Source organism: Mytilus californianus, unplaced genomic scaffold, assembly GCF_021869535.1.
Source record: "Mytilus californianus isolate M0D057914Y unplaced genomic scaffold, xbMytCali1.0.p SCAF_6, whole genome shotgun sequence".
Lineage (NCBI taxonomy): Eukaryota > Metazoa > Mollusca > Bivalvia > Mytilida > Mytilidae > Mytilus > Mytilus californianus.
The window spans coordinates 69,123,040-69,267,218 of NW_026262712.1; the positions used below are offsets into that span (position 1 = coordinate 69,123,040).

The window sequence follows — 144,179 nt, forward strand, 5'->3', positions numbered from 1 at the left end:
GTTCCAAGTAGTCAAGTAAAAACAGTCACTTTACAACTTAAATTCTGTGTCACTTGTCAAATTTATTTTGGCCATGGTGTTAGCAGTTTTTATTTGACTGATCAAATAAGATTACATCTTTGACATTTCCTATCTGTTTTTATGTAGAGTTGGGGCTATATAGAGGATGGTTTAAGAATCTTTTTTTTTTTAAATTTAACTTTATATGTGTTTTATATAGTTTCCGCGGTATGAGAAGCCTGTGAAAATTTTCAAACACTAGTGCATGTTTATGGTCACATGTGAAAGGGGGCGAAATATATCAAAGGGATATTCAAACTCTTAAGTTGAAACAAACTGACAATGGCATGACGAAATAATAACATGAGAAACGACGATAAGATGAATAACTATAAATTAATAACAACATAGAAAACTAAAGAGTGAGCAATATGAACCCCACCTCAAAACCAGTGGTGGTCACAGGCGCACCAGAAGGGTAAGCAGACCTTGCGCTATATATCGCATCCGTTGTGTTTATTATCTATGTACGAACTCTAGATCTAATTCAATAGGTCTTTTTCTGGAAAAACTGGACGGGGTTGTGGTTACAACAATTGGAACATATTCATCGTCATCTGTGAAACTGATATTCCATAATGGTCAACCAACACGTGATGACGTTCATACAATTTTCGACGGGATGCTTTCAACATCACTTATTGGAAGATTTGCAACAATACATGTAGCTTAATTGTAAGCAGCAACCTTTTATCAAGCAAGTAAATAATTATAGGAAATGAAAACTGTGATATATCGTATTAACTTGGAAATATATATTCTATATGCAGACGCTGCTGGAAAGTTAACAATATGGAAGCTACAATTATCTCTTTTTTTAGCTCACCTGGCCCATAGGGCCAAGTGAGCTATTCTCATCACTTGGCGCCCGTCGTCCGTCGTCGTCTGTCGTCGTCCGTCGTTAACTTTTACAAAAATATTCTCCTCTGAAACTACTTGGCCAAATTTAACTAAACTTGGCCAGAATCATTACTGAGGTATCTAGTTAAAAAAATGTGACCAACGACCCCGCCTACTAACCAAGATGGCCGTCATGGCTAAGAATAGAGCAAAGGGGTAAAATGCAGTTTTTGGCTTATATCTCTGAAAATAAAGCATAAAGATCAAATCTGACAAGACAAAAATGTTCATCAAGTTAAGATCTATCTGCTCTGACATTTGTAGACAAATCAGACAATCAGTTGTTGGGTTGCTGCCCCTGAATTGGTAATTTTAGTGAAATTTTGCAGTTTTTGGTTATTATCTAAAATATAGTTATAGATAGAGATAAATTGTAAACAGCAACAATATTCAGCAAAGTACGATCTACAAATAAGTCAACATGACAAAAATTGTCAATTGACCCCTTAAGGAGTTATTGCCCTTTATAGTCAATTTTTAACAATTTTTCTTAAATTTTTGTAATCTTTTACAAAATCTTCTCCACTAAATCTACTTGGCCAAATAGAATCAAACTTAGCCAAAACTTTCAATAGGGTATCTTAATTGAACAATAAATCCGATGACCCTGCCATCCAACCAACATGGCCGTCATGGCTAAAAATAGAAAATACGGGTTTAGTATAGAAGTCTATAGGGAAATTGTAAAAAAATAATTTCGAATGATTACAACTTGAAAATTATTTAAATAATGATAAGGGGTCTTCAGTAACTATTGTAAGACAACAATGGGATGACCAGCTTTTAATTCGACTACTTGGCCAAATTAAACCAAACTTAGTCTCAATCATTATTGGGGTATCTTATGCTATTTATTATGATTTTAACCTTTTTTTTACATGATTTCCAAAACCACAGTAGATACAGGTGAGCGACAGAGGCTCTTGAGAACATCTAGTTCGAAATGTGTTAATTTGTTATTTTAGACATACTGAGCTGTATTTGTTGTATCCTTAATTTCAGATTTTATGGGATATATGCGTTCAGTATAGTCACAAAACTTTGCCTTATTTAGTGAGAGGACATCTTCTATAGAACGGAACGTGAAGTTGGAGGATAATGATGGCTGTTTTTTATTATTCCTATGAAGATCCTTTATGTAGTAAACCTCATATAAATAAAAGAGTAGGTCGACAAGGAGAATATCACAGTTGGTACCCATGGCATGCCAAATATTTGTTGAAAACACGTCCTCCAAATTTTGTAAATATGTTTTCAATCGAGAAATCAGACATCTTAATAATATCAATTTTATGGAGTTTTTTTTTTAAATGAAAGTGATTTTGTAATGGTACGAGTTATCCCTCCCAGGAAATTCCTGTACCAAATCAGGAATATAACAGTTGTTTTCCATTCGTTTGATGTGTAAACGTTTGATCGTTTGATCTTTGCCATTTGAAGAGGAATTATCCGATTTGAACTTTCCTTGGAGTTCGGTATTTTTGTTATTTTACTTTTCCTAAGTCAAGATACTTGTATCCACGTTGACAATTCTTTTTTATGACACAAAGCAGGACAAATTCTTTCGATGTGTCTTATAGTTTGGAATGAGGATTTCTTGTGTAAATGGTATCAAAGTCAAATACTTAAAATAACTTCAAGTAGAAGGAGACTTTCATTGTCAGTACTCTTTGGAATTTTAAATTATCCCCATCTGATTCACGCCGCTCCAAGAGTAGGTAGTTTCACAATAAATTTGAACCCCGGCTTTGATTGGTAACATGTCGTTGAACTTTCAAATCTATTTTTCTTAAATATGGTTTTTGTGTTTGCATTGACGATAAGATTTTATGAAAACAATACTTTAATGAATCAAAACACTGATTTCAGCATAACAGATTTGTCAAAATGTTTAATACAAAATAAGAACGCTATTATGAAAACCCATTTTGGACTCCAAAAATTTAATTTGCCTTCGAGATCACGAATTAAAACAAAATTTAATCTGTTAACGATAATTGATTATGTGATTCCGAAACTGGGAAATTGGTTTCCATAGTTTTATATTATTGGAGATCACTGAAAAAAAATCCTTATTATAGATTGCTATTATTCGTGATGTCCTGAATGAAAGTTATGTTTTGTGAGAAACTAACGTTTGTATACGCTTTAACGTTAACCTACTTCTTGTACTTCATGTACTTTACAAAACTGTTCAAACAACTAAACTCTGTGTTGCTACAAACACATATATTACAAAAGAAACCTTACATGATTTTGTCGGTCTCTTTCTACTTATGAGTCTTCTCTCATTTTATATCGTTAGCCTCTTTTTTACTTTAAATCTTGCATCTTTCAGGTAACTGTTAGTAATTATAATCTTCTGACGGTCGCGGGGAAATTGAACTTACGGAACGTGTTATCAAATGAACATGATATACTCAAGCAGACATCACCTTTGACCTTGCCACAGTTGGCTCAACATTGACGTACCGGTATGTTTAAATGGCGGATCATGTGAAAATAAGAATGGTTCTATAGGGATTCACTTAACATCGATATACTTTTTACAAAAATATGTATGATTTTACAAAGTATCAGGATACCTCTTACAAACATCATTATATTATTTTCAACCATCAGTATACATTTTATAAGTATCCTGGTAGTTTTGCCAGCATTCATATACTTTTGAGAAATCTGCAAAAGTTTGAAACAAGTACCATTATATGTTTAATCAATATCATGATGCTTTTAAAATGTATCCCTATATATAACGAAAGCATCGGCATAATCCCAACAAGTGTTTGGATACAGATCAAATGAAGCGGTAGTTATAAGAAGTTTAAGTTTACTTACAAAAGCATAAGTATACTTTGAACAAGAATCATTATACTGTTTACTATCTGTTTACTAAAAACACGCATCAGTATTCTAAAATCATCGGTTTACTTTTAACAATATCAGTATACTAATAAAACAAACATCTGTCAGTGTACACTTTGGACAAATATCAGTATATTTTAAACACGAACTTTACTGAAACGAAACATCTGCATTAATTTAGTATGTATCGGTATACTTATAAAAAGCATCGGTATGCTTAGAAAATGTATCATTTTACTTATTAAAAGCATTGGCATACTTTAAACAGGAATCAGTATACCTATAAAAATCATCAGTATACTTTATGAAGTATTATGAAAAAAGAAAGTGTGATATGATTGCTAATGAGACAACAAGAGACCAAATGACACAGAAATTAACAACTATATGTCAACGTACGGCCTTCAACAATGAGCAATGCCCATACCGTATAGTCAGCTATAAAAGTCAGTATACCTATAAAACATATCGGTATACTTTTAACGAGTATCAGTATACTGGTAAAAGGCATCGGTATACTTAAAACAGGTATAAGTTTACATACAAAAAGCATGTGTATACTTTTAAAAAGTATCGATATACTTGAAAACTTCTAATAATCGTCCGCCAAATGGACAAGGAAAAACGGCAGGATTTCAGGGGTGGTTGATATGTTGAAAGTTGAAATCATTAAGAATTAATTCCCTTCAATATATGGTTTTTGTGTTTTCAGACGACAGTACATTTTGTGGTGACGCACAGTTCATAATTATAATATGGTGCACTGTATAGAATAACACCATTACAAATCATCTTCAATTTTATATTCTTGCACGTGTCTACAATAAAACAAATATATTCCATTTTTTTTTTTTTGAATTTACCTGTGATAATTATACATCACAAAATAACGTCACTTTTTTGCGTTGACACATTCGTGTGACATGTGTGACGCGCAGTCTATACTTCGTTTGTGGTGTTATATTGTACTGTCATATATTCATGGTAGATGTCCGTTGTTATTCTGTGGTTTACATGATGTAATGTACTATTATATTATCTATTTTTGAATTTCTCTGTCCTGAGTTTTCTTGCGTTTATTTGTACTTAATTCCTGTTACGTAATGTTGTCATTTTAGTGGTAATTTCAACATTGCCATATAAGCGGGAAATTTGGCTAGCCATTAAATCAGGTTCAACCCACCATTGGTTTCTTGCAATTTCCTGTACCAAGGAATATGGCAGTTGTTATCAAATAGTCCGTTTCTATGTAAGTTGGCGTTTTTTATTGTGGCAGTTCAGTGTTTCTGTTATTCCGTTGTTTTCTTCTTATATTTTTTTTTCACTTCGGTTTTGGTTTATGACCCGGATTTGTTTTCGCAAAACCGATTTATGACTATTGAACAGCGGTATGCTATAATTACCTTTATTTTACTCAGATCAAAATATAGGTTTCTCTGCATACAATGTAGTTGTATGTATTGTTTTCTCATAAAATAAACGCTTCAGTATCTAATTCATAATTTGTTTTCATTTTTCAGAAATAAAAGATAATTTACATGATTTATACCTTAAATTGTAAGTATTGTATAGCAAAATACTTCTATACCACTGATATTGAGACCGATAAATGACTAACCACCGCAGGTACCCTTTGAAGTCCAGATTAATTACAATGTTTGAAAAAAAAAGACTTATGAAAAAGAACTTACCAATAATATAGTAAACAAACTTAGCAACAACTTAGTAAGGAAATTCTTGTTCATCAATTTAGTAATTGTCAATTAGTATCATTATACTTGCAAAAAGCATAGTATACATACAAAAGTCATTTGTATAATTTTAACTAGTATCAGTTTCCATACGATAACCATCTAAATAAAAACCTACAAAGAATTTGTTTTGTTAACACAATAACTTGATTTGAACAAATGAATCCTATATCTGATTAAAGATCTTTAAGTTTACAAAAACGTCGTTGTAAAGAAGAAGTCTCAATGAGAACCTTGTAACCTCCCCCTCCCTGCCCTAAAAAAAATTACAATAAAAACATCAATGCAAATGCAACATTAAACCCTACAAAAACATTTTCTCATAAAATAAACGCTTCAGTATCTAATTCATAATTTGTTTTCATTTTTCAGAAATAAAAGATAATTTACATGATTTATACCTTAAATTGTAAGTATTGTATAGCAAAATACTTCTATACCACTGATATTGAGACCGATAAATGACTAACCACCGCAGGTACCCTTTGAAGTCCAGATTAATTACAGTGTTTGAAAAAAAAAGATTTATGAAAAAGAACTTACCAATAATATAGTAAACAAACTTAGCAACAACTTAGTAAGGAAATTCTTGTTCATCAATTTAGTAATTGTCAATTAGTATCATTATACTTGCAAAAAGCATAGTATACATACAAAAGTCATTTGTATAATTTTAACTAGTATCAGTTTCCATACGATAACCATCTAAATAAAAACCTACAAAGAATTTGTTTTGTTAACACAATAACTTGATTTGAACAAATGAATCCTATATCTGATTAAAGATCTTTAAGTTTACAAAAACGTCGTTGTAAAGAAGAAGTCTCAATGAGAACCTTGTAACCTCCCCCTCCCTGCCCTAAAAAAAATTACAATAAAAACATCAATGCAAATGCAACATTAAACCCCAAAATCAAAAGACGAATTTAATAATCAGATAATAAAAGTAAGGTTCGGTTGGTTAAGCTTGCAAAAGTATTTTTATACCAAATTTTAAAAAAAATTGTGTTCTGCTTTAATTATTTTTTTCTTTTCATTAATTTATTTATGATATCACTTTTTTTTTAAATTGAAGATCTATTATGTAAAAAGAATAAAAGGCATATATATATTCCAAATAGATATAAGAAGATGTGGTATGAGTGCCAATGAGACAAATCTCCATCCAAGTCACAATTTGTAAAAAGTAAACCATAATGGGTCAAAGTACGGCCTTCAACACGGAGCACTGGTTTACACCGAACAGCAATCTATAAAGGGTTCCAAAAAATTACTAGTGTAAAACCATTCAAACAGGAAAACCAACGATCTAATCTATATAATAAACGAGAAACGAGAAACAATTATGAACCACATCAACAAACGACAACCACTAAACAACAGGTTCCTGACTTGGGACAGGTGCAAAAAAATGCATGGGTTTAAACGTTTTAACAGGCGCCAAGTACAATTAATTTGAAAATTGACCAAAATGAACTATATTTTCCTCCGGCAGCCTGTTATAATTTCCTTCCATTTGGCACTAAAGGAGGAAGTTGTACAAATGATGTGCTATATAATATTTCTGTTAAAACTAGTCTTGATGAATTTGAAAAGATGAAATTGTGTTTTCCGGTTGGAGGAACGTATGTTGTTATCAAGAAATGCCACCCTATCATCAAGAAATAATGATCCTTTGTTTATACAGTGTAGTCTCCAAATCTTTATTCTGAGATGATTTCCACCCAGGCTAAATAAAATATAGTGTTGTTTCCCATCTCCAGTTTAAAAAAAAATATGAATAGGTAGTTGGCATATGTATATATATATATATATATTTTTAACAAATCTTCATTGAAAATATGGAAGAGGCACTGCGACTATAATGTTACTTGCTGCAAAAAAGCTAACAACTCTACGGGTCCTACAAATAGTATCAAGGGGATATGATATATGTTTTTGGCCATATCATAACAAAACTCGAAATTAGACCTTCGTAAGAAAAAGAGGTGTCGGGGTGGTTTTAGACATTTATTTTAACATTCGATGTCTATAACATAGCATTCTTATCTGTTCGATTACTTCGTACACTTGAAATTGATTTGATTTGATTTTGATTTTTGGTGTATTTACGCCACCTTTAAGCACCACTTTTGGGCTATTTCGTGGCGGTCAATGTTTTTTTGGTGGAGGAAGCCGGGGTGCCCGGAGATAAACCACCGACCTTCGATAGGAAAACTGACAATCCTAGTCAATTAAGATTGGAGTCGAGTGCACCCGCACGAGGGGGTTTCGAACTCACAACCTCAGTGTTGACTGGCTAGTGATTACAGTAGTAACTACTTAGACCACTCGGCCACCGTGGCCCCCTCATACACTTGAAATGTGTATTGTTTCACTACTAAACTTTCTATTCTACTTACTAGTACACTTGGTACTATCAAAAACCTGGTAATGAATTGTTCATATAAGGCTTTTGAAAATACTGGAATTAATTACTTTTGGAGTGTCAAAAAATCGTTGGAAGTACTTGATAAATTGCATGCTTATATTGGTGATTTCGAATCTGTTCAAAGTTTTGATTTTTCTACCCTATATACCACATTGCCTCATAATCTTATTACTGTGACTTGGCTATGTGTGTCGCTGTTTACCTTTACCTATTGTTCAACCAGATTGTACAATTGACAATACAATTGGGACATCTAAATTGACCAGTTGGTATTGTTCATATTAGGTCTACCTTGATTCTACCTGTACAGTTTTTTATTCACCCTACCCAACCTTACAGCATATTTTTTTCCTGAATTTTTTTTTCACCTTGGGTTATTTTATAATAAAATTTATAGGGAAGAATATTTATTGGTTTTCATTGTTTTAAGCCCCCAATATAGATTATTAATCTAATTTTGACCAAATAATCTAAAACAGACAAAGATTTTCGGAACTGCAATTTAATATGTATGCAATTTTAACAGTTTTTACATAATAAATGAATCTCTAAATTTTTAACCCTTATACATAGTATTGTCCAGTTGTCAGTGAAACATGTATAGCTATTCAGGTGTCTTCAGTTTCAGTTTTCAGATGGATATGTTATGTGTTTCTATAAAGTTTTTCTATGCAGTGTTTCTATATCCCTTCAAATTTTTCATTTTGGATTTTAATTCGCAGTGTTTGAAATCTGTTGGAATTGGTATTCAATTTGCATAAAATATTGCGATTTATTTCATTTGAATTCAATTCTTAGATGCATTAAATTTGGCTTCTTAAAATGTGACTTTGAATGGATTGTGATGAATGTATCAAGGAGGAAATAATTAATTCAAAATGTTTTGTTTGGCTTTCACATGATGATGTACATGTAAAAGCCAAAATATTTTTGGAGTATACTTGCAGTTTTTTTCTCTGAAATCTAATAGGATTTTTGTGCATAAAAAAAGTGTGTTCACTCACGGAAATTCACTTTTTTATAAGATGGGATCTAAAAGTTAAAAAAAAAATCAAAACTCAAATGCAAGTAGGAGAAATAAGTTCAACCAACATGTTTCTGTGTCTGTAAATGTTTAAATTATAAAATTCTGGATCTAAGATGAAGATAATTCACCTGTTTGAATGGGATATATATCATGGAAATGAAATGAAATGTGAATACAGTGGATATAGTCAAATCTTAAGAGATAAATTGAATAATAAAAATAAAACATTCCAAAAAAATTCATTTTGAATGTGATATTGGAAATAATCATTATAAAATTCTTGATCTTATATTGTAAAATTGGAACATATATCATGGGAAATGAAATAAAACGTGAATACTGTGGATTTAGTTAAATCAAGTGATATAGTGAAAATAGAAATAAAATATTCCAAAAAATTTGTAAAGTGAGGATAATTATTTTGAATGTGATATCGGAAATTTTCAAAAATTACAAAATTCTGGATCTAATATAAAGACTCTGCACCTGTTCGATTGGGATATATATCATTGGAAATTAAACAGAAAACAATGGATATAGTAATCAAATCTAGTGATATAGTGAAAATTGTAAGAAAATATTCCAAAAAGTTAATAGAATTAGGAATATAGTTTAAAATGACTTCAAATATTGAAAACTGGAATACTGGATGGGACATCGAATATCAGTGTCAATAAATAAATAAATTATCCAGTTTATTCATGACTATTATTTTCAATATTTCACTATGCATGAACCCTTTGTACAAGGCTCATGTCAATAAGTATTGAACAAATGTCTAACCGTAGGAATGGACTGATTTAGACGTTTTTGTAAAATTTAGATAAATCATAATTATATTGGAGATTGAAAACAATGAAAACCAAAAATATTTTCTTCCCTATCAATTTTTTAATAGAATAATCCTAGGTGAAGAAAACTTCAGGAAAAATGCATGCTGAAAGTTTGGGCTAGGTGAATAAAAAACTGTACAGGTAGAATCAAGGTAGATTTACATCTAACAATACTAACTGGTCAATTTAGATGTCCCAATTGTATTGTCAATTTTACAGGTTGAACAATAGGTAAAGGCAACAGCAACACCCATAGTCAAGTCACAGTTAGAAAAAATGCACACACCTGATTAAATAGGCATTTAAAATGTCGGAATGCGAATATATATGATCATACTTTTTTAGAACTATGTCAATTAGACCTGCTTTGATTCTATAAGTGCCCTTGAATTTTTACTAGATAACATTTTTATCGCTATAGAGATTCCGTTCACCAATTTCACGTCTGGTTATCGGAATTCCCATGGGCACTAACTGTGCAGCACTTATTGCGGGCCTGTTTCTGTATTGTTATGAGTTACAGTTTATGACTAAAATCAGCAAAGACCCATCGAAACAACATCTGATTCAAAACTTTAATAACACTTTTAGATATTCAGATGATATATTGGCTCTCAATAATGACGACTTCAGTATCTACATTAAAGAGATTTATCCTGCCGAACTGAATTTGAATAAAGCTAATACTAACAATGAACACTGCCCTTTCCTGGATCTTGATATCTACATCTTTAACGGGACGCTTAATACAAAAATTTATAATAAAAGAGATGATTTTCATTCCCTATTATTAATTATCCATTTTTAGATGATGACGTTCCCTTGTCACCATCTTATGGTGTTTATATATCTCAACTTGTTCGATTCGCTCGTGTTTGTAACAACGTATTTGATTTCAACGAAAGAAATCTCTGTATTACTAAAAAAAATATTACACTGGGGTTTTCGATATCACAAACTAGTCAAAACATTTACTAAATTTTATCATCAATACAAGTACATCATTCGTAATTATAAATCAACATGAAGACATTTTATACGTTAAAGTATTTCACATCCAATATTTTATGGTAATATTCTTTACAAAGCACAAAAATGTCGGCATTCACCTCAAAAGCTAACCAAACCTTTAAACAGACTTATTCGGAAATGATATAGTAACGATACTGTTGTCAGGTCATTAAGGATTGCATATTTTGGTATTATTATTGAATCACTTATAGGGTCTTTGCATCGGAAATAAACACTATTATTCTAAAACCAGTTGTTGGCATAATACGGGTTATGTTCTTCTCATATATTTTCTGATTGTATGATAATAAACCCCTAACGGGAGGGATTGTACTTGATTTTCATATGATGAAGACATAATCTTTCAATCAGTTGAATTGAGGTCTGCAGCTGGTATGTTAGTAACTGCTAGTAGTCCTTTGCTAATTTATGTATCATTGTCATTTTGCTTAGTTTCTTTTGTTACCTATTCTGACATCGGACTCGGACTTCTTTTAAACTGAGTTTTACTGTGCGTATTGCTATGTGTTTCTTTATTCTACGTTGGCTAGAGGTATAGGAGGGATGAGATCTCACAAAACATGTTTAACCCCGCCGCATTTTTGCGGCTGTCCCAAGTCAGGAGCCTCTGGCCTTTGTTCGTCTTGTATGTTTTTTAATTTTAGTTCATTTATATGTTTTGGAGTTAAGTGTGACGTCCATTTTCACTGAACTAGTACACAATTTTATATAGCTGAGGACCACCTCCGGGTGCGGGATTTTCTCGCTGCGTTGAAGACCCATTGGTGGCCTTCGGCTGTTGTCTGCTCTTTGGTCGGTTTGTTGTCTCTTTGCCATATTCCCCATTTCCATTCTCAATTTTATTGCAACACAATTAGTAAAAGAGTGATTAAGAATACATATAACTGTTTTGTATTCAACATTTTTTGGTGAAAACAATGAAGATAAGTTGGTTAAAAAAGACCCTCAGGGGGTGGGAGGTATTGAAAGTTACCGGTTTTTATAACATTTTTATCGCATTGAACAATTTCCTCACTTATAAATGCATTATGAAGTTTGTATTAGTAAACTCATAATAAGTAAAAGTATACATATGCATTTATCAAGTATCACTACGAAAGTCCAAAAGTCTGAAAAGACCAATTTTTGTCTTGATTTGCATGAACTATTACTCGACATTCTCAAAAAAGTATGACTTCTGTCATGATTTTTCTTGACAAATTCTGACTTATAACAGATGTGTATGGAATTTACTCAACAAATTCTCGACATTTGAATACTGTCTTGAAATTTTTCGACAGGTTCTCGACAATCTTTTTTTTTCTGAGTATAGCTTGACATATTCTAAACATTGTGAATTGTGTCTTGAATTTACTTGACAAATTTTAAGCTTTACAAATCATGACCAATATACATGATTGATATTTTGGTTTAATTCTTTTTATAGAATATACTGTTATTTCAAGTTACACTTATTACAACAAAAACCAAAATTGGGAATTTAAATATTTTTTATAATTAAAAATGTGTGTCTTTCTGTGTTGTGATGTTACATTATTGTTTCAGAAAAAGGGTGAAGGTTTTGTACCATTAAAACGTTTAAACCCGCTGCATTTGTTTTCACCTGTCCTAAGTCAGGAATCTGATGTTCAGTAGTTGTCGTTTGTTGATGTGGTTCATAAGTGTTTCTCGTTTCTCGTTTTTTATATAGATTAGACCGTTGGTTTTCCCGTTTGAATGGTTTTACACTAGTAATTTTTTGGGGCCCTTTATAGCTTACTGTTCGGTGTGAGCCAAGGCTCCGTGTTGAAGACCGTACTGTGACCTATAATGGTTTACTTTTATAAATTTTGACTTGGATGGAGAGTTGTCTCATTGGCACTCATACCACATCTTCTTATATCTATATAAATATTTTTATAAATACAAATATGAGTATGAAAATATAAACCAATACAAATGTGAGTATGAAAATATTAACCAATACAAATGTGAGTATTATAATATAATCCAATTTAAATGTAGGTTTGTAAAAAAATTCAAAAAGTTGATTTTATGAATATTATAAATACTTGCTTAATATTTGAAATAAATCATACTGTAGAAATATTTCATTTTTCATTCATAATATTCAATGTTAACATAGTAAATAAACAATTATTGTACCAAAATGTTTTTTTTTTATAATACGCGCTGTATTATTGTATCCTGATTCCTCCAAGTTTATTTCATCGGTAATAGAAATGAGTATAAAACAGCAAAAGAAAGTGTTTAAACTTTCAGGAATGTGTTGATGCACAATTTAGACGAAATTCATACTGTCGAGTTAGTGTCGAGACATATTAAGACATATTTAAGACTGTCAAGAATGTGTCGAGACATATTCAGACATCATAAAGAATGTCAAGAATATGTATAGACTTATCGAGACAAATTTAAGACAGTCGAGAATTGGTCGAGACTAATCAAGACACTTTTCAGACTGTCGAGAAAGCGTCGAGAAATTTTTAGACAATGTTTATACTGTCAAGACATATGTCAAGTAAAATAAAGTATGTCTACAGATAAACGAGACTTTGTCAATAATTTTTACAAACATTTCAGACAAAAAGAGAATGTAAATTAAAATCCACTCAAATTCTGACAAATATTGGTTTTTTCAGACTTTTGGACTTTTGTAGTGTATACTGATACCAGTTAAAATCATACATATGCTTTTTGTCAGCATACTGATACTTATTATAAGTATACCGATGCAGTTTATAAGTATACTTTTACTATTTCAAAGTAAACCAATGCTTTTTATGAATAAACTGATACTTTTTAAAAGTATATGAATGATTTCCAAAGCATCAAGATACTTCTACATGTTATAAAAAGTATACCAATGGTTGACGTTGATATCACGATGTTTGTTCGAAGTATCCTAAAACTTTTTGAAAGTATGTACATATTTGATGAAATTGTATCGATGTAAAGTTTATCCCTATAGAATTATCCTTATTAAGACATGATCCGTCATTTATTCGTATGTTAATGAAATGGAGAGAAGTCAACTTATATTTTTTTCAGGACAATCCAAAGTAGAGCTCAAATCGCAAAATATGCGTGCATTAAACATTTACATAACGGTTATAAGAATAAGATAAATGAGAGGCGAAAGATACCAAAAGGACATTGAACAATTGTTTGTTCTTTATCAACTGATTAATCATTAATTAACATCATCTTTATATTTTAATTTTGTTTGTGTTCTGGAAACAATGAGGATTGAAATTGTTCTTCAAGGACAAAAGGAGTACTGCATATTGTTTCATTGAATCGACTAAAAAATACAAAACTCTAACTATAACTATGAATTAAAAAAAAAACCAAAACATTCAAATGTAATTCATTAATTGAACAACTTTCGGTCATTGATGATGTCTCGTGCTTGACAACTTGAGAAATCATTTAAATAAACGAAAAAGACACTTAATATCTTTATTAAAAAAAAATCACAAAGTAAAAGCTTGCTCATGTTTTTATAGTTTATAATAAACATGCAACCCACAGCACACAAATACATATAAAAGGGTCACAACTTCTGTTTAAAATAAAATACTGTGGATTCATTTTTATTCGTTAGATACCACTTTTTGTTTATTTCATGGATATAGATGAACACCACATTTAAATATTCACCAAGTACACATTTTGTTAAGGATTGAATGCAAACTTTGGCAAAACCAATAATCACGTATCAACGAAAAAGTAATTTTTCTTCAATCCACGTAAATAGATACACTCTAAAATAGGCGAATCCACAGCATTTCAGCATAAGTAATTGACCCTACATATATCAAATCGAGCAATATCATTAATCACAATGTTGTTTACTTTCTGAACAAAACAAATATAAAATTAATTTCAACAACATTTTGTAACTTATATTTAAGATATTTTTGTAGTTAAAATAATTAAACATTGCATCTACATTAACCTGTATTAGTTATTTATAGTAATACACATTTAGCATAACCGTCATCAGGAAGACGACTGGGTATGAGAGTAATTATCAAAAGTTCGGTAGGTAATATAATGAAAAAAAATTAGCCAAAAATATTAAAATTAACAGCTAACACCGCATAGGGTTGATATTGCCTGCAGAAAATGATTAAATTGAGTACAAATAAGAAATCAAATAACTGGAAAAGTATAGAGCAAACAAACAAAAAAGGGCATCATACGTTTTGCCAAAATCGTCTAACTGTACCTTGCCTGAACGTAGAAACATGCAATTCTGCGTACTTTGGTTATTTAGGCACTGGAAATTTATAAAGTAATGTATTGCTTAAAAAACGTTATAACCAAATAATAACCAATCAGATTTACACCTGAGACACAGAGACTATACCAGCGGTACATTGTCAGCGTAACATGGAATATTTGATAAATTATTCTGATTTACCGGCCTAATACCAACACACCCGAAATCGAAAAAAAAATGATAGCTAGACATAGTGTATTATAGAAATGAATAAGAAAACGTGAACAAAACAACAAAAATCATCTTTCCCTAAAGTTGCTTGCATTCAACCTGTATTTAATATTTTAATCGATTAATCCATGTAATAGTTAACGGCATATTATGAGAACTTGTAGTTAACCAGTTGGTACAAAGTTGAAACCCTACTACATATTTCCTGTATTAGCTTACAATTGAAACAATTTAAAAAATTAATATTAAAAGCGAGTCAAGTTTCACTAATACCAACAATAGTGTTAGGTGTGTACTAAATTGATCCAAGCATACTAGATTTAGTGCATGCCATGTAGAAATCACCTTTTATCGATTTGACCGTCAACCGTCCATAACTGTAGGTGAACAAATCATAAATTTTCAAAATCAAACGGTAGTTCTGGTATGGTACTACCAAGGATTTTTTAAAAAGAAAAGAAGCTTTATTCTGTCAATCGTAATGCTGCTTTAAGTTTTTTAGGAACTGGTTGAAGTGAATCTGAGTTCATGAAGGAAGTATTCATGGACAAGCTATGGTTTTGATAATGTGTCCCATCTTTGACAAGATTTTAATACCACACGTATGCACAACAGAGATAGTTAACACTCATACTTAAAGAGCCACATTTTACCTAAACGTATGATGCAGGGAAGTTCTTTAAAGCTGTTAAGACTAACAAGTGTTCAACTATTTGTGATTTAAGATCAGTTTAGTTCGTTCTTTTCGTTTACAATCAGGTTTCATGAGGTGTTTTTTTTTTTTTTTTGTATTGTTTGTATTTTTCATGACGAAACATGTGAAATTACATACTACAGTATTAGACACAAATTATAAAATATTAGTCAACACTTCTAAGATCAATCAAGTCATAAAGATATAATAAGATTTAACTATTACAACTGATTTTGTTAATTAATTAAAAGCTGCTTCTGACGAATGCCACTTCTGATCCATTTTTGTACAGGGGTTAAGAAACATACAGAATATTTTTCTATATTAATCCAATATTTTAAATATTGCCTTCAATTAAATATTGTATATACAAATGTAGAAGTAAGAACATATCCCATATTATTTTGTGGGGGATATGTTCTTACTTCTACATTTGTATATATAATATTTAAATAACAACAAAATATTATTAACTGTTTACTGTTGACAAAATCCTCAGACACACCTAAAATGACTTCTTTTGCACTGAAGGCAAGAGAATGCCATAATTTTTAATCCAGTCTATAATGGATAGCCAGATGTAGCATTCCCAAAAATGTGAAAAATATTTTCTCTAATTTCTGAACAAAATGTACATAATTCAGTTTCTTTTAATTTACATTATAATAAAAATGAATTACATGGTAGAATTCTTTGAACAATCTTTAATTGAAAATTTTGTAAAAACGAATTTCTGGTTATAATGAAGGGCATTATGAGGTGTTTTCAAGAACAACAAACCGTGCCGTAATCTATGATGTAACAATTGCAAGATGTGATATAAATGCTTTTAAGAAAACTTTTCACAAAATAAGGGAAAAATTTGAAACAATATCTTAAAGCATGGCTCTCAACAATTAACAAAACTTAACCGCATAGCGAGCTATGAAAGGCTCAGACATAACAATGTAACATAATTCAAACACGAAAACTGTCAGTCTAGATCTTTATTTTACTACTATACATTAATATCAAGTAATAAAACTAAACAAGTCAAAGACCAGAACTTCTCAAAGTGATGCTCGATGATTTTCTTCTTCAATTATTATTTGTGCAAACTCAAGTTGTTTCGCCAACATTGTTGCAATATCACCTATAACAGACAGAATACAGACATAGTTATAAAGTTGCTTTTATAATCAGGATAATTCATTGCTTTTATCTTGCTTTAATTTCTTTCTTTTGTTTACTTTTGGTGATCATTTAATTCGCTTACTACGAGTAGTTATTATGTAAATGATGGGTTGGTAAACTAAATAATGAGTGAAAATGATGATCATACTGATTTTAATATGTGGTAATTGAGTGTTTTTTTTAAAGAATTTGAACCTGTTCATAAACCATATATAGAGGTATTGTAACATCCATAACATTATTTTAGTAATATGGGTAAATGTTGAAACTATGATTATTACGATGATACTGTACATTTTACATGCCATCTACATAATTATATAAATATACATTCTGTTTTTCAGTTATGTTCAAACGTTGACAATAATGAATTAATTGTATATGTGCATGCAAAATAAAAGCAAAATGAACGGCTAAGATGTATTTGGATCACTGAGACCTACACATGATCTCGATATGTCTTATTACTTTTGTTTGATTTCGTAAGTACGCTGTCTGATTCACTCGTCCAAGAAGCTTGAATGTAAATGCTATTAGTACATTGTATTACCATTTTCCAATTCTTAAGAACATCGATAGCATCGACATGAACAGCATGGACATGAACAGCATCGACAAGAACATTGTGTAGAATACTTGATCAAAGATAGAATTCTACATGGAAAATTGAGCGGTGAAGGTATTTTGTCTTCATAATCAATTATAACTGAATGTCGATTGAAACGCCATTTCTGCTTGGACTTTTGTTGAATTGCATTAAACCGTGCACTGCAATAGAAAATTCCAATTTGTAAACACAATGCATTTCCAATGCTTAAACCAGAAAGTTCTAATAAGACTGGAACTTAAATTGCTAAATATGAAGCTGGGTAAAGAAGATGTTTTTCTAAGGATAGTTGTCTACATTACTAGTGTGTTTTAATTGTTAAAAACATGAAAGTTATACCCATTGCGATAACTCATTCATAACTTTTATGTTTTCCTAAAAATTACAAAAACTAGTATTACCTTATGCATTATGGCTATTCGGTTGTATTACTCAAGTAAAGTTTATAATCTTTAAGTCCGTTCATATAAATTAAATCTGTCTACATGCATGAACATACCATATTACTAATACAATGAAATTAAAAAACCGAAAGATAATAAAAGTTTATCATTTTGTTACTGTAAAATACATTGTCATGTGTGACAAACGGATGATTGACGTTACATAAATATTCCTGGGTAGTTTGGCAGGACAAGCTGAGAGAATCATTTCATATATAAAGTATAACGTTTGTATACGTGATAACACTACGGTTGCAAATGATATACAATGACTCCCAGTGTATAAAAAGAAGATGTATTGGTGTATGAAATTGTTGTGTATCTTTAAATTAAACGTTTTGCTGGATTGTGTAGTTTACTTTTTTAGTAATCACACTTTAACTGTATGATACATAACACAAGTAATTCTAAGGGCACTGAATATCAATAGCCATCTATATCATTGTTCAATACTTGGTTATCGAATATAGTTAAAGATGTTAACATTTACCCAAACATTGCAATAACAATATTTAATAGCAACCAGTTTGTCAACATCATGTAAAAAGCAGCAATAACTGGCGTTATCCAATCTTCTGTTGGACATCTGTCAACTGATGCGTCAGCTTTCCATATTGTAGCGTTATCGGTGCAACTGGATGGATCAGACGCTTGAGATAAACATATTTATGAAATTTTAATGACAAATTAAAGCGTAATATTGACAAATAAAAAACCAAAAAGAGGCAAAAACTAATGTTTTGTTTCCTTTATATTAAACCAATTGTCAAACGCGGCTCTCATTCAAGAAAAGCTCGTTGCTAATATAATTTGCCTTTTTTGAATTTGTAATTTTTATGTTGAACAAAGAAGGAAAACGTTATTTATATTCAACCGTTTAAAAATATATATTCCTTAAAAAAAAATACTCATTAAGTCATCTTATTGGCAGACATATTGACAATGGGACTAAGTGTGTCATAGTCATGATAGTGACTGCTACATTCAGAGCGATTAAATATCATTTATATCATTTGATCAAGGTCAATGAATTATAAAACAAAAGTCGGACGCACTAAATTGATAAAAAAAGTCATTTCATTTTGTCACTTACATTGTCACTTCGATTTTTCTTTGTTTTTGTATTTTGTTAAGCCGAACTTCGAAAAGATATACATTTTATGTACTTGGGTCATGTCTTTCTACTTGTTGTAATGCTTTACTTTTTATTCGGAAGATTTAATGTTTTTGCAAGAATTCTCAATATAGCACTGATTCCGTAAAAATAATTTAAGTGTTTTATGCATATCTTTGGAAAATATACACACACTAGAAATATTTAACACATCTAATAAAAAATATATACGCGCTGATATATGCATGGAATGAACGGCGCTATACAGAAGGTATTTTATTAAATTATCTGAAACAATTTCACTTTTAACTTCTTAATTGAAAAAAGGCATACTTATGAAGTAAGTAAATAAATGAATAAAAACCTTCCAATGTGTCTAAATACAGTTCTCCATAAACCTGCCAGTATGGAATCTTAATGATTGTAAATATTCGCCAAAACTCTACTTGATGGTTTGGATAAACATTGGCATGGTAAGCGACACCCGCAGCAAATATAAGGATTGTAAGTATAACCAAATATTTGAGCAGATCTGCAAGCTAAAAAAGAAATAAACATTGATCTATTAATTTATCAATAAATCATTAAACAAAAATAAACTTTCACGTTTTGTCAATATCAAAATATACCCATTAACAGTGATTACTCTATCAAATGATATGGATTGGTCTCCCCTTCATATTGCAATAACGGAGTGTTTTGACTAAGATTTTGAACTAACAGCAAACTAGGCTGATACTTTTTATGAATGAAGTGTATGTCGCTAGTTTCCTGCTCTACTTATATGGTAGACAATACTTAATCACTTCCATAAAACATGCAAAAGGCTGTCTTTATAATTTAAAACATATTCACATCTTCGATTGACAATCAAGATTCATATTTTTCCATTGTTGTTTTAAACTAACTTGAACATGAGTTTAATTTCAAGTGGTAACTTGGATACAAAAAGGATGTTAGTTTTATGTAATCATGGTAAAGGCAATATTCAACCGATGAAATGATATAGTACTGCAATAGTTTTGGGAGGACAAAAACATTGTTAAAAGTGAAGTTTTTTATGCTTCAAGTAGAATTAATACTAATATGTGTTAAATGTCTTCATTTAAAAAATAAATAACAATAATAAATCAGCTTTTCGAAAGTGTTAATTTTCTGAATAATGTAAAAAAATTAATCATTCAATCATTTAAGATGCTTACTTTTGTATTAATAAATATGTCCTAACAATTAAAACATTTACTCCAAAGGTCTGGTAAAATAATACAATTACGTATTATTTATCCTACCCCTTTTCCCAATTTACGATTATGTTTTAAATATGTTATCATGATAATGTATTATCATATAACGTCAGAAATGTTAAAATCCATTATGTTGTCGTTAATTAAATTTCACTTAATCAATTAATTTACAACACTATGTCATCCATGCATGGAATTTTCTAGTTCGTGAAAAAAACATGTACTTTGACAATTAGAAGGATACTATTCTATTGGGCTTGTAAAGCGGAGCGTGATCTACATATTGACGAAATATTACTCTGACTTTGATACTTATAAAAAACATTCAAAGTGATCCCGCATTCTCCAAAAGAATACATGATTTATTTACTAATTTAAGCATATTCAGAGCTTGAAAGAAGTAGGTCCGGTAAGAGCGCAAAGTTCAGATTCATATGATGAAAAATTTTGGACACTTTTAAAACACTTAAGTGTCTACTTCAGTTGATTCAATTAGTATAAAATGCCACTTTTCGGATGGTTTTTGTCCAAAATGAAAGTGGCCGCATCCGTGTTCATTCTCATTTACATTTAAATATTAAGAATGAACAAATGCAGCCACTTCCATTTCAGACGGAAACCGTCTAAAAATTAAATAAAATGCTCAAATTTTGAAGATTTCAGTAATTTATCATGACTTAATGATGCTAGTATCCGATACATGTGCATCGTATTGTCAAAAACAGCCCATATTTATGTAACTGAAGTATTCTACTTTCTTATAAATAAGCTAAAAGTTTACATTTAAACAATTTTGTAAAACTGCTATATTTTTGGGCCAAAAAGGGGTCTTACTGGGCCTACTCCTTTGTAAGAGGATATTAAATATAAATCGAATATCGATCTATAACATGTATAAATTAGCAAAAACAGCGAAAGATGTATTTCAAGTTCACATAACTGGATTTTGAGTCCATGTAGTTTATTTATCTAACCAACGTTCGTCTTTCCATACCTTAATTTGCCTATATTTAAAAAAAAAATCAAAATATATTTTAATTGTCTTTATTGATTTGTTGATAGCCGTGAGATTAGGTCCACAAAATGTTACTCCACTCCACTGTCATGCATGTTTTGATCGACCAATTGCAATTATCAGAAGTGTTGATTTGTACTATTGATTTACTTCTCATAAATTAAATCATTATTATTATTAAAAATATTGTTTTTGTACAACCCATGACGGAATGAATAAATTATTATAGTGATGTTTTTCTTTGAGCGGTCACGAATCACCATGTCGTGTTTAAATACAAGAAAACCCTTAGAATATGCATTGTCTAGTTTCTGAATTTTATATTTTTAAGTAACTATTTGCGCAAAGAATCTTAAATTATATTTCATTAAATTAGTCAGATTTGGGAAGTATATTCTTTTCAAATGGGTTTGTGCATATGTATTATTGTAATCACGATGCAGTTACTTTTCAAATTTAAAATTTTTTATATACTTTGAATTCAAAATAAATCGTGATAACTTACTGTGGATTCATTTATTTTCGTGGGTACCAATTTTCGTGGATTGCGGAAACCTTGCATTATCGTGGGTATGTGATTTCGTGGTTCTTCAAAAGTCTGGATACAACTTTATAGAAATTTGTATTTCGTCGAATATTTAAATTCGTGGTTCACCTGTACCCATGAACATTGGTATCCAACGAATGATAATGAATCCACAGTATATGTTTGTTTGGTAAAAGACAATGTTGACAGTGCTTTCTACATTTGTTTTCAATTAAAAGTATCGTGACCACGAGTATTCATTTATTCAACGACAACAAAAATGCTGTCGTTATAGTTATTTAACAAAACGTGTATCGATTAATTACAGAAAATAGGTGAATCTGAGCAAAATATTTGCAGAAATAAATTTCTATTTCAGAAAATTGTTCATAAGACGGATTGCACATTTACAGCAAAATCTATGGAACTAATATCTGCAACGTTTGAAGTAAGGATAAGTTTATTGGTGGGAACTGGAATCAAACTGACTGTCAGTAACGGAGAGTACTCTGAGATCTGTACTTCGGTATATTTGCTTCATTTTTAAAGATGTATAAACATAGACTACTTTTCCAAGCAATGAGGTTGATTTGTGTCTTCAAACAAGTTTAACCACGCCACATATTAAATGTGCCTGTCCTAAGTTAGTAGATTGTTGTTCAGAAGTTGTCGTTGGTTTTCGTACATTTTTTTTTAATAAATTAGGTAGTTTTTTTCAATTAAATAGTTTCACTTGTTTATGGAACTTTTGACAGCCGACAGTAAGGGGTAAGTTTATCTCATGGTTGAATACCGTACGCTGCCTGTAATTGCTTTCATCTACTTCATTAGAACTTTGGTGGATTTTTGTCTCATTGGTAATCAATTGGTCTTGATGATAAATATAATGTTGAAGACTTATGATGACCTTTTATTTATCGTTGACTTGTTTGTTTCATTGTGCGGCTGAGTCATTGGAGACATTGCGGTGATAAAGCCTGTTTGTGCTATTGCGGCGTGAAACAATCACCAAACACTCACTGAATTTAAATTCTAGCTAGGACATATGATCCTTCAAATGCAACATGTATTTCCAATGCTCTGTCCTTCTATAAAACACGTTTGCTTTAATTTTCTTGTAAAACAAAATTCGTTATTTGATCAAATATTTAAAATTGAATTTCTATCAAATTCATTGCTTCCATACATTAGATGCAATTAAAAGACAGCTATATTGTATGCAGTAAACTGAAATGTGACAATGTCGATAGAACTTTGTAACCGTGCTAAAAAAAGAAAAACACACGTAGAAAAAATGTAGTAGAAACTGATTCGGACTAAAAATTAAAAGCTGGAAAGATTTTTATAAATATAACTTCAAAGTTTAATTGACAAATAAAAAGGCATGGACACTATACAAACACGAAACTTGACAACGTTCTTCAATTCTGTGTATAGGTTGCACTTTGTAAATACAGCTGTTTCGCAAACCACGCCTCTTTTGGGGAGATATATGATATTCATAGATATGTTAATTTGTTAATGTACTGGTTCCCATCTATGATCTCTGTGTTTCATCTCATAGAGACATCACTTGGGAATGTAACCAGTATAGAAAAACATGGTAGCGCCTAAATTTTAATTCTTAGGAGGTCCAAATATGAAGGTAAGGGTAATATAGAATTTTAGTGTAAGTTTAAACTCTTAGAAGTTCAGGGTATATAAATGTTGAAAATATGCCGCACAGCCCTATATTTTGACCTTTGAATAAAATAGTAGTGCATATAAACTTTCCGTTCTGGGATATTATTTTTCACGAAACTTCATAGTAAAAGTGTCACAGTTTTAGCCGCAAAGGGAGTTCCTATGGGAAATTGCATTGTCTATATTTACAGAATTGCAATCTATATAGGGTTAAAAAATAGAATAAACAGAATTTCACAAAATCTGGTTTATCTCAGAGATTTTAAAGAATTAAACTCAAATATGAAGTTTTACAAATATTTCATGAAGATTGAGAAAATCCTGAGCCTTAACTATGATGACTCAGCATAAATTCACAGTTTACAGTATGCATGGTTTACTTAAAGCCCTGAATTAAAAAATAAATTCATAATATATGCCTATTTGTGATTTAAATTGTTTAGAAGTGCTTATATTTACTCTTTGCAGTCATTGCAACTCGTTGATCCTTCCTAAATAATTTTGTTAGGTTATTTTTGTCCTGTCGATAACCCAAAAGTAAGTCGTAACACCTAAATGTGTTTTTTTTGTGACCGCGGCATTAAAAGTACAAGCTAGAATAACAAAAAGACCTCAATAAAACTTACAATAGTGTGTTCTATCCTAATTATATACTAAATACTCCACATTGCTAGAAACAAGGAAAATATTTAGAAAATGTGAGGCCCCAGGGGGCAAAAAACAGAAAAAATGCCTACCCTGGGTCATAAAACAGATAATTTAACTTGTAAATGCTATGATTTTATTATTTTCAAGGTCTTTTGTAAACAAAACAATAACTGTGCTGGAAAGTTATGCAAAAATAAGATGTAAGCAGTCATTTCTATCAAACTTTTAGTGAATTTATGCACCAGACTGATATCTTCTTAAATACTATTTTGCAAATATGGCTTTGTTTAGACACTTCTAGTTCATACATTAACTAACTTATGTTAGTTATATGGTTAGAGATGATATATTGACAAATAGGCATACAGTAAGATGTTGACTGGAGACACAGGCAGGATTGGATACTTTGTATAATCTTGAATGTTGGAATGATTAACTACTAAACAATACATTTATAGTATTCTAAAATGCTTTCAATTTGTTATCAGAATAGTTTCAAACATGTTTTAGACATTTCATGTCAGAAAACATGCACATAGGGTAAGCTGGCAATGATTAAAGTCTTGTTTTCAAATTCTTTAAAAAACAACTGAAATAGGGGTAGGGGTATAAAATGTACTGTAAAAGGAAACTTAGAGTATATGCAGTGATTTCCTTAAGGCTATAATTCTGATAAATAAGTATTGTTGTGAGAAAAAATGTTTTTAGAAGGTTTTCTATTTGAATAAATGTTTGTATAGGTTGCACTTTGTAAATACAGCTGTTTCGCAAACCACGCCTCTTTTGGGGAGATATATAATATTCATAGATATGTTAATTTGTTAATGTACTGGTTCCCATCTATGATCTCTGTGTTTCATCTCATAGAGACATCACTTGGGAATGTAACCAGTATAGAAAAACATGGTAGCGCCTAATTTTAATTCTTAGGAGGTCCAAATATGAAGGTTAGGGTAGTATAGAATTTTAGTGTAAGTTTAAACTCTTAGAAGTTCAGGGTATATAAATGTTGAAAATATGCCGCACAGCCCTATATTTTGACCTTTGAATAAAATAGTAGTGCATATAAACTTTCCGTTCTGGGATATTATTTTTCACGAAACTTCATAGTAAAAGTGTCACAGTTTTAGCCGCAAAGGGAGTTCCTATGGGAAATTGCATTGTCTATATTTACAGAATTGCAACCTTTAGTGTTTGTTAAAGGGTTACACCGATACCTTCATTAGGAAACCATGCAATTTAATAAGCATCGACAAATTCAACAATGACAATATTGAACATTGCATGTCGATTATACGTTATGAATTCGAATAGGCTATGAAAAAAACCGTGCACAGAGGACTTAGCTAGATATATTCATATACATATATATATATAAAAAAAAGAAGATGAGGTAAAATTGCCAATGAGACAACTCTCCACCACTTAAGAGTAAGCGTTTTTAAGATACCGCACGACCTTTAACAATAACCAAAACTCATATCGCATAGCAAACATTTCAAGGTCTCAAAATAACCGATGTAGAAAGATTTCAAAAGAGAAAAAAACAAAAAGCCTCATTTATTTACAAATAATTAACAAAAAAACCAAATGAATATGATATATAGCAGCAAACTACAACCACGAATTTAGAATCCTTACTTTGGACAGGCAAATAAAGAATGTGAAGGGGTTGAACATGTACGTACGTGTGCACAGAACCCTATCGTAGTAATTAAACATTGGTACCTTAGAACAAAACAAAAACAATATGTAAACAAATGAGCGAAGAACAAACTATAAAATCAGTAGTGGATGTGTAACTTTTGTTTCAATAATTTTCCTAACAATATGAATATCAGAAACAATATATCGTTTCATATGACTTCAAATAGGATCGAACAATGTAAACTAATGACAAATCGATATTCGATGGTCTCCAATAGATTTCTTATATAGTTAGATAACACAAAAATATTGTTAGCAAACTCACCATTTCTTTCACCATAATTATTATTATACCAAAAGTTTTAGACAGCAAAAGCAAGTTAAGCAACCGAAGGAACATGATAATCAAAGCAATACTGTAGATTCGTCTAGTATGTACAATTGAAATTGAGTCAAAATTATGCACGCAAAATCCCACTATATACAAGATTGAGCACAACACATCCAAACAGTTCCAAAGGTTCCATAGATGGAGAATAATTCTCTGATGCGACCAGATGCAATCTTTTTCCGGTCGAAACTGTAAAAGAATGTAACATGGTATATATCATAATATATGTCTTCCCAACAATTCTTTATGATGTTGAAGAGCTTTAAAACTATAAGTGAACATAATTAATCACAGAATAAGTCACGAAATAAAAATGTTGTACAACTTTTACTAGTTTGAATACTGTTGCAATTGTTTGTTTAAAAACAAACACCCGTTTAAACACGAAACTCAATTTTGTCTTTTTTTTTTCGATTGTCTGATAAATGAATAAAATCAGTCAGAGCAACACATTTTAAAGTATATGCACGCCGCATAACTATGTAGATTTATATACACGATTAACAAAAATGATTAAAATAAAAGATGCTAATGATCTGCCTTAACAGACCGTTTAAACGAAAGAATATGTGTAGTCTTACCATGCTCCAAATTTCCTCTAGAAAATCTCCCGACATGTAAATGAAAACCAAGCCTTCTAGTAGAGATATTGAACCATTATCAAGGTTTCCAATGAGAAAATAGCTGAACATGATTAAAGCAGTTATAAAAAATACCTACAAATTTAAAAAAAAATGGTTTAAAATTCAATGAATCCCTTTACATTGCATTGTGCAAGTGTAGTGATTTTTTTAATAGACACAACTTGTTTAGTTGTACTACGTGTTCGTCAAGATAGTTTTTCAAAAATAATTTGATACATATTTCTTACAAAAATTGTATTGTCTTGCGCCTATAAACAGTGTTTTGAAAAAAAATGCTTCAAAGACGATGGATTATAAATCATATATCTAGAAACAATTGAACACTCTAAAGTATATTGTACTTTGCGCAGGTAAATTCGTTTATATTGATACACATTTGAACACAGAGTATTTGAAGAACACGCACGATAAAACATAAACATAGTTTTATATATATATATATATTTCTATCCATCGGATCACCAGTGACAGCCCAACAATGTTAGATCTCTATTATTGAAGAGCCTTGGTGGTCAAGTGGTCTAGCGTCGGGCACAGTGCAAGGCAATTTAGTACCACGATATATCAGTAGCACGAATTCGAATCCCGGCCAGGGAAAAAAAATACGGATCTAACATTGTTTGGATGTTATTTAGACGAATTATAATTATATACAATTAGGACAAATAAACAAATTTGCATATGGTTCAAGCAAGGCATTTGAGAATTGCTAGTCGTTTATTTGATGGTAAATATGTGAAAAAGAAACCTTGTAAATTATTTTGAAACTATCATTAAATTAGAATAAATATAATATTCGTTTGTATAATCATTATATCATTGTGTATAAGCTACCATGAAATATAACTCTCAGTGAATCAATGATGCGTTTACACTAAGCATGAATGTGATTTTTACTGCAAGCATGCAAGAGAAAATATTAATTCACAATTTATTTCTTATTTTACGAAATCACATAATTACCAGGTATTAATAGTTTTTTAACAAGCTGGATTCATTTATAGGCAACAGACATTTATAGAGAATTATCACATTTCCAATGAAATCAACAGTAAATATTACTTAGATATAAGAAGATGTGGTATGAGTGCCAATGAGACAACTCTCCATCCAAGTCACAATTTATAAAAGTAAACCATTATAGGTCAAAGTACGATCCTCAACACGGAGCCTTGGCTCACACTGAACAGCAGGCTATAAATTAATAGGTAAGTCGGGAAGTCTGGTTACCTATCACCGATAGATTTTAATTTACTTAAGTCACGTTTAAAATATATCATGCATGCTCCAGATTAGAACACATTAATAAAATAAAAACATTAAGTAGGTCATGCAATAGGCTTTTGACCAGGATTATTGGTATAAACGTTGAATGACACTGAACAGTCGAGTTATATTTGATAACTCCAAAAAATTACTAGCAACACTACGGATGCGAAACACACATTTTTTTTTATATTTTTTCCTTAATAAAGCAAACCTTTGTGAATTAACGCAAACCTTTGCAGTATAACGGAAACCTTTGCGAATTAACGCATATCGTTGCGTTATAACGCAATTCTTATCGCAATAACGCAAACCGTTGCGTTATAACGCGAACATTTTCGAATTAACGCATATATTTTTAGATTGATTATTATTTTATTTTTGTATATGTTATGATAAAAAAAACCATTTGATTTACATTTTACATTAATGATAAATCTTGAAAGATGTGTTTTTGTTTAATTGGCGGCATGTCCGTCATTCATTTAAATGCGGTGGTTATTTAGTAACAAGAAGGACCATAAGAACAAGACCAAATCATGTCATGCAATATAATAGGAATAAATGAAATACCCAAAGTGCAATAATACATAAATTAAGAATGGTTTTTGCATCAGAAAATTTGACAAAAACAAGATATGGTATACATGATATAGCTATAAATAATTTCAATTGAAAAACCAAGGAGGTTATATGAGAAGGAGAGTGAACACTCTGCTTGATATAAAATTAGTATCCCCAGGATAGGAATTCGATCAGGGGAAAATGATACAAATATAAAGAAATCGACATGTTTCTCACCAACTTGATGTAGTTCTCAGATGTACCAGGCTGTTACCGCGAACAGTTTGTGTGATTAGGAAAATTGCTGATGTCACGTGATTGTAATAGGTGACTGGGTCATTGAAATACAGGTGTAATTATTGTTACAAATTAGTTTGAATGTGTCGATATTGTGTAATAACATTTGACGCTAAATTCGATAATATATAGTCTAACTACTGCGAAAAACGCTTGAGAAATGACAAAGTTGTGAGGGTTTAGAGAAGTTTAAGAATGCAATTTCTATTGAACCCTACTTTGCTTTAAACATGTTAAACAAAGATTTTCGCTTCACCTTTATAAAACTATCCATGAATATTTTTAGGTAATATCACAAAAACAGAGAAATATGCGAGTTAATTTCGTTACGGTGACGGAGCAACTACTTATAATTGAAATGAAGAAAAATTTATTGATAGCCAGCGCAAAGTTTGTTTCTCGTGGCGTTAGCCTGTAAATTTAGGCGTAGGCGCTTATATATTCACTTTCTATGTTGGCTACTGGGAATGGTAAATGGTAGGTTATATCCACGAAAGGAATATGTGAGTAAGTGGCCGTTCCGGTAGCGGTCTTTTGTTTTATTGAAACAGCTAGATAAATCTATCCTAGAACCACCAAAAAAGTTACAGTCTTTCTCCAGGTGGAATGTTGTAGCCATCTGGACATGACAGATAGTTTTTCTTTAAATCGTCATTTTTTTTGCAAAATTAAATTTTTTTGCTAACTTAGCCGATCTTTTTTTCAATATGTTTATGTTAATTGAGTTCCATTTAAAATTAACGGGCTCTGACTGAAAGCAAAGGAACAAACAAATTACATGTATCGAATAAGAGAAATAAAGATCTTTGATAGCCAAATCAATACTTGTTACACAGTGAGTTTAATTAAGATTTTGTTTCAAACCGAAGTCAATTGGCTTGATGAAACGGTACCATTTTTCTTCGTAATTCATACTCTTTTCAGGCCATGCACGGTTGCAATATTTATTAATAAAATATATACAGAAACACGTCAATATGAAATACTACAACAGGAACGCGTGTCTTTTCTTTTATTTACAGAAATCTTTCCTGCATATTTTTATAAATATTTTGTTTTAATTTAATTCCACAAATAGATACGCCATTTACGAAGCATTTCAGATCGGTTGAGTTGTTTGTCTTGCAGATCCAGGATATTTCTAGATCAATTCTTTTTCGAGCTCAAACACTAAGGCATCGCTTATAAATAAATCGTCGACCATTATCAAACTATTACTGAAAAACGTCAACAGCAAACTTCCGATATATATTTTTCGATATTCTGGAAGCCTGACCAAACCTTCACTTGTAAGTTAGGCTATATAGTTATATACTGTCGAGAATTGAGCCTCGATCTCAGGATTATTTTGTAAAATCTCAGAAGGTTTATAACACTTCGGGTGTTTTCGTTCTTACTCGGGTGTGTAATTAGAACAGAGTGTCCCGCTGCGATCGAATCGTTCTCAACTAATTAACACCCACTAACAGAAAAAGGAAGTAACATTTTATGTGAAATTATCGTCTTTCGTCCTCTATCCTTCTCATATTATCTCCTTGGAAAGACCACGATTTTGACATTTTGATTAACGGAAAGTGGTAAAGTACATAAGAGCAAAGCAATAATGTCATACAAATGTGGAAACGTAAACAAAAGTGGTCAACATATTTATAAAAGTCACTATGAAAAAGCCCTTGGTATTTTTGTTGATTCCACTATGTCTTGGTATGACCAAATAAATCATATTATCAAAAAAGTCAATTTCTCATTAGCGTTATTAAAAAGAACAATTTAAGAAATACTTGAATCAAAAAGCACTGTATCTATTTTACGATGCTTATATTAACCCCCATTCGGATTACTGTTGTTTAGTGTGGAGAAACTGTAACAAGTTTTTTTTTTAAATTGACAGCTTACTTAAATTGCGAAAAAGGGATGCGACAATCATTTTAAACGAACACGATATTTACAAACATTTGGGTAAAACTTTCCACAAATGCATAGATTCCCATCGCCAACATACATACTTAAACCTCAAGACTTCCCATCTATTTTGATAGCTTCTAATGAGTCTTGCCGAATTTTATGTATTTTAGGAAGAAGGTACATGTATCCATGTTTAGGATTCTTGCAGTCACTTAAGAAGTTATAAGTGTGCTCATCAATTTCTTTGTTTGCAAATAGTTTATTTACAATCTTCGAAATAGATCTAGTGATAATCTCTGTGTTTGTGTGATTTATTTTCTTGTAATGATCACTGTTTAAGTGATTAGTTCCTGCATTAATATAATCTAATGTGTTTACGACCACAGTTGTGTTGTTTTTATCTGCCTTAGATATATAGATGCTGTCATCTTTTATAAGATAATTGAAAGCTTTACGCTCTGCTAGTGTTAGGTTGTGTTTGAACTGTTTTACCTTTAATCTAGAAATTTCAAGTTTTGTATCAGTTATGTAACATTCAAGGGCATTGTTTCCGTTAGGTGGAATATGCCCTGTTTGTAAGTATAAAGGATGGATTTCTTTAATTGTGTTCGTAGAGTAGTGAAATCTACATCTCAATTTTCTAGCTAGTTCAAGAAAATCCATCATGATTTGTTTACGTATGTAAGTACCTGAAACTTTAGGAGTAGGAATAAACTTCATCCCTTTTCCCAAGAGGAGGTATTCCTCATTTGTCAGTAGTCTACTTGACAAGTTCAACACAAGCTTTTTGCAAGATTCTTCTCGAATCTTTCTTGATTTATACTTGTTATTTAGTTTACGGGTTTTAAGTTTTTCCCGTTTTCTTTTGTTCCTATATCTACAGGAACTCTTAAATCTTCTGCAAACCATCCTAACAGTAAGAGTAAATTGGTAAGACTCATACAGTTATATTTTTGACAGTGTCTAATTTATACAATGTAAACTATACATGTAGGTGTATTTGTTTGTTATATTTATATGTATACATATATAATTGTTTAATATATGTGTGTAACAGTCGATAGATTATGTTTTATTCAAAAGACATGTAATTGATATTGTATGTAGAGAGCCTTATTAAAAATTGGTTTAATCCAAATGATTTACTAACTTTAATTAAAGATATTATTAGTATTATTATAAGTATTACTATATACATGTACTATACTCCTCATTATTATCCCTTGATATGTACTAAACACTGAAAGCATATTACTTTGCAATGAGTACAAATGGTAATGAATTATAACATAAGCAGCCTCCTCCATTTGTAACAGCTACATCCCTTGCAACTAATATAAGACATATGATTTCACAAACGTTTGCGATATATCGCAAAAGTTTGCGCTAATTCACAAAGGTTTGCGTTATCATGGTTATTTCGCAAAGGATTGCGTTATAACGAAAACCTAGGAAAAAATAAAACAAAATATGGCGTGGCGCTAATACCCTTCCGTACAACACTCAAAATACTGCTTTAAAATGTTTTTGCAAAGTTTCTTAACGTGAAAACAGCATTTCTCTGTCTCTCTCTCGTCTTACTTGTAAAAGGTTATTTACAATAAGTTGAACGAAAGTTTTGATGTATCTTATTTAAATTGTTAACTCACAACGTGAACAGCTATCTTTGTTACAGGTGCTGTGCAAATATCATGCTTTGAAGTCCTCCAGTTGTCCTGAAAAGTGCATTATTATCAGGATAAACCTATATCTACATCTACATCATTGAAATGCGAAGGGTCTTAGACCCATCACGCAGGTACTAATTAAGTCAAGCAAAACGGTGCTCATTGAAAACATATTTACATGTGAAAATAAAATTTAGTGTTTGTTGCGTGACTGTTAAATAAGATGTGAGGTTGTTTTTGAATGCTTCTGCAACTTCTATATTAAACAGTCTTATTGGTAAGGTATTCCAGTATTTGATGGTACGTGGAAAGAAGCTGTATTTGTAAGTGTTGATTGATGTTTGAAGGTTTCTAAATTTATTTTGGTGATATTGTCGTGTTGGCCTGATTTGTTGTGCTACATACTCTTGAATATTTATGGCTATTTCATGATGTAAATCTTTGTGGAACAGGCAAAACCTTTTTATTTTCCTTCTGGTCTCTAATGATGGTGATTTTAGCTTATACTGTATGCTAGTAACTGACCCAGGTTCTCTGCTGTATAGGTGTTTTATGAAACGTGCTAATCTTGTTTGCACCATTACTATCTGTTTTATGTGCTTTTCCTGGTATGGATCTCAGACACTGCTTGTATATATAACGTTTGGTCTAACATTGGCTTGATATGCTCTTTTCTTAATTTCGTCTGAGAATTTGCTGATGTTTCTCATCAGAAAGCCTAATGATCTATTTGCTTTTGACGTGATGTTGTTGATGTGTATATCCCATTTCAGGTTGTTGGTGAACTGAACTCCTCCAAAATATCTAAAATTTGGACATGCATGTTATAGTTGTGTCTTATAGAATTTGTCTTGTTGGTTATTCTTAGAACATAACATTTTGATGTTTTAAATTTCATCTGCCATTTAGATGCCAATTTATCCAGATATTTTTGTAATTGGTTGCAGCCATCATTGCAATATATTGCCATATGGAACGCCAACACTGTCTTGCTATGCCCATTTTCATTATATGATGTTGATTTACCTTTATATGATGTGCACTTGTCATCATATGATGTGCAAACACCTTTATATGATGTGCAAATATCCTTATTTGATGTGCAAATATCCTTATATGATGTGCAAACATCCTTATATGATGTGCAAACATCATTATATGATGTGCAAACATCCTTATATGATGTGCAAACATACTTATATGATGTGCAAACATACTTATATGATGTGCAAATATACTTATATGATGTGCATATATACTTATATGATGTGCAAATATACTTATATGATGTGCAAATGTACTTATATGATGTGCAAACATTCTTATATGATGTGCAAACATTCTTATATAATGTGCAAATGTACTTATATTATGTGCAAAGATCATTATATGATGTTCAAATATACTTATATGATGTGTACATATCATTATATGATGTGCAGTTTCCCTTATACTATGTTCAAACATCTTTATATGATGTGGTTGTGTCATTATATTATGTGCTTGTAATCTTATATGAAGTGGTTTGTTTTATTGTATTATATGATGTCGAAACGTCATTATATGATGTGCTTTCATCGTCGTTATGGTCAATGAACATGATTACGATTAGAATGATTATTGTCTACTTCATAACTGATTCCGATCTGCTTTTGCGGAGTAACTATCAATCAGGCTGAAATCTGTAGCTATCGTTTGGAAAATGGTTGCGATTCATAAATAGATAAACCTTGGTATGTTAGTACCTCACATCTGATATTGTTGGAAATTTGTCAAAATAAAAAAATTGCAAAGTTTTATTTTAATCGACGGGTCTACAATAATGAACATACAGAGACTATAATAATGAACATACGGTTAAAGTTATTAAATTTAAAAAATAATTCTTTTATGTCATGCTCTATGCTCATTTTAACAAGGGAAGGCATTACAATTGTCAATTTCTGTATTCTGTAAATTCAGATATTATTGCGTGCATTTATTATTGCGATTTTGTCATTTTAGACTTAAATGCGATTTTATTTTTTACGATTTTGAGAAAAATTCTGTTTAATTCAAATAAATATTTCAAAATGCTAGTTTAATTACCGGTATTGCGTTTACAACTCTGTCGCATTTTTTGCAATAATAAAAACCTCTGAATTTACAGTACCTAACGTTAGCATTTTTTCTATAAGAAGTAAATACACGAATTTCTAGTATGTTCATTTATGTAAATTTTGCCTTGCTGATCATTTTAGCTGTTCGAGTTTCTCTTTAAATATTCTCAAGATAGACACAAAAGAATGGGCAAAATCGGACTTTGATAGGGTAATGGCTCATATAATGGACAGTCATTTGTAACCCAAAAAAAGGGGGGATAGGAAGAAATAAAGGGGGCCTTTAATTCTATCATTTTTGGAATGGAAAGATTGCTTTCAATTTTATATATCTGAAGCTAATATTGAATGAAGGTGTGGTAAATATTAATGAGACCATAACCGGCAAATCCAAATTAAGTTCCCTGAAGTCGCAAACAACTTTCACAAAAAAGTTATAGATCCACTACTGAAGCAATATTGCAAACTTTTAAACAAGTTTTGCGGTCGTATATTGGTATCACGTCGTCGTCGTCAGCGTTGTCCGAAGACATTTGGTTTCCGGACAATAACTTAAGTATAAGAAAATAGAAATCTATGAAATTTAAACACAAGGTTGCAAACCACAAAAGAAAGGTTGGGATTGATTTTTGGGGTTATGGTCCCAACAGTTTATGAATTAGGGGCCAAAAAGGGGCCCACATAGGCATTTTTGTAGTTTCCAGACAATAACTTGTGTGTAAGTGCAAAGATCTTTTTGTAATTGTACCACAAGGTTCCATATGCCAAAGGGAAGGCTGGGAGTGAGTTTGGGGGTAATTGCCCTAAACGTTCATAAATTAGGGTCCAAAAATAAGCATTTTTCTAGTTTCCAGACAATAACTTTGATTTAAGTGTATGGATCTCTCCGAAATTGTAATTGAAGATACCATACCACAAAGGGAAAGCTGGGATTGAGTTTGGGGGGTAATTACTAAAAGGGTGGGTAAACAAAATTTGGGGGGGGATTTTCTTTTTTATAATTTTGGGGTTTTTGGGGGTTTTTTTCTTAAAATTTTTCCATTGATTATTTCTGATAAATATATAAAAGAAAAAAATACTGATATGGCAGGAGATACACACCAAAATGATGTGTAAATTATTATATGAAGTATTTTGCAATAGCAGGACATCTTCAATTGCATATTATTGCTATATAGCACAGTATTGTGCAATACCAAGAAATCTTCAATTGCACAGTATTGCGCAATAGCAAGAAATCTTCAATTACACAGTATTGCACAAAAGCAAGAAATCCTCAATTGCATAGTATTGCACAATAGCAAGAAATGTCCAATTGCACAGTATTGCGCAATAGAAAGAAATCATCAATTGCACAGTATTGCGCAATAGAAAGAAATCATCAATAGTACAGTATTTGGCAGTAGCACAATATTGCACAATATCACAGTATTGTGCAATAGCACAGTATTGCACAATATTACAGTATTGCGCAATAGCAAGAAATCTTCAATTGAAAACTAATACAAATATTTAAACCCATTTAAAATTTTTAAGATCTTCCACCACATTTATTTTGTGTCATAATAATATTCAAAAATATGATAACAGTCCATATTCATACGGTATCAAGCTTGAATATTGTGTCCAAACTTGCACCAACTGTTCAGGGTTCGACCTCTGCGGTCGTATAAGACTGCGCTCAGCGAAGCATTTTATTGTTATGTGTGTTTGTGCGTCATTATCCGGTGGTGGCTTTTTTTTGGGGAGGGGGGGTTGAAATTTACCTCACTTTCCGGTACAGAAATGATATTTTTTTCTGAGACAAGTGCTTTTGACTATCCACAAGAACTTGCGATCATCCGATGTTCAGTACTTCAGTACTTTGATTACATATGTTCTTGTCTATACTATTTTGCAAGAAAAGGTTTCTCTATAGATAAGTTATCAAGATAATAGCCAATAAAACAACAAAACTCTGAAGAGCCAAAAATGCCCAAAAAGGACCTTTACTATAGAGTATATTCAGACACATTGCAATATTTGTTTTTTAAATCTATTATAGTTTCCAGGATAATCGCAAAATATTAAAAGCCGCTTCACTTTGATAAATTCAAAACACAACTCTCTATCTGTAAGAGAACAACAGGTCTCAGTAAACAATAAATAAATGCAGTGTTTTAAGTTCATTAAGACACCAATCTGATTAGATTATATCTATTAAGTGTTCAAGCTTTGCTTACGTCGATCTGAAAACGCTCAATTCAAGACCATTGGAGTTCTCTGGTTTTGTCGGATTGATCCACACCTTCAAAAATATGAAGGCTGAAATTTCATTGGCTGATGTAATATTTACCAGTACAGAAAGTAAAATGAAGTGTTGTCAGATCCTTGAAACCAAAACTTAGACAGATGATCTGTACATTATATATTAATCAAATGTGTTAGACACCGACTCTAGTGTGGGTAGGAGCACGTGTATTTCCTTGTTCGACGCTAATAAACAAATAACATGTTTTTTTTTTTTTTTTTAATTTCATTATTGTTTTATTTTTCCCTCATTTTAAATGGAAACAAACTATTTGGCTTCCCTTCTGAAATACAAAAAATCTCTTTCAAGAAATTTGGAATCAAACATTTACAAAAAAAACCTGCCTCCCCACACACACACACACACACACACACACACTCACAAAGAAGAAATCAATAGTCAGTACGTTAGCCCTGTTTACCTGAGTCTAGAGGTGTATATATGAGCGGCTTCCCACGAAACCTTTTATATTGCGGGTCACCGCATGTCTAGTGGTGGTGCTTTCGTTGTAGCATGTTCGCCTCGAGTGAGGGAGCTCGTGGGTTCGAACCCCGGCCGGGTCAAAACCAAAGACTTCAAAATTGATATTTGCTGCTTCCTTGCTAAGCACGTGAATTTAAGAAATAAGACCAAAAGCTGGTCGGCTCGGAATCAGAATAATGTGTCCGGGTAAGATGACATGTCGTCCTTCGGAATATTACCTTGAGAACTAGCATGTTGAAAATCCAACTCAGGGTGTCGGTCTAGTACAAAACAGGGTTGATATTCATATCACATTAACATGTTCTTGTACGAATGTGCATATCAATTTGCCGCTGGACGTCAAGCATCCATCCATAATTATCTTTAGTTGAAGCTGTGAAACATATGCACGAAAACATAATAAAAAGCTGCACGCAAATGTAATGCACCTAGTTGAAGTTCATTTCATATCTCCTTTAATCCATTTCGGATGGACGGGATGGGCGCTCGGTGGTCGAGTGGTGTAAGTAGACGAACTACTGTATCACTAGCCTGTCAACGCTTATGTGTGTGAGTTCGAATCCCGCACATGGAAGGTAAGCTCGACTCCAATCTTAATTGACCAGAATTTTCCACCAATATAAACTCACCGCCACGAAATACCATGACAGTGTTGAAAACGGCTTTAAATAACAATCAATCAACAAATTATTCAATCAATCATCCATACCGATATAAATATGGCCTCTAAATCTATATCGTTATTTTCCTAAAGTCAATGTATGACATCAGTACAGAGGTGACAATAATAACTATTTACAATATATACAAAACAAGAGAGAGAGGTTTCAAAAGTCCCTAGCCAGGAAGACAAACGCACGTGTTTATATTTTTGTATAATAACTATATCATGTCGTATAAAATAGGAGTATTAATACTCTTTACGTTTTTGGTCGAAAATAGTACATATACATTCAAATATATAGTGATATTCGTCTCCAATTTGTCGATTGTTACATTGATGGCAAAAATTGTTTTATCTTAATACGCTTTGCAACCTTCCTGTTTCAATCGGCAATTTGTAATTAGTCTTCCAAGCCTTACAATAATCATGGAAGGCATTGAGTTGAGTCTGCTGGTCCTGTGCTGTTTCGGCCAACATAACCGTGTCATATGCGTACAGTATGATAAAAAACTTAATAAATATATCATTCTCTTTCCAGATCTTCTGGTATAGTTCTATTAAGTCCTGAAATATTTTAACTCACTAAGAAATGTTTTTAGTCAATCAAAAGAAAAGAAAACAGGAAAGGTGATACGTTTTCTCCTTGTCGAACACCATTGTCACAAACAAGCAAAGTATTCCGAATTATAATTAATAGAAGATGCCAGCGAAATCGCGGTACAATTGGGGAAGTGTTGAAACAAAGAGTGTGGATACAGTAATAAGGTGGACACAGTAAGGATTTGGACACGGTTAATGCATTTAATTCTATTTCTTTAAAGAGACGAAAACAAGGAACATAATTCAAAAGACGGGCGTCACCCCATTCATCAAGGTTGGAAAACAAAAATATTAAATACCCTAAATTAGAAAAGTGTGGCAAAGTGTGATTTTCAGGGTTTTTTTGCTCTTTTAACTCAATAACCGTATGAGTAACGTAAAATGCGTTGACATTACCGAAAAGGATCAAAATGAGTAACACAATGGGAAAAAAATCCCATCTAATTGGATGAAAAATAAAATCTAAAACACTTCATCAGGAATCATCCCCTTTTATCTCAGAAACCGTTGACGCTACTCCAAATCTGTTGACATACTCAAGTTGCAGAATTTTATAAGAAATTAAAAAAACACCTCCATTAAAATTAGTTGAAAATAAACAATCTGTATATGCAAATATGTGAACATTACCCAACCTGGCCCTTTCGCATTTCGCGGGCAGTACGTCGACTAAGCATGCGGTCTCCGAATTCGGATATTTCTCACAAAATTGGCGTTTTCTGTGGAAAAAAAAGTTGTTTCAAAGACAAATTAAGGAAGTACAAAACACTTCATGTATACGTCATATCACAAATATTTCCGACTTTGCATGGTTTAAGAGGAGTTGCGGCTCAATGAAATCGGTCTCTTCCTTTAGTAGTATATATTATATGATATACTAGATTTAATATCACTGTACATATTCAATACTACATTATACATCTTACCATTTATAGTATCCAATAACATTTTATAAAACAAAACATCTCGATATATTATGCACGAGTAGATAATTTATAGCTATTGTTATGAAATATTTTTAAAACTGACTGTGAGTTCAATGATGTCTTTTGCAATGAATAGAAATAAGAAGATGTGGTATAAGAGCCAATGAGACAACTCTCCATCCAAGTTATAATTTGTAAGAGTAAATATTTATAGGTCAAAGTACGACCTTCAACACGGAGCGTTTGCTTAAACCGAATAGCAAGCTATAAAGAGCCCCAAAATTTGTTTTATCATATTTTCGCCTCAGCCGAGAATTTTTTCAACTAACTCCTGTATTAGTTGATCTTAATCTTCCTCCGAAATGTTTGAAACGTTGATTTTAATAAATTGCATTGTGTAATTTTCCTATAAATTGCACTTTCGATAGCGTACACATATTTGAGCCGGGTTTATAGTTTACAGAAGCAGATCGGAATCAGTTATGACGTAGACAGTAATCATTCTAATCGTAATCATGTTCATTGACCATAACGACGATGAAAGCACATCATATAATGACGTTTCGACATCATATAATGAAGTAAACCTAACCACATCATATAAGATAACAAGCACATAATATGATGACACAACCACATCATATAAAGATGTTTGCACATAGTATAAGGGAAACTGCACATCATATAATGATATGTACACATCATATAAGTATATTTGCACATCATATAAGTATATTTGAACATCACATAAAGATCTTTGCACATAATATAAGTACATTTGCACATCATATAAGAATGTTTGCAAATCATATAAGAATGTTTGCTCTTTATATAAGTACAATTGCACATCATATAAGTATATTTGCACATCATGTAAGTATATATGCACATCATATAAGGTTATGTGCACATCATATAAAGGTAAATGCACTTCATATAATGAAAATGGTCATAACAAGATATCTCCAAAGAGACGCAACTTTGACTTGATGTCATCCCCAATATCATTGATATATAACAAAAAACATCAATGAGTATGAAACTATATCTTGGGGTACTCCTGATTTCACAAAGGCCTTTGTAGATGTTTCACCTTCAACTGTTACACACTGTTGTCGTTGTGTGAGTCAGGCCTTTACACACTCAATTATTTTGCTTTTTATTCCGTAATGCTAAAATTTCAGCAGAAACCGTATGTGAGGCACTACATCAAATGCTTTTCTGAAATAAAATTTTGTCTATATCGACTTGTTCTTTTTTACCTAGATGTTTTGCTATCTCTTCAATTGTTGTTACTAATTGAGATTTGCAGGAACTTTTCTGTCTAAAGCCATGTTGGTAATCGACAAGTATTTAATATTTCTCAAGATACTGCATAATATGTTTGAAAGTGATGTGCTCCCTGAGTTTGCATGCTTCTGATGTCATTTTGGATGTTTAATATTTGATACTTTACTATGTTTGGTCTAGGAAAACATGATTTATGATGTGTTGTACTAGCTTTAATTTCAATAGCTGCAAGTACTCTTTGTTTTTGGTGCGTTGTGTCTATTGATTTTATGCTTTTTGTAATTTTTTGTTGTGCCTCGTACAGATCTTTAGAGATAATTAAATTTTTACAGCTTTTCTATATTGTGCTGTCACACCATTGTCCAAGGTAACCCATACTTGAGCTCTCATACACTTGTATAAGACCATCACATTCTGTCAGTGGTTGTCGTTTGATCATGACTGTCATATTTATTTTTAGTAAATTATTTTGTCACAAATTAAGACTTTAGTTTTCTCAATTGTGTCTCACAATTAACATGAAGGGGCTATTTATAGCCGACTTTGAGGTATGGCTTAGGGTATAGAGCCTTTTTACATTTTTCAATTAAGGTTTTTTCATTATTAAAAAATCAAACTTTAAAGAAATTACACGAAACCAATGTGATATATATTACCAATACAAATCATTTGATGTATTGTCCTCTGAATTATCATTTCATTACATTTGAGTCATTGTAGTTATCATTTTTAAACAACATCTTTTAAAATAAGAAAAACAAGTCTGTGTGCAACATTGTTCATTTCTTGCTAATTATTGTTTCTTTGCATTCACGTAGACAAAACATGTTGTCGTTTGAATGTAAGGGGATTTTTTTTGTAATTACAACATGTATAACTCATGCACACTGGCAACATCATATCATACAATTCCCTTCTGATAAAAGCAATGTTTTCATTGTGTCAATGGTATAATACAAATTTCTATTTTGTATGTGTTTTTTACTAAGGATAAAAACATACATCTTTGTGAAAAGATCCTTAACTGTTTTTGTATAACACTGTACATACCTTTACAAATGAAAACCACCCACTGATAGTCATTGGGTAAGTTTTACAATTTAGTAGCGGTTCTTGGGTCTTTAGTGCAGTACTTGATGCAGTATTGTTTTTTGATAAATTTTGTGATGCGGCTGCCTTTTCAGTAGTTTTATCAGACATGTTCTGTGTTTCTGTATTTTTTGCAGCTGTGATGTCTGGTGTGGTTTGTGATTCAGAATCGCCTATTGAAAATTTGCTGCCTGATGCGTTTTTTGATGCACTATCCGATTTAGTATTTTCAGAGGTTTTATCTGACATGTTCTGTGTTTCTGTATGCTTTGCAGTTGTGGTGTCTGGTTTGGATTGTGATGCAGAATCAACCATTGAAGATTTGCTGTCTGATGTGTTTTTTGATGCAGTATCCGATTTAGTATTTCCAGTGGTTTTATTTGACATGTTCTGTGTTTCTGTATGCCTTGAAGTTGTGGTGTCTGGTGTGGTTTGTGATGCAGAATCATCAATTGACGATTTATTGTCTGATGCCTTCGTTGATGCAGTACCAGATTTAATAGTTTTATCATTTGCATTTTTGTTTACAGGAAACAATCTCCTTGATGCATCTATCTGAATCTTTGAGTGAGATATGAATTCTTCAATATTGAATTGCTGTGCAAAATGCAAAGGACTTTCAATATTATCCCACATTTCGGAAACGTATTCTAGGGCTGCTATTGCCATACTTTCGTCATCAGCATGCATTTTTTCTAAAAGCTTTACGGCGCGGGACAAAAATAATCTGCAATGAACATATAATCAGTTTTTCAGTTATGCCGATTAAATTAAGAAACAATGAATGGTAAACTTATTGTGAATTCAGTTGACTAAATACTGTATTAGATATACATAAATTGCGTTTATTGAATACCGAAGACGCGGGTATGGTGAATATAGAAAGTTTGATTTGATTTATATTTTAACTTCATTGTACCATTAATAGGGGACATTTTTCATTACTTTTTTTGCCACAATGATTATATTTAAAGTGATACTATGCTTATTAAAGATATTTTTAGCATGCGATTACTTATCATATCCATCAATCACTTTGCTTTCTTAGAATATTAAGGATCCTTAATTGACTCACTTACTCTGCATGAGATTCATATTCCTCTTGCAGGTTTTCCTCAAACTGTTCTTCTGCAATATTTGCCAAAGCAGTAAGATACATGCTGGAGATCAGGGCAGTCACTAAAAAAATAAACAAAGGTGTTTATAAATGTTTTCCGAAACTTCATCATGATTATAATTACATAAACATTATAAATACGTCAGTTTGGGACGATTTTTTCTTTCGATAAATGTATTGTTATACCTAAACACTGTAGATGAACAAAGGAAGTAAAAAACATACAGAACAGAATTGCGGAATATAGATCAATTATTTATAAAAAGTGACAAATATAAACAGTCTAACCGATGAGAATAAAATTAACACTTTATGAATCTTTGCAGATATAAATCCCTATTTCGTTTTAGTTGTCTTCAATATATGGACTACATAAATATGTGTTTTTCAGTTTCGAAATGTTGTTGAAATAATCGTATGAATCAATACGACTGGATACAACTATAAGTTATGGTGGGTTGGGCTAAAACCTTACTCATTGGATTTGGACATGTGCACCATATTGCAGCTGCTGTGTCCTTCTTATTGAAGAAAACTTCAACTCGTAACGTGTCAGAAACATGGTTGTCAGGCATGTTTTGATTTGTTTTTAATTTCTTCCCACAGCACGTTATCATCCCAATTTTAGAGAAACAAAGACCTGAAAATAAACAGGAAAATGTTTCCAAAATTAGAAGAATGAAATAGATTGATGGAGTTAAAATACTGCATTATATAGATAAAAGGCGGATACATATAACTTAACGCACAGTAAAACACACTGTGAACAAGTCAGTAATCACAACATAACTAAAAATGTTAGAACTACATCAACTGTTTAATATCTAGCGTTCAAATACTATTTGCAAATGTAGTTTAAAGTACACACTACTAATTGATGTAAGTCGGCAACTGTCTTCATTAACGTTAAGGAATGTTCTTTTTACAGCTATAATAAAACTGTCACACTTGTTCAATTATGAAACCTTTTGTAAAAACGTTCTTTCCCTTTCTAAATGTTTATCATTAAACTTACGATCCACTGCAGGTACCATTTCATGCATATTAATCAGCAACAGTTGATAAGGATTGCTAGTTTTAAAACAACATTTATTGTGATCATGATGATTGTGATAAGGATGAATGTGATTTTAAACAATAATATATATTATCACTTAGTTTATTCTTAATTAGTTATATTGGATTCGTTTAAACATGTTATAACATGTATAAAAAGCCATATGCTAAACTGTCATATTAAAAGTCAGACTTAGAACGGCATATAGAAAACCGATATTTCACAATTCAAAAACCACAACACTTTGCTACGCAATCAAATCAAACAATCAAATGAAATCTTGATCTATGTGTGGCGTTTTGAAAATAGTAATTAAACCATTCGTCCCCATTCAATATACCATTTTCCTATGGACATTTATTTATATTGCTGTCATTTAAAGGATATAATTGTTCAATCAGTTTCTACTTACTCGGCATTCAATATATATTAACTTATAGGGTCTCACTCACCTTTGAGAAGTTTTTCTGATATACCTTGTACTGCTTTATGGTCTTTTATACCGTCAGGATGCACACTCTAGAAAATAATTAACTTATTTATTTATCAGACTAACTTTACACTCCTAATTGTTCTGGATAATTTGACATATAAACATTTATTAGATAAAGAGGAGGCGAAAGTTACCATTGGGACAATCTAACTTATTAGTTGAAAATAAACCAACAACACCATTTTGTAAGAAATTACTTAAGCGGTGTTAACATCAACCGTCGCATACTGTAAAACTGTCTACAATTAGTTGCATGTGATGCACCCTGTTTCAACATTAAATATTTTCTCATGTGTACATCAAGTTAAAATAGTAAACCTGATAATTATTAAAACAAGTAAGCTAGAAAATGAAAAATAGAAACAATTAAAAAATCGAACTCCATAGAAAACTCAAAACGGAAAGTCCCTTATAAAATGGCAAAATCAAAAACATATCAAAAGAACAGCAAACAACTGTCATATTCCTGACTTGGTACTTGCATTTCATTATGTAGAACACAATGGATTCAACGCGGTTTTATGGTAAGCCAAATCAATCACGTGTACAAATATTATTCGATTATACTTAGAACAATATGTGAGCAAAACAAACCAGATATATTAGTTAAAAATGTCAAAAATGTGATTGCGGTACAGTAATCAACATTGCGTTTTAATCTTCTTTATTTAAAAAAAAACAAGCAACAATGTCAACAAAGGAAAACAAAATGGCATAAGAAAAACGCACATAAGCAAAAAAAAAAAAAAAAAAACAAACCAACCAAGAATACAAAAAAAAATGCTGACACAGCTGACTATGCGGTATGGGCTTTGCTCAATTTTGAAGGCCGTACAGTGACCTATAGTTATTAATTTCTGTGTCATTTGGACTCTGATGAAGAGTTGTATATTTAGCAATCACACCACGTCTTTTTTTAAAGCATAATATTATATGCGCGTTGTACAAACACCGAGCTACGCTAAAATGATATTCCCCAAAATGGACTAAACATTTAAGGTTGTAAATACAAAGACAAATAAAAAGAACATTTGGTCACATATTTAAGATGATAAAACATCGTACATGTAACAGGCTTAATTCAAACAAAATATCAAGAGCGTGATTATATATATATATATATATATATATATATATATATATATATATATATATATGGTATATCTTGTCATTACGATTTCCGAAACATAATGAAAATGTAAACATTTGTTTTAATTTTTACAGAAATCTGCATAATTTTAATTATTGATTACTGAATTTATTTGAAGGGCATGCTATCTTCTTAATTACAACATTATCAGCTTTGGAGGTCTGTCCATATTTGCTTTGAGTTAATCGTTTTTAACGCTAATAATATTATTAAATTCAACATTTATGTGCAAAGTTCTATAGCACAAAGCAATTATTTTTTTGTGTATGAATGAGAGATAAAGGTTGAGTTTGCAAAGGGTTAAAATAATTCATTTGATTCGAAGCTACTTGATTGAGAGAAGTCAGAAATGATCTTCTTTTAAAAAAAAATGTAGTTGAAATTGTGGTCCTAAATATTTAAAAGTTTTTTTCATGAATAAATTCTGCAAACAAATGTTTGTTTCAAGAAATATGAGTATAAAAGCCACTTTTCTCCCCACCCTTACCCTCATCCCCCAAATGTTGAATGGCAAATGCTTTATAATGACAGAAAAAAATGAGCTATTATGATTTTACATTTACCTACCTAATTGAAATCTGGCTACAGCAGCGTAATAAAATGCACCAAAATGACTAAAGCAGCATTACAAAATACGATAAAGGGAATAAAGCAGCGTTACAAAATGCGAGGAATAAGACAGCGTTACCAAATGCGAGGAATAAAGCAGTGTAACAAAATGCGATAAAAGGAAAAAAGCAGCATAGCAATATGCGATAATGAGCTATAGCAGCATAACAAAATGGATTAACGGGAATAAAGTAGCATACATATAACAAAAAGCGATAAAAAATTAAGCAGCATAACAAAATTCGATAAAAGTTATAATGCAGCGTAACGAAATGTTATAAAAGGAAAATAAAAAAATGCGTAACACAATGCAATTTAAGAAATAAAGTTGCATATCAAAATGCTATAAATGAAATAAAGCAGCATAACAAAAAGCTAGAAAAGGATTAAAGCAGCATAAAAAAATGCAAGAAAAGGAATAGAGAAGGGTAACAAAATGCGATAAAGGAATAAAGCAGCATAACAAAATACAATAACGGGAATAAAGTAGCATAACAATATGCGATAAAAGAATTAAATCTGCATTACACAATGTGATAAAAGAAATAAAGCAGCGTAACACAATGCAATGAGCAATGAAATGATTGAAAATAAACGTTAATGTTATTTCTTCAACGCCGAACTATTGAATGTTTTTATTGTTATAATCATTTTTAGTGGTTATTTCAGTGCATACTCATATATTATTTCTGTATTTTGTCAGGCTGTGATGGATGTATTAAAGAATCTGTTTTTAATGAATCGAGTCAATCGTCTTGTAAAGAAGGCTATGCTAACATTTTTTATAACAACACTGAGTTGAATTTAAGTCTTTTGATACAATAGATTGGTATTAATTCATAATATTATAATAATTGTCTTTAATCGAAAAATGATTCTCCCGTAATTATGCGTAAACCGATCCACCCAGTTGTGTGCATACCTAATTTACACTATCAACTGCATGTAATCAAAACCTAATTTTAAATAAAATGTACACATTTTGTAATCAATATATACGTCGTCAACAAAAGTTAACGTGTTGAGGAAACCAACTACACACCAAATTTAGCGCAATGCGAACACGATCAAACATCACTATAACGCAAACTGTGAACAAATTAAAATAAAATGAACATAAAAAAAGTTAAAAAAATAAAATAAATATATGTTTGGCATAGTTGGTGAAGTTTCAATACCTTTTTACGATTTCCCCACACCTATCTTCGAATACAATGCATCGACAGTCACATTTTCAACAAGTTATAAACCGGTGGTAATTATACAACATTTTGGCATATTTGTTTAGTTTGATTGATTGATATTTCATTAAATGTTCGTAATTATATAGCTAGTTGATTCATTTAATGCACCCCATAGCCGATTTGTTTCGTAATCATTTAAAGTAGGCTTTATATAGAAGTTTCTAAAAGAGCAACAGAAAAAGCAGTTGCAAATGGGTTTTTTATTTCACATTCATATAAACATGTATTTACGATGTTCTGTCACTCAGTAACCCACATTTCAATGAGTGCCTGTATTTAATATATATCAGTGAACTTGTGCACTGATGAAAATACCGAAACTATTCAGTCTGAATTTGACGTTGTTAGACACGTCTACCATGTCGACCCACCGAGTCTTGCTTCTGATATTAGATCATGCGATTCAATTACCTTTGTTATGTGATGCTAAATTGAATCATGCAAATCGATTTCCAACGATAGTTTAACATCTATAAAATACTGTTACCTAAATTTAAATGTGTGTCTTTTAAACGTTACTACCATAATGGAAGGCCTCACACTATAGAACATATGTGTGTATCATAACCTTCACGAGCAGAGGGATGACTATGTTAAAGTAATTGTGTTTTTTTTTTTAATTTTTCATGAACTTTTCTTTTATTACATGTATTTCGAATAGGTATATGTCTAGTATCATGTCACGTTATCCTTTGTGAAGCTTTAAAATGTAGTAAATTCCAAGCAGCGCATATATGTGCAGTATATATTTTTACAAGTTGAAAGGATATTTCAGAACTTGAATTGCCTATAATGTTATTCCTACTAGAGGGTTGCAATGCAGTTATTAATCCAAGATGTGGAAAAGAAATCATCCCGGCGAAAATTTTACGGACGTCATTACGAGTTGGCTAACCGTAATGGAAAATTTAATATATGTCTACTTGGTGCCTTTTTCCATCACAATGACATTGGAAAGAGTGTAACCATGCCATTTAAAAATTGTAAAAATATTGAATATATATGGAAAAGATGTGACAAACAAGAGACTTGATTCCATTTTAAATAAATATTTGAATATTGTGGATATTTGCATTTCATATTTCGAATATAATTGAAGCAAGACTTTTAAAATGAATCAGTTCAACGCCCATTTCTAGAAAACAAAACAAATACTATACGGGATTTCCCAGGAAGAGATTAGATATTATATGACAATCAATATATTTCGCTCTACAGAAAAACTAAGGTTAACAATCATATAACTTCCACATCCAAGCAAATGCCTGGAGTGTTATGAAAATGTAAAAATCTCTAGTATGTATTGTTTTTAAAACAGGCCACAAACCTCGCGGAATATTTTTATATTTCGGTTCATAGTTAGTGTATGACGACTAATGATAAATTCACTTAACACAATTAAAGAACAAGTGACTACTGAAATAAATAATATATGACTACAAGGGAGCTATTGAAAGAAAGGTTGTAATTGCATGAAGTAGTAAAATTGAAATCAATACTTCGAAAAGTACAAGACAACAGCTCTTTTTAAAACTAAATTAAACAAGAGATAATAAATATTTACCTTTAGTAGGCGAATAATAGTTGTGTTACTGTTTGAACTAGTCTTCTGAAATCAAATAGACATAAATAATAGCAATGCACATGCTACTTCATTACTGCAAATATGAGTTTGCTGCATACAAAATGACAAAATAAAAAAAATACAATGAATGTAGGATAACTTTTAAAAAACATTTATATGTTTGAATGAGTCTTCCATTTATACTATTAAACGAGAAGACCTTATTTTGTATGTCGCTTCTCTTCCTTCTACAAAAAATAAATCATCATGCCTCTGTGTCCTATAGGTACCTTGCATAGTTGCATTTGTCATCTATCCTTATGATTATTCAGTTTGGGTTAATTTGGGAGAAAAACGAAAATAAAGACGTCCGGATATTATTTCCGTCATCAAACCGACTTTTAAGTCATAGACAAGACTTCCGGTTTTAAACTTACAAATAATTTTCATAAGTCCTCGGGAACAGGACAATCATTATCGCGTTTATCTGCATGTATACTATATGATTATACTACTATAATATATAGAAACTCTCTATATATTATAGCAGTGATCGCCGTGGAGAAGAAACTTGGAATTGATAGTTAATAGCACATACACTTTATTTATAATATACGTATGTTCATAGGACTTCATTGTACACAGAAACTACAGAAACGCGAAAATAATGGAATTCAACAGAAAAAAAAAAATATCGGACTTTGGAAAAAAGAGAGAGGGCTTAAAAATATTGTCCTGTCTCCAAGTACCTATGACTTTTGATACCTTTTCTGAAATTCTCAAAACGTAACAGTGGCGGATCCAGGAATTTTCATAAAGGAGGGGGAGGGGCACTGACTTTCTAAGAGGGGTCCCGCTCCAGTCATGCATCATTGATTCCCTATATAATCAACAAATTTTCCCACAAAGCGGGGGGGGGGAGGGGGGGGGGGGTCCATGCCCCCTGAAAAACCCTCTAAATCCGCCTCCTCATGTGATCTTTTACAAAAATTCATCCTACAACAGTTTACATACTTTCAACCAAGCTCTAAATGCCCGCGATTTCGCGGGTGTGTTCTAGTATTCTTAATTGTACATTGTTTGTTCGAACACTCAAGTACGCAATTTCCAATTCAAGTAAGCATAATTAAGAAAAAATTGGTGTCCCAACTGTGTACCCTATATGGAAAAGCTATTGATATATGTAACGAGTTCATGTATTTGCGAATTCTGTTTAATTATACTGGTAATTTTGCAAATACTCAAAAGAAACTATCAGAACAGGGTAAAAATGCTGTGATTAGTATATTTAATAAAATACATGACGATAATTTTAACCCTGAAACTTTGTTGTCATTATTTGATACTTATGTAGCAAGCATATTGAATTATTGCTCAGAAATATGGGGATTTTGATATGGCACCAAATATCGAAAAAGTTCATAAGTGATTTTTAAAACGTATTCTAAAAGTCAAAATGAGTGCTGTAAATAATATGATTTATTGTGAATTAGGTAGATTGCCAATGTACATTGCAAGGCAGTATAGGATGGTCAAATACTGGTTTAAAATTTTGAGTACGGAAAATTGTATATTAAAGAATTGCTATGATGAGATGTATGACAGAAGTTGTATTAAAAAGAATGATAAATAAAGCTTATGTTGTAAAATTAGAAATATTTTGTTTAGATATGGATTTAATTATGTTTGGTTAAACCAAAGTGTAGTTTGTAAAGATATTTTTCTTTCACAATTAGAAGAAAAAAAATGCTTGGTGCATTCATTAGTGAGTAACTGTGTTTTTGAGAATTCAAATAGATGTCATTTGTATAGATACATGTATAGTACACACGCATTGCAAGTTTATTTAGATAGACCTGTAAATTATATATACAAACCATACATTTGTAAACATCGTATATCAGCTCATATATTAAGCATAGAAACAGGCAGATATTATAATGTTGATCAACATAATAGACTATGTACACATTGTAATACTAGCTCTTTTGAAGATGAATACCATTTTATACTTGAATGTGATAAATATACTCAAATTTGAGAAAAGTATATAAAAAAGTATTATTGGAGAAATCCTTCTACATACAAACTTATCCAGTTATTATCTGTCAGAAATATTAAAAAATTGAATAACTTAGGTATATTTTTAAAATCAGCAGAAAAACTTAGAATTTATTTGCATTATATAGTATATTTGTTCTCACTTTACTTAAATATTGTATCATTTTCCGCTCGTATTTCATATTTATATTTTGTATTATGTATTATATTTTCTTTCATGCACACCTCTATATTTATATATATTATATATATCTTGTAAAAATTCTTATATTGGTGCATGTAAAATTATGTGTATGTATCCTATAAGCTTTATTGCTTTCGGAATAAAGTATTATTATATATCTGTTTGAAAATTTGACACTGAACTAATTAAACAATATATTATCAATGCTCTTCAACTTCGTACTTTATTTGGCATTTATTACTTTTTGGATTCGAGCGTCACTGATGAGTCTTATGTAGACGAAACGCGCGTCTGGCGTAAATACAAAATTTAATCCTGGTATCTATGATGAGTTTATCAAGGATAAATTAGATAATCTCAATAATGAATGTCTTCCATCTAAAATCTGGTACTTCGGATTTGTTTCAGGCCAGCATGCATTGGTTTTCAATCCATATGTATTTGGCATTGTCGTATACAGGGTGACTATCCCACAAGATACCATATCAGCATTGCTATTTACTTTCCTTGAACTATAGTTCTTTATTTCTACTTCGTTTTGAAGAACATCTGGTATGTGTTTCAGTATCGGTTGAACAAGAAAGTCCAGGCAAAAATTAAGAGTGTGTCTTTGCGGGAGTAAATATTAGTAAATGCATAAATTACAAATTGTTAACATGGGTAAGAAGGTTGTATGTTTCAATCATGTCAAAATTAAACAGATTGAGGAAAATTTGTTTAGTTTGGAAAATTTATCATATGGAACCATTTTACAGATAAACAGGTAAAGAACAAAACAAATCGGTAAATGGTAATGAAATCTACGACGTAATTGGTGATTCGATTGTTTATAATAATTTGTTAATGAATTTTCAAGTTGAACTTCAACCACAAAAGACGATTTTTGAAGTGCCTAATATATCATGAGACATACATGTATATGATATATACATGAAGAGAAAAATGGCAAACAATAGATACTATATGTGTGTTATTTCCAGCGTCAATTTCGAAAAAAAAATGAAAAAAAATAAATAATAAAAAACAATTTTGCAGAGAACAATTGAAGGTCCTTCCACTCAAATTAACATAAGAAACTTTTGATAAAAACAAAATGTCCAAGCTTACAAGATAGCTTATCACACACTGATTTTAAAAATACAATGCTTGATGAAATTATTTCATCTATTAAGGGAGATAATAAGCCACTTCTGGTTAAATCAAAGTTACTTACGGTGTCAAATAATAGCTTATTTTACTCTGTGTTTCTAAAACTATATAGATTACATATACTTTTGCTTTAACTATGGAAGATAAATTGCTACTTCCAGATTTTAAAAAGGTAACTTCTGGTTGACATTTTCAAGGTTATATGTCTACTAACCTAATGCAAAAGATCCGAAGGCTTTATCATGTATAAATATGAATCTAAAACAAAGGTCCAAATTTAGAACATCAATTTTACATTTAACCTTGAACTAAATTTCAAACTCATAAACCAATGACATTAACTCAGAGGACCCTAGGTCTTTATTATATTTGGTTACTGAGTTATATTACTTTACGCATAATTCTAAATATATGAGGCGCTAAAACTCTCATGTAATGTCTACGCACCCATTTCATACAAAATGTATGTGTTACGACATGTCGCAACCAACAATTTAGTTAAAATTATTTGTCGATATCTTATACGGTTTCTGAAAAGAAGTGAAAATAAGCAAATATTAAAATTAAAAACATGACCTTGACCTTTGACTTTGACCTTTTCATCTTAGTTTTGGTCCAAGGACCTCAAATCAAAATACCCTAGGTCTCTATCACTTATGGGTTACCAGTAACAATTACATTTTGTATATCAAAAATACAAACAGGGGAATAACTCTCATATATAAACGGCCCGTTTCGGTCAGGATACTCTTAAGAACCTGAGGATATGAAGAGCAAAATGGTGAAATAAATTTGTCGTAACCTTTTCGATTGCCAATGAGATGTGCACACAAGCAAAACAGTGTTTGAGGAGATAACTCTTACAGTAAAAAGTGTTCGACTGAACAGGGTAAATACTAGTTTTATAATCAGAACAACAACAAGAAAAACTTAAGCTTAGAGACTAACATTGCATTTCAAAACTGATTGAACAAATTTTGGATTCCAATATATTTCAATTCTCTTATTGATGACCTGTTATCTTTTTAAAGCACGAAGAGTTATTTCTTTTCTCACGGTGAACGAAGTTTGAAACGAAAAGGTGATACGAAAAAAAAACAAAAAAATAATTCATTTGTCTGTCAAGAATCTGTATTTGATATTGCAACTGTTCCTTTAAATACAGCAATGACCTTGTAAAATCTAAAGAACAATACGCCATTTTTGTCATTGCTGTTTTTCTTGATCAAACGAAATACTTTTCTTCCATTGCAACGGATGCATGTCACTTCTTCAATTATATACAAACACCCCTAATTTTCTTCCGAATACCTGAATTTTGCAAATGTTATTACATTATGTTGCATACGAAGCCATGCTTATCAAATATAAAAATATAGTGTTAACAATATAAGAAATATGTTAAATAACTCGTAAGAAGTGAATATCGCTTAATGTTTACTCTCGTTATTTGATTAAAAACGCAATATGCTCTTTTTACTAAATATATGAAATTAAATGCCTCGAACTGGATCAAGCGGTTTCCTATTATCACTCATAACGAAACCTTTAATTATACAATTGATACAACAAATATGATATTACCTGTTTCCATATTTCTTTGAAGGTTTCCTTCGACAAGCAGAAATAAGTGTTATTTGTTAGAACGTGTCTTATGGTTTCTGTATTTTCACCAAGAAATGCGATCATATATACTTTCTAAAAATGGGAAAGAGTAATATCATAGCATACCTATACAATTCAAGAAGTATAATATGTATGAATATAAACATTAACATAAGTAAAAGTCCAACATTAATTAGATAAATAAAACTTGCACCCATTTAACCAAAGGTTTAATGGTCCGTGTATATTTGCGTACATTCGTTTTTCATTTTGAAATATCAAAAACAAAAAACAAAAAACGAGAGTGTTTTCATTTTTCGTTTTTGATTTCTCAAAAACCAAAACGTAAAACAAAAGTGTTTTCATTTTTCGTTTTTGATTTCTCAAAAACCAAAACGAAAAACAAAAGTGTTTTCATTTTTCGTTTTTGATTTCTCTAAAACCAAAACGGAAAACGAAAGAGTTTTCATTTTTTGTTTTTGATTTCTCTAAAACCAAAATGAAAATCTAAAGTGTTTCCGTTTTTCGTTTTTGATTTCACTAAACAAGAATTTTGTATTGAATTTTAATTATTTCTCGTTTTATAATGTACAATGTTTTCCTTTCTTGTTTCGAATTCACAGTCAATGATAGTAAATAATGCCAATGTGAACACCACGGTGTTCTTTCAACATAATGTAGACAAAATAGACCGCCTGACTTATGAATTGAAATACGCTGATAAATGAATCAAAACCTTTCAATTTACCTTGTTTATATCTTTAATAAAAAATAAATTATTATATTTAAATATTAAACGAATCATAAATTTAAATTGTACATTACAATATTATATAAAGATGGTACAAATAAATAGATTGATTACAACATCACATTAACAAGGGAGGTTACTACTTTTTAAAACTTATAAGAAAACTACCCCGGTCGTTAAAGTATACATGCACAGTCACTGTGGTTACCAGATCTTTACTCGAAGATAATGTCGACGGATGCAAAAGACTTTATCAATCTGAACAATAAGGGTGCGTGATCTTTACTTTTAAATTTAGAAAGGTTGATTTCAGATGATTAGAATTCATGACCAAGGTCCATTATACGAGCATTCAGGACGATAATGTGTTTTGCTTGATCAATTGATTGAAAAACAAATTTCCGCAATTTCACAATTCAAACCGGGATTAGCATTCAATCATTTTGCCATTCGGAGCCTACTCGGTATTAGTTTTGCTTATTTTTGAAAGTTATATGGTGACCTTAACTAGAGCCTGGGTGTGGATGGGGGTTTACGGAATAGAGAATATACGGCAAAAAATATGAATAATAGAGACAATGGACCAAGAAATAAAAAAAAAATAGAATAATGAGGTGTTAAAATATAAAGAGAACAGAATAATTGGCAAAAAGTATTAGGAAATAAAGAATAGAGAAAAATGACCTGAAACACTGATTAAAGAATAGAGAAAATTGGCATAGAATATCAAAGAATACAGAAATGAAGAACCCCGTATCCAGACCATCATCCTAGTTGCCTATTTTGTCTCCGGTAGATTGTTATTGGTTATCATACGTTTTTTTTTTATTTCTATGCCTATCAATTAAGACACGAGCTTTCATAATTTGCCAGCTTATTACATTATGAAAAAAGACTAAGCCGAACATCACTCTGGATGTTTACTCAAGTGGACCTCAACTACCTACCCTACCACACCATTACCGAAAAGTTAATACAAAAAATCTACGGCAATACTAGGTGCAAAGGGAAGTGGGTAGCTGAGGTCTACTGGAGAAAAAAATCCAGGGTGTTATTCGTCTTAGTTTTTTTTTAAGTAGGTCCAAAGTTGGGGTCCGCGGACACCCAACCCCACCCTTACCGAAAATTTAATAAAAAAAAATTCTAAGGAATACTTTTGTCCGCACTAAGACAAAGGGAAGCTTATTAGCTGAGGTCTACAGTAGAAAAAAACACAGGGTATTTTTCGGCTTAGTTTTTTTTCTAAAGTAGGTCCAAAGTTGAGGTCAGATACCCTACCCAACCCTTACCGAAAAGTTAACAAACACAAATTCTATGGCAATACTTTTTTCCGCACTAGGTGCAAACGTAAGCTAGAGACCTAGCGCCTACTTGATCAAAATTCCCAGTTTGGGTATAGCACGGATTATTTTTTAAAGCTAATAAATAATTTCCTTGCCCACCATACTTTGAGTACAAAAAATAGACCTTTTGTCCAATCATAAGTAAGCGAAATCAACTGTTTCAGAAGTAGAATGTTTTGTCAAAACAGTTTTGTGTGGCAAAAAAAAAGTTAAAGCACGAGTGCAACTTTTTTTTCTTCTAATGCAGAACAATTGTTACTTTTCATGAACTATTTGACAGGATGCCGATAATATGAAAAGCTATTTCACACAAAGGTGCAATTTTGCCAACATTTAAATAATAAGTACGTTTGAATTTTATGCAACATTTTGGTTTATATAAACATCTGAAAACTGGCTACTAGCGAAGTGGCTGCTAGCGAGTGGCTGCTTGCTTGAACCTGGTCTCACAAACTCCGCATTTTCATTCACGTCTTCACATTACAAATGACCCGTATTACGCCAAAAACTGGTTTTAGAATGAATTAGTTTATTTCCGATGCAAAGACCTTATAAGTGAATCAATATCAATATAAAAATATGTCATCTTTAATGATTCCTCATGGGGTTTTTGAATATGTGATTACTTGACCTTTTTTTTTGTGATTCTTTGATTACTAGACCAAATATTTCATGATTATTTGATTATCTAGGACTGTATTTTAGATTAACTGATTACCAAGTTTAAACAATAAATTTGTGTGTATAGCATACATATAAAATTTGGATTGAAAGACGTTATTTTTTTCGCCTCGCTCCGCTCGGTAAAATTGTTAAGAATTAAGTCCAAAGATTGAACGCGTTTGTCCAGTAATCTTATTAAAATTCATACAAAAAAGTCATATAAGTATAACGAAATCAGAGATATATCTTTTAATTAGATTGGTTCGTCTAATTTAGTATTTTTATCTGAAGTAAATTTACTAACTTCTTTAATAAAGGATTTGAACAAGAATGTGTCCGTAGTACATGAATGCCCCACTCGCACTATCATTTTCTATGTCCAGTGGACCGTAAATTTGGCATTAAAACTAGAAAGATCATAACATATGGAACATATGTACTGAGTTTCAAGTTGATTGGACTTCAACTTCATCAAAAACTACTTTGACCAAAAACATTAACCTGAACCGGAACAGACGGATGAACTGAAGAACAAACGGACTCACAGACCGAAAAACATAATGCCTATAAATGGGACATACATTCACAAAATGTGCTGAAATTGAATGAAGGTCTTGTAAATCTCAATTAGACCATAACAGGCATATTCAAATAAAGTTCCCTGAAGTCACAAACAACTTCCCTCACTTGTATACCTATTTCCACTACTTCTGCAATATTGTATTTATCAATAATAATATAAATAGAAATTGTATGCATGTGAATTAAAAACGATCAGGGTAAACTTATCAATCCTTTAAATAAACTTATTTTAAAAGGTTACCAATTGAACACTTTAAATAGATCTTTGAATATTGTTTTTATTGGTATAAATATTAATTTTGTTATCAGTAACTTAAAATTATACTACATATTATTGTTATACACATCAAGGTACTACAATCTGTTGATACCTATGATTTGGCATTGCACAAGGTCATGTCTTTCTCTGACTGTTAATGACGTCTTTACACTAAATCCATTGGATGTTGGATGTGTACTGATTAATATTTTAGTCTTAGATACATGATTTTTGTATTAGTTGTTATTGGCTTTATACTAGCTGTCAGTACTGCGATTACTCTCAGATCTGTACTTTGTGTCCTTTTTTGTTTGTTAAGGATGCAACGTCCGGTCTGTGCTTTTGTTAGATGTTTTTTTCTGTTTTGTATCGATCTGATATGTTAAGCCCTTTTCAACTGATATTTATAGTTTGTTCTTATGTTGTTCTGTAACAAAACTCGTCCCAGGTTAACGGGAGGGTTAAGCGCTCACTTGCATGTTTAACCCTGCCACATACTGTATGTGCATGTCCCAAGTTAGGAGCCTGTAGTTCAATGGTTGTCGTTTGTTGATGTCTGTCATATTTGTTTTTCGTTTTATTGTGTTATAAATTTGGCCGTTTTTTCTCAACTGAACTGTTTCATATTTTTCATGTCAGAGCCTTTCATAGCCGACTACACCCTACTGGTTTTTTTCTCATTGTTGAAGGTAGTACGGTTGCCTTTATATAATTGCTTACATCCACTTCATTTGAACTTTGGGAATAGTTGTCATATTGGCAATCATACCACATCTCCTTATTAAAATGTTGAGGGGGGAGTGGGGGGAGAGGGGGGGGGGTAAAATTTGTATTTCTTAGGAAAGTTCCAATGTTTTCCTCCCAGGTCACCCAGTTTTAATTGGATATTTTCTCATTTTGCTGTGCCCTTGGATTTGTGTTTAAGGCCAACCAGAGCTTACTGTCTGTTGGTGGGTAGTTGAAGACCATATGGTAAGCTCTAGGTGTCTGTTTGTGTATTGTATATGGTGATTTGGTGATGTCTTCATGCCATTGTCCCATTACTTTATATAGACGGCTTATCAGTCAACCATATCTATCAAAGACGACAAATGATGGCCAAAGCTCTCCTGGCCTTTTGTATAGTCAGACGAGAAATAAGATATAAACGGACTTGGCTTGGTATAAACATGTATAATTAGTAAATTCGTATAAATTCAAGTCAAATTAATATTTCAAAACAACATAAACATATAAAAGTGTAAAAAAAAAAAAATTTTAATCAAATCTTGAAAATATTATTGTGTTTGTGTGTGGCCATGGATAAAGGCATGTTTTTCAGTCTGGGTTAAAAAAAATATTGACTTCGGGTACAAATTCCTGCCCCACCCCAGAGAATCAAATGGTTGCTTCCTTGGGAACAATTGAGATTGAAGATGTTGAGAATGAATATCAGGTAATAATTTTATGTTCTGCGGCGACGTTAAAGGAACACCAATCAGTCAATCGATCTTTATGACTATGGCTTCAGTTGTGTAATATTCCTTGTTGTAAAAGTTCCTTTTCTGCTTTGTGAAGACTTATTAAAACTTGGAATAGATCTACGATGACTAATGAACGGTCGTGTATGGTTTGGCAATTTTACATGCCTACCGATAATAAAATTGACAATGGAAATGGGGAATATGTCAAAGAGACAATAACCCGACCATAGAGCAGACAACAGTCGATGTCCAGATATGATACGATGCTACTGGACATAGAAAAAACTGTCCTTTTTTCATGGAAAATTAAACTGTTACAGTATATTAAAGAATACAAAACTAGCTCTCTTTTCTGTAAATACAAATAAAAAGCTGACATGGGTGAGATTAAAGCTAGAAATCCCAATCTCCCAATTCACTTAAAAAGACCATATATAGATATAAGAAGATGTGGTATGAGTGCCAATGAGACATTTCTCCATCCAAGTCACAATTTGTAAAAGAAAAACCATTGTAGGTCAAAGTACGATCTTCAACACGGAGCCTTGGCTCACAAGGAACTGCAAGCTACAAAGGACCCCAAAATGACCAGTGCAAAACCATTCAAACGGGAAAACTATGCAACGGTATAATCTATATAATAAACAAGAAACGAGAACACTTATGAACCACATCAACAAACGGCAACTACTGAACATCAGGTTCCTGACTTAGAACGGGATCAAACAAATGCAGCGGGTTTAAACGTTTTAATAGGTACCAAATTCACTCTTTTCCGAAACAATAATGTAACATATGACCTTTAATACTGAAGGGCTAAACTTGCATTGAGCCGTGTTTAGGCCCTAAAATAGAAAATAAAGAGATGTGCATGGGGCAAAATCGCACACAATACATAGAAAAAATACAAATTATCAAGGAACAGGGCTTTTATTCCTGTTCTTCATCTTGAAAGTAGCTGGAGGGTCTTCAACGAGGAAAAGAACCATTCATACCCTGAAAACAACAGCCACACACTTGGCTATGTGGATTACAATGTTTTGCTTTATCCTACACCCTGGATTTTTTTCCAGAAGACCTCAGGTACCCAGCTTCCCTTTGCACCTAGTGCGGACAAAAGTATTGCCGTATATTTTTTTCGGTAATGGTGTGGTAGGGTGGGTAGCTGAGGTCTACTTGAGTAAAAATCCAGAGTGATGTTCGGCTTAGTCTTTTTTATAATGTAATAAGCTGGCAAATTATGAAAGCTCGTGTCTTAATTGATAGGCATAGAAATTAAAAGAAAACGTATGAAAACGAATAACATTTTACCGGAGACAAAATAACGTTGGTTTAGGCAACTAGTATGATGGTCTGGACGCGTATTTCTTCATTTCTGTATTCTTTGATATTCTATTCCATTTTTCTCTATTCTTTAATCAGTGTTTCAGGCCATTTTTCTCTATTCTTTATCATGTTTATATCTTTATACTTTTGCCAATTATTCTATTCTTTTTATATTTTAACACCTCATTATTCTATTTTTTTTTTATTTCTTGGTCCATTGTCTCTATTATTCATATTTTTTCCCCACTATTCTCTATTCCGTAAACCCCCATCCACACCCAGGCTCTAGTTAAGGTCACCATAAAGCTTTCAAAAATAAGCAAAACTAATACCGAGTAGGCTCCGAATGGCAAAATAATTGAATGTTAATCCCGGTTTGCATTGTGAAATTGCAGAAATTTGTTTTTCAATCAACTGATCAAGCAAAACACATTATAGTCCTGAATGTTCATATAATGGACTATGGTCATGAATTCTAAGCATCTGAGATCAACCTTTCTAAATTTAAAAGTAAAGATCACGCACCCTTATTGTTCAGATTGATAAAGTCTTTTGCATCCGTCGACATTATCTTCGATTAAAGATCTGATAACCACAGTGACTGTGCATGTATACTTTAACGTCCGGGGTAGTTTTCTTATAAGTTTTTAAAAGTAGTAACCTCCCTTGTTAATGTGATGTTGTAATCAATCTTTTTATTTGTACCATCTTTATATAATATTATATTGTACAATTTAAATTTATGATTCGTTCAATATTTTAATATAATAATTTATTTTTTATTAAAGATATAAACAAGGTAATTTGAAAGGCTTTGATTCATTTATCACCGTAGTTCAATTCATAAGTCAGGCGGTCTATTTTGTGTACATTATGTTGAAAGAACACCGGGGTGTTTACATTGGCATTATTTACTATCAACGACTGTGAAACAAGAAATGAAAAAATTGTACATTATTAAGCGAGAAACAATTAAAATTAAATACAAAATTCTTGTTTAGTGAAATCTTTTGATTTTCATTTTGGTTTTAGAGAAATCAAAAACAAAAAATGAAAACACTTTCGTTTTCCGTTTTGGTTTAAGAGAAATCAAAAACGAAAAATGAAAACACTTTTGTTTTTCGTTTTGGTTTTTGAGAAATCAAAAACGAAAATTAAAACACTCTCGTTTTTTGCTTTTTGTTTTTGATATTCCAAAATGAAAAACGAATGGACGCAAATATACACGGACCTTTAATGCCATCACTTTAGTATTTTAAACTGTCAAGCATATATATGTAGAATCTATATTGTGCATCAAGATATAATGACTTCTATTCTTTCTTTATATAAAAGTCTCAACATGTGATCTGTGTTGATTATACCTAGGTCACAAAAATACTAAGAAAAGAGACGATTTTATAACCAATTTGAAAGGTCTTGGCTTATTACGTTAATTCCATGATTTTAATAACAAATACATCAAGTAAACAAAATTTAAAGGAAAGAACATAGGTGATACGTTTCCCTGACTTGTAGTTTGTGATCCGGGTTTGTTTCAATTAAATTAATTTATGACTATAAAACAGCGATATACTACTATAATTGCCATTATGTGGGAAATCAGGACTTTAATAAAACGAAAGAGCACGATAACTTGTTTCCAAGTCAGTTGTCAAAGCTTGAGAAAATAGTTTAAATACAATCAAAAGGCAGAGAGAGAGAGATATAGCTCATTGTTGTCTGCTCGTTATGAAACCTGGCAAAAACATGTTAAAGCAGTATTTTGAATGTTGTACGGAAGCGTTTAAGAGCGACACAATTTGTTTATTACATGTAAACTTTCCCGTGAACCTTTCCGAGAGAGAGCTATATTAGCTGCAGGATAATTTAAATAATTTTAATCGGCCTATGCGGTACAGTTTCATGTAAATCTTGGAGTGTGATTAACCCATCTGCAGTAGGTTGTACAATTTTCGTCAGGTTTAATAATAAGGTTAGTTTCATATGACTGAAGGCTGATTTTGAATCTAGCATATCCTTATTTCAAGTCCAATTGTTATTACGTACTTGCAGTCGATTGTTTTCGTCTTCGTCCTTTTTGCCCTTTCGTTCATCTGCAGTATTTATTCTGTAACCAGCAAAAAGTTCTTCTCTTGTTAGACCATCAATGTTTGCAACGTACTTCGAAATGTATTCGCCTCCATTACTTGAGTCATCTTTAACAAGAAACAACACATATATACATATAAATATTAATCAAATCAGCGATAACAATATAAATATGTTTCAGTAATTTTAAAAATTTAGGCATTTTGTAAAATGACTAAAAATACCTAGTCATTTTGTAAAATGAATGACATTTTAAAACAAAATTCAACAAATTGCCTGTTCAGTTTTAGGCAATTTGTAGAAAAGGGATATTGTTGAGATGCATATGATAAACAGTGGACAAAAGACATCATTTTACAAAGATTATATTAAATGGTTCGGTCGAATTAATTTATTTTTCAAAAACCAACTGGTAAAGTTTGTATGTCATACGATATATATAAAAAAAGTAGATGTGGTATGATAACCAATGAGACAACTCTCCACAATAGACAAAAATGACACAGAAATTAACAACTATAGGTCATCGTACGGTCTTCAACAATGAGCAAAGCCCCTACCGCATAGTCATCTATAAAAGGCCCCGAAATGATAATGTAAAACAATTCAAACGAGAAAACGAACGTTTAATGTTCTTTTAAGTTTGCACTGGCTCAGTATTTTTAGATAGTAAATCTATGATAATTTTGTCAAAATGGCAGAAGGATAAAGTGTTCTTTCAATAGAACAACATTTACAAACTTTTAAAAAAAAATCAAGATTCAAAACAGTGAAGTGAAACATATGAAGCAGTGAAAAAGAAGTTTGTTTTTTAATTGACTGATTGCTGTGTGTTTGCATTCAGTAGCAAATATATCATGCATTTCTAAGACGAGAACAATTTGCTTATAATTCATATGGGTAATTTCTGTAGTCGATTAACCTAAATACCAGTAGGATTTCGACTGCCACTTGAAATTATGGTATTTTGTACGGCGACAGAAAATTAACTATGCAGAACGGTCATAGAGTTCTTAACGTGCATAAAGAGTTGCACTTTACTAACATGCGGCAATATACTAGTATTTAATGTCCCAATTCAGAACGAATTCGAATTTATACATCTTCATCCAAACAAATTCCTCTCTATAGCATGGGTTTTACCATATAAGGCCGTGTGTGGTTGTGATACAAGGATATGAGTATTTTCATCTTTACTGCCTCAAAGAAATTCCTAGGTCTTTCCAATCTCAGGAATTAATGAGACAGTAGTTAAATGAGGTTAACATCTCAAAAAGAGACAAAATAATGGTGCATTGACAGTGTATGCGTCTTCTGTCATGGGCAGATCTGCTTCAGCAATAATCCAAAAGATACATGTCAAATTACTCATGATAATATATTTCGAACTTTTGGGAACATATGAAAATGAAAATATACATGTGTGATGTGTGTGCTAATTGTGAAACCCAATGTTGTCGAACGTTAAGTGTGTTATCAGTTACGATAATGAAAGCGATAAATTTGTCATGATTCAAGTTTCTCCAATTGGGTCAAAGTGCTACAACTAGATTTGACAAACAAACAATGTATATGCAAAATATCAGGAAAATGTTGCGTAACAGTTCTGTCATCCAACTTGTTTATAATCATGTTTTTGGAAAATATCACAATTTTTCTACATGCAATCATATTTTTACTGCTACAAATCGACAAAGCTAAACAGGTGAAATACTTTGAAAAAAAAAATGAAACAGTCAATAAAATAATATCTTCATTCGTGTATTCTTAATTAACACTGTTAGTGTGGTTCTTATTTAGTTTGAGTATGGCTAAAACGCGACAGCTTGATCATAAAGACTTGTTGAACTAGGTAATAGTCAATTGGCTTCATGCATTTACTGTTAAAATTTCACCTCAATTATTTATATTGATTTGCAATTTAAATAAAATTATAAGAGGAGTGTGTGTAGAAAAGCGTCTAAAACTTGGAAGATTGAAAATGTTTAATGACGACTGTGTGTATTATGTGATAACAACATTATTAGTTGAAAATTATGTATAACTTAAGAAAACGACTCCTTTAATTGTTTTGATCAAAAATATGGAGGAAGTCAGTCAGAAAAATATGTTTCTCTAACCTTAACTTCAAATCAAAGTTTCTTGCATTTAAATTGATAGAATGATAGTTTAAATGGTAATTTAAAGACCAATATTTACCTTTTTCTTCCAATGACCATGCTCTTATAATTCCATCTGTTATTCTTTCCCATAGATTGTAATGTGCATCTACTCTTACGGCAAATATTGTAATCTGAAAACATTGGTTATAGTGTGAATAATCTTGCACATATGCATAAACATACTGTAGAATCCCAATTCAAATAGTGACGTGGATGTATATGGTATCATTTTTGTTATCAAGCAACTGCAAATATGTATTCATATAAATATATGAATAAGATAACGTCAAACGTTAGCCAAATTGTTAACAATTGCCCTATATCTACAAGGATCACCAGTCTTTCAACTTCCACTTGATACATTAAAAACTTAAATCTATTCTAAATAAATATATATTCACATCAATGAGTAGGAGCTATTTAGTTGTAAGTATGCACTAATTTCCAGTATGTTTATTTTTTTACCGGGCCTGCTTTGGTGGTGATGCATCTTACAGAGTCTATTCGAATAATTTTGCAAGGTATTCCGCTCAAAATGGTGATAGGGGCCGTTTTAATTGCATGTATATGAGCATGACGTTTGTCTCGTGCTGAAGGCCTTGCATTTAAAATGAAGAACAGTTATTAAAGCGCTGTTCGTTTGCTTTTTGTGCTTTTTTTGTTATGAAAGTATTGAAGATGGAGACACCCTTTCTTCTGTTTCTCTATTTGTTTTACTGTATTTTAACTCATGTGTTATTGTTCAAATAATAATTTCGGTTTTGTTTTTGCAATGTAAATATTTAAAGCACGTTTCATGGTTAAACATCCAAAATGTCTCTTTGATTTTCACCTTATGATTAAAATGAAACATATGAAACATTTTGATAACACTAAATTGTGTTAATCGTGACATTTTTACAAATACATTGAACTTAAAACCAACTATTTTTACTTATTAAATGAAAGGAATTTGTTATACATATAATCAAAATTAAGAATTGAAATGGTAAATGTCTCAAAGAGACAACAACCCGACCAAAGACCAAAAAACCTAACCGAAGTAAGACATCGAAAAATCCTGCACCCGAAGCCATGTTTCGGCTGGCCCCTAAACAAACATGTGTGCTAGTTTATTAATAATGGAGGTCATACTTAACTCCAAAACATCTAATTGAACTAAGATAAATCATACAAGACTAACAAAAGCTAGAGGCTCACGACTTGTGACAGTCTCAAAAATGCGGCGGGGTTAAACATGTTTTGTGAGATTTCATTCCTCAATCTATACTTCTAGCCAATGCAGAAAAAGCAAACACACAGCAATACGTACAGTTAAACTCAGAATTATGAGTCCGATGTCAGAATATGTACCAAAAGAAATTAGGCAAAATAATAATATTACATAAATTAACAAAAGATTACTAGCAGTTACTGAGATTCCAGTTGCAGACCTCAATTAAACTGATTGCGTGTTTATTATTCTCTATCTCTGATTTATGACGTGTTTGCTATCTTATAGAAGATTGTAAAATGTATAGGTTAAAACTGTGTTATGAAAGCACAGTATAACAAAACGACAACTAAACACCTCAAAACATTTTAGGATAAACTAGTTTAGAAACGTTAACTTGTTCGATAGAAGAACAATGCCGAGTTAAACTAAATATCATATTTTTACTTCATTACACTTGTACTAGACTTCTTTCTGTTTTTTAAAGGAATATATACCATCCAGTCCTTTTCGGTAATTCTTTTGACTTTTTTCTCTATTTTCGTGAAATAGTCGTGTGTGAAACGTCGGTTAAACATTATTGGTAATTCTCTCTTCAGTTTATGCATACTAAAACTGAGAATAAAAAGTATATGTTTAAATAAATCAAGGTCAACAAAATTCATCATGCATTGGAAATCAGTTTAAAAGGGAAACCCAATGACCCTATGGATATATTACCATAAAGAAAAACGAGTATGCTTCACAGCTATTAATAAACGACAACATATAAATAAAGAGAAGATGGCATTGCAGCTTTTCCAATAGTGAATAGCCCTATTTTGACTAAGTATTGATACGGTCATTTTTTGTAGATTAATTGCAATTGAAATGTTGAAATGTTAGAAACATTATTTTTTTTTTAATGCTTTCGATTTAATCTTTCTAATGGTTTGACACTGATTAGTCGTCTAGTGGGTTTAATTATTACCCTGCTGTCTTTGGGTAATTACACGATCTTTACAAAAGTGAGAGTGTTCAACATAGGGTGCATCTTAATTTAAAAATGACTACACAATCAATCTAACAATGAAACAAACGACAAAGGACCGCATTTGATTTGACACCAGCGAATGCGTGTTAAGACGTAATAATCTGTCGGACAAGAAGGCGTGACCTTGTACAATGTCAAAATACAAGACAAGGCGGGATAATGGATTATTTATGTTATAGCATATTTAACTCAATTGAATACATGTTTAGTTTTGTTTTGAACGAAAATCAGCAGACATTGTCCAAAAAGTCAATTTTAAATGGTCTTAGTAAAGTATCAAATATATTAATATTTAAAATAACGTTATACAAAGGACTATACAATCACCTCTTAATTTACTAGCTCCATCAACAACAATACTGCAAACACTAGACTATGATATGTTTGCAGTAAGATTCACAGCGGTAGGTTATAATGTCCACGCCAAATACTACATGTGTTTTTAACAAATAGGCCAAGAGCATAACTATAACATGTATCTGTTCAATAAATCTATACACAATGAACACTGTAAGATTTTCATAAAGGTTGCATACACGACAAAGGTCTAAAAGTCTGAAAAGACCAATCGTTTCCTGAATTTTCCTGAATTTTTACTTGACATTCTCTGTTTGTGACAAAGTCTAAATTTGTCGTAGATAAGTACCTCGATTCTAGACATTGCTCTCGATTCTCTAGGTCATTACTTGATTTTATTCGACTTCACAGTCTTTCTATAGTCTAAAACTTTCTCGACAGTCTGTAAAGTTTTTGTTTAGTTTCGACCAACTCACGACTGTCTTAGAATTCCTTTTGATAAGTCTTGACATATTATTGACACATATTTGACGGTCTTAATGATGTCTTAATATGTCTCAACACTATCTCAACAAAATAAATTTCGTCATTCCTGTCAGTGTGAATACTTTATCATGATATATTCTACTTATTTCTTTTACCGCTAAAACAAACTTAGAAGAATATGAAGAATTAGGATACAATAATACATTGCAAATCATAAAACACCTTTTTGGTACAATAGATGCTTATTCATCTTTAGAATTGAATATTATGCTTGACAAATAAAAAATCTACAATATAGACTATTTCAATCATTTAGGATTATTCATAATATCTAAAAATCAAAATTTATAATTATTTCAATTGGTTTGCATTATAATATTCACACTTGTATTTATAAATATTTTCCTAATACTCTTTTTAGTATTGATAAAAATATTTACAAACTCATATTTTTTTATTATGAAAATATTTACATACCTACATTTTTAATTATAACAATAATTAAATACCTACAATTTTAATTAAAAAAATATTTACGTACCCATATTTATATAAATATTTACAGATTGCATTTCTGTTAATATAGATAATGCAATTTCCCATAGGAACTCCCTCTTTAGGGCTAAAACTGTGCCTCTTTTACTATGAAGGTTTGTAAAAAATTAAATCCTAGAATGGAATGTTGATATGCAATACTTTTTTATTCAAAGATCAAATCATAGGGCTGTGAGACATATTTTCAAGATTTATATTCCCAGAATTTTGCAGAATTTAAATTAAAATTCTGCACTGCTCCTCCCTTCAATTTATGTCTTAATAAGAATTCAATTTCACCGCCTAGCATGTGCATTTGTATGTTGGTCATGATTTGTAAAGCTAAAAACTGCCAAGGAAATTCAAGACACAATTCAATGCATACTGAGAAAAATAATAACTTCGAGTACCTGTCGTGCAATTTCAAACAGTATTCAAAAGTCGAGAATTTGTCAAAAAATTTAAAACCTTATTCAGAATATCAAGAATATGTAGAGTAAATTCCATACAATAAACCTCATAATTTGTCAAGAAAGAGTAAGACATACGTAATACTTTTTGATAATGTCGAGTTTATTGTTCATGCAAATCAAGACAAAAATTGGTCTTTTCAGACTTGTTGATATTTGAAATTGTTGAAGTACTTCTAAATTGACCTCATTAAACCATCTTTATTGACTTATTTTAAATTTATACTCGGCTAATAACTTTTGTTATATAAAATACCTTTCTAAACATGAAGCAATAAGGTCAGCAGCTCCACCAGTTCCTTTCACAACCACTACTGACATATTGTTGTATATGGCTTTCTTCACATGCTTAAGTGTGTCAAAATCACCATTTACAACCAATAAAACTACTGGAACTCGAATTGCTGAGTAAAAATCGATGCATGTAAGTACATATAATAGTTCTTACTTTGGCACAAATTATTGAATGAGAGGCCGGGTAGTCAAGTTGGTTACTTTTTCCTTATTATTTATTCGTTACTTATACCGTATTTCTAATTCGTTACCTATTCGTTACGTATTCCTCATTCCTAATTCGTTACCTATTCGTTACTTATTCCTTATTCCTTATCTATTCCTTATTCCTAACTCCTTACTTATTCATTATTCCTTATCTATTCCTTCTTCTTAATTCGTTACTTATTCGATTTTTGTATGTCACCATTTTCCTTGCTTTACTTTCTTATCTCTGGTTACACTTTCCGGTTTGTGGAGGTGAAACTACAATGTTAGAGCGAAGGTACCCGGGTTTTGCGCACGACTGATAAGTAAAAAGTAAAATCACAAAAATTCTTAACTCCGATGAAAATTCAAAACGGAGAGTTCCTAATCAAATGGCAAAATCAAATGCTTAAACACATCAAACGAATGGATAACAACTGTCATATTCCTGACTTGATACAGGCATCGTTCTTTGTTCGCCTTTAATACGTTTGTAATACGTTGCACCTTTCATCAAATTATTTCTATTTTTTTCTTGTCTCTGGTGTTTGCCATGGGTTCTTAGATGTGAAATAATCCTATAAACCCGTATGTATTTGTTTCAGCACTCGACTGATACCCTGTAACTTATTCATTCCTTAATCACTTGAAATACGTGTGTTTTACGTTGCACCTTTCAATTTTGTTCTTGTTTCTGGTGTTAGCAATGGGTTCTTAGATGTGAAATAACCATTTCAGCGCATATGTACCCGTGTAAGCGCTCGAAGTATATCCTGTTATATTCATTGTATTATAAATGAACAGTCTAGTGTTCATTAGTAAGAAGTATGATAGGAAATTTTATAATGGTATAGAAATATTTCTTCACGATGTTGTGTTGCTGTCATCGAGAACCTTTGTTAATTATATATGACTTGTTTAATATGATGGTACCTTTTTTAATCGGCTCAGACATTGTTATTTCTTTTAACATATAATTGCTAGTACTGCAGCAAAACCAACGACAGATTAATATGAGATTTAGAAAAGTTTTCATGAACCTCAATATAATGATGGGGATTTTTTTGGGCAGCTATTTAAGGGATAATGTATCACATGTATGACATAATACATAAATTATCAACTAATCAGCGCTATTGTTATGAAATCGATTTGATATAACAAAAAAGTTGAAATGTACATTCAGGCCAGGCGGAACTTCATCAAATTATATCGCAGAAGCTAAAATGAACCAGTTGTCTGGTTGGTTTATTTTGCAATCTGAAGATATGCAAATGAAAGTAGAACTAGAGATTATGCCCGACATATGGCACCGATCGTATTGCTCATTCAAGTACAAACCCGTTGACAACCAATTACTTGATAGCACTAATTCTTTTTTTAAACTTTAATTCTATCAACAAAGGGCTGTCATTTGTATTTGTTGTTACATCATCATTAATTGTAGACGTTTGACAACTGCATGTTCATTCATTTTTAATCATACTAAGTACTTTTTTATATGGCTGTAAACTTGTTTAGTGTATACAAAAATGATCTTACTTGAACAAATGCTGGATTCCTTTTTACCATCTTCAAACGATACCTGTCCTTTAGAGTTGATAAACTTTTCGATATCGAATAACTGAAAGACAGTTTAAAATTTAATCAAACAAAATATATTCTTTACAGTCTTGAAGCTGTCTTGTATGGTATTGCTTTTAAATCCAATAATTCAAATAAGCTGCATTTGTTTACGAAAATAAAGTATGGTTAAACTCATAAAGTTGATTAAGGTCAGTGTTGAATTTTTTTTTCTAATTGTCAGAATAATATATCATGGAACTGTTAACAGTTCTTGAAAAGTTACTTTGCAGAACAGCCTACACCTGTGCGTTCATGAAAATGTCGACCACGACTGTCTAAAACAAACTAAGAAAACAAGATTTATTGTTCAAAGTATAAATTTTGTACTCCAAGTACAGAGTAAAGGTGTATGAAACAGAGCTGAGATCTACAATGAAACAGCCAGAATAAGTTTTATGTTTGAACTATCTAATCAGTTCTATGAAAGAGCCGGTATTAAAGTTAATGTTCAAAGAAAATGTATCCTTAGAGTGTTTGGGATAAAGAAATATGGTCTAAAAAAGAAGAAAAAATGATCCGCTCTTTGAACGTTAATATAACCCTTGCAGCAAATTTTCGCGGGGTTCTTGATTAGCCTGTTGCAATAAAGGCCAGTCAATCCTTATCTCTCATCCTTAACATACATTAAATATTTTTCACAGCTTTTTTTTGGCGTTATGCAGACAACAAATAATTAATCAATCAACCTTACAAAGAAATTTTTGCAATACTTTATCACGGCATATGGTTATATGGTATGATGTATTACAGTGTATTTTTGCACCTTTTTCCAAACCAGTTTACGTAATTCATGTCTGCGTGATACTCAAACAACCAGTATACAGTAAGTTTACATTTCATTTTTTTTTAATCAGCATTGCATATGTAATGTGATCAAGCCTCACATGTAGATGTTGATGATTTGCAGTTTTTACATGTACGTACACATTTGAAATTAATTGATAAGACAAAAATAGAAAAGACGATATTATGGGGCGCTGACCAAATTTTGAAATAAAAAAAGATAGAGTTGCATAGACAAGTTTAAATTTGAAAACTTTGTAGATTTAATAAAAGCAAAATAAATACATAGATTAATTATTTGTTCGCTGGCAAAAACAAACACCTCAACTCCATTATTGTATATATAGCACATAATAATATATGTGTATGTGGATAATTACTGAACACTGTTGTATATGCGCTTTTCGTATGTTTGTGCGAATGATATTGTTATAACATGTATAAATACGTGTGTTGTCACACCTATATGTATGTTTATCTCTGTTCTATTGCAAAAGGGTTTATGAGAATAAAGACTTCTTATACGTTCAGGTATTTCACATCCAATTTTTTATGGAAATATTCTTTATAAAGCACAAAAATGTCAGTATTCACCTCTGAAGCTAACAAAACCTTTAAATAGACTTATTAAGAAGGGATATAGTTACGATACTGTTGTCAGGTCATTAAAGATTGCATATTTTGGCGTTAATATTGATTCACTTATAGGGTCTTTGCATCGGCACTAGACACATTTATTTAAAAACCAGTTGTTGGCATGACACGGGTTATGTTCTTCTCATATATGTTATGATGGTATGATACTAAACCCCTAACGGGAAGGATTGTGCCTGATATTCATATGATGAAGACATAATCTTTCAATCAGTTTAATTGAAGTCTGGAGCTGGCATGTCAGTTAACTGCTAGTAGTCTGTTGTTATTTATGTATTATTGTCATTTTGTTTATTTTCTTTGGTTACATCTTCTGACATCAGACTCGGACTTCTCTTGAACTGAATTTTAATGTGCGTATTGTTATGCGTTTACTTTTCTACATTGGCTAGAGGTATAGGGGGAGGGTTGAGATCTCATAAACATGTTTAACCCCGCCGCATTTTTGCGCCTGTCCCAAGTCAGGAGCCTCTAGCCTTTGTTAGTCTTGTATTATTTTTAATTTTAGTTTCTTGTGTACAATTTGGAGTTGAGTATGGCGTTCATTATCACTGAACTAGTATATATATTTGTTTAGGGGCCAGCTGAAGGACGCCTCCGGGTGCGGGAATTTCTCGCTGCATTGAAGACCTGTTAAGGACCTCCTGCTGTTGTCTGTTCTATGGTCGGGTTGTTGTCTCTTTGACACATTCCCCATTTCCATTCTCAATTTTATTACTATTACTTCATATCAAGTTAAAACGAAGTCAACAACTAAATCGTAACATTTGATCAGCTTACAAAGGGTTCAATATAAAAATAAAACAACATGTGGTATGATTGCTATAAGACAACTCCCGACAAGATACAACTAGATGTATCGAAATGACACGAATGGCCCCGTCTCAAAAAGTTGAAAAATCTGCAATTTCAACAACACATGTTGACACAAACATGATGGTAGTCTCACATATCAAAAATCAGCTCAAAATCTGAAGGCGTATAGAAAAAAAGTCCGTATAACTGTGATTTTCAACAATTTTCAAAGTCGTAAACCCTTTATTTCGGCCAAAATTAGCGGATCGGAACAAAACTTAAACTTGATCTGTAACTCATCATGGTTAACTCACATAGCAAAAATCAGCCCAATATCTGAAGGGGTTTAGACAAAAAGTCGGTATAATTGTAATTTTCAACAATTTATCGAAGTCCATAGCCCGTAATTTCGGCCACAATTAGCGGAGCGGAACAAAACTTAAACTAGATCTGTAACTTATCATGGTTAACTCACATACTAAAAATCAGCCCAATATCTGAAGGCGTTTAGAAAAAAGTCCGTATAATGGTTTGTTGCAGAATGACGGATTGACGGAATGACGGAATGACAGAATGACAGAATGACGGATTGACGGACAAGGATAAAACAATATGGCACCTTCAACTTTGTTGCGGGGTCATAAAAATGACCGGAGCGCATGTTTTCTCATATCTTTACAAAATATTTTTTTTCTAGATTGGGTCAAAAGCTGATATTAGACAAAGTGTCTTTGTGTTAATTAATGTAAGTTTAATATGAATGCATTCATTGATAGTATCAAGTCACAACTGTTCTGCATAATTTGTCTTATTCAGTACTATAATCATGTTAGAATGTTTGTTTTCTTTTTATTTCAATACAGGTGAGAAAAATGTCCGATTGGCCGGATAATGATTTTTTGCATTTGATATTCGGTCATTTTGTCCGTTAACCTATCAAACGAGTAACCGTTGACAATAAAAATTATTAGGGCAAGAATTATTAAAGGGGCATTGGCTATCAAATTCATGTCCCCCGATTTGACTCAAATTCTCATATTTAATTTTTAGCATACTAAAACGTATATCCAAATTATAAAAAAGTATCAACATTTTACAAGGCATTGGCTCGATAATATGTTTCATCATTGCGTGTGTATTATTGTCTAGACGCAATCTAATTAACGATCTAGTTGACGTCCGAAAACTGCCGATGGTCATATAAGCAATATAAACATACATATAGATATAAAGAGATAGCGGACTCGTGCAGTTTGATTTTTCTAGGTCTGGTTAATGTCATATTACATGTTAAAATTACATGTTAATCATCGTTTTTACCTGTATAAGAATGAGTTTTTGAGGATCGCATCATTCGATCAAATGATTTACCTCTGTTTCACTTTCAATGGGGACATTCGTTTTCTTTTAACAACTGAACAAGGATAATTCATGCGTAATCCATCTCTGGCTAAATGTTTGCATTTAAGGTCACATGAATACGGATTCAATGAGGTCGAATTATTCACTTGCAAGTAAATAACTCATCATCGATGTTTCTTAGCTTATTTTGACATAATTGAACCATACTGGCTGTTAAAAAAGGAATTTTTATTTCACAATTCACTTTCATTAATGATTGAACAAAACAATCTTATTTCTCTTTTTGTTATATATCTTGTAGCTAGTGCCCCTGTAAATTTAATGTCTGTGATATATGTTTTAATTCTGATATGACGTAAATATCATGATAAAATATTACTCAAAAAGTTGATTATTTGTATCGAATAAAACTTAATCAAAGGGATATAAACCTCCTTTAATTTGAGTGTTTATTATCAAATATACTAAGAAAACAACAACTTATACAAGTTAAAACTCTCTTTGGGATGTTACGAATTGTTACAGGCGTAACTGTGATTTTCACAGTGACTCTCAGAAATATTTTTATTCCAAATATATCCTGATGTTATATCTTATTTTCATACCAGGGTTAGGCTGGTTTTATCATTCTTATGTTATTATTGTGTTTTAATGTCATTATTCAAATTTTGGCTCATGCATGAATTCAGGACATGTCATATAGTTTTGAAGAAAAAAATCAAATAAAGATTAGAAAGGATAGATATTATAAAAACCGTTTTAGTCTGAATCTGTTCAGTTCAGAATTGTCAAAACTGTTGTAGGGTAGCAATATGTCTGTCAGAAACTGTTCTGGGTGTACCATTAGAAATTTTCAAGAACTGTTCAACTGCTACCTCTTGACAGATTCCAAAAGTAAATAATGATCCAGACTTTATGTCAAATCTATTTTAGTAAGATTATAAATACCAGGATTAAATTTTGTATTTACGCAAGACAAATACGAAAATGTCTGTATCAGGTCTGGAATATGACAGTTGTTATCCATTTGTTTGATGTATTTCAGCTTTTGATTTTGCCATTTGCTCAGGGACTTTTCGATTAGAATTTTCGCTATTTTTGTTATTCTACTTTTGTATATGTCAAACAAAGTATAACATGTACAAATTGGTCTTCGGCTTGTCCGCAGACATTTAAAAAAACACGAAATAAAAAACCCTCAAAAAATACTTTTTCACTAAAAGAGAGATGAACGATATCAGAGGGACATTCAAACTCATTAATCGAAAATAAAATTACAGCTCCATGGCTAAAAAAGAACAGTAGTACACAAAATACAATATCGAAAAATAAAGACCAAGCAACACATCCCCATCAAAATTTGGAAAAGGGGGGGGTGATCTCAGGTGCTCCGGAAAGTGCAGGAGAACCTGTCTCTCATGTGGCACCCGTCGTGTTGCTCATGTTTGTTCAAACCCGGTAATAAGTCTTATTCGGCAGGTCACATTCGTAAAAGGGAACGAAATTTTAGTTACGACATAAGGAACATATCCACTATCATCTGTGAAACGGATATTCCATAACGGTCAAACAACTCGTTATTAGATGAAGTCCGTACAATTTACGAAGGGATGATTTCAGCTTCAACATATGGAACTGTTGCTTTAATAACTTCATTGTGAGCAGCAACACTCTATCAAGGAAATTATGATAGGAAATACAAGCCTGTGACTATCATATCAAAGGGGAGATATATACTCAGTATGCAATCGCTGCTTGAATGTTGCTACATGGAAATGGGAAGATGAAATCATCTCTAGTGTCGTAAAGTTATTCAACCGACCCTCATTGTCCAATTTTAGATAAAATTCAAGATATTAGGCAGACTTAACTGTATCTGTTGTATCCTTTATTTCTTGTTCGATGGGATAGATGCGTTTAACATAGTCATCAAATATTAAATTATTTAATGAGAGAACATCATCTTAGTAGCGGAGACAAAAGTTAAAGGAAACTGCTAACTTCTTTTCTTTCTGTTTATTTGTAAAACAGCTTAACTTGATGCCCCCAAAAAAATGAATCGACAGTATCCACTTTTTAAACATACATACATTTATATAAATTTCAGTGATCTTGACATTACGGCCACCGAGTACAATTCAAGGTCTGTTCTGTATATTTGTTATGATATTGACAGTGATCAATGTATTAAAGATAGGAATATGAAAAATGTGACGACACTATTTCTTTTTATCAATGTCCCAATCTTCAGTAGATCCACAGACTCAACCGTATTGAATGTTGTTTATATATCTAAATTAAATCTTTACTGTGTCTGTTCATTGTTTACCGACTATAATTATCAGTACAATGAGTGTCAATTCAAACTGAAAAAATCAAACGGTAGACTTTACAAAACAACAGAACCAAAAGAAAAACCTGCCATTTTCCTGATCTGGTTTTATAGTTAGTAAAAGCTCTCACTGGTATAAAAGAGAGGCGAAAGATACCAGAGGGACAATCAAACTCATAGATCGAAAATAAACTGACAACGTCATGGCTAAAAAAGAAAAAGACAAATAGACAAATAGTAGTAAAAAAGACACCAAATAGAAAACTAAAGACCTAGCAATACGAACCCCATCAAAAAGGGGGGTGATCTCAGTGCTCCGTAAGGGTAAGCAGATCCGGCTCCACAAGTCGCACTTGTCATGTTGCTCATGTTATTGGAAACCCGGTAAAAAGTATAATTCGGTAGGTCACATTCGTGAGAAGGGAACGGGATTCTAGTTACGTATACGACATAAAGAACATATCCGATATCATCTGTGAAACGTATATTCCATAACGGTCAACCAACTCGTGATGGCGACCGTAAAATTTTGGAAGGCATGTCTGACAGTTGTTTATAGTTCTTGTCTGTTGTAATTTTGATTATTGGGATCCAAAAAAGCAAAATGTGTAAATAGACATCACGTACATTACAATTGACTAAACAATATATGATCTGCATGTTTTCTTATGATTTTAGTCCATTTTGTTCGGTCGACATTGTTTACAAGAACCGATATAAGAAAATGATATCATAAATTTTGTTTTTATTGAACAACAAAGCTTACATTTAGTTTCGTTCCACCTGTATGATGCTCTTCGTCCTGGATAAGAGAAATATAATAGTTATTTAAACAGTAAATGCTTCTGTCCGAAGTAACATTGAATATTTTCCAAACAGAAACGACACAACACCACAATTTGTGAGTCATGTCCAAATTTAATCTCATGGTTATAAGAACTGAACGATATTGGTCAAGGTATGTAGTAAAGTTTGTAAAACTGTATTTTATACGACGCGGAACAATTCCTCTAACTATGTAAATTTCATGCAAAGTCTGAACCCAATATTTTCGGGGGTGTTTAGTATGACAACACATTAAAAGTTACATATTTCAAATTATTCACTACTAACGAACCAAAATGAAATGGAAAATGGCAAAAAGGATATGTGTAAAAGAGACAACAACCCGACCAAAAAGCGGAAAACAGCCGAAGGCTACACATGGGTCTTCAATACAGCCAGAAAATTGAGCACTCAGAGGCGTGCTTCAGCTAGAACCTAAACAAAAATATGTAGTGGTTCAGTGATAATGGACGTCATACTAAACTCCAAAATATTAAAATCTTACAAGACTAACAAAGGCAAAAGGCACTTGGCTTAGGACTGGCGCAAACATGCGGCGGGGTTAAACATGTTTTTGAGATCTCAGCCTCCCCCTTTACCTCTAGCCAATGTAGAAAAAAACAAATACACAACAATACGCACAGTAAAACTCATTTTAAAAGAAGTCCGAGCCCGATGTGGGAATAGATAACAAAAGAAACTAAACAAAATGACAATGATACATAAATTAATGAAGGACTATTAGCAGCTACTGACATTCCAACTCCAGATCTCAATTAAACTGATTGAAAGATTATGTCTTCATCAAATGAATATTAAGTACAATCCCTCCCGTTAGGGGCTAGTATCACACCAGTATAAAATATATGAGAAGAACATAACCCGTATCATACAAACAACTGGTTTTAGAACTAATGTCACATTGTTTATATCCGATGAAAGACCCTATAAGTGAATCAATATTTAAGCCAAACTATGCCATCTTTAATGACCTGACAACAGTATCGTAACCTATATCCCTTCTAATAAGTCTGTTTGGAGGTTTTATTAGCTTTTTAGGTGAATGCCTACATTTTTTGTGTTTTGTAAAGAATATTACCATAAAGGATTGGATGTGAAATACCTGAACGTATAATATGTATGCATGTTGATTTATATTTACGAATAATGTCCTTGTACCGATGATAAGATGTAGTAAATGTTTTGACAAGTTTGTGATATCGAAAACCCTTGTGTAATAATTTTTCAGTAAAACATAGATTTCTTTTGCTAAAATCTAGTACGTTGTTACATATACAATAGATATACAATAGATATATAAACACCATAAGATGGTGTCACCATCTAAAAATGAATTATTTACAATAGGAAATGAAAATTCATCTCTTTTATCATAAATATTGGTATTAAGCTTCCTATTAATGATAAAGATATCAAGATCAACGAAAAGGCAGCGTTTATTCTTCGTATTAGATTTATTTAAAGTTAGTAACACTGGATAAATCTCCTTAGTGTACATACTGAAGTCGTCATTATTTAGAGCTAATATATCATCAAAATATCTAAAAGTATTGTTAAATTTTTGTATCAGATGTTGTTACGATTGGTCATGAAAACTTATACATGCATCTTATACAATACATGTAGATAATAAAAGATAAGTTTTTCCAAAATTCTATAATAAATACTACATCATTTTTTTCAAGTGATATACAAACGTTGTAATTGCTATCTTATGCATATATTGTACAACCATTGAAACAAATTTATAGTTTTATATTATGTAAAAAAAGAAAATTATGGAAAAATAATCTACTCACTTCCTTTACACATTCTATTCCTTGTTCTATTTCGTTGTCCTGAATAAACAAAAAAAAAACAATCCTATTGTGCATTCAAATGTTGTGTTGTATTGCATATGAATTCAAAAATTTAATCTCATCCTTCGCTGTGCCTTTCATTTATTTTCTAATAACTAGTTTTCCGTTTAATTGTTGTTTAGACGTAAATGTTTGATTACGCGCATAAGATCATTTCATTGGTAAACCCGTTTATACACGAAACGGTAATGTCATACCCTTAAAGACTAAACCATAGAATGCCAAGTCATGTTCAATCTTTAAGTAAATGTTCAGACTTATGTAATGTGGTACATGCATTACTTTTCTGACAATTCTATTCAGCAGCTGTAACTTATTTGTAAAAGAAAACAATATAATGAATGTCTGAACATGTATTGAACAGCACTGGATATGCTATCTTTACATTTTCATTTCAAAGTGTTTATTTGATGTTGATATCAAAATGACCATTAAGACTAATATTAGTATGTTAATGTGTGCATTGTATACTGGATGTATTGTGCATTGCTTATAAAGACTTTGGTCTTATAACCAACATACAGATCCACGTTTCAACTATCACAGCTCACCGTGCTTTATTGTGTTATTTTCAATCTGCTAGGAATTTTATTAGGAATGATTACGTAAACATCGAAAATGTAGGGGTCTATTAATTCTAAAATGTATATTTCATTTTTGTATGATCTATTAGATGACTTACTGAAATATACACTGATGAGTATCCATATGTATGTGGTAAATCGCAAATAGGAGCACACTTGTTAACTACACTTTGCAAAAAATTTGTCTCGTCTTCCTTATATATAAAACCACATCCTATTCAAAAGACAATAATGTTTGATGATTAACAGATGACACAAACAGTCCATGAAATTACATTGGAAGTTAGTAAATAACTTACTCTAAATTCATTATTCGTTAAAAACCAATATTTATGCATTTCGTTGGTCAGTTATATCATAAATTTAAATACTCATCGAATTAGAAATGTTCACCATGAAAATATGCAGAATCAACTCAACCACGAAATAAAAAAAATCATGAATATGCAAGTTTTCCTGAATCCACGACAATCAATGAAGCCATAGTAAAACATTAGAAAAGCAATGTAGTTGATCAATGTGAGTTTTTTACAGATTGAACATGAGTTTCCATTACATATAATTTTGCCATGAAGTATATTTATAATACCAATAAGTAAGATAAATCATCTGAAAATTATGCATCATATGATTATAAGACATGAGTTAATTCGACATCGGTATTTATATTGTAGAATTAAGTCTTGACAATATCTCTTCAAAATTCACACATTTAGTACAATTTTATCCAACCTGCCATCATTGCCTCATACAGATTTGGAGAAGAAGAAAACAATTATTAGTCAAACGGGGTTTTAAGCAGAATGTGTAAAAATGACTGCCATAAATAGTCCACAATCCTCACGCTATCTTGTTCAGTAAACACTATATTGATATTAGTTTGAAAGGTTTTAATACATTCCCGATTTTTCAATTTCAGGGGCCAAACAATTATTGATAATGGTAGACACAAGTATTTTGCATTGATGTGTTGATTTCGTCTAAAATTCCCTGAAAATTTGCCTTTTGTATATTCAATATGAACTATCTTTCTTTTCAGATCTCAAAACTGCGTAATGAAGTGACACCATGTTTTCTCATCTATGCCTCATATTGTATTATCATTAAAGTTAAGGGGACAGTAGTCAACGGATATAGAAATCTCGTAACTCTGTAAGGAATAGAAAAAGCAAGGAAACAAAAACCAGGCGGCTTAATGTCTGTTTTTCATTAAACATTGACCGTTATTTGTCGGTAATCAAAATTTTGCAATTGTTTTGTTTTGGCAAAATATCAGATAATTTATTACGTGTTGTGTTTAATATGATGTATCCCTTTAAGGTGGATCGGTAATATTCGACTGCGCATAATTTCACGCATAAATTACCATGCACACGAAAAGTGTGTGTCGTAAATTCACTATTATTTTTTTTTAATATTTTGATTGATTAAAAATGTTAAATTATTGTATTTTTGTCACTTAAAAATATTATCGTTATTATGTGTATCTGTGAAAGGCTAAAAATGACACTTCACCCAATTTCACCATATTTAACCATTTTCCCGCCAAAATTTTTGGTTTTAAGGCAAAATATTTTTTTTTCCTTATCGGTGACCTATATCTTTCATTTGCTTATGCTTTGAAGCTTTATTTCAGCTTTTTATATTACGGTTTTGGACCAAGTGTCACAGACAATTTTTTTGATATTCCGATAAAAATATGTCAACACCTCTATTTTTCTTATCATTTCATTGAAAAATGGTCCCTTATACATACCTGTTTAAAAGTAATATTTTGAGCTTAAATGGTCCGTGACCCCCTATTTTTTTCCGATCATTTTGATTCATTCTCTGTAAAGATTAAAATAACAAAAAATATGGCACTTCTGACAGAAACTTCGAATAGGCCCGAGCCCCCTTAACCGAGGAATCGTCAAACGGGATTTTTTTATTCATGCAATTCGTACTCTATATTGCTGTGTATTACTTAATGATGTACACCTCTGAAGAGCCAACAGTTTCTACAATTATACTCTCTTTCTTGACCTGATTTTTTGGGTTATACGACTGTAAAACTAGAAGCTCTAAAGAGCCTGTGTCGCTCACCTTGGTCTATGTGCATATTAAACAAAGGACACAGATGGATTCATGACAAAATTGTGTTATGGTGATGGTGATGTGTCTGTAGATCTTACTTTACTGAACATTCTTGCTGATTACAGTAATCTCTATCTATAATGAACTTGGCCCAGTAGTTACAGTGGAAAATATTATGTAAAAATTTTCAAAATTTATGAAAATTGTTAAAAATTGACTATCAAGGGCAATAACTCCATTAAGGGTCAATTGACCATTTTGGTCATGTATGACACATTTTTAGGTCTTACTTTGCTGTACATTATTGCTGTTTACAGTTTATCTCTATCTATAATAATATTCAAGATAATAACCAAAAGCTGCAAAATGTTCTTAAAATTACCAATTCAGGGGCAGCAACCCAACAACGGGTTGCCTGAATAGTCTGAAAATTTTAGGGCAGGTAGATCATGACCTAATGAACAATTTTAACTTGTCGGATTTGCTCTAAATTCTTTGGTTTTAGAGATATGAGCCAAAAACTGCATTTTACCCTATCTACTAATTCTAGCCATGTCGGCCGTCTTGGTTCGCGGGCGGGGTCATCAGACACAATTTTAAAACTAGATACCCTTATAATGGTTGTGGACAAGTTTGGTTAAATTTCTCCACGTAGTTTCGAAGAAGAAGATTTTTGTAAAAGATTACAAAAATTTACGAAAAATTGTTAAAAATTGACTATAAAGGGCAATAACTCCTTAAGGGGTCAACTGATCATTTTGGTCATGTTGACTTATTTGTAGATCTTACTTTGCTAAACATTATTGCTGTATACAGTTTATCTCTATCTATAACAATATTCAAGATAAAAACCAAAAACTGCAAAATTTCCTTAAAATTACTAATTCAGGGGCAGCAACCTAACAACGGGTTGTCCGATTCATCTGAAAAATTTAAGGGCAGGTAGATCTTAACCTAGTAAACATTTTTACCCCTGCCAGATTTGCTCTTAATGCTTTGGTTTCAGAGATATAAGCCAAAATCTACATTTTACCCCTATGTTCTATTTTTAGCCATGACGGCCATCTTGGTTGATTGGCCGGGTCATCGAACACATTTTTTTAACTAGATACCCCAATGATGATTGTGGCTAAGTTTGGTTAAATTTGGCCCAGTAGTTTCAGAGGAGAAGATTTTTGTAAAAGTTAACGACGACGGACGACGGACGACGGACGACGACGGACGCCAAGTGATGAGAAAAGCTCACCTGGCCCGAAAATCATTGGTGAAAACAAATCATATGTTCGTGCTCTTCTTTATTTGCTTCCGCATTTGAAAGTACCCAATTCTGATGATTTTCCCATTGTTCGTCATTTTTTACCCATTTCTTGTCTATAATCATGAATAAATCACAGTTCCCCAATAAAACTTTTGTTCATACTTTCAAAAAGGATGGAGTGGACCAATCTGAATAAATTTAAATAAAAAAAACTATAGGTAGGTGTTTATTGAAGAAAGTTTTTTTTTTAATTTTGTTGCTTCTTTGTGTCAAATTTATTATGCTGTAATTTTTTTAATGTTTCTCTAAATATACTCTAAGCACATTCATTCAACTTCTTTGTAATAAATAATTGAAAAACTACATATCTGAAAAATTTGAAATGAAGCAAATTGATATTAAATGCAGATGTTCCTGGTAAAATGTCCTGTACCCCTCACCCATTTTGTCAACATTTTAGATAATGAGACTGACTTGATTGGTAATAAAGATTTTCAAATTTTATTACCTAAAAATTACTTATTGTAAGTACACAATTTTTTCAAAGAGTTTACTTTGATTATATTATTTTTAAAAATTCATTGATTATTTTCACTTGTATTACATGTTTTGGACATAATTCCGGAACGAGATATCAACGAGACCGAAACGTCAGAAGAATGCATTCTCAAACCTAACAAGTCCATATATGAACTGCTAAAGTAACTTACTTCCAGCAAATCTTGCTACATGATTGCAGGCTTTCCTCAACATTAAATTATCAGCCATGTCATATGTTTGCGTCCTTTTATTATAGGTCCCTATCACAGAGACAACTACTCTTGGCTCACCAAAATTTTTCATTTTATTCCAGATAATACGCAATTCTTTATCTTTCTTTGATGATGATCCATCCTCTGGTTGTTCTGAAGTCTGTGACCGCTTGCGTAATAAATACGTGTTAATAAGACAGTATAATTTTACTTGTGTACCAACAAGTTTTATTTGGATTATTTACTTACCAAACCATATTAATGCCATTTGCAAACAATGTGTTTCTATTCCTTACTATAAATATAATATACCGATAAAAGATTCCATTAGAAATAATAAGGACCAGGATACAATAACGCAAGACAATTGCTTGTATAAAGTCATTAATGAATTTGTTGGTTGCTCAAAATGCCATTGAAGACAGAATACAAAGAAGATGATGCTCACATGTGAATTTATATGCATTCTTTGAAGCTTTGACTCAATATACATATAAATTTAATGTTTAATGTTAGGTGCAAAAATATTTTTCTGTTCAAGATTTTGTTTATTCTATAACACCTAGATCAAAATTGTTATGGAATTTTATGAATCTATGTTCTTTAAAAATTAAGAGGCATCCGTTATGTGCGAACTAAAGTGGTAATTGACCAATACTATCTGTGTTCCATGAAATCTGTCTTTAAAGGGTTTTTAAGTATATCATGTTAATACGATCGGCTTGATATACAATGATGGTGCGGTTTAAATAATCAATTGGTTTATTGAAATTATATCCGACTTTCATCGATTGAAATATTTTCGCAATAATGTGCAATAAAATTTATTCTTAAATACTAGTAGCGGAAAGCTTTTACAGCCTCCATTGTAGGGTTAGATGTGCATCAATAGTGTGTGATGTATAATTTACGGGCTGTTTGCTATATGACAGAATTTTTTTGTCGTACGAACTTTGAAATTCATCTGAACATTTGATAGATTTAGCTTAATGTCCATTGTTTCAGAAAAGATATTTCCCCAAAGGACTGACATTCTAGTTTGAACCAAATTTAAGGGAATATGCGATATTTTCATGCCCCTTTTGCAATATAGTATAGTAAATAAACGCAGAATGTTGTCATGTTTACACACAAAATAAAGAATTATATTTCACTATTTTAAAATACGTATTACATATATGTATGTACATGTATGACTTTGACCTATAATGGTTTACTGTCTTACAAAATATGACTTGGACGGAAAGTTATCTCATAGGCAATCATCCACTTTTTTTCTTTGATACAAGTTTAAAGCATTAACAATCCAGGAATAGAAGATGATTCAACATTTTGTGGTTCAACCTTAATTTTCATTCCTTACAGTTGAGTGCTACCTCAAGATGTTAAAGAAAAGGGTGAAATGAACGAGAACTGACGCGGATTTCTGACCCAGTGTGAAAGACAGGAAAGCTATATGCGGTGATTCTGGATTTTTGTTATTATTCATTTTTACATTTAATTTTCATTTTGCTTTTTTTTCTTATTTTTCTTCACTGTTATTGGGACTTAGTCTTCTATTATCGAAATCGTTATCAAATCAAATATATAGCTAGAACATAGCAGATTGAGCAGGCATACTGATAAGGATATACACTTTTCTTTAGTATTCGAACATTATATTGACATTGAACATCTGGTTTATAAAAGTCATTGAGTCTATAGTATTTGATTAATACAAATATGTAGAATCGTTGATTTGGATAATAAATATTGGTATGCATATACATGTTTGCATAACTAAATGTTCATCTTCAAATGCTAGATACAATGACAACAAAATATCGCTTTATTCAGATACATTGATATTCAATATTCAAAAGTGATAACCGATTTGATCTTGTTCTTATATGGTAAAGAGCTTAAAAAAATATCACTAAAAATGAAAGCAAATCATGATACAACATTTCAATTATATGGGAAGGACAAATTATGTTTTTTTGTCATTGAACTATATTGTTAATGATACTTTATAATGTTGAGCTGTACCACTATTAGTTCTGAATTTGAAATGATTCTTAATTGTATATTGTTTAACACAAAATGCCTTGTCTGTCATTCATTCAAAAATCGTTTGCGTACTTAACAATTTTATTTGCTTTTGGGTATTCGATATACAAAATTAGATATTGTGCTTCCAGTGTGATCATGGCGAACAAATCAATCGACGGCCAGTATTAGTGATATATACTTTTCAAAATAACACGATAAATGACAAACATTTTTCTCACGAATTCAAGAACAAGGTTAAATACATTCATACATTTGTTATGTAATAGTGGTGTAAGTAAATACCTCGGGTGTTTTTCGCCTTTTCTTCTTCTTTACTCTTGTCTTATCATCCTTTTTTGAAACATAAACAATTATTATCTGATATTTTATCTATTTGATGAAATAACACTCCATACATTTCGTGTAAGAAGCCCACTCTCTATTAACCGTAATCAGGAAAGCTAACAAAAAAACCTAAACATTTAGAAGCTATGAATATTTAGATAGATGAAAATAAAGATATAGTAAAGTGACATTAACCATGATATTTCGTTTTTAATGTAACAAACTTGTAATTTGTAATCAACTCACGATGAAAGGTCAAGAACGAACATTTTTTACACGATATCACTTTTTTTTTGCATATTTAGTCTTCTAAATAATACAATTCTGTATGAACATATAACAAAAATGTATAACAGAGACTATAAGTCAATTGTCAAGCACATTTCTAAATATCCTTGACGTATTTCAATAAATGTTTCTTGAAACTCCGGTTAAAGGAATGAAATGAGTGAAACTAAAATATTTCTCTGTAATCAGTTGTTAATCACCATAAAACCACATAACACATTCCAAATGAATTGTCAAACAATTGATAAGAAGCCACTTCTTGTTTACTCAAATATATCTTTGGCATGAGTCTTTTTATTTTAGGTCATTATGCCCTCGTTTTGAAAAGGTGGTCAAGGTCAAAGGTCAAGGTCATGATCCCAATTTTGACTTTTGCTTGTTTTTGCATAATTTTGTTTTAATTTTTAATTTATATATAGAAACACTGGTGCAAAATATTATCTTCAAACTGATGAAGATATGGTATGTTTATTCTGCATCGATCCAATGGCATATCATAAGAGTTAATGCCTTTGAAATGGTTCATTTTTAGGTAGATTGATTAATACTTCAGATTTGTACATGATCAAGCTATGAGGTATTTTGCAGATTTTGGTGCATATGACTTTATAAAATGTCAACTTGAAGTGACCTTGAGTTACCCGGAAGAAGTAATTTTTCACTTAATTTTTGGAAAAGTACATTAAATCCACACTTGTTTTTTTTTAATTGCCATACATAAACATATCATTTGAGACCGGAAGGAATAGTCTATAACTGGAAGTAGCCACTTATCTCCCTCATTACAGGCATTAGTGTGCTAGCGTGTATTCATTCATGATTGAATAAATATTGATATGATTATGTAATTTGTATTTTATTTCTTGTTTGAATTTATTTTAAAATAAAAATGATTTTATTCCTTATTCATAATTGTGTTTCTGTTCTCAAATAGATTAATTACGGATTGAAATTAATTATGAGTTGTACTATTCGTATTTAATTTTCACAGACTTTGACGATTGACTAGTTTCGACTTGATTATTACTCACTTCTCCTTGATTGATGGTCAGTGTTTTACGCTTGATTTGACCGCACACTTTCTGCTATTTCATTGGTTATATATCTTTTGACAATTTTTTTTTTATTGAAGTCTATAGTTAATTTTGGATTGCTGTTCAAACCGAACAGACGTTTCATATACTTGCTTTTGTCTTTATTTGCTGTTTCGTATTTTGTATTATTAGTATTGGAGGAATTCCTAGATTATGTCAGGTCAGTTTGTTTACTCATCTTTAACATTTGAGTTACGTCATTTAAGCCTTGGAATAAAGATAAACGTATTGAATGGCGAATATTTGAGCAGAATGAGTCCGAGAGTAAATGAGTTTAATGTTAACTTGATAAATATTTTTCAGAGTCTTTATGATATGTTTGTCTCCATATTATTGATTTTAAGTAAAATATAAGTCTGTGAACAGTAACGATAATTTAGTTTTTGTTATACAGATATTTGACAGAGTTCTGCATAAGACATGCAAGATGTAGATATATGTTGAGGCTTAACCTGTGTACCTCATACGAGGCAATAACGAGTGTTCTTTTGTAGTTGCGTATTATTATTTTATTATCTTAGTTATTTTTCTTTGTTTAGCTAAGCTGAGCTTAGCTTTATTAGTTAATTGTTTTTTGTTATTGGCTTAATTAATGCTTATTTTGCTTAGACTGTTTGTTTAAAGGCTAATTCGTTTATTATAATGTTTTTGCTAAATGATATATTTCTATTTTGCTCTTTTGACAATTTAAATTCTGTTTGAATGCCACAGGAAGTAATATTTGGATTAAATACAGCCCTTTGATGGTGTAAACTTCCCCAAGAAAGGTGTATGGTGTAATGGTGTATGGCATATGGTGCAATGGTAGAAAGTGTATGGTGTAAGGAGAATGGTGTAATGGTGTAACGTGCGATCGGGAATGGTGTGAATGAATGGTGTACGACATTTAAAACTATGTAAAAATATTGACAAGAACTGATCTTTAATTTTATACATTAGTTTACAATATTGTGATCAAAATTCGGTTTTTTAAATAAATAAATAATGTTCTAGTCCCACGCTTTCTTTGAAATTAAATTGCATTATGGTGTAATGTTTAAGGTGTGTGGTACAAAGGTGTTACGTGTATGGTGAAATAGCAAAGGGTGTATGGTGTAATAGCAAAGGGTGTATGGTTTAATGGTGTATGGTGGACAGTGTGATGGTGAATGGTGTTAGTGAGAAGTTTACACCGTCCAAGGACTGGAAGATTTAATTGCACATTTTGTTAATTTCATAATCTGTGACGTATTTTACATTTAATTTTTGTGAGTTTACATATTACGCAAATTTTTCAGATTGATATAATACATGTTTAGAAGAATTGATTTATATGCGTTGTTATTAAATGTGATATTACATTACAGGGTTTCGTTGATGCTTCACCAATAATAAAATTTATCCAGAATCCTACATAGTCTACTATTTATTTACGCCCAAATAGTACGACTTAATAAGAATAAACAGACTTTATATTTTTAGAATCACTGTAAATAAAGCTATCATAAGAGACCGGAAGTGACTTTTTCTAAATAGGAAGTTTGCAGGCAAAATTATATTATTATTATTGATTGATTGATTGATTGTTGGTTGCTTAACGTCCAGTGGCAAATATTTCATGCATATTCAGGACGAGCACAAATTAACAATAAATACAATAGATAGGTTCTGTAATAGAGGCTTCTGGGATTGAGGTCGGAGAAATTAAGACTGCCACGGGAAATAAGGGTATATTGGATAGGGACAGAAATTTAGCCTTGCAACAGGTCACCTACGGACCCCTCAAAGAGTTGTTGCAAGGGTTCTTAACGTGCAAAGAGCATGGCATTATCTTTACACGAGGCTTCGGATTTAACGTCCCCATTCTGACCGGACGTGGCTGCAAATTTGTACATCCCGCACAGCCAAACGGACGCCCCACTTTGACGAGGGTTTTACCGCCGGTTGGAGGAAGACCAATGATGACCATACTTCTATTCCCCAGTCACCCTTGGGGATTATTATTATTGTTAGTAAAATATACTAAATAAGGACAACATTGCAGTAAAGGTATTTTTGATCCGATACCAAATTAATGAATAATTTTAACTCTACTTTTTTAACTAGCTATATAATCATTCTGATAAATAAGAGGTAGGACAGACAAAAATATAGTTTCTGAATGCTCATCTGACTCAATGTTTTTCACGGAATGTTTTGTCCTTTCACATAAATCAATTGTAGTTACAATGTAGATTCGGTAACAATGATTAATAATAGTATGATAGTAGATTTAGATATACAGTTCAAGGTTAGCTTACGTGTCTTCCACTTGTCTGTTGGATTTCGTTCTAAATTGAATAAATTATTAGTAAGTAAAGAGATAAATGCCCCTTTTTAAAGAACATTCAGCCTTCAAAAGAATAACTATCGCCATTATCCATGATTATGAAGACGTTTGTAATATGCCCTCGATAATAAATACTGATGCCATTATTCAAACGTATAACGCAACATTCATATGCAGAAAGAACTGATTTCTATAGAAATGCCGATTGTAAGTCATATAATATTATGTTCAAGTTTGAGTTTTCCTAATAAAGATTATTCTAGATACGCGCCTTTCACCCGTAAACAACTAATTATGTGTTTTTTTTTGGTATTTTTTTTTTATTTATTGTTATTACCATTTGGTCGATTTCACCGCTTTTAAATTTGTTCTTCGTGTTGTCTCTTTTAAGATTATTTAGTATTCCTTATCATGACATAATAATTTCTCTTTTTATTTCAAGAATGCACATTCACTCATGTTTGAGCTAAAACAAGTCTATATGTAACAATTTGAGATAAGTTACGAGACATATATCTATCTTCTTGTTTGTGATAACTTACGATTAAATATAACACTTTAATGTATTTTATCATTTATAACACGTCGGGTGTCATTATTGTAGCACAACATTTTATTCTTTTCAGAGCACATACTTTCAGGTCAGTTTTTTTGGCACAGATTGAAGAGAAAGATCAATGTACTTATGTCAATATGATCAGAAAATATTATTTTACTACTTAATTCGAATGCAGAGAAATTGATATACATAACCGATGAATATAACAAAGTACGAACATACTCGAAAACTGTTGACAAATATTATCACCGCAGTTGCTTTCTCAATGTTTCTGCATCACGAAACCCTTTTACATCAAGTAAAACAATATGCAATGTATTGAAGAACAAAAAATCAAATTCCATTGAGAAATGTTACAGGTGTTGATAATCATATGAAAACAGCTTACCTCAAAAGTTGGATTCTGTTGTGTTTTATCATATACGCTCTTAAATAAAAGTAAGGAAATATAATTGTTTGATATGGTTAAATGATTTCTAATATTCATGATAGTAAAACCCAATTAACTATAAAAAAAAGGATTTCTGTTTGTGATTAAAAAAAGGATGTCCCAATGTTGATACAACGTTCACAACACATTTTTCGAATTGAAAAAAAAACAATAATGACTAGATCGAGACTTGATAAATTGATTTTGTGCATATTATACATCTGAAGAGTCAAACGCTTTGAAACTTTTTTGTTTTGTTTTGTGTTTCCTCACATTGGGCTGTTGCATTTACATCTTATCATTTAGAGAACATTAAGCAGTGACACACATATTACATTTTGTCACATGCTTAACTTACCCTACCAATATGACATGGCCGACATCGAATTGCATAAAATAATACTTTTAATTCTTATTAAGAATCAACAGTCAACAAAACATATATAAGTAGTAAGTTTGTCAAAATGTCGGAATCCTAAAGTGAAGTGGAAACTAAACAACTAATCATTGAAATAAGTAAAAGTGGAAGAAGTTTGAATGAAATCGCTTAATAAGCAAAACAGTACATGAAAGTAACTAAAAACATGAGAAATACGATATCCTCACACCAAACATAAAAAAATATTATTTCAAAGTCCCTTTTGTTTTTTTTAATTGATCCAGAACAATACCAAATACGCTTACTGCAATTTGATTCGCAGTGAAACAACCTTCACGGTTGGCATTCGGTTTATCAAGAAAATTGATCATGAAAGAATACCTAACGGTGGTCAAGCATTACGATCGGATCGTGATATATCTGGTATCTGATCGTTAATGTAATCAATTGTAATTCTATATATACTTCAAAAATTTGTAAAAAAAACCTGCCGTATTTTCAAAACGCGAAACAAACCCGAATTTTATGTCTATCTGACTTGGTACAGGCATTTTTTTATGTAGAAAACGATGTATTGAACTTTTAATTTATCAATCAGCAAACAAAAAAAAGTGTACAAATATCAGATTTTGCACGATTAAAAGGTGATCATATGATTCCTTAACAATTATTACGAAGAACACGACACAAACGCATTGAATATTTGCTTAATGAATATATATAATCAATATATCTTACGAGCATACACATAGTTTTGGTTACCTTTGAACTATCTTGAACGTCCACTTCCTCCGTCTGAATTGCTATTTCGACAACGTCGTATGTGTTGTCTGTTTGTGTGTAGGATTGTAAGACATCGACTCTTTCTGTTTGACTAGCTTTTGGATGCTAGAACATACACATTATTTTAGGTTTATGATTGCGATATATAATATAGTTTTCCCGGTCACGTTGGAGTTCTATATGTGTGATATTGGTTAGTTTTTAATGTGATCTCAATAACATGGCTATATGACGTTGAAAAAAATGAAGTGGTCAGGCATAGGATACACATCCTGACAGTGACACGGATTTTATTGATTCTTTTTAAAGCCTGTCTCATTCTATCTGTATATTGGTTTTTTATCATGTTTTTTTTCAATAAATATTCTGCATTTCATATTATAATATATGATATTTCGTATTTCAAAAGTTCTACCGGCATTACTATTAAAACTATGCAAATATTATCGAACTGTTTTGCATACCAATCAGTAACCTTAGATAATGACCTAGATAATGAAATCTCTAAGTGCTGTTCAAATTGAATAATAAGTCTTAATTAAATAATGACATGAATAATGATAAAGTGATGATGAGTATCCAAAGACAATTCTAGCGATGTTTGTCTTGTAATAATGTCTGATATATCATTAAGAGTTTACATTTTTTCGCCTTGATGCTGAAACGTATGTGTAATCAGTTAAACGGTAATCTTCAAAAATACATCTTAAGGAAGGCAAGACAAGACAGCACTACCACAGCCAAATCGGAGTTGATATCAGTGTTTCAAGATGGAGAGCAAATCCTGTTCAATATTGATTAGAATATTTCAACATAACACCAAAGTACGAATAAAAGATCAACAATCAAAATCACTACATACAACACAAGGAGGTGCGAAAGATACCAAAGACACAATCAAGCTCATTGATCGAAAATAAACTGACAACACCATGGCTAAAACAGAAAAAAACAAACCGACACTTAGTAGTACACAAGATACAACATAGAAAACTAAAGACTAAGCAACACTAACCGAACCAAAACTTGGGGTGACCTCGAGTGCTCCGGAAGGGTAAGCAGATCCTGCTCCACATGTAGCACCCGTCGTGTTGCGTATGTTATTACAAATCCGGTAAATAGTCTAATTCTGTAGTTCACATTCGTGAAAAGGGAGGGGGATTGTATTATGACATAAGGAACATATCCGATATCATCTGTGAAACGGTTATTCAGTAACGGTCAACCAACTCGTGATGGTGTCCGTAACATTTACGAAGTGATGATTTCAACTTCACCATTTTGGAACTCTTGGTTTAATAGCTGTTTCCTTGTGAGCAGCAACCCTGTGTCAAGGAAATCATGATAGGAAATACAAGTCCGGGATTATCACAAAAGACTAAGCAACAAGATAACCAACAAACATCAAACACTTCATGTTACATAAGTGCGTCAGATAAGGTAAGCAACGTCTGCTCCACATATGGAATATGGAAGAACGTTGAAAAATATACGAAATGAAATTCAACAAAAAAAAGAGACAAGCAGTCTGTAAAACACTGCACTGAATAATAAAAATACAAGTGAGGTATCAATAAAGAGTGTTACATGTTTGACATTTTATCCTCATGGGTAATAATCTCATACTTTAGTACTACGAAAATCAAGAAACAAACTTTCTGAAATAGAGAATTTTTTTAGAGTTGTTCTGTCTTATTACATTTGGTATTTTCTTCATAGTATTCATAACATCGACCAAGAATTTAATGGATATTTAGAATATGTTTAGCACAATACCAGTTGTTAATTGTTAATGTTTGGAGATAATACAGCCAAAGAATTGGACGACATGAACCAATTCTTTTTCTGTTATTCATAAAGATAATAAACAGGGAATTCGCTACCACATATCAAAATGCGCTTCCTTCTTCACGCTGTTGGCACTGATAATATTTATAAAAACCCATTTAATGTTGAAAAGATAAGTGTTTACTTCAACTGACGATGCATGAACACATAATAACACTCAACATTCGTGGACTAAACGTTTTGAAAAGGCTTGATCTATGCGATTTTTTTATTTTGTTTTGGTTTTTTGTCCTTGTTCATATGTTGCAGTTATCGTTTACCTTGCTAACGTTCAAAAAGGCACGATCCGCCATTTTTGCTATACATTGTAACATCATTCATTCAAATTTCTGAATCTGTTTATCTGTTGTGTCTTTAAAAATAGGAAAAGTGCTATTACCGATTGGTCCCTTGTTTCCTCTTTACGATTAAAGTTTTCATGTACGATTTCGTTGTTTTTACGAGTTGACATGATAATATCTTCTTCTGTTTGAGTTTCAGCGTCTCGGTGCTATAAAACACACAATGCTTTAGACAATGAAATGAACCTAAGAAAAAGACGATTGACAATATCAAGACTGATAAAAATACAGTTTATTAAGTTTCCTTCACACATCACCGGTAGTCGATTTTGACAAAAACAAATAAGGGCAAAAGCAATACTTACGAAGTTTTAGTATTCATGTTTAATCAAAGTTTGACAGAACATAAAAATCAACTTTAAAAAATATTCATTATATAGCAATTTTACTATTCAATTTTCACATCAATAAGTCAAGTTGCACTCTCATTTTTTTCTGACTTATTATCTATAACAAAGAATATGTGGTGTGATTGCTAATGAGACAACAATTTAAAAAGAGACCAAATGACACAAAAATTAACAAATATGGGTAACTTTATGGCATTCAACAATAAGCAAAATCTCTTCCTCTCTGTATTCATAATATTTAACAGTCGACAAAAAAGTCAGTAGTTCAGTTTTGTAAAACAAAACTATTTGACTGAATCATCCAAAACTTACATGATTGATTTAATTTGTACTTCATAATGAAAGGTATGTACAGTTCTCCTCTGAGAAAAGTATACTGTTAATGTAGAATGTTGGTTGATTTATTTTGTTGGTAGCTAAACGTTAAGGGGCAAATATTTCATTCATGTTCAGAACGAGTATATTTGTTCGGACGTCCGAGATATCATTTATAATCGGTGAAGATAAATCTATCAAAATTGGCGAGATGGTTTATAATTATACAACACCTTATATAGCCGGACACTGTACAATTTTTGTTTAAACACTTTGTCAAAAACAGAATCGTAAATCGATGGCAAACAAGGTGAATTACGATAAAAAATATATGTAAATTGCATAAAGTTATATTTAGGAAGACACTGTAAAACATTGGGAACGAACAATGTAAACAATGATGTTAATATCCCATCATATATAAAATATTTTCCGATGCGTTAGATAACCTTCTATCCGCCTCTATTTCAAACAAAACTTCTCTTTCTTTTATGTTAAATGCATGTATATTTGCCGATCACAAGTGTGTCATTTTATAGTCATTATTTTATGTATATAAGAATATAAAATTGTTAATGTGTATAATATCTAATAGAGTCTTGCGAGTATAGTAATTTGCTATACTGGGGAAAATAGAACAATGTTATTATTGTTTACATAATAAAAGCTCATTTCTAATATGAAAAATCCTCAGGTCTGGTCAGTAGCAGACATGTCAATAGGTCTGCAGCAGTCCTACAAAATGACCAACAACGTCTCCGGGTGCGGGAACGCCTCCGGGTGCTGGAATTTCTCGCTACATTGAAGACCCATTGGTGGCCTTCGGCTGTTATCTGTTCTTTGGTCGGGTTGTTGTCTCTTTGACACATTCCCCATTTCCATTCTCAATTTTATTAAATTTGTTTTTACATTCAATAACATAATTATTTGTAGCAATTTTTGTTTATGCTACAAACAAATTTTGTCGTTTACAAGTATTTTTTGGTTGTCAGGGAAGTATTGATAGGAGAAACCAGATTTCTTATCAGATTGATTTAGAAGCTTGCTACGATAAGGAAGATAATTGAACCTGATATCAAGTAGAATAGTTTACGTTTTTTGCTGCTAGCGGTCGCAGATATGTCTCCCTCCCTCTCCCTCTCTCTCTCTCTCTCTCTCTCTCTCTCTCTCTCTCTCTCTCTCTCAGCACTACGCGGTCGCTGCACTCATATTTATCTTCATAATAAAACCAGCATTAAATGTTCAAAGTTACCTAAATGGCATAATGGTCACTGTATCAACAAGAGATATTTTGAAAAAAGTAAGTATAATATAAAGGTTATTGGGTGTGAGATATAGGCTTCTTCAATATACTGGTTGTAATTTGTCGGTAAGTAATGCTGTCGGATGCCATTACCTTCACCATGTTCACACTACAGTATATTGCTTAAATCTTTATATAGAAGTGTAAATCTTTACCTTGAGTCTCCTCTTCTTTTCCTTTTTAAGTAGAATAATGATCAATAAATCACGAAGTAGTTTGTTTTAAAATTCTCATTATTCTTTCATGTTTGTTGTTTCACCGAAAGGATTTTTCATTGATAAGACAAAAAAAGCAACATAATATGTATGACTGTAAAGAACACAAAGTTAATATAACGGAATGATAATACTGTATGTTTTATTATTCCTTAAAGGAGAATGAACCCTTTTATTACCTGGCAGATTGCGCGTAGAAAAATCAGCTGGTTTGTAATATGCTGCTTGTAGGCAAAAACTTGTTCGGTAATTATCAGCATAAATCTTTTATATAGATTAGACCGTTAGCTTTCCCGTTTGAATGGTTTTACACTAGTAATTTTTGGGGCCTTTTATAGCTTGCTGTTCGGTGTGAGCCCCGGCTTCGTGTTGAAGACCGTACTTTGGCCTGAAAATGGTTTACTTTTATGAATTGTTACTTGGACGGAGAGTAGTCTCATTGGCACTCATACTACATCATCTTATATCTATTGAAGCAAAAATAACACTTTTCAATTTGCCTGTCAAATTAAACTTGAATGTTGTCGACATTTTGTTTGTTGTTATCTGAAAAATATGGCGGCCGTCTCATGATTTTACTCAATATTTATAAATTAAGATTTAATCTTATGTCTAAATTGTCTTAAATATGTTTTAAATGTTTACTGATAACAATCATGATAATAATTATAACGATACGAGTGGACTGATATTGATGACAGGATTTCATGTATAAATGAAGTCTTTAAAAATCTATGCGAATAATCCTGACCAAAATATAAACACATTCTTATAAAACAGTGTAACAAGAACACATATATATTGTAAGTAACTCGTGGGTCTAACAATGTATATCATTCACTAAAATTATATTTATTTGAAATAATGAGCTATACGAATTAAGCTTTGGGTTCACAAACATTTTCATGAGACTTCTGAGTTTCCCAAATGTTTTCCAAATCTAGTTACCATGATATGAGTAGAGAATAAAATGACTTACAAATTTTAAGGTAAAATCTGCTGCTCAAGTATAGGCGTAGGGTGGAGGGGATGGAAGGATATGCAGAACTTCATTATTTTATTGAATTTGGCTTGTCATGTAGATCATATTCCAATCCTTATATAATTCTTATTTCATAATTTAATAACTTTTTTTTTCAATTGTGTAATAGATATTTACATTCACAGTGCCTATATCATTGAAACAGAAATGCGTTTTTATTTTACCAAAATCAGGAACACTCATGGCCAAATATTTGAAAAGCAAATATGTATGAGACCTGAATTCAGAGGAAGTCCAAAGGTCAAGATCATTGGTGACCATTGATGTGTTATGACATATATTTAAGTTTGTATCTTAGCTTATGTAATTGTAAATTATTACAATCTCCTTTTTCATTGTATTTATAACAAACTTACCGGATACACTTTGCTTGCATACTCTGAATTGTTTGGGAAATATTTCGTATATCTTAAGGAACTGGTAGGCTAAAAGAGAATTAAATATCTTGTTATGAAAGACTTCTTTGAAAGGGTCATCTGATATACAAAGGTGACAGGTTTGATACAAATTACACGTGATGGCAGATGTTCATCATGGAGCTGTTAGTATATCCCTTCACCATATCATTTTTTGTCATCCATTTATCAGTATTAGATAATTGAAATTATGTATGATGTACATTTTAAATTTTGGATCACTAAGTCATTATATATGAAAAAAGCTGGTACAACAGGACAAGAAAAAAACTAAATATATGTGAAAAATTCCGTTAATGAAAATGATAAATGTAAAATATTATAAACTGTTATAGAACCTTGAGTAATAGTTGTTTCAAACGTGGATTTTGATCACATTCATCCTGCTCATACTTTAGTATAGACGAATTATGACAATGTGTTTTACTCTGTCTAGAATATACCTTTAGATTTAGCACATTCGCTAGTCCTGGTTTGAATGCCATTATGCAAGTCTCTGTTTATAGGGTCTAATGTAACATACAGTCACCGATACTGTGGCATTGTTCATATGACTTTTCCTGAAATATATCATTTTGCACAGTTAATTCATTATATTTGAATGATACTAAGAGGTTTCTGAAAAAAGGACCAAAATATCGTTCACAATCAGAATTAAAGTGGGAAGAGATTCGTCAGGTTATTAAAGATGCTTTTTCATCCTATGATAAAATCGGGAGAAATCTCACAAAAAGTCACTTGATTCCTACTTAAATAAATATTTGAATATTAATACATTTCATAAGAAATTTAGAAATGTATCTAAATAGAGCTAACGAATGCAATTCAACACTGTAATTGAATCTTTGAATATTTATTTTGTTATCAGTTAATTCAAATCATACTATATATTATTTGCAAACACATATGCACATTCACGAACTATAAAATGTATAATATGTCGATACCTATATTTTGGCATAGCACAATATTATGTTTTGTTTTTCTTTGACTGTTAATGATGTCCTTGCACTAAATCCATTTGGTGTTTGATGTACTAAAATTTAACCAGAATTTAGATTGATCGGCAAAACAGGTATTTACCCTATTTGAAAAAGATTACCGAATATTTAAATTTGATTGACAGAAAATAAAACCGTTTTTCAATTTATTTGTTATCCATTTCAAATAATTTTAATACCAGTCAAATAGACTGCGGTCATTAAGGTTATTTTAAGATATAATTAAGCTACGTCAAACTAATTAACCACGCCCAAGTTGTTATAAATCAAACTGATGATAAGTCCTTTTAAACTTTAAAGTGTTCCTTCTTTTCGTAAGGTTAATCACTCAAACAGAACAGCATCCCCGTTAATCTATCGTAATCCATTGAAAACGTTATCAATTTTAGACAGATAAGTACCACCAATTATTATTCACAATTAAAAGGAATGAATGACAAATACGTGTAAACTGAGTAGCTGATAAAGTTATTGATACCTTATTTTTAAAATGCAGCAAATCAGTTTAAAAAAAAATTGAAGAAAATTAATGAAATGTGATTTGTCAATATGTCTTTTTGATTTTTCTTTGTTTGGCATATCTTATTTTTTTATATAGTTGTTAAGATTATAACACAATGTTGACCGCTACAAATGTATACCCCTATTTTTTACATGTTTACCTATTTTGTCTGTTTGTTTTTTTTAACGCAGCTTCGTCAATATAATGGAATTTGATGCAACTGTCATACAAGTGACAGGTTTAGCTAGCTATGGAACCAAAATTAATTCACATATTTTTTTCATAAGAAAATGCCTGTTCCAAGTCAGGAATATGACAGTTGTTTTCCATTCGTTTTGATGTGTTTGATGGACAAAAATGGGCAAGCAACGTAAAAAGACATAAAATGTTGATGTGACAATAATTTGGATCTGGCAGCCACTAACACTAAGTATCGGTTCAGTAATTCATGATGGTGACCATAAACCTTTTGCAGCGTCGAGTTCAGTGGCTCATCATCATTTGTAAGAACAGTTTTCGTGAAAAGATAACACTCATATTATTAAAGTCTGTATAGAGGTAACATGCAATGTCTTTTATTTAAATGAGATATGTTAACACCGTACGCTTACAGAGGGTATGTTTTTGGTGGGTAAAGGGAAGGTTTTAATTGGAAAGTAAAAATCATAACGTTAATCTGGGATTCTTATTTGAAGTCGTTCATCCAGAAAATATCAAAATATTAACCAGACTTCTATTTCGTAAGTATCTTCAATGTCAATAAGATGCATGCGTGTAAGCATTCATTTTCATGTGTATTTTTTAGTGACAGAACATCATAAATAAATATGAAAGAGAAATTAACAGACTTTGCAAAATGGGTGTTCTTTATATTTTCAGGAGGTTCTAAAATTTAACAAAACTGAAATAACTTCAACACGAATTGCTTAGCTTTTTGGGAGTGTATCATAAAATAAAGATCAAAACTGGTTTGTCAGTGGATAAATTTTTAGGTTCACTACGTTTAGAATTAATGCAATACAATCTGATTTTCTCTAATAAACTGAATAGTCTTACCTAACAAACTGCTTGCAGAAATTTCCACAACTTTCAAATCTTTTCGTTTTACATTGAGGAAAATCCTTGAACATGTCAGGACAAAAAACATTACATTAAAATGGAATCTCCAAAAATAGATATACCAATCAATATAGTATTGAAAAATCAAGAAAAATTTTACACAACTCTTTTCATTTGTTTTATGCAGCGATTACATTCGTCGACATTTAAACAGAATATCAATAAGACCTGTATTAATATTCTATCGCTAGAAAAAAAATCATTTGTAGTTTGTGAAAAGAAATGTTATCTTTTGGATATCGTAATTACATGGTCTAGAAAATAACAAAACGCGTAGATGATTAAAGTACACTGACAAAATGAAAAACCAAAAATTTTGTTTTGATTGTTTGTTGTGTATAATAGACAAAATTAAGTACATATGTATCTTGATTACGATAAGTGCAACTCTATTAGTTTCTTTTTAAACATGTATTTTTTTTATTCAACTACCTATTCAAAACACATAGTTTTATGCAACAGAGATTTGTCTTTGAAACTGTATGATCTCTTCAAATTTAATTTTTAAGTTCAACTGTCGAATTTGATTAATATGGAGTGAATACAACGCGAAAACATAGACTAGCATCAACATCACAGAGGAAAAGAAAACAAACATTTTTATCATCGTTTCAAGGACATCATTCGGAAATATAAATCAACATACAGACATCTTTTACTTTAAGGTTTTTCACATCCAATTTAGTATGTTTATATTCTTTACAAAGCACAAAAATGTCGGCATTCACCTCAAACGCTAACAAAACCTTTAAACAGATTTTAATAAAGGGTTAAAGTTACGATCCTGTTGTCAGGTCATTAAAGATGGGATATTTGGCTTTAATATTGATTCTCTTTAAATCGGAAATAAACACAATTATTCTAAAACCATTTGTTGGCATGATACGGGTTATGTTCTTTTCATATATTTTATGATGGTATGATACTAAACCCCTAACGGGAGAGATTATGCTTGATTTGCATATGATGAAGACAAAATCTGTCAATCAGTTTAATTTAGGTTTGGAGCTGGCATGTCAGTAACTGCTAGTAGTCCTTTGTTAATTTATTGATCATTTTCATTTTGTTTAGTTGTTTTTTTTTTTTTGTTACCTATTTTGACATCTGACTCGGACTTCTTTTAAAAAAAAGGTTTTACTGTGCGTATTGCTTTGTGTTTGCTTTTTCTAAATTGCCTAGAGGTACAGGGGGAGGTTTGATATCTCAAAAACATGTTTAACCCCGTCGCATTTTTTGCGTCTGTCCAAAGTCAGGAGCCTCTGGCGTTATGGCAAGCCGTTTTTATCAAAAATATGTTAAATTTATTTTTCGAAAAAATTACGCACTGAGAATTTAAAAAAACACAACGAGATGACAAAACCTAAAAACACACTGAGAATTTCAAAATAGACACACTGATATAAAAGAAACGGAAAAACACACACTGAGAACTTGAAATTACACACTAGGAATTCATAAAAAACGAACTCAGTTTACATAAATCGATAACGCACACCGGAATTGAACATTACACACTGAGATTTAAAAAAAAAAGACACACTGCTATGAACCGAAATAAACTGAAAAACACACATTGGAAATTTGAAATTGATAACTCAGAGTTGTGTGCACATTTTATGCGTTCATATCTCATTAGCATATATGTTCTGAATTTATTGTAAGCTTAAAACAACTAGGGGACAGAATTCGTTAGTCCTTCAATTTGTCGCCAAATGTTTTCAAAAACATATTAGAAATACAATATAACAGAAAATCGTCGTTATTATTAAAAGACCAATAGAACAAGAAAAATACCCACTTCCTCTTATTACAAGATATAATCAATATTACAAAATATAATCAAAAGGTGAAAAACTTTATTAAAATTAATCATATGAAAACATTTGAACTATCAAAGAGACATACAATGCAGTGAAGTTTTTACCAAAGAGTCTATTATAGCATATAAACGTAACAAACATATTCAAGATTACCTTGCGAAACGAAGGTAACAGCTAATTTAAAGACTTTTGAAAAGGGACCCATGCTGAAACAGTTTTAAGCAAAAAAATCCCGATACACTGTTAGTAATATTCTGAATTATAACAAAGTCAGGAATAAGAGTAAGCAAAAAACGATGTTAAGTCTTAAAATTTATTGCAAATGTTGGTTTGAGGAATCGCATTTTCTCATAATGACGAGAGTTCGGGAGACCAATATTCTGTTGAATTATTCATCCCATGATTATTCAAAAGTAATTTGCCGTAATCAATACAGTATAAGAACAAGTCTACAATTATAGGGTCACACGTACATGTATATATGAATGCCTACAACATTTCGATCAATTGATAACCGAATCGTACATGCATGTTGTTATTGAGAACATGATCTCGTTAAATCATTTTATCACAGCCCCTGTAAAAGAGAGGCGAAAGATACCAAAAGTACATTAAACTATTTATCGAAAAACAAAAACTGACAATATCATGACATGAAAGTACAAACAGTAAAAAAATTAAAAAAATACGGGGTGAAATCAATTGCTTCAGAACGGTTTACATATGCTGCTTTTTAAATATGGCACCCGTTCTATGCTCATCAAGTTACGAATCCGATTATTTCCTTTTTTTATAACAGTGTAAGGCCCTATACAAATACGTGTTGCATCAAAATTAATCTGTAATCAGATTTGAATGAACCATTTATCCAATGTAATTAAGAACATTTCAGACAATTGGCTTGCATTCAATTAAGGAATTACAATTTAAATGTTTACCTTAAAGTAGTCTAATTTTGTCTATATTCTTCAACAAGGAAAAGCAACTGAACAGTACCAAATTCAATGCAAGCAAATTATCTAAATATTACTAAAAAAAGATGATTACTATATATGAACAGTTATGAGTAGTCTTAATTTCATATCCTGTTGATGCTGTTAGCCTTGCACAAAAACATTTGTTTTAGAGACTGATGATGACGTATTTACATAAAATCGATTGGTAGTGTATTCACTTTATTGATTTAGTTTTATATGAGAATACATGATATATGTATCAGTTGTACAATAACTGCAAGTACTCCTAATATCGGTGGGTCGTTTGTATTTTTTACGTTGGATATTTTCTTCCAATTCCGACAAGCCATTTGCAACAGATTTTGACGGTTTGTGCTTACATATATGGTGTGTTGTTAGACCACTGTCCCAGTTAAGGTGACAAGAGAGCTTACACACACGTTTATAACTGCGCAACATGTGTCTTTCTCATTTCAGAAACCCTTTATTCAATGATTGTGGTGTTGATTCATTTTTTCCATTTTGTTTTTGCTTAAATTTGCCTTACGCCGTTAAATTTGTCGTTTTAAATTTGTTTCACGATCTTCATGTCGATACCATTTACAGCTGACTTTACGATATAGGTAGTTCTCATTGTTGTTAGAGGCATTGTGTAACCATTTGTGTAAGTAATCAAGCTATTATATCACTAGCCTTTCAACACTGAGGTTGTCAGTTCGAGTCTTGAATCTTAATTGACTAGGACTGTCAGTTTTAACACTGAATAAAAGTGGTTCTATCCGGTCACTGTTTTATTGAAAGTGTTTTGCTGTTTTGTGAAAGACATCTGATACCTGTCGTATCCGTTACATGCTAGCTGATTACCTCGAAATAACCAAAAGTGATAATGAGCAATGCGATAAACACTAATCAAATAATCAATCATTGGTGTGCGGAAACCTATTATTGCTACATTTGTAATAGCTATAGTATTTGTTGAATGGGAAATCATACCACATTTACAATTCTATATCAATGATCTAATTCAATCTTTGTCTTTTATGATACATATACTAAGAGCTACCATGTTATGTTTGTTTAATTCAAAAATATTGTATTATAAATATGAATGCCAGTCTCGCTTTCCAAATACGCAAGAATGTAGCCAAAAATCACACACGCAATACCACATACAAAGTGTATAAACATTTAACTCAGAAACAGCTGGTATAGTGTGTGTATTTATTTAGACTCAAGGGTACTAAAACCTTCGTGATTCGATACAATTTTTATTTAAGTAATAACTTATAGAAAATGACCACATGCATAGTCAGTACTGACTGGCAGTTTTTTGCAATATATTGGTGAAAATATCGTAAATTAAAAAAAAAACAGAAGTATATAGGCAGTGACATTTATCCGATGACTTTTACAAATCAGCGAAACACTTTAAAAAAAAATAACAAGTTGATAGAATCTTCAAAACAACGTTTAAATGAAATAAATGCTATAAATAAAAGATATTTGTTACTGCTTTTGTTTCTCTTCTACATTTTACCAATGCATATAGTAAAATGTTTGTATAAAAAAAAAGCTTGACTATCTGACTACCCAGTTTATTCGCAGTTGATCAATTTGCATTGAAAAGAATGCATACATGTATATTTGAATTTGATATAAATATTATATTCATTGTCGGAAAGTGAAAAAAATAAAGGAAAAATCATGAAATTTCATGAAAAATCATGCTGTTTCTGAGTTAAATGTTTATACACTTTGTATGTGGTATTGCGTGTGTGATTTTTGGCATTTATTTCATTTCATGCCTTTTGAAATTTTGGCATTTTTCATTTTATCCCCTGAGAATACCAACAGTAATGTAACAAAACGAATGGACATTTAATCCAATGTTCAATTATCAAAACATTAAAGATTTATCAACTAAAAAATCAGAAGAACGCATAATTAATAAAATACGTAATTTATCCTGATATCCTGACTGTAGAATTATCGGGCGTCCTTCATAAGACTTGTAATTCAAGTGTTATCTGATTATAAAATCTTTAGAACCACACTTAAAGACATACATTTGTTAGTGATCCTATCAGTCAATTTAAATCTACTTCATTTAAATATATTGCATGAAACAAAATAAAAACGCTATAGCAACGACACACACAACAATATTGTAATGACAATAATTATTTTAAGGCCTCATAACTAGTATTGCAGTAAAAACGAATGAAAATCTCAAATCATTGCAAGTATGACATCTTTTCGTAGCAAACATAAAAGACACAATGCAATTTAATGCACCCTCAAAACGTCTTTATATAACAAATCATCACTAGGTATAAAAACAGCTGCATCTTCAGTATGTACAAAAAATAAATTACAAAATGATCGAGGTTTCGGACAAAAGAAAACAGATGCTAAATGCATTTATGATATGCAAATATTTGATGATATTTCATTAGACAATACAACTATTATAGGAACATGTACAATGTTAAACTACAAATAAATAAGTGTTGGCTTAAAAAGTCCGATACCTCTATAAGGAATCATTTGAATCGTGTTGTTCAACTGTTTAGTAAAATTGCGAATCTGAATAATATATCAAACAAAAGTTATTGACAGAAAGATTTCCAATAAAATGACGTAATCACGTAACTCGACGAACGAACAAGTTTTAACTAGGTATTCAAAGACTATTCAAGCTTCACAATAGTATTTTCCCCTACATATATACTCAATACCAAATAAAATTTAGGTAAAAAAAATAGATAGAAATAATTGTTTTTATTTATCACGGTATTCTTTAGACTTCTGTCCATATTTTTACTGTCATAAAATCACATATCCCTTACCTATCATACGAGTGTTTTGAAAAGAGAAATATACATTGAAGGTCAGATAACCGGATCGAGGAAATTTAAAGTAGCAAGGACATGTGTATAACTCAAGTTAAAATATCATGTTAGTACGCAACAAGGCAATGCTACTCCGTGAACGAAAGCCAACTTATAGAACAAATTCTTCAATATATTGTATTTTCAAAAGTGAACTCCATTAGTAGTGCACTAGGTCATTTGTGTAACACGAGTGATAGTGTATCATTGTATATTGATTCAGATACAAAAAAAAAAAACATTTCAAGGCAAATACTTTTATAAGTCTTAAGCATTGTAATTATCGTATTTTATTGATTTCATTGATACACAATTTATAGGGTCAGCGAATTCGGTCATAATGTACTTATATTTGAAATGCATATGTCACTTATGTCAAACAGGGAAAAAAAAGATGAAATTGAGACTAGGACAGCGTCTCCTACTATGAATCTATTATCCACCAAGCTAAGTCACAATGTGTACAAATAACATGTTTCTAGTGTCTGAGGATTTAATACCGCGAAATCAATTCGATAGTGAGTTGACAAACTGTCACATTGTATCGATTCAATTATTTTCTCTTTGCCTTTTAGTAGTCTCTGCAAATTGACTAGAAAAAATCAATGATCCAATCCTTTATTAACTGACCAGATCATCATTTAAGTTATACATTGGTTTGTTAGAAGTTTTTTTTCACATAGTTCATTAATATCATAATATATATTTTTTTTAATTCAATTTTATCTCTCGTGTTATTTTGAAAGACTTACCGTACTAAATGCTTATGGAAATTTCAACAATTTTCAAATACGTTCGTTTTACATTAACATGATTAATGCTAGCTCTTGAATACGTCAGAGCATATTAAGATATTACATTTAAATGGAATTATACAAATATATCTATATTTGTCATATGTAAATGAATATTGTACAAATAACGCAACTATACTCTTTTCTATGTTTCGTGCAGCAGATATATCTAACGACATTTAAAAAGAAGATCAATAATAATGTGTTTTGATACGGGCCCCTATTTTATCATTAAAAAAATCTTTGGTATTTTGTAAAATGATAATGTTATCTTTTGGAAATCTTAAATAGAATATCTAAAATTTAAGCAACAGTGTTCATAGTTCAAGTTCAATGACAAATTAAAAATCAAAAAATTGTATTTGTATTTTAAAGTCAACTGTGTATGATAGACAGAAGATAGTACATACGTACCAAAATTACGATGAATGTTCATATTTTGATTTTTAAATGGAGAAAAACTTACTTACATTGGAATAAAAAAAAAACCTTTGGGAGGTCGGCGTTTTAACCTTTTAACCAAACATATAGTTCATCCCTCGACTTAGTTGATTATACGTGATAGCAGACAGTTAAAAAAAAAACGGAGAAAAAGATTAATAGACAGCAATCGCCTAGACATTATACAGAAAACTTAAGAATGACCAACAGGATATAAGCAAACCGTGGAAACACTTTACAACTTCGGCTTGGAGAACCAATTGAAGCCATTATGTTCAATCAAATCCGCTGTCGTACCACCTTTCCACCTTAGGAATGAATAACCTTAGCTGTATGTGGGAAAACTTTTAGGAATTTTGGTCTCCAATACTCTGCAACTTCGTACTTTAGATGACCTTTGAAGCGTTTTTATTATTCGATCGTGACTCATTCTCACTGGTTTTTGTGCACGAAACGCGCGTCCGGCGCAAATACTACATTTCAATCCTGATATATATAATATGTTTACTTGCTAACGGCGAATATATTTCAAATGTTATATATTATTTCGATTTTTACAGAATTGGTTTGGCGACATTGAGCCGAATAGTTGATGTTTGATCAAATCTAACCATAGCTTCCTATTTATTCGTGAAGTAGTGTAACGTTAGAATGAGTAGGACCAGAGTATTTGGCATTGCCAGCTTTTTGTTGATTAATGCATTGTCAAGACATAATGGTATTAAGTAGAAAGGCAGTTAGACAGCATATTTTTTTTCTATAAATTTGACATCATCTAATCTGAGGTGCTCACATTAGAACTTGTGATATTATGGTTTTTTTTTTTTTGTAAAATCACTGCTGTGAGGTTTCTGATATAACAGATATAAAAACAAATATCAAAACCTACTATAAAAGTAAATCATGTCTAATCAAATCACTAAGTATCTACTCTTAGTTATACTATTGCATTTTGACCTTCACTTCGAAGAGCAATTATCTTAAAAGAGAGGCGAAAGATACCGAGACATTCAAACACATCATCATGATCAGTTGAAAATAAACTGACAACGTTATTGCTACAAAAAGAAAAAAGACAAACATCAGTACACAAAACACAACATATCAAACTAAAGACAGGGCTCTACCGCATAAAAACTTGGAGGGATCTTAGGTGCTACACAAAGGTAATTCCTGCTCCACATGTGGTACCCGTCGTGTTCAATGGTGAGTTGTGCCTTGTCCCTAGGATTGATATTATATGAATGTTTTTATATATCTGAATTTGACAGATATAGTATATTTATTAGAAATTAAAAAACGAAGGAAGACTGGAATAATCATCATCAAGCACGAGGGTAATGGTAGTCAACATATAGCAGTATTGACCTTTTGACAGTGATATAAGATTTGTATGCGCACAACATGTGATTTTAAGATAATTTGTATCGTTTATGTTTATGACCGATAATTTGAAAAAACATGATTTTATAGTTTTGTTGACCATTACAATAACTGGTGTTCCTAACGACCTTTCTACAGTATGGGTTAAGTTAGGAGAACACTTATATTACTGAGTTCTGCATAACGGGAACAACCATAATCTTGTCCATATTGTTTCAACTTAACAGAACTTCTGCTTTATCAATGCATTAAATAAGACCATAATAGGAATTCTCATTTAATTTGATTGAAGAACAATGCAAGATATCAATTATTACGAATAAAGTATAAAATTGGATTTCATTATTCAGAGGGACACTCGTTAAGATTTCAAAGCCTTTTGATCTCCGGATTTTTACATTGCGCTTTTTAATATATCAACTGAAGTTATATTGCATATTAAAGTAAATAAAATTGAGTCCGAAACGGTTATTTTGACAATTATCATCTGAAATGTCTGAACGAAAATAGATGAAATCCTGTTCAGTCTTTCGTTCAATTTGTATACTTTCGACTACTCTAAATTCAGTATTGGTTTGACAATTCGCATGCAAACGATGTTGCACTGTTTAGGTAACTTTTTAGACAATTTAGTGTATTGCTGATGTGTACAGGTAAATAAAAACCACTTAATAGTCTGGAATACCTTGAACAGATCTATATTACCTGTTAGCGAATTGTCTGTCAAACACTCTCTAATGAAATCAAAATGAGAAGATTTGGTATGGATGCCAATGAGACAACTCTCCCAAAAAATGGTCAAATGAAACAGATTTTAACAATTATAGGTCGCCATACCACCTTCAACAATGAGTACATTCCATAGAGCATAATCAGCTTCAAAATACCCCGAAATGTAAAACAATTCAAACAAGACAAGTCACGGCCTGATTTATGTATACAATAAAAAACTAAAAAAAATATGATATAGAGCAACAAACGACTGAATATCAATTACTCCTGACATCGGACAGGCACATGCAGAATTTACCAGGTTTAAACATTTTAGCGGGCGTCCAACCCTCCCCTAACCTTGAACAGTGGTGTCACAGTACAACTTAATAATCAGTTGAAATAGGCTTAATTCATGAAATCGAAAAAGCAAGTCACAAAACACGTGACGTTGACTTTAAAACATTTCTGCAATCAATTTACAAAAACGTGTCCTTCCATATTCTGTAACCAGTCTTCGTTCTAACAGCCTAAGCAAAACACATGAACACTTTCTTATCGTGATAATGATCACAATTATCACAAAATGGAAAGATTGGATGAATATTCAAAACACGATAACCACTTTTAATGTTACAAAATACGTATTAATATATCAATGCAAGATCTTCTGACTGTTATAGGTGACAGGAGACATACATTGAAGAAGGAACGCCAATTTGCAAAGGATATACTAGCAGAAGAAAAACATGAAAGGAGAATGTCGCAGAAGCAACCCACAAAAAACACATTTTGAAAGACAACTTAAGGAATGTTGTCCTTCATAAATTGTATATTTCTTTTGTAGTATAGTATTAAGGTATGACTTAGATTTCAAAGTTAATGACAATTCATTTCTGGAATGACTATAAATCATATTGCATCTTAAATTTGAAACTTACTCAAATTACAGTTCATAAGCATTATTCATACAACGGTCAAATAGAACATCTCTAGATATTTGATGAAAGGTCAATTTTGCCTGAAAATGGTATAACCTTAACTTCCGCCAAAGTTAATATACCGTTAGTCAAATATGCCAATATTAAAAAACATAGGATTTTTTACATGAAGCTGTTACTTTGATCGGAGGCGATCTTATAGGCCTTATCCAACAGGCTGTAACCAGTCTGAGCTGTTTTACTATCAAAGAGGGGTGAAAGATACCAGAGTAACAGTCAAACTCATAAATCGAAAATAAACTGACAACGCCATGGCTAAAAAAGAAAAACGCAAACAGACAATAGTACACAAGACACAATATTGAAAACAAGAGACTAACAAACACGAACTCCGCCAAAAACTGGGGGTGATCTCAGGTGCTTCGGAAGGGTGAGTAGATCCGGCTCCACATGTGGCCCATGTCAAAAGTCAATAGTGATCTTATTACTCATAATGGGGAATGATCGTTAGCTTCAATCGATATATCAATTAATAATTATTGTTTACAATTTCCCTGACATTATTTGGCTATTTTCGGTGTTTTATAAACCATATACATTGTAAATAACGTATTAAAGGAAGTACCTCAACATTAAGGTGTAAATTTAAAGGATGATCATTTTTTCTTAATATACTCCAGCTGATGCAATGATTGAACTAACCGTTAAATGTAAATGTAGTTGTAGCATTACATATTTGAGAAATGATTCCCCATTACTAGAAGTATTTGAGACGAGCAACGGTTATGTGATATGAATAATATTAAAACACCGATCAATAAACGCACATCTTTAAATTATTAAGTGAAACTCTCATTTTAAGACAGATCAGAGAGAGCTGTCCACTATCATTCTTTTTGTTTGTTGATTACTGACACATACTATCCAATATAATATTTAGAAATAGAAAATATCAAATTATGCAAAACTGTTATGGGTGTTGGAATTTAGATTGTTTTTAGTAAAAAGCTCTATATGATTGTATGATCTATAAAGTGTACATATTGTCCCGTAACGGACAGTGTACGGATTCAGAAGTAAAGTGCACTCTTTTAATGGTAGATGCTTGAATTTTTCCATCATTTGTTATTTGTTTTGAATTAGCTGTCAGTAAGGGGCGTACTCTCAAATTAATACTAAGTGTCATTATGTTGTGTGGATGTCTAAGTACGCGTCTAGGACATATGTTCTTTTTTAGATGTATTGATTTGTGTATCCATCGGATGAGTTAAGCCTTTTTTAGTTGATTTTTATAGTTTGTTCTTGTGTTGTACTGTTACACCACTGTTCCAGGGTAGGGGATTGGCGCCTTTAAGTGAGTTTAAACCTTTACATGTTTACCAAATCAGGATGTTTGTTGTTGTGTAACATATCTATTTTTTTCATTATTTTGAACATGAATTTGGTGGTTGATTTTCTCGTTTGAATTGTTTTACATTTCTCATGTGTGGTTTTTTATAGCTGATTCTGCGGCATGGGGCTCGCTTATTGTTGAAGATCTTATGATTGCATATTATTGTTAATTTCAGTGTCATTTTGGTCTCTTATTGAGTTTTGTCTAATTGACAATCATACCCCAACTTTTTATTTTTATTAGGCGACTTAATTGTGTTAGGAAGCACTCTTCTTAGTACATATTTTTGTTAGAATTACAAAAAAGCTAAGAAAACGTTTGTATGAATGAATTAATATTCGCCATGATTTCTTTTCAAAGACTAATAAATAGCAAACACAAATCCTTTTAGTTTAACAATATTTTAAAATTAAATGTATATCTATAGCACGCATGTTTCTGTGAGATGATTGCGCCGGAACCGATTTCTCAAATATTTGCATTATTCATAAATGAGTTAACTTAAATAGGCAAAATAAAAACATTAAACATTTATTTACTCTTTAAACTGAAAAAAAAACAACAAACAAACTACAACAAATGTTATAGATATATTTATTCAATATTGTTTTTTAATAACAACATTATACATAGAAAGATTTGTTTTCTATCTATTAATCACAATTATACATTTTACTTTTTAATTCGAAATGTAAAATCAATCAGATGGGACGTTACACCAAGCACGATATGCTATTTTCCGTCTGATATTGTCAAAAAACCGTCTTATTCCCATACAGGTTGTTCTTGGCTTCTTCAGTGTCATGAGTGCTCTTTGTAGTGTAAGTGCCAAAATGATGGACGTTTTTAATATTTTTAGATTGGCTCACAGCATTGCGCCTCTCCTTGACGACCTCTTCTTACCTTCATATCAGTCTGCGTTCCTTCAGACACTTGTCAAAAACAAAAGGATCAAAGAGGCCATGTGTTCTTACATTAACAACCCAAACTTTAAGGATAGGGTTCCACTATTGTATCCCCCAGAACTATCATTTAAAGAAGCAACGGACACGGTTTCTTCAGCCTCATTTTTAGACGTATACCTCGAATTTGACATATACGGTCATCTCAGTACCAGAATATATCACAAAAGAGATGATTTTAGTTTTTCAATTATCAATTTCCCCCACCTTAGAAGCAATATACCAACCTAACCTACATATGGGATATACATTATTCAATTTATTCGGTATAGAATAGCTTGTATCTGCCACATAACTTTGTAAAACGTCACCAGTGTCTGACCAAAAGTTGATGAACCAGGGGTATGTTAATTAACATCTCTTCCTTTTTCTTAAAAAAAGTTCATCGGAAGGTACCAAGACCTGCTTGATAAATATTTCGTATCAACTTCCCAATTAATATACGATTGTCTTGAAATATAGATTCTGAGTACTGACGTTTTCTATCATCCTAATAACGTGTTAAAATAAATTTCTTTCATTTGTCTTTTGAATTTACTGTTATTGTTCAGTCTATTTTTTGTGAGATCCATTTGACGTGGATCGGTACTTATACATCCCATCATTGTGTTATTGTGCAATGGTAAATGTTTGTATTCTTTTCTTTCATTTTGTTTATGTGCTTTGTCTATATGCCTTTTTGTGTTTCTTTTTTACATACTTGTTTGTTTTATAGTGATTAAGATTATACAAAATGTTGACTGTTGAACTATTTTGACATTTTAACCTGTTTTTTATGTTTGTTCTGTTCACACGTAAAATATAATGAAATGTTATGGGACTGTCATGCAAGTGAGAGGTTTAGCTAGCTACAAAATCGGGTTAAGTCCACAATTTTCTACATTAGAAAATGTCTGTACCAAGTTAGGAATATGACAGTTGTTATACATTCGTTTGATATGTTTGGGCTTTTGATTTTTCCATTTGATTAGAAAGTTACCGTTTTGAATCCTGCTCGTAGTTTGGTATTTTTGGTATTTTACTTTTTACAACAAGTTCCACAAATATATCTTGCCCATTAAAAGGATTTGTTTCATTACTGTAATGTCTTCGTCAGTTGACCCAGGTTAATAATCATGTAATTTAACATATCAATTGCATGACTTGCTTCTGAACCATCGATAGTCACTTAAATTAATCTATGGATATATCATTATCTTCAAAAAAAGAAAAAAATGCATCTGAAATCAAACCTATTGCAAACATTATATATAAGTTTCTTATCATGTTATCTATGTCAAAAAAAAAAATAGATAATGTTTAATAATGGAGTCCACCGTGGACGATGAATCATTGTATTAAGTGGTGAGAATAAAAAGCCCAGCATGACAAATTCAGAAATTTTCATAAGAGAAAACTAATCTCATTAGCTATTCTAATTCATTTGATAATCAAGAGAAAACCATTTACCAGAGTTCGAAATCAAAACTATCAACAATAATAGGTCACCACACTTTCTTCAACAATGAAAACTTCAATTATATATAGGTATTTATGTAATGTAATTTTATTTATGAAAAACATATGACAGCCATGAACCAATACACACCACTAAATAACAGGGGTTGTTGCAAATTATATCATTTATGAATAATGTTTATTCTTCACATAGTATCATATATACTCAAATATAAAGCATATAAGAAATATGCCAACACGACATCAAAACATATACATGAACCTTTATTTATATTACTTTCTATATCACCGCCATATGCAAAGGGGGCATAAAGTGTTAACACTTAAATGTCATACCGTCCGTCCGATTTTTGTACACCCTTACTGTTGTCTTCCTTGCTCTAATTTTATGAATTTCTTAGACAATGCTAAGAACTACAGGACACAGACAGAGATAAAAGTTAAGCAGTGAATGATTAATCGTTCGGTGTTGAAACCTCACTGTGACTTTGAGATGAAGAACAGCAATAAGCGCTGTTATTTTGCTCTTTTTTCTTTTTTTTTTTTTTCTTTTTTTTTTTTTTGCTGTGCATGAACTGATTTTGTCACTGGTTAGTCTTGTGTGGACGAAACGCGCGTCTTGCGTATTTAAATTTAAACCTGGTACCTTTTGTTAGCTATTATTCGTATGTTTCTCTGTCCTATTTGTTCTCCCATTTATTTGTATTGTAGTCATGTAATGTTGTCATTTTAATGTTATATTTAACATTGCCATAAAAGCGGGAGGTTTGGCTAGCTACAAAACCAGGTTCAATCCACCATTTTTTTCTTAAAATGTCCTGTACCAAGTCAGGAAAATGGTCATTGTTATATTATAGTTCGTTTCTGTGTGTGTTACATTTTAATGTTGTGTTTCTGTTGTGTCGTAGTTCTCCTCTTATATTTAATTTGTTTCCCTCAGGTTTAGTTTGTAACCCGGATTTGTTTTTTCTCAATCGATTTATGAATTTTGAACAGCGGTATACTACTGATGCCTTTATTTGTGTATAAATAGATACCTCAATTATTCTCCTTTTTAACTTTAATTATAGAAACGCCTTACTTTGAGATTATTTTAAATTGAATCATTATTTATCCCAGATTCACTATTTAAAAGATAAAGATATATGGTATGATATTCAATGAGACTATCTTCCACACTGATCATGTACTAGCTAGTAAATAAATTAAGAAACAAGTGAGATGCTAAATCTTTCAATAAAATACACATACTGTTTCTTCTTATGAGTGTCGTTGTTGGTTGTGTTCCCAAGCAAGATGTTTCAACTTCACCATTCTATTCCTTACAGATAAACTTATTATAAAATTGATTTACAGCTGTAATCCCAGTTTATGTAATCAATATTTTGTATTTGCGTTACCATTTAAGAATAGTTATTAGAATAGTATTTGGTTATTGCTATTTTTATACAAATACTTTAACAGTTATTATTCATGTAATCAATATGTGAAAGTAAAACGCATATCAACAAACACGTGTGTCTACAGTCCATTTGCCGATAATTTCTTGATACACTGAAAAGTATTGGTCAAATAACATTTATGAACTGACAGGTACTTAAGTATACAATGCTTGAGTAAACGCAAGGCGTTTTTTTTTAATTACCCGAACCGGTAATGAATGGTACTTAATAGATCATCATAGTTCGTGTATTGAACACGTACTGAACAACTGAAAATGATCATGACATTTTTTTGCGGTATATTCAGGCAATTAAGAATTGTTCAGGTTAAAAGAGGGCGCAAAGATACTACACGGACATTCAAAATACTAAATCGAAAATAAACTGACAATGCAATCGCTCAAAAATTCAAAAAAAATCAAACAAAACACACAAACACACAAACATACCAACAAAAGTACACAAAAACAACATAGAAAACTACAGACTAAGCGACACGGAACCATCTAGTGGGGGTGATCTCAGGTTCTCTGGAATGGTAAGCAGATTCTGCTTTACATGTGGCACTCGTCGTGTTGTTTGAAATGACTGTTTTAGTATGAAAACATGTCACTGTTGTGTTTTAGTTTTTTACCGATATAACGGTCTTGACTATCTTTTGTCATGACAAATTTGTATCTATCTTTGGTCCAGTGTCGTGGTACAACATTTACCTTACCGATTTTTAGATAAGAGAGTATTACAAATCCTCAATTTTGACTTGTGGAGCAGGATCTGCTTACCTTTCCGGAGGACCTAAGATCATCCCCTTATTTTGTTGGAGTTTGTTTTCCTCAATCTTTAGATTCCTATGTTTTATTCTGTGTACTGTTTATTATCTGTTGTTGTTTTTTTTTTTCTTTTTTAACCAAGGCGTTTTCAGATTTTTTTTTTCGAGATTGAATGCACTTTGGTTTTTTCGCCTCTCTTTTTGCATCAATGATAAGGTCTCAGTTAATCCTTTTTTACAGTTTAGTCCAAATCGTTAAAGTCGTCCTATTTCTCAAATGAAAAAAAAACATTGACGTTTGATAATAATTACAAATTTATTCTTATTCACGAATTGAAGGAGCCAAGGAAATCAAATACAACATAGCTTGAAGTAATTGTAGTCGTACTTGCATAAGAAAATGGTCTTGATGCAGTTTAACTTAACCAATATAAATTTGTTTCCTTATCCTGGAGAAAGACACGTCTCAAAATCATATATTGAAGTAAAGGCAAGTCAAGTAATTTTTCAGTGCTCAAATCTTTTTGTTTAAATTGTTAAATCTCGTCAGTGCATTAACATTTATTTTATATGCAAAAAAGGTTAAACACTATAAACATGGTAAAGGATATAAGCGTCTCCTGATATGAATGCATCACCTGCAAATCTCCACTCAGTCAAAATATTTGATACATTTACAGATCAAACGACGTTACTGGTATTTGAATACCTAATACCATGCATGAAAACATGTCGCATATGAGTTGATACACTACCATACCGTTTGATAAACCAGTTCATTACACTTAGTAAGTGTCGATATCAATATTTCGCAGTCAAAACTGTGTCACTGAAGTCCTTTTTGGGTGACCCTGTATGAGCGTGACATATCCTTTGAAACATTGCAATGCCATACGATATGAGTTTCAGAACGCATCAGTTTTGAACGTAACTCAACGGTTAGTGCTAATTTGGAGGTATGATTTCTGCATGAGATTGTGTTATTCATTATGATTAAATTAAAAGAATTGAAATGCATATAAGCCAAAAACTATCTTAGCGTTTTATTTTATAACGATTTCAACGTTAACAGAACACTTTGTTTATTATTCTTAATGAAAATATTCATTTGTGCATTAGTGCATAAGTAAAACAGACCTTAAACGAACAATGTTGACACGGCCTTTATTGATTCTAAATATAGATTTGAGATGCTGTTTTTATATGACTTTTGCATTGTTTTTGTTTCGTATATTTATAGAAAAGTAAAGATTTTTTTCTAATGTATAAACAGAATTAGGACTAATTGGAATAAAATATATGAACTACTTTCTAAAACACGTGTTACAGATGTAAGTTATATTCAATACAGTTTTCGAATTGTGTAGAATTCATAATATAATTTGTTCCTGCATGCTTTTGTAATTATTTTCTCACTTAATTCTGATCATCACAGCAGAATATTTTTCTTGAAACAATGAGAGAGTTGGTATTTCATATTGAAGAAGAAAAAGGGCACTCTTTTAACTATTTATTTTCATGAACAACGTACGATTTTTTTCTGGAAATGCATGCTTAAGAAGATAGCTAAAGGAAAATTTAAAAGATAAGTATTCACTATGCTGCTGCCGATGAAAAAAAACACGAATGTGTTTAATCATTGAACTCAACAGACTAGAACAGTTGTCAGATAATTATAGTAAATTGTACTGAAAGATGTGTTCTTTGAATATTTAATTTGCGTATCTTTGGGTTTTTTTTACCTTTCGTCGTACTTTGAACTTTTTCTCATACGTGCGTATAACGTTTTTGGCGAAAACGCAGAAAAATATCAAAATTTATGAGATGACGTTTCTTATTTAATATTTCTTCCGTATCATTTTTTCAACTTGGTCTATCTTGATAAAATGTGTGAAGATATAATAAAATCAAAGTGCATGACTAACACTGTCTTCGATTTTGTCTTACGAAATGACATTCTTGTAATATTGATAATTTGATCATACTGTATCAAATGACATGCATCAAGTGCTGACTTTCAACATATAAAAATATCTATCTATTTAGATTTTAAAAAACCAAATAATTCCGGAAAAAAATCTATTTTTGTAAACTTTTATTTCTTTTTAAAGATATTATTGACGTGAACTATAATGATAGTTAGTTAAATATAGTCGGTCACTCCTTTAACAGTTTTGGCAGTTTAAAGGTAAGATTTTAAACATCTAAATTTGAAATACCGTTTGTAAATACTATGTAATGGGTACTTAATTTTAAATTGTAATTAAGCTAAAATGTTGCTTTTTGCGATAAAAAGGTAACTAAAGGCTCTCAAGATCGGGTGTCGCTTAATTAGATTTTTTGTATTTTTATAATATGGCCATCCTCCAGCATTAAGGACTAGAATATAATACTTGACTTAGATATTCCTTTTTTGTTGAGCATGTTGATGTTGTATTTTTGATCTATTTTCTGCTCTTAGTTTCATTTTTTCTTGTATGATAAAATTTGCCTGAAAAAATGCGCAAACATTGTTATTCAAAGGAATATAACTTTGAAAAGAAATGGACTTATGATTAAAAATTTGGAGAATTATTTGTAGATTTTGTCATGCTGACTTTTTTTTTTATCTTCAGTTAATCCCTATATTTTATATTTTACAAAACAAATTGTAACCCTTATCATTTAAGAAAAGAATCTCATAAAATGTTAGCAATGTTGACTCACTTGTTGATATTGTCGTGTTTAAATTTTTTAATGCTCACATTGTTTCTTCATCTTAAACAGTTCTATCATTAAAAGCCAAAATAATGAAGAAAAACATTATGTGTACAGGACTTCTTGTTAGGGCACGACTAAACTTTCGTCTATATAAGTAATGGTTTCAGATCATATCTTGTTGATCATGTTTTATTGTTAACCATTGTGCATAACCTGCAAAATATGAAAAAAATGGTTAAAACATATCATTATAGGGGAGCTTGACATGTTCACTTTTCCGTATAACTTTTATTTCAGAATACATCTTTATGTTGTTGATTTCATTTTTATACATTTGAAGGACGTTTACAAAATATCTTACTACTTTGCATCTCAACATGTAATACAGAATAATACCAACTGATCATGCTCATGGGTAGTCACGGTCACTAAACACCCCCTATTAGTAGGACGATAAACATTGATTCCGACGTCTCCCGCTGATTTTGTCATACATTAACAGTTACCTTAACGCAGAACTGACAGGACAATCTGTCTTCGAACTGTTCTAAACATGTTTCAAACTCTGTATTACATAATACCATAACATACTCATCAAGAGTAACAAAAATGGATAAAAATAAAAACATAAATTACGAAAGAAGAAGAAAAGATAAATTAATATGTAGAAAGAATGTGCATAAATGAAATGTCATCTTAAATAATTATAGCTGTCAAAAATGGAAAATCAGCATCTGTCAGGAACTGTTTTGAAAAATTACTGAAAAACAGTTATCTACACTGATTAGACAAGATAGGTGACCGAAAATAGTACATTATGTTGAATTGCAGGTGTGCGCATATTGTACGTAGACAGTCACATCCAAATAAAAATATCGTGTTGAAAGATTATCCTTTGCTGTGAAAAATACCTCAATTAATACATATTTATAATATGCAAATACAAAAGTTATTCAGGTCGCGGAATTTACACACTTTCTAATATCATTTCTTTATTTTCATCCGAACAATTTTGCTGTATTTTTTTAGAATACTTATACGGTTCTTAACGAGTCTAAAACTACTATTGTGCATCATTTTTATCACCGAATTTCGTTTTAACTTTATCTAAATAGCCTATATGAAAAATCGAAAATAATCTTTATGAATTTCTTGATTAATGAAGACACCATGTTAAGCTCCAAAATATTGTTGGAGAATGTTTACATCATATAAGGTGTGGGAAGGTACTAATTATATATACAGATGAAATATAATGTTTACCCACTGTACGATACAATAAAATACTATCGTATAAAATGGGTTCAGTCAAAGTTGTAATAACATGATTTTGTGGTCCCTTTAAAAAGATGATTATATCAAAAGGACTAAACATCAAGTCATTGTTGAAAAGCTACAAAAACCCTTATATGCAGAAAGTTTTCTATTGTCGTTCCCTATCATTACCATTCTAAATACCGGTAGATCAACTCATGAAATTATATAGTGTGATTAGAACAGGGTCTTTTACTGATCATTCTACCCAGTAGTTGATTGTCGCCTATTTTTCTATTGAAAATTAATGCTTTTATAACCAGAATTTAATTAAAAATAAGTAAAACTGGACTTTATAAGTGTATGATATAAAGTCAATGACCCATTGATTCATGATTACATTTATTTGAACAAAGGAGGATCTCCATTTATATATTACAGTGTTCAGTTGTTAACAATCGTTCGAAAGAAGAATTAAAACTAGCATTACATTGTAATATTCACTGTGCGTTGTTTGAATCTTCTTTTCTTTTATCTATCATGTTTATAAGTAAGTTTTTGCAGATGTTGTCCGTTACAAGACAAAAGACAGGATGAATAATAATAGAAAAGTAGTCAATCATAACATTTTTTCTATTTGATCACACAATAAGTTAAGCGCAAATGCGACGACAATATAACGAAATGATGAAACAGCTTAAGTTGTCAATCCGTTTCGCTACATGTACACCACATGCCCTTTTAAACATGGTTTTGACTTACTGCAAACAGTACTAGCACATATAAAAATAGAAATGCATGAAATGTGACATATTTGGGAACTAAATATGTAATGTTGTTGTTTACATTTTTTGTTTTGTTATAATAAAACACTCATGCAATCACGCAAATATAATTTACTTCATAGTTCTCTGTGAATTAATAAAAAAAATGCATATTTGCAAATAAAGTATCATAACAGAAACATCAGTGATGATGTCACTTGTTTGTAGCATTAAATTAATCATGTACATTGTTGACCAAAGGTTCCCTTCAGTCAGTAATACAGAAAGTCGAGTCGCAGAAAAACGGGTCTAAACAGAACAAATACTCCGCTTGATTTGAACTTCACCCGAGGATATTAAAAACAAAAGTTTGAGCATTATTACATATTGGTGTGAACTGAACACATATACAAACCAATAATGACAGAGGTATTAAATTACTTTAATATTATGTAGTCTCCCCCTCTGAATGTTTGCATTGACAAGTTTTATAATTCATTATCAGCCTCTTGCGTGATAATTTGATAAATACGGCGATCTCAAGTTGATAACCTTTGTTTGTATTATCTTCTTTTTTTTCGGATCTATAGTTGTAAGATAATAATGGATGGTTTTCTGTCATTTTCCCACTGACACATGTACTTGAATTAGTAACAGAACAAAATTATTTGAGCTGAACCTAACCACAGCTTCAACACTTCCAAATGGTTAATAAATTCATCTCTTTCTAAATATGCATTTTGCTCCGCTAGAATTCATTTGAGGTAAAGATATTGAAAAATGAGTTTGATCTAATATCCTCGATTAAAGTTTATATGTAGAACCTACTTCAGAGGTAAAACATTCCATTTTGAAAAACGATTTACTGTTTGTATCATACTAATGGTATATAATTGGCACTTTTATATTTAAAAAAAGGCATTAAACAAGTCATTATAGAGAAAATTGAAATGTGTTCCTTCGATGTGTTGTTATGTTTTACATTAATGTCATGAAAACCAGCTGTCTGTATCAAGGGGTTGACGGTAGTGATACGATGATTTCCATATTCAGCCTGAATTCCAGTATTCGGTTTCCATGTAGAAGTTGTTAATTCTAAGCTAAGGATTAAATTTTTACTAAAAAACAAGGTATTAAATAAAACTGGAAATCAACATCAAGTTTAGAAAACCTCCATTTCTTCTTTCCACTTTATTTCATGATGTTAGTTAGATTATTTTTTAATTTGATGTAACTATATATTTTTTTTAGTTGATTTTTTCATATTCAACCTATTCATTATGATTTAAAGACATATTGTTCATTATAACTTACCTTAAGAAATAAATTACAAACACTTGATAGTATGACTAAACCTTTTCATGTTATGTAAAAATGAAAACTTGGGAACTACGCTTATTCCATGCATGCATGGACGAAGGCAACTAACGGTAACTTATAACACAACAGACTCAGTCCATGCATGCATGAGCTAAACTAACTTTAAATAGACATATGCAATTATTCAATTATTCAAACAGACTTAGTCCATGTATGTATGGACTAAGTTAACATTACTCGCCTTCGTCCATGCATGCATGGAGTAAGCTTAGTTCTCAAATTTTCATGTTTACATAACATGAAAAGGTTTAGTCATACTATCAAGTGCTTGCAATTTTTTCCTCAAGGTAAGTTATAATGCACAATATGTCATTAAAGCATAATAAATAGGTTGAATATGAAAAAATCAACTAAGAAGAAAAAAATAATAGTTACACCAAATTAAAAAAACAATCTAACATCATGAAATTAAGCGGTAAAAAGAAATGGAGGTTTTCTAAACTTGATGTTGATTTCTTGTTTTATTAAATACCTTTTTTAAAGCAGATGCGGCGGATAAATCACATGTCTTTTTGTTTCTTAGCTCCATATCATTGCATTAGGGTGTTGACTATATGTACTTAAGTAGATTCTCAAACTACCTGACTATATCTCAAAACAATACTTTGACAGTATATTTTGACATATTATGATTAATTATTGAAAGGCCGTACAAAAAGAACGTGATTAACATGAAGAGCAAAAACAAACATTATTGGGAAAATTTAACCTCTGAATCAGGCGAAAAAATTTCAACTATTAAATATTCAGATATTAAACCGTTTGTGGTCAGCATAACGTTTAGTTACTTTTTGTAACGTTAAAAAAACCGTTTTCCATTTAAGTATTATCTCGCTGGTGTATACATTGTACGTAGTACTGAATGTTTAAACTGTTAAGTAAAACATAATAATACTAGTTGGAAGTACTTGATAAATTGCATGCTTATAATATTGGTGATTCGAATATGTTCAAAGTTTTGATTTTTCTACCCTATATACCACGTTGCCTCATAATCATATTAAAAAAAAATTCACACACCTGATTAAATGGGCATTTAAAAAGTCGGAATGCGAATATATATGTTCAAACCCTTTTAGGTTATTTTTTAGTAACAACAAACAAAAGAACTATGTCAATTGGACTTGCTTTGATACTTTAATTGCCCTTGAATTTTTACTCGATAACATTTTTGTTCGCTATGGAGATTCCGTATATCGTCAGGTTATCGGAATTCCCATGGGGACTTACTGTGCACCAATAATTGCGGATCTGTTTCTGTATTGTTATGAGTTACAATTTATGACTAAAATCAGCAAAGACTCATTGAAACAACATCTGATTCAAAAATTTAATAACACTTTTAGATATTTAGATGATATATTGGCTCTCAATAATGACGACTTCAGTATGTACACTAAACATGCTAAAGAGATGTATCCTGCTGAACTAACTTTAAATAAAGCTAATACAAACAATGAACACTGCCCTTTCCTGGATCTTGATATATTTATCTTTAACGGGAAGCTTAATACCAAAATTTATGATAAAAGATATGATTTTTCATTTTCTATTGTTAATTATCCATTTTTAGATTGTGACGTCCCCCATGTTTAACTTTTTCTATTTTGCTTTTCCATAAAAATTGATAAATATTTTTTTTTTAAATTTATCAATGTATTCTATTTCCATTGATGAAATAGATGCTAAAAAAGTAATATTTGGTAGAATCAGTGATTTGATAACTGTTATTTTTCCCAACAATGTTAGATTACTTTTCTCCCAGTTTTTAATTATCTTCTCAGACTTTTCTAATTGTTTTTAGCATTGAGTTTTTGACACACATTTTTATTACAACCAAAAAAAAAAAAACCAAAAAAACTCTTAAACATGTCACTGGTTTGTCTGTAAAGTTGATGTTTTCGTATTTTTCTTTACATTGTGTATGTTTTCCAAACCAAATGCCTTCTATTTTTGATCTGTTTAATTTAAGCCTTGATAATGTGCTAAACATTTCGAATATATTTAAAACATTTGAAATGCTTTTTGTGTTTTGAGAAAAAGTGTCGTGTCATCTGCAAGTTGGCTGATTTTTAATTGAATGTGTTTTCCCATCTATCTTAATTTCAAAGCCTTTAATGTTATGGTCTTGCCTTATCTTACAGGCTAATATCTCTACTGCGATAACAAAAATTATAGCACTGCACGGACGTCCTTGTCGGATCCCACGTTAAATGTTAATGGGTTCAGATATTCATCCATTATTTATTATTTATTACTGCGCTTTTAATATTTGTGTATAAAGTCCTAATGCTTAATCCATTTAAGCATACATTTTGAAATCAAATTTTTTTTAAAGCTGAAAACATCAAAATCCTATTCTAAAGAGTCGAATGAGTTTGCAAAGTCTACAAAAAGTAGTGCCTCCTCTATATTAAATCTTTCTGCATAATCAATTATATCCTGGATGTGTCTAATATTATAACCTATATATCTATTTTTAACATAACCATTTTGATCTTTATGAACAATTTTGGTAGGATATTTTTAATGCGCTGAGCCAATGAATATGCAATTAATTTTGTTTGAATATGTTATAAAGTTATGGGTCTATAATTATTTAAACAAAGCCGATTATTCTTTTTATTTATAAGAGAAATAACTCCTAATTTTCGAGAGCTCGTTAATTTCCGTTTTTTATATGAGTAATTAAATGTAGATACGGCAAATTTTAATTCATCCTAAAAAGTTCTTTAGATCTCAACACTCAGTCCATCAATTCCTGGTGATTTGGTCAATTTCATCTTGAATAATGAATTCTTGCATTCTTCAATGGTTAAAATACCTTCCATTATCTCACTTTCTTGTGTATTTAATTTATGATCAATATGTGTATCATTTATATAATTATCTATGGATTTCACATCTGGATTTGTACTATTATAACTATTTTGATACAATTCTTTTCTATTTGTAAAATTTTAGAAGATTCTGTCTGTACAACTCCTTTGTCATCTTTTAAGGCCGTTATGGTCTTTCTAGTTTGTCTAGTTTTTCCAACCCCAAACAAATTTCAGTATTGTTCTCTCCTTCTTCTACCCATTTTATCCTTGACCTTGTTTGAGCTTCTTAACTTTTTATTTCATAAAGTTTTCTTTGTTTACATTCATTATAAATCAATTCTTCTTGAAAATGTTTAATAACATTATCTTTACAATTTCTGTGTATACTTTCATTTAATTTTTTAATTTAATTTTACAAAACGTGTATTACACTTATGTTTTTATTTGCTTTTCTTTTACAGTATGCAACAGTGTGCTCTCGAACTTCAATTTTGAATAGATCCCATTGAAGTCCTATGTTATCAGTAAGTTTTTTTTTTTTTTTTTTACATTTCATTATAGGACCTTTTATTATATTTGTATATTCTATATTATCCAAGATACTATTATTAATTTTAAAATATCCCTTTTCCCTTTTGATTGTGATCTCCCTTTTACCTTTAGAGATATAGCTTGGTGATATGTATGCGAAATAAGTGCAGGTCTTTTACTGATGAAAATATATGTGACCTTATTTCTGAACAAACAAGAAAGTAATCTATGCGCAAAGCTTGATTTTTCGTATTGTTCCGTCTCCATGACAATTGTATATTGCTACTATGTATATCTCTCCAAATGTGTATCAACTTATGTGTTTTGATTAACCCTTTTAAACTGTTGACTGGTTTTTGTTTTTGTTTTTATTTCTGCTGTTTTTTGCTGTCAATATTAGATAGTGTATCATTCATATCTCCCCAAACTATGACCATTCCTAAACTGTTTATCTGTATCATGTCATTTACTTTTTTGAAAAAGACATTTCTATGTTTGGGAAAATTTGGTGCATAAATATTAGCTAAAGGGTCCGTGTAAATTTGCGTCCATTCGTTTTTCATTTTGAAATATCAAAAACAAAAAACAAAAAACGAGAGTGTTTTCATTTTTCGTTTTTGATTTCTCAAAAACCAAAACAAAAAACAAAAGTGTTTTCATTTTTCGTTTTTGATTTCTCTAAAACCAAAACGGAAAACGAAAGTGTTTTCATTTTTTGTTTTTGATTTCTCTAAAACCAAAATGAAAATCGAAAGTGTTTCACTAAACAAGAATTTTGTATTTAGTTTTAATTATTTCTCGTTTTATAATGTACAATGTTTTCCTTTCTTGTTTCACAGTCATTGATAGTAAATAATGCCAATGTAAACACCCCGGTGTTCTTTCAACATAATATAGACAAAATAGACCGCCTGACTTATGAATTGAACTACGGTGATAAATGAATCAAAACCTTTCAAATTATCTTATTTATATCTTTAATAAAAAATAAATTATTATATTTAAATATTAAACGAATCATAAATTTAAATTGTACAATACAATATTATATAAAGATTAATAAATAGATTGATTACAACATCACATTTACAAGGGAGGTTACTACTTTTTAAAACTTATAAGAAAACTACCCCGGTCATTAAAGTATACATGCACAGTCACTGTGGTTATCAGATCTTTAATCGAAGATAATGTCGACGGATGCAAAAGACTTTATCAATCTGAACAATAAGGGTGCGTGCTCTTTACTTTTAAATTTAGAAAGGTTGATCTCAGATAATTAGAATTCATGACCAAGGTCCATTATACGAACATTCAGGACGATAATGTGTTTTGCTTGATCAATTGATTGAAAAACAAATTTCCGCAATTTCACAATTCAAACCGGGATTAGCATTCAATCATTTTGCCATTCGGAGCCTTCTCAGTATTAGTTTTGCTTATTTTTGAAAGCTATATGGGGACCTTAACTAGAGCCTGGGTCTGAATGGGGGTTTAAGGAAAAAAGAATAGTGGGCAAAAAATATGAATAATAGAGACAATGGACCAAGAAATAAAAAAAAACAAAAAATAGAATATTGAGGTGTTAAAATATAAAGAATAATTGGCAAAACGTATAAAGAAATAAAGAATAGGGAAAAATGGCCTGAAACACTGATTAAAGAATAGAGAAAATCGGCATAGAATATCTAAGAATACAGAAATGAAGAACCCCGTATCCACACCATCATCCTAGTTGCCTAAACCAACGTTATTTTGTCTCCGGTAGATTGTTATTGGTTATCATACGTTTTCTTTTATTTCTATGCCTATCAATTAAGACGTGAGCTTTCATAATTTGCCAGCTTATTACATTATAAAAAAAGACTCAGCCGAACATCACTCTGGATTTTTTCTCAAGTGGACCTCAGCTACCTACCCTACCACACCATTACCGAAAAGTTAATAAAAAAAATCTACGGCAATACTAGGTGCAAAGGGAAGTTGGGTAGCTGAGGTCTACTGGAGAAAAAAAATCCATGGTGTTATTCGTCTTAGTTTTTTTTTAAGTAGGTCCAAAGTTGGGGTCCGCGGACACCCAACCCCACCCTTACCGAAAATTTAATAAAAACAAATTCTAAGGCAATACTTTTGTCCGCACTAAGACAAAGGAAAGCTTAGTAGCTGAGGTCTACAGTAGAAAAAAACACAGGGTATTTTTCGGCTTAGTTTTTTTTTTCTAAAGTAGGTCCAAAGTTGAGGTCAGATACCCTACCTAACCCTTACCGAAAAAATAACAAACAAAAATTCTATGGCAATACTTTTTTCCGGACTAGGTGCAAACGTAAGCTAGAGACTTAGCGCCTAATTGATCAAAATTCCCAGTTTGGGTATAGCACGGATTATTTTTTAAAGCTAATAAATAATTTCCTTGCCCACTATACTTTGAGTACAAAAAATAAACCTTTCGTCCAATCATAACTAAGCAAAATCCACTTTTTCAGAAGTAGAATGTTTTGTCAAAACAGTTTTGTGTGGCAAAAAAAAAAGTTAAAGCACGAGTGCAACTTTTTTTTCTTCTAATGCAGAACAATTGTTACTTTTCATGAACTATTTGACAGGATGCTGAGAATATGGAAAGCTATTTCACACAATAGTGCAATTTTGCAAATATTTAAATAATTTCATAAATATTTACGATTCTATATACACTCAAAAATGTTGACTATTTGAAATGTAAAGCGAGCAGCACGCTGTGTGATCTATTGGAAGCGATTTCTATTGTATTTATATAATTTTAAAATGAACAAGAAATGAAATTTTGAAATTCATTGAATAGTGTCTTTGACTGCTTAGTTATATATTAAAAACTGATAATATAGTTGTTATATATTAATAAAAACATTTGAAGTACGTTTGAATCTTATGCAACATTTGGGTTTATATAAACATCTGAAAACTGGCTGCTAGCGAAGTGGCTGCTAGCGAGTGGCTGCTTGCTTGAACCTGGTCTCACAAACTCCGCATTTTCATACACGTCTTCACATTACAGGTTTCAATAAACGTTTAGTAAATTATGTCAATGTGAAGAAAATTACCCGTATTATGCCAACAACTGGTTTTAGAATTAATTAGTTTATTTCCGATGCAAAGACCTTATAAGTGAATCAATATTAATACAAACATATGTCATCTTTAATGATTCCTCATGGGGTTTTTGATTATGTGATTACTTGACCGTTTTTTTAGTGATTATTTGATTACTAGACCAAATATTTCATGATTATTTGATTATCTAGGACTGTAGTTTAGATTAAATGATTACCAAGTTTAAACAATAAATTTGTGTGTATAGCATACATAACAAATTTGGCTTGAAAGACGTTATTTTTTGTCGCCTCGCTCCGCTCGGTAAATTTGTTAAGAATTAAGTCCGAAGATTGAACGCGTTTGTCCAGTAATCTTATTAAAATTCATACAAAAAAGTTATATAAGTATAACGAAATCAGAGATATATCTTTTAATTAGATTGGCTCGTCTAATTTAGTATTTTTATCTGAAGTAAATTTACTAACTTCTTTAATAAAGGATTTGAACAAGAATGTGTCCATAGTACATGAATGCCCCACTCGCACTATCATTTTCTACGTCCAGTGGACCGTAAATTGCGGTCAGCACTCTAATTTGGCATTACAATTAGAAAGATCATATCATATGGAACATGTGTACTGAGTTTCAAGTTGATTGGACTTCAACTTCATCAAAAACTACTTTGACCAAAAACATTAACCTGAAGCGGAACAGACGGATGAACGGAAGAACAAACGGACGCACAGACCGAAAAACATAATGCCTATAAATGGAACATACATTCACAAAATGTGATGAAATTGAATGAAGGTCTTATAAAATCTCAATTAGACCATAACAGGCATATCCAAATAAAGTTCCCTGAAGTCACAAACAACAACTTCCCTCACTTGTAGATCTATTTCCACTACTTCTGCAATATTGTATTTATCAATAATAATATAAATAGAAATTGTATGCATGTAAATTAAAAACGATCAGGGTAAACTTATCAATCCTTGGATGTTGGATGTGTACTGATTGATATTTTAGTCTTAGATACATGTACATGATTTTTGTATTAGTTGTTATTGGCTTTAAACTAGCCGTCAGTACTGCGATTACTCTAAGATCTGTACTTTGTGTCCTTTTTTGTTTGTTAAGGATGTATAAATACCCTGCCACGTCCGGTCTGTGCTTTTGTTAGATGTTTTTTTTCTGTTTTGTATCGATCTGATATGTTATGCCCTTTTCAACTGATTTTTATAGTTTGTTCTTATGTTGTTCTGTAACAAAACTCATCCCAGGTTAACGGGATGGTTGAGCGCTAACTTGCATGTTTAACCCCGCCACATACTGTATGTGCCTGTCCCAAGTTAGGAGCCTGTAGTTCAATGATTGTCGTTTGTTGATGTCTGTCATATTTGTTTTTCGTTTTATTGTGTTATAAATAAGGCCGTTTTTTCTTAACTGAACTGTTTTATATTTTTCATGTCAGAGCCTTTCATAGCCGACTATACCCTACTGGTTTTTTTTCTCATTGTTGAAGGTGGTACGGTTGCCTATATATAATTGCTTACATCCACTTCATTTGAACTTTGGGGATAGTTGTCACATTGGCAATCATACCACATCTGCTTATTAAAATGTTGAGGGGGAGGGGGTGAAATTTGTATTTCTAAGGAAAGTTCCAATGTTTTCCTCCAAGGTCACCAAGTTTTAATTGAATATTTTCTCATTTTGCTGTGCCCTTGGATTTGTGTTCAAGGCCAACCAGAGCTTACTGTCTGTTGGTGGGTAGTTGAAGACCATATGGTAAGCTCTAGGTGTCTTTTTGTGTATTGTATATGGTGATTTGGTGATGTCTTCATGTCATTGTCCCATTACTTTATATAGACAGCTTATCAGTCAACCATGTCTATCAAAGATGACAAATGATGGCCAAAGCTCTCCTGGCCTTTTGTATAGTCAGGCGAGAAACAAGATATAAACGGACTTGGCTTGGTAAAAAATGTATATTTAGTAAATTCATATAAATTCAAGTCAAATTAATATTTCAAAACAACATAAAAATATAGAAGTGTAAACACAATTGTTTTTAATAAATCTTAAAAGAAAATATTATTGTGTTTGTGTGTGGCCATGGATAAAGGCATGCTTTTCAGTCTGGGTTAAAAAAAAATTATTGACTTCAGGTACAAATCCCTGCCCCACCCCCGAGAATCAAATGGTTTCTTCCTTGGGAACAATAGAGATTGAAGATGTTGAGAATGACGATCAGGTAATAATTTTATGTTCTGCGACGACGTTAAAGGAACACCAATCAGTCAATCGATCTTTATGACTATGGCTTCAGTTGTGTAATATTCCTTGTTGTAAAAGTTCCTTTTCTGCTTTGTTGAAGACTTGGAATAGATCTACGATGACTAATGAACGGTCGTGTATGGTTTGGCAATTTTACATGTCTACCGATAATAAAATTGACAATGGAAATGGGGAATATGTCAAAGAGACAACAACCCGACCAAAGAGAGGACAACAGTCGATGTCCAGATATGATACGATGCTACCGGACATAGAAAAAACTGTCCTTTTTCCATGGAAAATTAAACTGTAATATTAACTATACTAAAGAATACAAAACTAGCTCTCTTTTCTGTAAATACAAATAAAAAGCTGACATGGGTGAGATTAAAGCTAGAAATCCCAATCTCCCAATTCATTTAAAAAGACTATATATATAGATATAAGAAGATGTGGAATGAGTGCCAATGAGACATTTCTCCAGTCAAGTCACAATTTGTAAAAGAAAAACCGTTATAGGTCAAAGTACGATCTTCAACACGAAGCCTTGGCTCACACGGAACAGCAAGCTACAAAGGGCTCCAAAATGACCAGTGCAAAACCATTCAAACGGGAAACTATGCAACGGTATAATCTATATAATAAACAAGAAACGAGAACACTTATGAACCTCATCAACAAACGGCAACTACTGAACATCAGGTTCCTGACTTAGAACAGGTGCAAACAAATGCAGCGGGTTTAAACGTTTTAATAGGTACCAAATTCACTCTTATCCGAAGCAATTATGAAACATATGACCTTTAATATTGAAGGGATAAACTTGTATTGAGCCGTGTTTAGGCCCTAAAATAGAAAATTAAGAGATGTGCATGGGACAGAATTGCACACAATACAAATTATCAATGAACAGGGCTTTTGTTCCTGTTCTTCATCTTGAAAGTAGCTGGAGGGTCTTCAACGAGGAAAAGAACCATTCATACCCTGAAAACATCAGCCACACACTTGGCTATGTGGATTACAATGTTTTGCTTTATCCTGCACCCTGGATTTTTCTCCAGAAGACCTCATGTACCTAGCTTCCCTTTGCACCTAGTGCGGACAAAAGTATTGCCGTAGATTTTTTTTTATTAACTTTTCGGTAATAGTGTGGTAGGGTTGGTAGCTGAGGTCTACTTGAGAAAAAATCCAGAGTGATATTCGGCTTAGTCTTTTTTTATTATGTAATAAGCTGGCAAATTATGAAAGCTCATGTCTTAATTGATAGGCATAGAAATAAAAAGAAAGCGTATGAAAACCAATAACATTTACCGGAGACAAAATAACGTTGGTTTAGGCAACTAGTATGATAGTCTGGATGCGTAATTTTCATTTCTGTATTCTTTGATAATCTATTCCATTTTTCTCTATACTTTAATCAGTGTTTCAGGCCATTTTTCTCTATTCTTTATCATTTTTATTTCTTTATACTTTTTGCCAATTATTCTATTCATTTTATATTTTAACAACCCATTATTCTATTTTTTTTATTTCTTGGTCCATTGTCTCTATTATTTATATTTTTTGCCCACTATTCTCTATTCCGTAAACCCCCATCCACACCCAGGCTCTTTAGTTAAGGTCACCATATAGCTTTCAAAAATAAGCAAAACTAATACTGAGTAGGCTCCAAATGGCAAAATGATTGAATGCTAATCCCGGTTTGAATTGTGAAATTGCGGAAATTTGTTTTTCAATCAATTGATCAAGCAAAACACATTATCGTCCTGAATGTTCGTATAATGGACCTTGGTCATGAATTCTAATCATCTGAGATCAACCTTTCTAAATTTAAAAGTAAAGATCACGCACCCTTATTGTTCAGATTGATAAAGTCTTTTGCATCTGTCGACATTATCTTCGATTAAAGATCTGATAACCACAGTGACTGTGCATGTATACTTTAACGACCGGGGTAGTTTTCTTATAAGTTTTTAAAAGTAGTAACCTCCCTTGTTAATGTGATGTTGTAATCAATCTATTTATTTGTACCATCTTTATATAATATTATATTGCACAATTTAAATTTATGATTCGTTTACTATTTAAATATAATAATTTATTTTTTATTAAAGATATAAACAAGGTAATTTCAAAGGCTTTGATTCATTTATCACCGTAGTTCAATTCATAAGTCAGGTGGTCTATTTTGTCTACATTATGTTGAAAGAACACGGGGGTGTTTACATTGGCAATATTTACTATCAATGACTGTGAAACAAGAAAGGAAAACATTGTACATTATAAAACGAGAAATAATTAAAATTAAATACAAAATTCTTGTTTAGTGAAATCAAAAACGAAAAACGGAAACACTTTCGATTTTCATTTTTGTTTTAGAAAAATCAAAAACAAAAAATGAAAACACGATCGTTTTTTGTTTTTTGTTTTTGATATTTCAAAATGAAAAACGAATGGACGCAAATATACACGGACCCTAAAGTATATATACTTTTTGAAATTTCTATATTGATCAAAATTATTCGCCCCTCCTCATCCTGAAATTTATCAATACATTGATAATCTGTGTGATCACTAATATAAATTGATAGCCCTCTTGATTGTGAATTTCCATAACTGTGATATATACCACCTTTTTAATCTATTTCTGAATTTTTTCTCTAAAGCAGAAGTGAAATGACTTTCTTGTACAAATATGATATTACAATGTTGATAATTCATCCACATATGAAGCTTTTGTCTAATATCTTTTGAACCAAGACCTTGCCAATTTAATGAACATATATGCATGGTTTCACTCATTATTTGCCATAAATATCAAATTAAAAATGTAAAGTTTTCTCATAGTTACATAATATAAACAGCATTTGTTACAACATGCACATACAGTTTGTATTAATACTACTATACACATTGTACATAACTTTGTCAATATTTTCACAATATTATTGTAAGTAATTATTTTAACATGTTCAATATGAAAACTACATTGTTTTGTTGTTATTTCATTATCTACTTTCAAACCGCACATGGCCTTGACTTCCATCAGACAATGACCCAGATTCGGATTAGCAAATTGAAGTGGTATGTCCGAACACCAGGCGTTATTTAAAGAAAACAATTTCAATGATGGCTTTTTTGATATACCGTATTCCAAGTACTAACCGGAAATGAAATGTACTATTATTGGATTTATATACGGATATTAAGAAAACACGGAAGGCTATAAATGTGTTTCGTGTTCTCAAAATAGAATTGGATTTTCCTTTTCTATACATTACAAAGAATTTTGAAATATATTACCACTCTGGATTATTTTCAATCACTCTTTGTTGCATTGCAAAAAACTAAAAGGTTACTCGAAGAACACAACTTTAAATTTGTCATTCCGATGTTGTAAGCTCCTCAACTGCACGATGGTTCAAGTCCTGTGGTATCGAACGATATTTGACTTGCCAACAAATACTGAATACTCAAACATTCACTTGTCACTCCACTAGATCCGTATACACTATATATTGCAATGTAACTTGCAAAACCCAAAAATGTTGTATACCTCCTTCAGTGTCGATGTGGCATGCAGTATGTTGGCGAGAATGAAATGAATTGTCTGTTCGAATCTTTTGTCTGTTGAATCAGTAAAAAAATTGTATCTTATTATGACCGAATTTTTAACAACTAGAAGCATTCCTTGTATTAGTTTTCCCGTTAAGATCGGATGAGAATATGTGCGCATTGTGTCTTAATATAATAAATTCAAATAATTGAACGAACAAGTACTATTGTTTTCCAATGGAAAGTATCTCTTATATATACATGTTTATGTAAAAGGCGTGAACAAGCCACGTGCTGATACAGCGGATAATTAAGTATATGCATAATAAGACGATAACAAAAAGTTAGTGACAAATGAACTGATTTCAAATACAAATCCAGCGTTTTAAATCTCAAGGATATGGCGATTAATCTAACGGTCAGCATTTACTTATTCTGTGAACAAATCAGGGCCTTTCAAAGCCATCAATACGGTATGAGTTGTTCTCATTGTTGAAGGCGTATAGTTGGCTATAATTGATTTGATCAAGTTAATGTAAATTTAGTGGATAGTTGTCATATTAACAAATATACAACATCTCCTTATGCTTATACAACATAGAAAATGAGTGGGTTATTCGGTTTCTATTTATACAGGGTTTAATTTTTACAGTTGGACATGCAAAAAGTAAACTAGAACGCCATCACTAAATACATTAAAACTGTCTTAATGATCACTTTAATGTGTTTTACTACCAAATATCTGCATAAAGAAAACAATATCGCTTGCCAATATCGAAGTTTATACTAAAATCAAAATCAGTTTTAAACAAAGATCGCAGAATACAGGGTGAATTCGAAAACTCCCCGTATTCCAACCTTTCAGTTTCCATTGAAAACCGTATTACCGACTTATTTCCCAATGAATATTAACACACTTCGAGTTTGTCTTTTCATATACAGCACAGGAATCCGCTATTTCTTTATTTCACTGCACTAAATAAAGGAAAGTCACTTTTTATATTTCCCAAGAGTGTCTTCTTAATACAGATGTGACTATATGATAATTATGTAGATAGATTAAAAAACAAAATGCACGATTGTCTAGACTACAAACAGGTAAAACTACAGTAACAAAAAGATGCGCGTAAAACTTGATCTCAAAAGAATAGAAAGGCTAGGAATAAGTTGAAGACCTAACGAACTTTTAAAACGTTCATACACACCAATGGATGCATGCATCAAGTTATACATGTAGTTCCATCGTTTAGAAGTGCCGTGGCTAAGTGGCGTTATGGTGTTGCACATATCCGCATTAAAAATAGATGAATTGAGGGACTATCCGTGCAACAATGAACTTGTGAAACATGTAAACACACTATTGAAACAGAGACTCGAACGCAAATGCTTTGTATGTTTTGTTAGAGTGTCCATTGTACGATGATCTGCGAACGGAACTGTCAGATCATCCAAATGTTTGATTTGTTTTTCCACTTTGGCAAAACTGTGATAGTATTTTTATAAATAGTGCAAAAATCTGCAAAAAATATTTTAAATAGAACATGTAGAAGACGTCGATTTTATATCGTTAAACTTTTTGTCTTAACTGTATAGATCGTTTTATCTTGCAATCGGGTGTCTTATCATACATTTACAGCCACGGAGATATCGCTAGGCTGTATATGTATACTATACATATATCAATTTAAAGCTCCGTCCACTGCCGGACAACGTTTGTGTATTGCTGTTGACGAGTGTTGTATGAACCTGCGGGACCTCAAAATGTGTCTTGCAGTCGCATTCCAATGACGTATTGCTTGACATTATGCGAACTATAGATACACTTACGTTTTGTTTGTTTTCAAACATTTCTTTAGAGCAATATGAATTGAAAGTTATTTTCTGCTAACAAACAAACATTAATAGCATGATTAACTCCATTTTCTACGGCGCCAATTAATTGAGTTCAAAACTTGGATGTGTACATGTGAAACACACAAAATCTACCATGCAACAATGTCAATTTCAGCATGTGCAGTGAATGTTAAGTCCAGTTCAAAATTCTGACGCGGAGGAAAAATACTTTTGTTTTTAATCGGACAATGTTTTGTTATTTATGTTCACTGTTGAAATTAGTTGTTATGTTATAATAAATAACTATTCACTTTGCGCGATTTATTATTGCTGACCATTCGAAATTCTTTTTTTTTTTTTTTTGGCGAACCCGTCTTCAGCTGAATATGTGATTTTAATATTACTACGCGGGCTTCGAGGCATTTTAAATCGAAGATAAATGCAACAAATGTACGTTTGTCCGTCTTTCAAAGCAAACAAAAATACAACAAATTGCAGGATAAAGACAATAACTGTTTACTGTCTTTTAACATCAGTAGTATTTGTACTCCGCTCGAAACAAGAGTAATAGCTCGATGACGCTCGCATTACATCTGTTTCTCAGCCTCGTACAAATACAGCTTATATTAAAAGACACTAAATAGTTATTGTCTATATAAATATTAGTAATTTAGCTGACTTTGGAATTCATGTATTATTTACGAAAGCCGAGAAGGATCATTCATAATTCAGAATTCAAAATTCAAAACTCAAAATTCAGAACTAGCAAATCTAGAAAAAACAATCCTGTTTCATTACAGTTGAAATCCAAACACAACAAATATTATCTTGATCTTATATTTATACCGTAGATTAATAATATAATTGTGCACAGACAAATAATGAAAATGAAAAATGTCTTGGTATCACTTATACTTCGGGAGAGGGGGGTATCGAGTGTAACTTCATCCTTATTTGAATGTTTCATGTTTTTCTTCAATTCATAACTTGAGAATTATCATAATATAAAAATAAGAAGATGTGGTAAGATTGCCAATGAGACAACTCTTAACAAGAGACCAAATGACATAGAAATTAGCAGCTATAGTCAGCTATAAAAGGCCCAGAAATGACAGATGTAAAACAATTCGAACGAGAAAACTAACGGCCTGATTTATGTACAAAATAATGAACGAAAAACAAATATAATATACAGCAACAACCGACAACTGCTGAATTACAAAATCCCGTAAAAAAAAAGTTTTCTACAGGTACAACCAAACTTCCAAACCAAATCTTTATGTCAATAGAAGAATTTAGTAAAGGTTTTATGTAATTTGTGCTAACGAAAAAATGACCTAACAATTTACAGGTAATACATAGATTACCTTCATTGAAATCCAAAACGTCACAACAGAAACGGGCATAGCAAACGAGTTGTGATATATAAACAACGTAAGATGGTGCCAAAGGAACATCGCCGTTCATGTAAAAGGAGAAATCGTCCCTTTTGTCGTAAATTTTAGTGTAGAGTTTCCCGTGTAAAGCTGAAATGTTTACAATTTTGTCGTAGAATACACTTAGTCACTCAGTGATTTATCAGTAAATAATTGGACTATTCTCGAGCGATAAAATAATAACTTGCAATGCACAATTCACAGTACATGTATACCATATATTAGTCGAAAAATTGGGCGCCATTATTTCACGTTTTTAAAATACCTCATGCTTAACTGATCTGATCATTTATGAAGGTAAAAGGTCAGACGCAGATCCAGGCTTTGGTTTCAAATTAGGGGTTGGACGGGGTGACGCTGATTGTCATTAGCAATTAGAGGACTTTATTTTGACGTAAAATTGACTGTAGATTTACCTTATTTTTTTATTTTTAAATGGAGGGTGCCAGCTTGAATCCGCCCATGCTAGTAAATAAACGGGGCTTATTACATATTTCACTTAAAAACAGAATGTTTTCAGATATTATGAAGCTTAAATCTAGTACCTATTCCAAATTTCGTATATTAAATTTGTTTACATTGATATAGATTGCAGATGAACCTTTTTGTTTCAAATTGTGCATCATCTTCATTTTTACAAAACAAAAATATATTTGTCCTCTTTTCTGTGTAGTGAATGCTAATTATTGTCAGCCATGTGTAAAATTAGAGAATATGGCAGGCGAAGAATGAAGACCGTAGCGATGTTTTTTTGTTTTTTTTTATTCACACAGGGAACAGATTGAGAATTTTACACTGTAAGAAATTAAGCATTTCGCATTGTGTCCGAACAGACAAATATTCTTACATTGTACAGGACGTGCTTACATAATTTTGACATACTATACTTGATTGTGTTATAAAATTTCAACTATTTTTTTAAATGATTATTTATTAATTTATTTCTGTTATTTATTTAACCCGAAATCGCCTTTGTAAAGGGCGAAAATGTTTTGCAATTTTCCTGGATATCAATTTTACCCAGTGCTTCCGGATGTTTTCATTGCATCTTAACAATGTCAGTGAGAAATCTATTGTTAAAATATTACCTCCCCTGTACTAGCTTTACTAGTGAAGTAATTTCAATGGTATTTTTTTTTATCTAAACACCATCTTCAAAATTTGAACAATAATCGAAAACACCTTTACGAATAGAAAAAAAAAACAATTATACCGAAGTATACTGTATGAATTCAAATAAAGTCTAACTAGTAGATTGATTTATGTGTAAATTGGTCATGTTTATTTTGTGAGAAATCGAGTGTAAAATTACTAAAATGTTTACTGTCTTTTTTCTTTTCCATAAACATACTTTTTTATAAATGAGCTATATTTTATACTATCTGCGATTGCAGAGAAAACATAAATATTTTTATTGTAACAACTAGCAATTCATTGTATGAATGGTTTCTACTTCAGAAATTGCCTTTACCAAGTAAGAAATATGACAGTTGTAATCCATTCGTTAGATGTGTTAAGGCTTTTGATTTTGCCATTTGCGCAGGGACTTTCCGTTTAGAATTTTCCTTGGATTTCGGTATTTTTGTTATTTTACTTTTTATGGATGTGTGAACAGACATCACTGTATGTTTTTTTTTCAATCGCACCTATACAGTTGAAATCTTGTTTTAATTAGCAATGGTATTTATCTATTTAATTGAACTTACAATCACATGAAAAATGCAAAGTAAACATAAAAGTGAACGTAAATTTTGAAAGAACCAGAATTCCTCTTTAATTAAATACAGAACCATTGAATTCTTACAAACATCAGAAAGCTTATACAAAAACTAAAAAGACTGCACGAAAATTGTATAAACAGTTCACCACAATGAATAAAAACCAGTCGTAGGTCTTTAGAACATTTTTACTGATGGTAGCATTTTACTGTCTCTGTTCTAAGCAATATTTTCTATATTTTTTATTTAGATTCTAGATCTTCATCTTTTCAAAAGGCTTTGGATTTTCAAATATTTTGGCCTCGAACATCACTGAATAGACATTGATTGTCGAAATGTGCATCTGGTGCAGTAAAATTGGTATTGTTTATGTTATTGATATATAAATATGTGTTTGATAATCTCTAATATTGCAGCTATTTACAAGTATGTAATATGAAATCTATATGGTAAGTAATCGTATATGCAGTTGGTCCATTCGATACACAATGGCTTTATTCATGTGTACAAAATGGAAAATGTTGGATACAAAGCAGTAATTTTGTATGTACGAAATGACTATCTACCTGAATTGTGTACGCATTTGGGTCATTTGTGAATGCTTCGTTCACAGTGGTTTTTATTCTTCAATGTTTATTGATGGGTGATTAGTGTTTTTTTTAACTGTTACTTGTTTTTTCTGTCTTGCATTGATACCCTTTTTCGACATATACTTTTCAATTTCGCTGTAAATAAATGTATATTTCTATAATCCCATGTACATTTTTTAAGCAAAAACGAAACTCTTCATTTATGTTTAAAGTTCATGTGGAAAATGTACAATACATAACAAATATACGGATTCTTTTTTAAAATGCAACGGTTATTCTCCCATTATGAGGAACTAATAATACATAATACTTAATCATGTTAATTGCATACAGAATATAAATACCGTTGGTGAATCAAGATTAACTTGCACTGCAACGAATCGCTTCTTGATTCTGGCGAATGTTGGCTTGAAAAAAAAACACAAAATATATTGTATTGTATTGTATTGTTCCAGAATACTAATTAATGGCATCCCTACTTGTTTGAATCGAAAATTGACAGACGTGGCCGTTCAGTGAGTACGTAATTCACGCAAGATTTTATTTATAAACTTTCTTGTTTTGGACCGTCTCAGTAATGACGGGACGTTTATCATATTTGAAATATCGCAACATATTACTAAATAATTTTGTTTTTATTAAAACACGACAAAACGGATACGAATTGTATTAAAGTCTGCTTGGTGCTGTATGAAATACTTTACTTTGAATTTCATATTAAAACGCACGGGTTTCCAGAACGTTGCTACCTTTATTTCCTTGTATACTGGTAAATAATTGTTATTATAAAAAAGAAGATGTGGTATGATTGCCAATAACACAACTCTTCACAAGAGACCAAATGACACAGAAATTAACAGCTATAGGTCACCGTACGGCCTTAAACAATGTACAAAGCCCATAGTCAGCTATAAAAGGCTCCGAAATGACAAATGTAAAGTAGTTCAATCAAGAAAACTAACGGCCTAATGTATGTCAAAAAAAAAATTTAACGAAAAACAAGAATGTAACACAGCAACAAGCAACAACCAATGAATTACAGGCTCCTGACTTGGGACAAGCACATACACACAGAATGTAGCGGGGTAAACAATTTAGTGGGACCCCCTAACCTTGGACAGTGGTGTAACAGTTCAACATAAGAACGAACTATAAAAATCAGTTAAAAAAGGCTTAACTCATCATATGAATACAAATAGATCATACATCTAACAAAAACACTTAGTGAACGTGGCCGGGTACTAGTAACTCCCAACAACAAAAAGACACTAAGTACAGATCTAAGAATACTCGCAGTTACTGTTAGCTAGAACAAAGCCAATAGCAACTAACAAAAAAGCTTCTAAGACTAAATTATCATTTAGTACACATCCAATGAATTTATTGTAAAGACTTCAAAAACAATCAGAGAAAACATGACCTTGTGCAATGCCAGGATACAGGTATCAACGATTGTAGATCCATGAATATGCATCTATATATAACAATACTATTAAGTTTCTTTTTCTAATTTACTGATAACAAAATCAATATAAATACCAATAAAAACAATAATCATGGATAAGATTACAGTGTTGAATTGGTAACTTTTTAAAATAAGTTTATTTCAAGAATCGTAAACATGAGGATGTACTATCCGGTTTGAAATCATTTTTTTACAGGTATAACCAAACTTCAAAACTATATTTTTATATCTAAGGAAGATTTTAGTAAAGGTTTTGATTATGTGTTGTAACGAAATCCCTGACTTAATATTTACCAGTGATACATAGATTATGTTCATTATAATAAACAAACGTCACAACAGACACGGGCATAGTGAACGAGTTATGATATATAACCACCAATAGATGGTCCAAAAAGGACAATTATCAATAGGGAACGAAAAATCGTCCCTTTTGTTGTAAATTTTAGTGTGTAAAATTGCAGTGTAAAACTAACATACATGTATCTAAACATGAAAAAAGGACAGTTATCACCTTTTACAATTGGTTTATTTAAAGTAAGTTCCTTTGGGTAAATTTCGGCATTATATTAAGATTATCTAAAGAAAAAATAGCATCAATATAACGGTAAGTGTTGTTGACTTTATTAACTAAATGCAGTTAGGACGAGTTTTAACTGAGTTTGGTCATACATTTTATTCATAACAGTACTAAAACAAGTCTGCTATTAATGATATCGCATAGAAAGAATAAGTAACACAGTGAATGAAAAATCATCTAGACACTGTGTTTGCTTAATGTATGTACTACACATATCAATACAAACAAATATCATTGTATTAAATATGTCTACACGTATATTTTCGTTACTAAAGATATGTGAATAATGAATATATACAGCATATTCTATATAATTCGTCGTAATATCAGTCCAACAATGTTAGGTCTAACATTGTTGGGCTGATATTAAACGAAATATATATGCAGAATGTGTTTTCAGCCTTGAATCATCATCAATGGTGATCCGATGGATAACATCTGTTGTAGAGTTGTCACTGGTTCAGACATACTTACAGTATATTTTATATATATATATATATATATATATATATATATATATATATATAAGTACGTCTGAACCAATGACAACTCTACAACAGATTGATCCATTGGATCACCACCAGTGATGGTGATACATGTCTGTGTACAATCTGTATATACAACTCGTCTAAACATCAGCCCAACAATGTTAGATCTGTAAATTTGCTTTCGCAAATGTTTTGTTCTTCCCTCGCTGGGATTCTAACTCATGCTACTGAGATATCGTGACACCAAATCGCCTGCACTGTATCAAAAAATTTGCGAAGGCAAATTTACAGATCTAACATTGTTGGGCTGATGTTTAGACGAGTTGTATATAGAGAATGTACACAGCCATGTATCACTATCACTGCTGGTGATCCAATGGATCAATCTGTTGTAGAGTTGTCACCGGTTCAGACGTACTTATTAATATAATTATTTCTGTG

General features: G+C 31.4%; 2 protein-coding genes across 2 annotated transcripts; both read right to left on the bottom strand.

Annotated features, from left to right (window-relative positions):
* Positions 1–14,347: 14,347 nt before the first annotated feature.
* Positions 14,348–67,024, bottom strand: LOC127706480 (transient receptor potential channel-like). The gene is made up of 16 exons (XM_052211139.1): positions 66,911–67,024; positions 65,238–65,331; positions 62,997–63,145; positions 54,540–54,653; positions 49,562–49,606; positions 44,954–45,020; positions 43,920–44,084; positions 43,407–43,506; positions 42,289–43,054; positions 32,869–32,934; positions 27,125–27,259; positions 26,478–26,732; positions 19,754–19,928; positions 18,766–18,925; positions 17,776–17,993; positions 14,348–17,184 (listed from the first exon to the last, which is right to left on the bottom strand). The coding sequence occupies exons 1-15, from the start codon at positions 67,019–67,021 to the stop codon at positions 17,789–17,791; spliced, it is 2,607 nt and encodes an 868-aa protein (XP_052067099.1). The 5' UTR covers positions 67,022–67,024; the 3' UTR covers positions 14,348–17,184; positions 17,776–17,788.
* Positions 67,025–68,547: 1,523 nt separating this feature from the next.
* Positions 68,548–101,314, bottom strand: LOC127706587 (uncharacterized). Its single transcript, XM_052211244.1, has 16 exons — positions 101,247–101,314; positions 99,131–99,247; positions 98,628–98,696; positions 97,170–97,190; positions 95,085–95,195; positions 92,837–92,962; positions 91,654–91,692; positions 90,678–90,707; positions 86,975–87,022; positions 84,599–84,809; positions 80,653–80,768; positions 79,911–79,949; positions 78,032–78,067; positions 71,256–71,337; positions 69,490–69,637; positions 68,548–68,560 (listed from the first exon to the last, which is right to left on the bottom strand). The coding sequence occupies exons 2-16, from the start codon at positions 99,170–99,172 to the stop codon at positions 68,548–68,550; spliced, it is 1,131 nt and encodes a 376-aa protein (XP_052067204.1). The 5' UTR covers positions 99,173–99,247; positions 101,247–101,314.
* Positions 101,315–144,179: the final 42,865 nt, after the last annotated feature.

What these genes read in the sequence shown, in the direction of transcription:
- LOC127706587 (XM_052211244.1), bottom strand. Translation starts at nt 99,172, where the DNA reads ATGGCATTCAAACCAGGACTAGCGAATGTGCTAAATCTAAAG. An exon ending in AAAAGAAGAGGAGACTCAAG is followed by an intron (nt 95,196 to 97,169) that starts GTAAAGATTTAC and finishes TGTGTTTTATAG; the next exon opens with CACCGAGACGCTGAAACTCA. An exon ending in ACTCATCAGTGTATATTTCA is followed by an intron (nt 79,950 to 80,652) that starts GTAAGTCATCTA and finishes TTGTTTATTCAG; the next exon opens with GACAACGAAATAGAACAAGG.
- LOC127706480 (XM_052211139.1), bottom strand. Translation starts at nt 67,021, where the DNA reads ATGCATAAACTGAAGAGAGAATTACCAATAATGTTTAACCGACGTTTC. An exon ending in GAATATGAATCTCATGCAGA is followed by an intron (nt 43,055 to 43,406) that starts GTAAGTGAGTCA and finishes TGTTCATTGCAG; the next exon opens with ATTATTTTTGTCCCGCGCCG. An exon ending in GGTGGTTTTCATTTGTAAAG is followed by an intron (nt 32,935 to 42,288) that starts GTATGTACAGTG and finishes TGCACTTTTCAG; the next exon opens with GACAACTGGAGGACTTCAAA.